The 121,235-nt window shown below is 41.8% G+C and overlaps 8 protein-coding genes across 13 annotated transcripts; 7 read left to right on the forward strand and 1 right to left on the reverse strand.

Moving 5' to 3' along the window:
• The first annotated feature begins 313 nt into the window (after positions 1–313).
• On the forward strand, positions 314–20,522 carry washc5 (WASH complex subunit 5). 3 transcript variants are annotated; one of them, XM_038711965.1, is made up of 29 exons: positions 314–438; positions 1,145–1,422; positions 1,701–1,846; positions 2,084–2,168; positions 2,373–2,473; positions 2,984–3,176; positions 3,337–3,489; positions 3,635–3,748; positions 12,199–12,370; positions 12,526–12,653; positions 12,950–13,079; positions 13,441–13,553; positions 14,196–14,362; positions 14,624–14,699; positions 14,806–14,916; positions 15,391–15,531; positions 16,060–16,140; positions 16,302–16,403; positions 16,657–16,836; positions 16,994–17,118; positions 17,252–17,414; positions 17,571–17,673; positions 17,756–17,835; positions 18,044–18,147; positions 18,535–18,664; positions 18,861–18,957; positions 19,374–19,527; positions 19,689–19,776; positions 20,082–20,522. In XM_038711965.1, the coding sequence occupies exons 2-29, from the start codon at positions 1,237–1,239 to the stop codon at positions 20,136–20,138; spliced, it is 3,480 nt and encodes a 1,159-aa protein (XP_038567893.1). In that variant the 5' UTR covers positions 314–438; positions 1,145–1,236; the 3' UTR covers positions 20,139–20,522. The 3 variants fall into 3 exon arrangements, with proteins under 3 accessions (XP_038567893.1, XP_038567892.1, XP_038567894.1); XM_038711964.1 differs by having other exon boundaries at positions 377–528; XM_038711966.1 differs by lacking the exon at positions 314–438 and adding an exon at positions 496–514.
• A 144-nt stretch (positions 20,523–20,666) lies between these two features.
• On the forward strand, positions 20,667–25,132 carry nsmce2 (NSE2 (MMS21) homolog, SMC5-SMC6 complex SUMO ligase). The gene is made up of 6 exons (XM_038711967.1): positions 20,667–20,997; positions 22,098–22,210; positions 22,532–22,685; positions 23,813–23,904; positions 24,110–24,216; positions 24,719–25,132. The coding sequence occupies exons 1-6, from the start codon at positions 20,883–20,885 to the stop codon at positions 24,828–24,830; spliced, it is 693 nt and encodes a 230-aa protein (XP_038567895.1). The 5' UTR covers positions 20,667–20,882; the 3' UTR covers positions 24,831–25,132.
• Positions 25,133–28,077: 2,945 nt separating this feature from the next.
• On the forward strand, positions 28,078–30,271 carry lratd2b (LRAT domain containing 2b). 2 transcript variants are annotated; one of them, XM_038711968.1, is made up of 2 exons: positions 28,078–28,242; positions 28,527–30,271. In XM_038711968.1, the coding sequence occupies exon 2, from the start codon at positions 28,723–28,725 to the stop codon at positions 29,521–29,523; it is 801 nt and encodes a 266-aa protein (XP_038567896.1). In that variant the 5' UTR covers positions 28,078–28,242; positions 28,527–28,722; the 3' UTR covers positions 29,524–30,271. The 2 variants fall into 2 exon arrangements, with proteins under 2 accessions (XP_038567896.1, XP_038567897.1); XM_038711969.1 differs by lacking the exon at positions 28,078–28,242 and adding an exon at positions 28,275–28,386.
• A 22,916-nt stretch (positions 30,272–53,187) lies between these two features.
• Positions 53,188–57,508, forward strand: LOC119897924 (kelch-like protein 38). Of its 2 annotated transcripts, XM_038711971.1 has the most exons (5): positions 53,188–53,589; positions 54,570–55,790; positions 55,877–56,018; positions 56,141–56,246; positions 56,434–56,705. In XM_038711971.1, exons 2-5 carry the CDS (start codon positions 54,571–54,573, stop codon positions 56,703–56,705), a joined length of 1,740 nt encoding a protein of 579 aa, XP_038567899.1. In that variant the 5' UTR covers positions 53,188–53,589; position 54,570. The 2 variants fall into 2 exon arrangements, with proteins under 2 accessions (XP_038567899.1, XP_038567900.1); XM_038711972.1 differs by lacking the exon at positions 53,188–53,589 and having other exon boundaries at positions 54,571–55,790; positions 56,434–57,508.
• A 4,898-nt stretch (positions 57,509–62,406) lies between these two features.
• Positions 62,407–69,529, forward strand: fbxo32 (F-box protein 32). The gene is made up of 9 exons (XM_038711973.1): positions 62,407–62,653; positions 63,229–63,350; positions 63,731–63,780; positions 63,911–64,003; positions 66,458–66,551; positions 67,178–67,362; positions 67,471–67,653; positions 68,149–68,292; positions 68,433–69,529. Exons 1-9 carry the CDS (start codon positions 62,541–62,543, stop codon positions 68,520–68,522), a joined length of 1,074 nt encoding a protein of 357 aa, XP_038567901.1. The 5' UTR covers positions 62,407–62,540; the 3' UTR covers positions 68,523–69,529.
• Positions 69,530–70,035: 506 nt separating this feature from the next.
• Positions 70,036–73,927, reverse strand: prelid3a (PRELI domain containing 3A). 2 transcript variants are annotated; one of them, XM_038711975.1, is made up of 7 exons: positions 73,586–73,927; positions 73,017–73,185; positions 72,766–72,855; positions 72,378–72,448; positions 72,034–72,136; positions 71,693–71,761; positions 71,371–71,512 (listed from the first exon to the last, which is right to left on the reverse strand). In XM_038711975.1, the coding sequence occupies exons 1-6, from the start codon at positions 73,615–73,617 to the stop codon at positions 71,708–71,710; spliced, it is 519 nt and encodes a 172-aa protein (XP_038567903.1). In that variant the 5' UTR covers positions 73,618–73,927; the 3' UTR covers positions 71,371–71,512; positions 71,693–71,707. The 2 variants fall into 2 exon arrangements, with proteins under 2 accessions (XP_038567902.1, XP_038567903.1); XM_038711974.1 differs by lacking the exon at positions 71,693–71,761 and having other exon boundaries at positions 70,036–71,512.
• Positions 73,928–77,015: 3,088 nt separating this feature from the next.
• Positions 77,016–84,899, forward strand: elovl4a (ELOVL fatty acid elongase 4a). Its single transcript, XM_038711976.1, has 7 exons — positions 77,016–77,259; positions 78,119–78,201; positions 78,722–78,909; positions 79,163–79,243; positions 79,870–80,041; positions 80,821–80,948; positions 84,007–84,899. Exons 2-7 carry the CDS (start codon positions 78,135–78,137, stop codon positions 84,328–84,330), a joined length of 960 nt encoding a protein of 319 aa, XP_038567904.1. The 5' UTR covers positions 77,016–77,259; positions 78,119–78,134; the 3' UTR covers positions 84,331–84,899.
• A 5,728-nt stretch (positions 84,900–90,627) lies between these two features.
• Positions 90,628–113,282, forward strand: LOC119898294. The gene is made up of 22 exons (XM_038712478.1): positions 90,628–90,713; positions 91,782–92,591; positions 92,841–93,065; positions 93,166–93,324; positions 94,129–94,200; positions 94,498–94,817; positions 95,030–95,189; positions 95,595–95,664; positions 95,865–96,411; positions 96,536–96,665; positions 97,022–97,135; positions 98,808–98,876; positions 99,143–99,571; positions 99,903–100,070; positions 101,882–101,955; positions 102,794–102,963; positions 103,071–103,123; positions 104,603–104,905; positions 107,210–107,779; positions 107,994–108,073; positions 108,332–110,168; positions 111,187–113,282. The coding sequence occupies exons 2-22, from the start codon at positions 91,836–91,838 to the stop codon at positions 111,421–111,423; spliced, it is 6,543 nt and encodes a 2,180-aa protein (XP_038568406.1). The 5' UTR covers positions 90,628–90,713; positions 91,782–91,835; the 3' UTR covers positions 111,424–113,282.
• Positions 113,283–121,235: the final 7,953 nt, after the last annotated feature.

Genomic DNA, 121,235 nt, shown 5'->3' on the forward strand with positions numbered 1-121,235 from the left:
TGCAAATCACTGCATCCCTGTGGAGCCAGAAATCTGCACTCACAGTCCTCGAGTGTGGTGGAGTGGCAGTGAGATAGAGCGCCTGTAAACTGAGGGTATAGTGGATCTCTGTCGCCATCTAGAGAAACATGTAATTGAGTTTCAGGACTTCAGTGCACTGTCAACCCATAGGCCTACCTGACCCATTTTTTTCTTTGTGGAATTGAGTTAATTCAGTGATTCGGGATGATACACATATTTCTTGATTTACACTAGCATCACTGTGAGTCCTCTCAAAATAGGGCAAATTTACTTTGGGTGGTATAAGTCAATGCAAGGGCTATACTTGTTACCGCTCTTCTTCTCCGGCGCGATGAAGGAACGAAATCAAACACACCCAGCGGCAGAGTCATGTGGTTGGTCATGAGGAAGTAAACAGGGAAGAGAAGATCCAAAGAGGCAAGCTTTTTTTCAACAGTCTTGGACTAATAAACATTACGGCTATTTAAATAAAACCAGCAAGACGTAAAGAAAAGTTAGTATACAACGGTATGTTGGCATCGCTTTATGTGTTGTCGTCTGCAGCGTTAAGGCTAACTTAATCAAAGTAGCGAGCAGGCTATGCTAACGTTAGCTTGGTTGTAATAGAAAGAGCAAACATTCAAGTTAGCTAATACATGACCAGTTAATAACTAACGTAACGTTACACTCCTCAAATTCTTCCATTTAGAAACAACAAGCCTATTAAAAGCTAAAAGAGCGTTTTCAATTTGTTTTTATATCTCTTCAAGAAGCCTGAACATTGTGAAACCTAGGGGTGTTAAAATGACAGTTTAGGGCTAACGTTAAAAATAATTAAAATTTGTGTTACTGTATTTCCGTCGAGAAACCTCAAAGTTCTAAACTAAAAATTAACTAAAGGTAATACTACTTTAATAAGCTACTACCTAAACCCTTTGGGAGTTTGCTCTTTCTATTTGCCTCTCTCAGCAGGAGTCAGATGTCAGGACCAGTCTAGGTGATGGCAGGCATTCAATGTATTGCCCAAGGACACTTCAGCAGGGCAGATGAAACTAGTCTGCCATGTTGATAAAAGTAAAAATAAAAACAGTGTTAAATTGATAAAGCCATTTTTTTCACACCCTCCCTGCTTTCTTCTTTTCAGCTGGATTATCCCAGCTGTCACTGTACTGCAAAAACACAGGGCCAAGTTGCGGCTGTTTTGTGCATCCTCGTCCTTGTCTTCCTCCAGCCGCTATGGTGGACTTCCTGGCGGAGAACAACTTGTGCGGCCAGGCCATCCTCAGGATAGTTTCTAGAGGAAATGCCATCATTGCCGAGCTCTTGCGCCTCTCTGAATTCATCCCTGCAGTTTTCAGGCTCAAAGACAAGAGCGACCAGCAGAAATATGGAGACATTGTCTGTGACTTCAGCTACTTTAAGGTGTGGGTTTGATTGGGGCAGGTGTTCCAAGACATTTTTGGCCAGTCTCACCCTTTCAACTATTAACTGCACATCAGCATTGGCTTCATAGAGCTGCTCTTATTTTTTCCTGTAATACAGGATGCAAACTAATATTTGAGCTCTATGTATGGTTTATGAAAATTATTGCTTTCTTATTGGAACACCTAGCTTTACATTTAGACTTTACATTTTTATAAAGACGTGAGTATTAACTGAATATCAGTTGCACTCAATTCAAGATGTTGCTTCTTTGCCAGGGTGCAGAGGTTTTCGAGGGGAAGCTGGAAGCCAAACCTGAGCTTCAAGACTTGGATGAAGAGTTTAGAGAGAACAACATTGAGATTCTGTCAAGGTTCTATTTGGCTTTTGAGAGTGTCCACAAATACATAGTGGATCTTAACAGGTAAGACAAGACCCGGCTGTTTATTCTTTTTTTGTTCCAGTTCAGTCAATTTAAGAGTAAATGTTCTTCAGAAAACAAAAACAGGTTTTCAGCTGTCCTTTTAAAATAGATAATAAAATCACACCCCCTGAGGTTGATTCACACTCCCTCCCTCTACCTACTTTTCTCCTTTTTGCACCATGAAACATAAGACAGACTATATTAAAAGATAGTATTGTATTATTTTCTCCTCTCCAGATATTTGGATGACCTACATGAGGGTGTTTATATTCAGCAAACCCTGGAGACTGTGCTTATAAATGAGGATGGGAAACAGCTTTTGGTAGGTAATACAAATCAGTTTCAGGAACATGCTAACATTACAACATATGTTTGTGATGAGTTCATATCAGAAATAACTGTCTGTCTTGCTGACTTGCAGATTGATTTTCATGCCTGGCCCTAAAAACGACATATTAACACAACATACTGAGAAGACACTATAGAAGTTGATGATGATCATGTGTATGTTTTCTTTTCCACCCAGTGTGAGGCTCTCTACCTTTATGGAGTCATGTTGCTGGCTATTGACCAAAAAATTGAAGGGGAGGTCAGAGAGAGGATGCTTGTCTCCTACTATAGATACAGGTGCGCTTGTGACTCCCACGCACACACACGAAACATGCTGACTCACATCTTCTATGTGCTCAATACGCTTGTTAGCCAGTGAGCTCGCTCACAGCAAAGTCGAGTCTGGTGTACCTGATATCGTTTTATCTCTTTCCGTTTGCTTCTCCCATGAAATATCACCCTGTCATGTCATTATGTTTGAAATGTGCTATAATAAAGATGTGGATGCACCTATTTTTTTATTGACTCCTTTCGCAGTGTTTTGAGATGTTATTCTAGATCAAGTATTAGATTACATATAAACATAATGCTAACCTATTTGAATGACAGACAGTCAAGAAGGAGAACACACAGCAGCACGTTGAATTGAACTGATTTGAAAATTTTATCCAATATAACAAAATTATGCAATAATCAAAATATACTTTACCCAGTTTTAATAATGCCAAGAAATAACACACAACTTTTGTCCTCACTTGCCTCAGTCTTTAGATTGTCTCCCATAATTTTATTTAACTTTTTCTTCAGTGCTGCCCGTTCATCAGCCGACTCCAACCTGGATGACATCTGCAAGCTCCTGCGCAGCACCGGCTACTCCAGTCAGCCTGGAGCCAAACGGCCAGCCAACTATCCAGAGAGCTACTTCCAGAGAGTTCCCATTAGTACCACTTTTATTAGCATGGTCATTGGGAGGCTGCGCTCGGACGACATATACAACCAGGTGAGAAGCTTTTGGTCGAACGTTACTTTGAACTTTCAATAATGACAAATTTTGTCACTTCATCAGAAGTTAAGTTTGTCTTTGTTACAGATTTTATGAGACTGTTACAGCCATAGTCTTGGGCTGGACCTAAAATCACATTTCTCTTCCTGTCCATCAGGTGTCTGCGTATCCTCTACCAGAGCATCGAAGCACAGCGCTGGCTAACCAGGCAGCCATGCTGTACGTCTGCCTCTACTTCAGCCCCTCCATATTGCACACCCAGCAGGCTAAGATGAGGGAGATAGTGGACAAGTACTTCCCTGACAACTGGGTAAGACATTTTTTTTTGTGGTAGGACTGTTCACTCATGTCATGCCGGTAGACGCAGAATGAATATAAACTTTATCAACTATTATATAATAAACTATTTGTTAATGTGAATGTTGTACTGAAGTGTTTGTGTTGTCTTTCTGCAGGTTATCAGTATCTACATGGGGATCACAGTGAACCTGGTGGAGGCCTGGGAACCATACAAAGCAGCCAAGACTGCTCTCAACTACACCCTGGACTCTGCTAACATCAAAGAGCAGGTATTTAACAAATTGGATGTGCTTCAATGTCACACAGTCTTCAACATGGTCAATTTACAGTCCTTCAGTCTGGCACTCTATTGCATGCATGTACTGATAACTGTGTTTACAGAATGTGTAAGTCCTCCAGTGTGACAGTGCAGAATCTAAATTGAACCACAAGGATTTTAATCAAATCTGTGACTTTACAAAGACATTGTTAAACGTTTCCTGAAAAGTTAGTTAAAAAAACGGTGAATATACAGTACACGTACACCCACTGGCCACTTTATTAGGTACATTTTTCTAGTACTATGTTGGACCCCTTTTTTCCTTCAGAACTGCCTTAATTTTTCGTGACATACTTTCATCAAGGTGTTGGAAACGGTCCTCAGAGACTTTGGTCCATATTGACAGGATAGCTTCACGCAGTTGCTGCAGATTTGTGAGCTACATGATACAAATCTTCTGTTCCACCACATCTCAAAGGTGCTCTATTGGATTGAGATCTGGTGACTGTGGAGGCCACTGGAGTGCTGTGAACTCAATTTCATGTTGAAGAAACCAGTTTGAGATGATTGGAGCTTTGTGACATGGTGCATTATCCTGCTTAAAGTAGCCATCAGAAGATGGGTACACTGTGTCATAAAGGGATGGACATGGTCAGCAGCAAAATTCAGGTAGGCTGTCACGTTTAAACGATGCTCAATTGGTACTAAGGGTCCCAAAGTGTGCCAAGAAAATATCCCCTACACCATTACACCACCACCGGCCTGAACCGTTGATACAAGTCAGGACTGGCCCATGCTTTCATGTTTTTTTACGCCAAATTCTGACCCTACCATTTGAATGTCACAGCTGAAATTGAGACTCGTCAGACAAGACTATGTTCTTCTGCATACCTGGGTTGTAATGAATGGTAATTTGAGTTTCTATTGCCATTCTGTCATCTCGAACCAGTCTGCCCATTCTCCTCTGATCTCTGACATCAACAAGGCATTTTCATCTACACAACGTCTGCTCACTGGATATTTTCTCTTCTTTGGACCATTCTCTGTAAACTCCAGAGATGGTTCTGTATGAAAATCCCATCAGCAGTTTATGAAATACGACCAGACCGTCTGGCACAAACAACCATGTCACGTTCAAGTCACTTTCTTCTCTATTCTGATGCTCGGTTTGCACTTCAGCAAGTTGTCTTGACCACGTCTACATACCTTAATGCATTAAGTTGCTGCCATGTGATTGGCTGATTAGACATTTGTATTAAAGAGGTCATATTATGCTTTTTAGCTTTTTCCCTCTCCTTTGAGTTATATACCTTTTTTGTTTAATAATGTTGGCAATATTGTTGTTATACATTCATGCCAATAAAGCAGATTTCAATTTGAATGTGTAATAGATTTGCAAAGTGAAAAAGCCCAAAGTCCAGCCCAAAGGGAGTTCTGATCTCCCACAGAACACACTGCTCTGAATTGCTTGAAAACAGCTTGTTTGTAGTCTAGCCATTTCCCTTTGATCCCTGTGACAACACATGGATGAAAGTCTGCAAGTATCTTTGTGTCAACACTATTATGAATCCCTTGGTTGCAACTGATAGGGCCCCAATCCCAAAGTCTCCCCTAAACCCTGAGCCCTGAACCATCACAGACTTTACTGACGTCGCTTGGAAAGTGATGGGCTCCAAATGCTGTAAACGGGAACGGGACAGCACTTTGCCACTTTATCATGTTACCTTGATGACGCTGAAACACGTTGCACACTTTTTATTTTGTTTTTGCCTTATTTTTAAGTCCTGCAGGCTCTCGCCCTACAGAGTGGAGGAAAGGCAGCCTAAATGTCAATATATATTTGTATTAATCAATACACTATTGTTGGTCAAATAGCATCATTAAGCAAAAACTAAAATAAATAGTTGAATAAAAGAAGTGTGTAATAAGGTGATTGCATTCCTCTGATGTCATGTGTTCTATGCACCATCTTAAGTTAAGAAAACTTTCAACAATATATAGTCTGCAGAAATGCAGACTTACGAGAAGGGTCTATAAAAGACTCAAAATGTCCGCGAGAGAGCCCTCGCACACTTGACGATTTGACAGTCCGCCTTAGAGAGCGAAACCTATACGAAATACAACTAGATGGCCAAATCCCAATGTCCACCATCACAGACTTTGAGGCGCGTTCCTGGGAAGTCCGTGAGGGCTATACTTCTGCCTCAAATCCACGGCGTAGGCTACGGGGCTACGCAGAGGCTACGCCGTCGCCTGACGTGCACCTCCTCAAAAATGTAACTACATGTCATGTCGACGTGGACCGTAAGCACTGTGATTGGTCAGCTTGGTAGCCTCGCAATGCCTCCGAGCCGACTGGAAGTATCCCGCGCTTGGCCAAAACGGCGGCTGTAACACAGTGAATTAATATATTTGACCGTCGCAACCCGAGCGAAATGACTCGTTTCGCTATCAGAATGTGATCCATTCGCACTGTAACATTTGAAAAGGCTACGCCAGCCGCACGTTTACAATTTTACCCCCATTTACGATGGCTGAGCGCTAAACCGGAAGTTGGCCTGCTCGGTCGGCAAAAGTCAACACAGTGGACGCTGTAGCGCTACTGCAGACTACCGTTGGGGGTGTAATTGCAGAATGACGGACAGGCCTACGCACAAGTATAAATGCGTGGCATAAATGGGCCTTGAAGAGGTCTACGTCAGGCGACGATTTGAGTTGATTTGAGGCAGAAGTATTGCAGCTAAAAGGCTATCGCTATTGTGTTTACCCTCTTCGCGCGCCTGCGCGGCACTGAGAATTTTAGTCTACGCCCACCCAACAGCGTGGGCCTCTCCTACATCCACACCATGTATGCACACAACGGTGAGAGACAGTCTGCGGCTTCCATTTTTCGTCAGCACTGAGCTGTCTAAAGAGCAGAAGACTTCCTGTCGGAAAAGAAGAGCGATGTGCGGATCATTTTGCCGGTGAGGACGAGGTGGCGTGGCGGTCCACCCACTCTCTTGACGAAGCCCTTGACCTGTTGCTATCTGATGAGCAGGAATCCCGCAGCGGCTCCCCCCTGTACCAACCTCCGGTGACGCCGGACTCGGCGTTGCTATGTTGCCGCGGCGATGCTACCGTCAGGCTAACGTTGAGCTAACAGGAAGCTAATGTGTAGCTGACACCTCAATTTTCTTTTACGAAAAAGTAAATTAGGCTCCCCTGAAAATGTTAAACCTGAGCCTGTTCTGAAAACTGCTTATTCACAGGTTTTTGTTTAGGAATAAGAGCATGTTTACAGTTTTCCCCTTCAGTCTGTTCCGTTTTTTGCTCTCTACCTTCCCTGCCATTGTAAACATCCGCTCTGCAGGCACAGAACTAGCAACAATTCCGAAGTACTAAGCCTGGGAAGGTTTGGTGATGCTCTTGCTACCAAACAAGTGGATCCTTGTCCGGGGGAATCAGTTTTTCCTCTGAGTAACGACGCATTTCAATTATTAAGTCTGTGGTAGCTGACCGGTGATGTTGGGAAGACGCAACTTGTGTGTCAAAATCTGCTCGTAACCCTACTTTTGTTGCAGCTGAGTCTGGGGCGAGTGCAAGACTCTGGGGGCTAGGCACTGAGGCAGAGCTAGAAGTAGGTGCCAATGACTTGGGAGCTCCAAGTCCAACTCCCAACTCCCACTCCAACTCCAAGAGCTTGGAGTGGGAGTGGACTCTACTGTCTGGTAGACTTCCTTCAGCTCAGAGAAAAGTTGTTTTTTTCATTCCCTCAGCATTGTTTTTGTCTTGAAATCCAAGGTGTTTAAACCTAGCATCCAGAAATGTACTAGCACCTAGAGAGTGATCAGTCTCAATGCTTGCAAATCTACGCTGGCACTGCTGTGCCAGCTGTGTGGCAACGGAGCTGCCCTGATGCTTACAGGCTGCTACAGCTCTTTGAAGAAGAGACACGAGAGGAATCACTTTGGAGACTGAAACATGTTTTTCGCCCTTGTCACTTCCTCAAAGGGCCTGCACAATTCACTCCTGCCTAGAAGACAGAGGACTGTGGTCACATCTTCATGTTGTTCATGCAGCCTGTCCAGCATGTAGAAAACTGTAGAATTCGCACAAAACTGAAAAGCGGGTTTCTACAGACTGGATCTACTTTCATTTGCCAATTCTCAATTACATGACGTGTGACAGTCATGTACGCCTCTGTGGACACTGAAGTCCACATATCAGTAGTAAGTACAACACTTGGAGCATTTTGCAAAGTTGCTCTTACTTTTTCTTTGCTCTCATCAAACATATTAACAAGATATGTTTCAGTCATTTTCTTTCTGCTAGGGAGTTTGTATCTTGGGTCAAGAGCTTTTACAAATGCCTGGAATTCATCATTTTCTTCTACAGACATAGGTTGGAGGTCCCTCACAATCATCTCCCCCAGGCTCCTTGGAGAATCATCTACAAACAACACAGAAACACAGGGCAAACTGAATGATGGCGCCACACTGCACTGTATGCTAAAGATAGATAGATAGATATATACTTTATTTATCTCGAGGGAAATTCAAGTATCCAGCATACAAAACATACATGCATTAAACCTATATTAAAATAAAATTAACTTATAACACAGTAGTCACAGTGAACAGTAAGTGCAGTGCAAATGGAGTACAGATGGAAGTAGAAATTTTTCTTTTGTCTATTGTCCTCCCTGCCATGACTAGGAGCTGTTGTACAGTATGATGGCCAGGGGGACAAAAGAGATCCCTCTAAATCCTATTAGTTTTAACTATAGGCAATATGCAGCCTCTGTCAATACACTCTTAACACTGATCTCGGGAAAGCTACTCATTATTTTCATTTCATTAGGCTAACTTACATCATGTTTCACTGGTATCTATTTGAACAAACTGCTTTCTGTTAGCTTGTTGCAAGAATGCTGGGATTCCGGGGAACTCTTGAGCATTAAAAAACTAAAGCCTTAACAGACGTGAATAACTTTCCCACTGTCAGTGATAACGTGACTATCACACTATCTCTCTGTACCTGAATAACATCTGCCGCTGCCAAATGACTCGCTCATTGAAGTCTGTCTTGCCCTAGCACCTTGCGTCTTCTCGCCCTGGACCACCTCCTCAGACCGCCGCTTCATTATATCATCATATTCACTCTTGTGACTCAGTTGTTTAGCCAGGTTTGTAGTGTTACCACTGTATTTCACTGTCTTTCCACACACATCACACACAGCGTCACTGCTGTCTTTACAGCTAAAATACAGCCAGACATGACTCCTCTTGCGGTCAGCCATAGTCACTCTGCAGTCTTCGTAGTGGGAAATGTAAATAAAGGGCTGCAGCGGTCGGCTCTGTTACAGAGCGTTAGTGCACACACAACTGACAGGCGGAAGGAGAAGTAGTTCCCTCCCCTAACCGGGAATAATTAGACTATTCCGGTGACAGGAAGTTACTTATGATAACATAAACACTCACTCCAAATTACTGAGTTTAGATATCAATCTTTTTATATGAGAATCGATACTAGAGCAGGAGACATTGGGATCGTAAATATCGATGCTTCAGTATAGAGCCGCACATCACTAGAGCGGACCACTGGAAAGCTATGGGTCGAAAAGAAGCTGTGTGAAATCTAGTTGCTCCTTTTGTAGAAGTTGTTGAACAAATGCTGTCTGTGCCTGTCAGTTGAACCAGCCACACCAAGCACACATTTCCCACACTGTGAGCCAGCTGCCGTTTGCCAAGTGGCTAATCTGCAGCTTGAAGCGCAAAGCAACAAGCAGTACACTCTGTTCACGATCAGAGGTCCCTTCACACACCCCTCCCCACAGAAACTGTATGAGACCACGACAGTGGACATTTCGCTTTGTGTGGACCAAACATGTACACACCCGGTACAGATATTTTTCTGAAGAAGAAATCTGCCGGGCAATGTGTGATGCTGTTGACATTGTGCCCGGCTGCGAGCTCGTGCATAATCACAGCATCACCGACGCAGTCCCTACTGCCGCATCCAGAGGTGTGTGACAGGCTGTGTTGTGCGCTGTACATGTGTGATGTACGGCATCAAGTGTGTGCCAACACGTACCGCACGGCAGGCGACAGTGACGCTGGGGAGAATTGTGTTTCTTGTAAACTACATGACCTAGTGTTGCACTTTACAGACAGCTGCTCTTGAGTTTGAGGAAAACTGCTGTCTGTTCCCCACATTGTTTGAGCCAGTTGTGTGTTAGCCGAATGGCTAACAAGCAGCATGGGCTTGCTGCAAAGCTGCACATCCTCTCTCCCCTTGCCCCCCTCTCTGACATGGTCAGGTGGCTGGCCTCAGACCACATGTACGCCTCCCCCGCCCTCTTCCCTTGCCGGTCGAGCAGCGCGGCGATGAGCCCCTGCCTCCCTCCCCTCACCAGAGGAGTGGCATAACACGGACAGGCTGCAGCTGGCCGGATGGCTTTCATGCAGTCTGGTTCCAGTGCCACAAGCAGAATATTTCCTCCTCGGCCCGCCGCTGTCTCTACGAAGTCAGTGGCTGCCGTCGCACTGTGTGGACCGGCTGCAGCTGGCCGTGCGGCCTTCATGCAGCCTGGCTCCGATGTTGCAGACAGGCCATTTCCTCTGTTGCCTGTCCCTGCCTTCCCCTTGTCAGAGGAGCGGCATGGTTACGGGCTCACGGGTGTGGCTGCCCCACCTCGTGCCCCGGCGACTGTGTCTGCCTCTGCCTCCCTCCCCCCACCAGGGATGCGGCAGGGGACCCACGAGGGCGACAATGTTACCTCGTGTGGTCCCTCCCGCCACACAGTTTCTTGGGTTTTCATTCCAGGGTGCCCAGTACCAATACAATCGCCTGCCCTTTGGTTACTCCCTGGCCCCGCGCACTTTTTCCAAGTGTGTGGCAGGGCTGCAGGCCTCTCCACATAAACGTGCTGGAGCTCCTCACGGTGTGGAAGGTGATCTGACATTTCTCCCCTCTGCTGCGGGACCAGCACGTGGTCTGCACTGACAACAGGGCCGCAGCGGCCTACATAAACCATCAGGGTGGGGTGCGCTCGGCGCAGCTGCTGGGTCTGGCCAGGCGGCAGCTCCTGTGGGCGCACACTCAGCTGCTCTCCATCAGAGGAGAATACATCCCTGGCGTGCTGAACAGAGGGGCGCACATCACGTCGAGGGGGGGCCCTCGCCCAGACGAGTGGTGCCTCCATCCCGATCTGGTGGACCAGCTTGGCAGGGCAGAAGTGGATCTGTTTGCGAACAAGGAGAATGCTCAGTGAGCCCTTTGGTTTTCACTGAGCCCGCGGGACGTCCCCCCGCTGGGAGTGGACACCTTCGCGCAGCACCCTTTGGCCTCCCCGGCTGCTGTATGCTTTTCCGCCGGTGCGGCTGATCCTGCACCTTCTGGATCGCCTGCAGTGACTCTGGTGGCCCCGGAGCGCACCAGCGCGTCCTGGTTTCCCTGAGCATTTCAGAGATGCTCTCTCTCAGGCGGGGGGGTTCAATCAGGAGTTACCTGCTCCTATCTGGGTCTGGCCACTGAGAGGCGACGCCTGGAGGGCTTAGGTCTCTCCGGGAGGTGGTTCGCACCATCCAGGGGTCGAGGGCCGCCTCCACTCAGTCCTCTTACTTCTCTAAGTGGTCAGCTTTCCAACGCTGGTGTCTGGACCAGGGGACGGACCCTGTCACCTGTCCACTGCCAGCGGTGCTTTCGTTCCTCCAGTTGCTCATGGACAGGGGGCTGGCGTTCAGTACAGTTAAAACCTACACTGCCGCCATTTTGTCCTGTCACAAGGGCTTCGGGGACAGGACTGTGTTCTCCCACCCTTCCTTAGGGGGGTGCAGAGGCGCAGACCGGTGACGCGGCCTATTGCCCCACAGTGGGATTTGGCACTGGTTTTACGCGCCTTAACCCAAGCCCGGCAGACCTGAGATTCCTTTCGGCTAAGGCTGCCTTACTCCTGGCTCTGACATCGGCCAAGAGGGTCAGCGATCTGGCTGCCCTCTCTGTAGCTCCGTTGTGTCTCAAGATCCAGGGTGACGGCAGCTCGGCTGTTCTGCGCCCTAACCCGGCGTTCATGCCTAAAAGCATTACAAGCTCTTTTCGGTCGCAGGTAGTTTGAACTATGCAACTTAACAACAGTTGATGCAAGCATTCTGATTGGCTAGTAGTACTTAACTAGGAACTATGCGTGTGCAACTCCCAACAAAGATCATGTAGAGGCAAGATGTATCATTCCAACTAAAACGAAGCATTCAACACAGGATGAAAAGAGGAGCTGCAGCAATGTGCAATATGACAAAAAAATATGGTGTTTTTTGAAAATGGAAACCATCTAAACCTGTTCTGGTACAACCCCTAAATTTTGAACCTGAAAATGAGTATAATATGACCTCTTAAACATGAATTGAACAGGTGTACTTAATAAAGTGGCCTGTGAGTAAGTGAATGAATAATAAAATGGCACTATCACTGTGTGTTTAGGCCAATCGATATGCAGCTGGCATGGAGACCCTGAGGCCTCAGGTGCAGCAGCTGCTGAAGGAAGGTTTCCTTAGAGAGGAGATCATCCTGGACAACATTCCCAAACTGCTCAACTGTCTGAGGGACTGCAATGTTGCTATCCGCTGGCTGATGCTGCACTCTGCAGAGTCAGGTGAGAATATTGGGCAGAGTTTCCTTGTAGAAATTGAGGTTCTTATAGGACATTGCCCCAGACTTTCAAATGCATGATTTTACCTTTGGAAATAAGATGATAACAGAAATTGATTTTTAATTTGCAGTTCACTCAAACTAGTCATTTTCTTACAGCCTATGATCCAAACAACAAGCGACTGCGTCAGATCAAAGACCAAGTGCTCTACGACTCAAAGTACAAACCCAAGATCCTGTTCCAGCTTCTGCTGGACACTGCTCAGTTTGAGTTCACACTCAAAGAGGTGAGTCTCTTCTCAGTAGTAGATGATGTGAATAATGACCGGGAAAACATGAAAAAAACAAGGAACACACTGGGCTTCTCTCTTTTTAAGACAGTAAAAGTGTGAAATGAATGCCAGAATAATTCCAGACAACTGCGATTCTCGTTAGGTGTGTCTGCTTTGTCGTCTATTAGCATATACAGTGAGACAGCATATGGCTAGCCTGTCTATAGGACACACATTTAACGTTCTCATTACACATCTCATCTGACTAATCCCTCCCTGTCGACTCAGCATCTGTTCTGTCCCTCTTCCAGATGTTCAAGCAGATGCTGTCAGAGAAGCAGATTAAATGGGAGAGCTATAAGAAAGAGGGGTCAGAGAGAATGACTGAGCTGGCTGAAGTCTTCTCTGGCGTCAAACCTCTTACCAGGGTGGAGAAAAATGGTGAGTTACACTGTCGGATGGATAAGGTGTAGCATTACACACACACAGCAAGGAAGTGGTTGTGACTGGAGGAACCTCAGCCATGCAGTGTTTCACGCTTTGAATAGTCATGGATTATTTCAGTGTTGGAACACAATTGAGTTTAAACTTGAAGCTGCTAAGAAAAATGTTGAGGCAGGGAAACAACATGTAAAAAATGCATCAAGGACACACATGCAGGGAGAGGCGGATTAAATTTACATCAGTCATACTTCCTCCGTTGCGACTCTAGCCCTAGTATGAGAGACTCCTTTTTCTTAACTACTACTTTTGAAAAATACTTTTCTGCACTTGTACTACACACCTATATTACTCCTCACAGAGAACTTACAAGCCTGGTTCAGAGAAATCTCAAAGCAGATTGAGTCTTTGAACTACGAGGACTCTACAGCTGCTGGGAGGAAGACCGTTCAGCTCATACAGGCTCTTGTTGAGGTGAGCAAGATAATGATGATTTGAGTGCTGGCCATCATCAATTTGATTATCAAAAACTTCAGTGGAGTCTTTTTTGGACCTTTGAATTTGAATGTGGTACTTATACTTGAATCATTTGCAGTTCCAGAGTTACTTTGATTGCCTTAGCTTCATGCATATAGGTAAAAGGGGAATCCAAGAGAAATGCATGCTAATGTTGGCAAAAAAACCCGCTATGAAATGCATATAAATAGAGACACATCAGAATACATAATGGAAATGTCTTATTGGCTCAGTGGATTGTAATGCCCTCATTTTCGCCTGTCTATCCTGCCACAGTCTATTGTAAAAATAGAAATGGAACAAATATGATTTCACAAAAATTGCAAACACTGGGTTATGTTTATTTATATAGCCATTGATAACTGTTTAGACAATAAGCTAGTCCATGGGTACAGTCTTCTGGGCCAGTACCAAATCATCCCCATGAGCCAGAAATTGACTAAGCGCCAATTGAGAATTTTATTTTATTTTTTTTTAAACATCAAGAAAATAAGACTGCCCGGAGTGCTTACAATCCTTGGACACAGATATGTGATTGCAGTGTTTTGTGTACAGTTATGTGTGTCTATAGAGATAAGATGTTTTTCTCTCTGCCTTTAGGTCCAGGAGTTCCACCAGTTGGAGTCTAACCTGCAGGTCTGCCAGTTTCTGGCTGACACCAGGAAGTTTCTGCACCAAATGATCCGTACCATCAATATCAAAGAAGAAGTCCTCATTACCATGCAGATAGTTGGAGACCTGTCCTATGCGTGGCAAATAATTGACAGGTGCAGTTTTCTGGCATATTTTGTACTTTCACGCTAATTCACATTATTTTCTCTTAGAAGGTCCTCAGTGGCATGCAGATACTAACTTTCACATGGTCAGCCACAGACAGTGAGACAGCCTGCTTGGCTTTCTGTATGAACCATCAAGAGGACCACAGTGCTGCTGTTGTTTTGTCTTTTATTTAACTCGGTTGTGTTTAGCTTTTTTTGTCTGTATAGCAGATTTCAGCAGTTTCTTCTGCCTTATGTTTTATTCTGCAGCTTCACATCAATTATGCAGGAGAGCATCAGAGTCAACCCGTCCATGGTTACCAAACTGAGAGCCACATTTCTGAAGGTGGGGACTATTTGTGTCCAACACACATGCGCAAGTGTTCAGATATAGACTTAAGAATAATAACAATAAATAAATCCATCGTGTGTGTGTGTTTTTGTGCGACCAGCTGGCATCTGCATTGGACCTTCCGTTGCTGCGCATCAACCAGGCCAACAGTGATGACCTGCTGAGCGTTTCACAGTTCTACTCTGGAGAGTTGGTGGCTTATGTCAGGAAGGTACACCACATTAAATGTTATTACCTACAATCTTACAAAAGTAACACCTGTATCTAAAGGTTTTTAGCAGAGGTGGTACTCAAATGAACATGGTTTTGAAATAGTTTCACAACATAACAGATGAACTCTGCATGTTGCAAAGTGTTGTTCAGTAACTCTGCAGCAACAGCTGCCATCTTGATTAATGTTTCTACAACCATCTGTTTGGCATATGTATCCATCCAAAAAACAGCTACATAGAGAATGTGTACCTTTAAGATGCTATTACCTTCTGGTTTCATCAGCCACATGCCATGTTACTTTATCCCAAAGGATTTGCTTCTCCTAGGTGTACACAAGATTTTTCAACTGCAGCATCGAGTACCATCTGTTTTTGAAGACTAATCTCGAATCTTCTGTCTTTAGAAAAACAACAACTCTCAAACATACGCTAGATTGATGCTCAGTTTGGGCCTTTTATCTTCTTGTTTACAGGTGCTGCAGATCATCCCAGAGAGCATGTTCACCTCTCTGGCGAAGATCATCAAGCTTCAGATCCACGACATCATGGAGGTGCCCACACGGCTAGATAAGGACAAGCTAAAGGACTACTCCCAGCTCGGGGCTCGCTATGAAGTAAAACAACTTGTTGTGGTTGAACAAGTCACACTTTACAATGTGCATGTAGCTCCTGGAGTGTTGTTCAGACTGTCATTGAATTAATGAAAACAACCCTCTGATATTCTATGAAATCAAATGGAGGTATCTAGCTGGTATTGCTGAACATTTTTCAATCTCACACAGCTTTTGATGTGAAATGCTAATTAGAAAAGAAAGAGAATGAGCAGGCAGATGCTTTCTTGAATTGCATTCATTAGAATTTGTCAGTCCGATACTGAAAAGACATATTTTGAAATGTGGTCAAATGCCTTCAAATTAAACAGGATCGTTAAGAGTTTGGCTAGAATTTCAATTTTTAACAAAACATCATCTTTCATTTATTAAGTACAATGTCTGCTGGCATTCACCTATCTTTCTACAAATTGATGCTGAATATTCTTATCTTATCCTATTAATTTGACATTGGACTGATTTTTAATTTAAGGTTCACTGGATTCTATCAAGTTGTGTGCCTACACATCCTTCTTCTGCGTGTGATTACAGGTTGCTAAATTCACCCATGATATCTCCATTTTCACTGAGGGGATCCTGATGATGAAGACCACTCTAGTTGGGATCATTAAGGTAGATGATGTGATATTTGGACCTTTACTTTTAGCATGGTGATAGAATATTAGGTTCTAACATGCAGGCAGGGATTTGGCGTGGGCACATCTTCCACAGTGCATCTCAAGAGTAAGTTACTATAGTGTTTTTTACCTTACTGACACAATGTGATGCTTTAGGTGGATCCTAAGCAGCTTCTGGAGGATGGCATCAGGAAGGAGCTGGTGAAGAGGGTAGCTTATGCTCTGCATAAAGGATTGATCTTCAACCCCAAGGCTAAGGTCAGACGTAAGATTGGTCGAGAGTTTCATAGTTTTATACTTTATATTTTTAAGTGTGTGCGCAATCTTGAGTGCAAGTTTGTGACATTTATAGTGTGTGTGTCAAATCAAACCACTGAATTACTAATGTTGTTTCTCCAGGACACAAGACAATTGCAGCTTTTGCTCACAATACTTATTTAAACCACGATCAAGGATAACAGCAGTGGAAAATTAAAAGATGGGACTAAACAAAACTTTCCCCCTCTCTTAGCCTAGTGAACTGATGCCCAAGTTGAAGGAGATGGCGGCCACCATGGATGGGTTCTACCGGTCGTTTGAGTACATCCAGGACTACGTCAGCATTTACGGCCTTAAAATCTGGCAGGAGGAAGTGTCCCGCATCATCAACTACAATGTGGAACAGGAATGCAACAGCTTCCTCAGGACCAAGGTCAGGCTCAAGACAGTAGAATGCTTTTTACTATTTCTGATCATATTGCTTAATATTGACATCACTTCAACGCAAGTAACGCAAAGTAATGCTGTGGTTTTGTGTATTTGTCAGTAAAAAGAGTTGATTGATTGGTTCTTTCCCTGATTCCAATCAGATCCAGGACTGGCAGAGTGTGCACCAGTCCACCCACATCCCCATCCCGAAGTTTCCCTCTGTGGATGAGTCTGCCACCTTCATCGGTCGCCTTTGCAGAGAGATCCTCCGAATCACTGATCCGAAGTATGTTTCCTTAATTATTACTGTGAAATTAAATTAGAAGAGTTATTGCAATCCTATGAAGTATTTATTTCTCTCTCAGAAGAACCGGGCTTTAATCTTACTTAACCCTAACAAACATTGGTCCTTACAACAGGGTAACGTGCTACATCGACCCGTTGAACACATGGTATGACCTGAAGAGCCACCAGGAGGTCACCAACAACAGGCTGTTCTCTGAGATCCAGAACACCCTGGGTACATTTGGCCTTAATGGGCTAGACCGCCTGCTCTGCTTCATGATTGTCAAGGAACTTCAGGTAATTAGCATATAAAAAAAGTTTCCAGGCTGTGCGACAAAGCTACCAGTAACAGACCACTTCCGGGTCTGTAAGGGCTTTTATAGTGTCTTCAGTGCACATTGTATGCATACCAGATATATATCTGCACTGTTGGCAACCTGTTTCTCCCATCAGAACTTCCTGACAATGCTTCAGAAGACCATCTTGAGGGACAAAGCTGTGGTGGATGTTTTTAAAGCCGTGCTGGGTGCTGTCAACCCAGTCCAGGGCATCGTGGGTAAGTATTCATTTAGGAAATCCTACAACCGACAGGGTATTGTTGCTCCTTGAGAAGAATCAATTTGTTTTTTCTTTAACAGCTAATGCCAGTAAAGTGTATGCCAGTGCTGTGGCCAAAACCCAGAAGATCTGGGGCGCATACCTGGAGGCCATCATGAAGGTACTGGTCCATGATATTATCTAAAGTTGTAGAAAGAAAATGATTATTAATAACGTGAATTTAGATTTTCATGGTATGTACATTCGTTGAAGATGAAACATTAACTGTCTCTCTCCTGTATTTCCGTGCCGCTGTTCATTGTCTGCCATCTGCCAATGCCAATGGGAACATGATGAAAAATAATGTTAAATACATGTTTTTGTTGTAGGTCGGTCAGATGCAGATTCTCAGACAGCAGATCGCTAATGAGCTGAACGACTCCTGCAAGTTTGACTCCAAACACCTGGCTGCTGCCCTGGAAAACCTCAACAAGTCAGTCCAGCCTCACAACCTCAGAGCATACAGTACCACTTCTCTAACATCTCTGTAATTGTGTTACAGTGTGGTTGTTATTACTGTTGAGGGGAAAGTAATACTTTTATGAAGAGATACTCAGGTGCTGTATGTTGCTCTGGAATGTTTCTTATATTTATGGCATTTGGACTTATGATACACATATATAATACAGTATGTAAATGCTAATTATTACCATTTCTTTTGTCAAGTACTAGTAGTATATTAATGACTTAATGTTAATGCTCTTGCTGTTTGATGTATGAAGAAAACATGTGATGTGACTTTTCCTAATTAGAATTTAAGCACAAGTACTAGTCGATCAATAATTACTGCTAAATGTTACTGTTGTTGTGACCCTGCCAGGTCCCTGCTGGCTGACATTGAAGCTCATTATCAGGATCCGTCCCTGCCCTATCCTAAAGAGGACAACACTCTTTTGTATGACATCACTGCCTACCTGGAGGCTGCTGGCATTCACAACCCCCTCAACAAGGTCTGGAGATTACGGGTGTTGCTTTTTACACGATAATATGATTAGTGTTTGAAATAATAATTAAGTTTCAGAACCTCAAAAGAAACCCCAAAAGTTCACCTGTGTTTTTTGCGTCTTCTGTTTATCACTCTGTCTCCATCTGTCGTTTTACATTGCAAAATGCGCTGACCATTTTTCTTCTGTTTGTTTCTCACAGATCTACATCACAACAAAGCGCCTACCTTACTTCCCCATCATCAGCTTCCTGTTTATTATTGCTCAGCTGCCTAAACTTCAGTACAGCAAAAACCAAGGCATGTTTTTAAAAATTTCAGCACTATATTACAGCTCTTATCCTACTGTTGTTGATGAGTTGTACAATTATGAGTTTCAACAGGTCTAACCAGTGGGCTGTGATAGTTGGTGTTTCAAAGAAGCTTAATTTTCTAGATTTGTTTATCCATCACATCATCAGAGCCACATGTGGTTTTATTGATATATAATGGTAGGTGTCATTTTCAGCAGGAACCTTTACCGCTCATATGCTCAGAGTCATAGTTATTCTGAGAAATATAGGAAGTCAGTACTTGGAACGTGAGCGCACTAGATTCTTGGTATATTTGTGATAAATTATGTGGTGGATTTTTCTCTCAGTATTCAAGACTTAATGGTGTGTAAGACTGCATCCACATTTAAATGACCACAAGACTGATGTCTTTTGTTTCCCCAGGAATGACCTGCAGGAAAGCCACAGACCCAGTTGACTGGCCTCCGCTAGTGCTCGGCCTGCTCACCCTGCTCAAGCAGTTCCACTCCAGATACACACAACAGTTCTTGGCTCTTATTGGTCAGTTCATACGCTCTATCATGGAGCAGTGCACAAGGTAAAAAAACAAACAAACATGGCTACTACTACAATAACATATTTAAACAATTTCTTTTGTATAGTTTGTAGAAAAGATATTGCTTCTCTTTTACCTGAGTAGTTTTGAGAAATGTATCTTGCTATGGCTTTATGAACTCACAATTGATTGATTAATCATAGTCAGAAGATCCCTGATATGCCTTCTGATGTGGTGGGAGCACTGATGTTCTTGGAAGACTATGTGAAGTACACAAAACTGTCACGCAAGGTAGGCCAACTTTAGCCTTAGTAATGTTGTAAAAATGTGGCAAATGACAACAATTTACATTAACTAGGGGTTGTAGGGAAGCTTGGGCTTTTATTTTTTGATGGTTCTACCTTAATATATTTCGCAGGTGTATTGTTTTACTGTAAGATGTAATACATTTCAGCTGTAAGAAATGATTAATAATACAGCACCATGCCCTGAATGAGACACAGCTATAGACATTTTAGGACTATGTCTCGCATTTTTACTGTATGTACTGTGGGATATTAATGTGTATTTATTTTTATTTTCTCTGTATTCTTAAGGTGGCCGAAGCCCACGTGCCCAGTTTCATTTTTGATGAGTTCAGAACAATACTGTGAAGACCTGGATGAAGCGTTTCATCAGAAAATTATGCTTTTGTTGCCATAGACTTTTTTTCACTGCCGACATTTTGACTTGTCATGTTGGGAAAAGCACAGGTGTTACTAACAAGATTAACGATTGCTTCGATCAGTTCAAGTGTTCCAGTAAGCCGCTTCAGTGTGACAGTGACCTAGGATGCACATTACCAGAATCTTGAAAGTGAAGCAGCTAAATAGAGTTGAACCTTCATTCAGTTCATGGTTTACAACTGTGCTTTAATGTCTTCCATGAAAACGCCCATTGAGTTGTTTACTTACACATTTAATTACCCATTAATGTCTTAATGCACTAATAATAGATTGTACATAGATATAAATGAATAAATACGAATGTTCATAATACATTGTTTTGTTTCCTTTCAGTTGATAATTTGATTATTTGGTCTAGGCTTTTATTTTGAAAAAATACACCCGGAAGTCGGACCTTAGCCACCGTTGTAGTTATTTATTGGCGGGTGGTTTGCGTGTTTTCCTGTAATGTATTTCACTTGTATCTTGATAATAGCATTGCTAAAGTACAGCTGACACAGCTGCTACTTCACATTCATACAGTAGCTCGACAGTTAGCTAGTTAAGCTAATCAGATCAGAAGCAGATAACGTTAGCAAGCTAGGCTAACGTGAGTTAAGGCTAAGTTAGTTGGACGTGAGGACAAACGTTTGGTGTGTCTGAAGTCTCAGAGGATAAAAGATACGCATCGTAATGTCTCTTAGCGCCGTTCACGGAACATTATCGAGCTTGAAGTCATGTCAGGCGGACATCGGGACAGGAATGGACATAGTGACGGATGTGGCTATGGACCTGGCGGAAGCTCAGGGTAAATATTGCATCTCTAAAGTAATGCTTGTCACTAGCTTTTTTCCAAAGGCTTATGTTCCAGTCAGTGTCTAACCTAACGCTACACCGTGTCCAGGGATATCCCCAGAAATCCTGGTTGTGATCAAACTATTGATTTAATACGTGCAGTACAGTGGTGAAAAGTAACTTAAGTATATTTACTGATGTAAAAGTTACAGTGCTTAAGTACAATAGTGAGGTAATTTAGGTGTACTTTAGCATTAACTTTACATATATTTCTTTATTAGTCTAAGTTCCATGATAAGTCTATAAAATATGATGCATTGGTATAACTTATTTAGATTAACCCTTTGAATTCTGCCTGTACCTACACTGGTATTTTTGCTTGTTGTGATGTCATTTCTTGGAGTATCTTCAAATGCTTCATATCCATAGAACCATAACAGCCTAAGGAAGTCAGTAAACCATAATATTTGATTGAATTGATAATATTGAAATAGTTAGATCAATAGAAAATAATAGTATACATTTTTTGTTTTCTCACAAAATTTTAAAAAGATGAAAGCACAAAACATATTGATCCAAAGTATTTATAAGTGTAGAAAGATGAACAAAATATATTTTAACACCCCAGAAGTTATTTCAACTATGTACCTTTTTGAGATGTAGTTGTTTTAATGAGCAGAGTGCAAATGTGTTTAACTTGTGAATGTGCTGTAAGTTCACATGGCAGTTCCTGTCTATGTTTACTACTACTACTACTACTACTACTTCTTCTTCTACTACAGTATGCTATAGACAGGCCTACTATGTTAACTACAAACTCAGCTATATACTAAACAATGCTACTGGGGTCTGTTTAAAATTAGCTACACCATGACCAACTACAACATTAAGTCAATTAAATAATGATACTGTAATATAATACAATTCACAGAGGTCGTTTTGCAAAATAAGTACTTTTGTGTTGCTAGTACTTCTGTTTCTTTTTGTATGAAAGATTTTGATTGCAAGACATTTATATCTACTGAAGTATTCTTATGGTGTGATATTGCAACTTTTACTCAAGGAAATGATCTCAATACCTTTTCCATCACTGTGTGCGCTGTTGTGTTGCAGATGCCGAAGGGAATTCTGGCATCAAAGAGATGGAGGCCATGCTTCTGGAGTGTGCCAGGCTGGACAGGGAAATTAACTACTTTGTTGACATTGTGCAACAAGTCACAGCGGAGGTGAGAGCAATCTGGCACGGTCTATTCACATAAGTGGAAAGCCTCAGCAGTATAATGGGGAAGCCCTTATACTAAATGAACAGGTCAGCCTCAAGATGCATTAACGGGATAAGGACTTAAATGTACAAAAGATGCATATAGATTGGTTCTTCGGATGGTCATTCAACACTCATGGTGGCTCCTGCTACGCTGTGTACACCCAGATTTTCTGGAGTGGCAAGTCTTAATGTCAAGGTGTTAGTTTTAAATGTCAGGGAAACTCTGAAGTTATTCATAATTGTAAAAGTCAAGGAAATATCCCACCTACTTCACTTTCTGTAGGTTACTGCACAGCAGCCAGAGGCCATGTTCAGCCTGTCTGCCAAAGTGAAGGAGCAGTTCACAGAGAGAACAGCCAGGATCTCTGACCGTGATCTGCAGAGTCACCCGAAAGTAGCGGCCTTCAAGGACAGCATCAAGAACTCTCTCAACCAAGGTATGGCCTGCGGAGGGGAAAGAAAAATAGTCAGTCAGTCATAGTAATTTATGCACTGCTAGAGTCAATGCAGTGTATTAAGGGAATATACTAGACTTTGATAATAGCTGTGCTTGCAGGAGCGCTTCTTAGCCAAGGAGAGAGAGAAATCTAGGGATGTGTGCTGTTTTTCAGGATAATTAGCTTAATTTGAAACACATAACTCCCTTTGTTTACTGTTGAATAATTATGTTTGCCTATCATCCTGTAGCTGTTATTTTCTGCTTTGTAATTGCTGTCCTTATTATACCCCTTATTAAAAAGGCAGCCACACACAGACAATTCCATATTTTTAGGTTCTCTGTGGACATTATCACTGAAATTACTGCTGCACCGATGTTATTATCCCACTCTGACTCTGTCCCAAAAGTAGCACTGCGTGAGAAAATTTTGAAGTGAAGTGACTTCTATGTTATCATTTCATATTCTGTCAGCCTAGTGTTGTATTCTTTGAAGGTTTAACCCATCAAACGTCGTCATTGAGTGAACAGCAAAAATCACCTCATGTTCCTATTGAGGGGTTATTTATGAAACTTACATTTTGCTCTCTTAAAGGCTAGAATATGAAACCCTGTTGGTTGGAATAATTAGAATACATCATGCAGAGTTGTTGTTTTTTTTTTATACCTTGAGCACAGGATGACCTTTGACTATTCGATGTTTGCAGCTGCGCTGGGACAACAACAGTAGATGTGAACGTGGGCTTAAAAAAGGGAGCGTGCTTCATTTGTGGCTGTGTCAGACGTCTGTGTAACTGTATGAGTGGGTGAGAGTTTTGTGAGTGTATGTAGGTAACTGTGTAATCTCTTAAGCCACTATAAATGTGTGTAATTGTGTGTCTTCTGCCGAAGTAAGCATTTGTCAATGTCAGTGGTAAATTCTGGTCATCTTCATGTGGACAGTGTCTTAATTTTTGTAGATTTAAAAAAAGCTCTGAATTTGGGACATGCCGTATTCTATAGATCTAGTTTCAGCCAAGTCCGTGTCCTTGCTGAATATTCTCCTGCCATCTTGTCGTTGATCCAGTCCATCATGTATCACTGTGATTGGACATTTGGAAGCACACTGTATGCACGTTGTGTTTTCAGCCAACCAAGAGTCAGCAGAGAACATGGAGGAGCTCGATGAGGACATCGCTGTTACACAGAGCCAAGTCAACTTCACCTGCCCACTCACACAGGTAGCAACTTCCGCTGTTACATATTCCCACTGAATGCTTTTTCTTCATTTAGACCATTTCCATCCTATTACATCTCTACCAATTTCTGAGAATCACTATCAATAAAACCTAGAAAACCACCTTGATTTGATGTTTCAGTAGCTGCATTGTGCTTTTGCTTTGTGTGTTTCATTATACAATACACCACTGCATGTCTGTATTCAAGGTGGAAATGGTGAACCCAGTGAAGAATAAGAAGTGTAACCACCACTATGATGAAGGAGCCATACTGGGCCTGATCAAAACAAAACACAGCCAGAAAAAGAAATGCCGGTAAGACACTCTCCCTCGGAGGACTGTTAGAAAGTTGAGTCAGGTTTTGCGGCAGTAAACAACTCGGTGTGCTGGCGTGGGACCAGCAGTCTGCCTCAATTCACATTTTCTTTATTATTCTGCTTTGATGTCGGAAGAAAATTAAATGTGGCTGGTCCTAGAGGAACACTGATTAACTCCCAGTGCCTGGTCTATGTTGTTGTCAAAAGAAACTTGCTTATTGTTTTGAGTCTTAACTGCGGCCACTGTGCACACCTTACATGCGTTAATTATAGCGGCAGCACTTGAGAGCTTTCCTTATTGTGATTGGGTGCATGACTGATGAAATGCTGTTGTACTTGTCCCTATAGTGACTGTCAGGCAAGTCTTCAAAAGTATCAGTGCGGAGTTTGTTTGTTTTTAACTCACACTTTCTCACATTTGTGTGAATTCTTACATTATATTTGTGTGTTTGGATATTCTTTAAATGTGTTTAGTTTCCTGCCCTATCTGTGTCTTCTAGCTGTCCTGTGGTGGGCTGTGGGAACGGAGATGTGAAAGAATCAGATCTGATTCCTGACCAGGTGCTGAGGAGAAAGATCCAGAGCCAAAAGAGACAGGGCACCCGGACATAGTACTCTTTTCTTGGCAGAATCATTCATCATAAAACCTGTGATTTGATGATAATTTTCTGTACAAAGAAAGAAATGTGTTGTTGGCAGTGTTTTGAGACAGTTGTTTTCATCAGTACTCAAGTTGTTAACCTATGTTTTGCCGAAAATCTTAATTTCTTATATTCAGAGATTTGTACCTCCAGGTAAACTCTGCTGTCCAGTTAAATTAGAATTTTAAAATTTATTTGTATTTCAGCAGGAGCGTTTTTGTGTACTCTTGTTGAATGTAAATAAAAGCTGAAGACCTTTTCATGAACGAATACCACCTAACTTGTATTAGTAATTGGGAGTATGGGAAAATCAGTTTTCAAATATTTTTCCGGTTTATATGATGCAGTAAGTTGACAGAGCCACAAGAGAGCAGTGTCTGCAGGAGGACAGAGGAGTTATGTAGTCTGCAGAGCTAGAACAGAAGAAGTTAACTTTTCATTATAAATTCTCAGCTCCAGGTATGCCATTGGATTATTAGTAGAGTTCTGACCATTACTGGCAACTATAAATCCAGGAAGTGCTCATTTTAGCCTGTCTTTAGCCTCCATGACCCAGGATAAATTAATATTGGAAATGTTGAAATCTTTGTGACTTTTGATCCTCCTTTTTAAAATAAAGCAGTTTCTTCTAATTGCAGATAACTGATGCAGGATAGCAGAGATACCAGAAAAAAATACTTTAACAAAAAGTTACATGAACGATCCATAAACAAACAATTCTTTTACATCTGTGGGAATGCACTTATGTGATTAAATCTCCTCCTGCCTGCTCTCACTCCCTGTGAAAGGTCTTTGTTCCAAAGAGAAACAAACAATGACTGTGTTGAGATGAAACTAGGTGAAGCTAATCTTTTAATAACCTTGCATTGGGCTTTTTTTTCTTCAAAAATTCTACTTGCTCTTATCCTCCAAACAGTGCGTCATGCACAATTAAGAGCATTTCGCCAGTGAAGATATTAATTGGCAACAAATGATCTAGCTAATGTTGACTCACTCATTTCTCTACTCTACCTCACTTTGCATTATGATTTTGCAAATCAAATCTTGTTTACTGCACAACACATGAAATCACAAGTAATTTCACAAAAACAGTTCAATTTGTGTAGCGTGCACGCATCAGCATTGCATTGCATTCACCGTATCACAGGCAGAGCCATTAAGCTGTTTTTTTGGATGGACGCAAAGCTGTAAATATCCTCAAATATCATACAGAAAGGCTGTGCTGAGAAAAAAACAACCCAATCAATTCCCTATAGATGTTTGCTTTCTGCTGGTTATGTTTGATCTTGAATTCACATTCATCTGTTCAAAAGCCCCAAGAAGTAGGTGTAATGGCTGCCTGAGACACTGTAAGCCTCAATATCTGGCTTGTCCAAGGTGGATTTTAACTTTGGCTGCAAGTGAACACAGTCTCACTTCCTGGCGCAGAAGTCGGGCAGGAGAGGAGGCGGAACAGATGAGACTGGTGCTGCAAAATTCTGGTTTGATCCAGTTGTCACTCTTTTCTCCTGCTGCCTTTCGGAGCTAACACCAAACAGTTTGACACTTCCCATCGCAAAAGGAGTCAGGTTCCTTCTGCTGTTGACACACTTCTACAGAGTTGTCAAGGAAAGGACATTCTCTCTTGAGGTTGCATGACTTCTCCCTCTGAAGTGAATAAGACTATTTCCTTTAAACCTGAGTTAAGACCTTTTAAAGAAAGTACAGAGAATAGTGCATAAACAAAACAGTGTTTGACACTACTGTTCTTGATGCAATTACTACTTTAATTAGGATTCCTGTGTTTTGTAAGTTGCAAACTTGGAGTACCAGTAGGCTCAAATTTTCACAAGTAGGAAAAACAGGTGTAAATAATAGAATTATTGATGGCTGAATTCCATTTAGAGGTCTGGAGGCAAAATGTGAAAAAGTATGCCCTCACTTTTGCAGCACATTTGATTTTAGGAAATAAACCAATGTTTATGTTTATGTTGCAAAGAATGAAGAAAACTACAGTTAACAGCATTTAGCCTTGATTTTCTAGTCTTTATGATGCTAATACTTAAATTCCACCATGAGGCCCTGTACATACAACTATTTAAATAGAGATTTAACTTATTAACATAATCCGATTCTCCTTATAAGCCTCATTTCATCATAGCACACAACTTTCTGAGTAGCATATGGAAATGATTAAATAACTGACTGGTATACTAACCAGTCACCTGCCCTAAAGTAAAACAAGGTCAGGATTTTGCACAAATTCTTTGTCTAAAACTAATTATCCAGTGTTGATTACTAAGGATGGAATGCAAGCGGCCTACATGAATGTATTTTTCCTCAACCTTTTATCTTCCCTTCATACACGATGTGTCTGCTACTATCCATTCATGAAGGTTTTGAAGTTTTTTATAATTTTTTTTACAGGCTCGCACCCTTTTTGTTATAATCCAGATATACTGGATGCTTTTAGCCAGAGGTTTTCAAAGTGGGAGGCCGGCTTTCCCAGGAGTGCTCCTAACTGTTTCAGGGGAATAAATACTACAATAGTTTTCAGAGGGAGATCACAGAAATGTCATTTGGTTAGAGATAGTTTAGACAGTAGTTATGGGTAAGTTTACGGTCTGTCCCAGAGAAACTAATAAATGCCTTAGTAGTCTGAAGTTGTGTCAAACAGCAGTATGAGGTCTTGGCTCAATTGTTGAGTGTCTATGGAATCAAATAACAATCATGATCCCATAGGTATCCATGAATTGAGCAAAACTAAGCAAGTAAACTAAGAGGGTGTGAGGGGGCACCCTTTCCCAAGCTTTGTCTGAAGTGAGGCCCACAGTCCCTCGTAGAGAAGCCCTGCTCTATGCAGTACGTTTTTGACTTTTTAGTATCATTAACCTCTGAGCACTGTATAGATCACATATTCACTTAGGTGTGTGCGTGGTACTGAGAAGTGGCTTTATCATGACCTTATGTTAAAAATATGTGGGTTTTCAAAAAAGTATAGGCTGGGCGTCACATCTCTGTTGGATATTATAGGCCACAATGAAAAAATAATTCTATGCATTAAGCTATATTAATTACGTTAATTAATTACAGCGTTTAGATGGATATGTTTCTGCTTCTTTTGGTGTAAAGTCGAGAGTGAATCCGGTATGTAAATGAGGCAAAAACAAAAAGGCGCGCTGTCGCTTTAAATGACAACACCTCCCAGCAGTCACTATGCTGGGTGAGTTTCGCTGGCACAAACGCTGAGGTTCATACTACAGTCTGTACAGCCGAGCAAACCACGCACGCAGCCTACCATACAGCTTCCTGTACAGCTGCCAGCGCAGTCTGAAATCCTGTTTATTTTACTGATGTGACAACGGGAGCGTGTGAGAGAGCTGCCGTCACGAGCTGAACTGCAGGTGAGTCCATCTGCTGCCCAGAGAGTTTACTGTGGACTGACCTGAAGAAATTCTACTTTAATTGACATGACACCAGAAGTGTAGGTGACATAGTACGGTAATGAGGTTTTATAAAAAGAAGAAATAGCACTAGTTATCTTTCTGGTGAGTTTCGTGGAAACTGAGCCAACAGGTGTGTCAGGTCACACCTGTTGGTGTAAACTACGCGTTTGACTCACAGATTCAGGCTTCTAATGTGTTCTGAACTTGTTGTTTAAGCTGCTGCCCTGTTTGTTTCCGAACAGGTCGGCGCAGTTGGCGTTCCTTTGGAGGTATACAGCTCGACATGGATTATTGGTGTCCGTCCTCACCACTTTGGATTTAGCGGAGACAGCCCTGCCCTGCGCCTCTTTCCGTCTCTCCTCCAAGTGGGTGCGCAAAGAACAGGTGGATCCTGATTCTGTGCTCAGCTTTATCCACCTCCATCCACTTTTCACCTTTATGGGGAACCAGGTGGAGAAACTAACGCATTTAAATTACGCAGAGGTGCCAACGTCGGATCCGAATGGGTTCGACCCGGACGACGACGGTCCGCGGATCGGCGTGTCTTACATTTTCTCCAACGACGATGGCGACGACGATCAGGACAACAATTTGGACCACTTCCCACCAGGCAACCACGCGGTAAACCATGAAGAGAAGCCCTTCGACCCCCAGGACGAGCTGGAGTGTGCGATTTACTACCGAGAGGAGTATGTCTACGAGAGAACCACCGGAACCGTGACTCACTCCGCGGAAAGTCTCCTGAACAAGTGCAGACCCGGAGACCTGCTGGAGTTTGTGGCCACTGGACAGTATCCGCACTGGGCTGTTTACGTCGGTGACTTCCAGGTGGTCCATTTGCACAGGGCTGAGATAAAGAACAACTTTCTCACCGACGTGAGCCAGGGCAAAAAAGGCAGGATAGTGAACGGCCTCTACAGGTACCGTGCGCTCCCACCGGAGGTGATTGTGCGTAACGCCCTGGACCATGTTGGGTCTAGAGACAGAGAGCTATACTGGAGAAACTCTGAGTGTTTCGCTGCCTGGTGCCGCTTTGGCAAACGGGAGTTCAAAATCGGAGGGGAGCTAAGGATAGGAAAGCAGCCGTACAGGTTAAAATTAATTTTTTCAGAGAAGAAGAGCCACGTCCTGGAGTTTCAAAGCCTGGAGGACGTGATCATGGAAAAGAGGAGGAACGATCAGATCGGCAAAGACGCTGTGATGCAAGAGCTGGCCAACCACCTGAACGCAGCACAATAAATCAAAGAGGAGCATTTTGTCAACAGATAGTGGATGCACTGGTCATCTGGTGCAGATTTGATCTTTAGGTTATGCTCAATGGAAAAAACCTGTCATGCTTAAAAACAGCATGCGTGTTGTTGAGGGAGGATTTATCCCGCCAGTCTATCACACTGCAAACAGAAGTGCATCTTCAGCAGAGTTAATATTCATCTTTAAAATCTTTCTTTGCTCCAAAATGAGTTGCTGATTTGTATGGGAAGCAAGTGAAACATGCACACTGGCAAATATCCTCCACCCTTTAAGAAAAAAATGTACTCACCCAACCCAAGTTTAAGTGACTTGTTATGATGGATACATTTGCATTGGAGCTGCACCTGCAGAGTAATCATTTGGGGATGAATTCAGAATTTAATTGCCCATAATTATCTTTCTAATCCAATTCATCTTTGCACAGAGGAGCAACACCCATCCAATGTAAACTGACTAAGAGTGCCGAAAGCACTTGCTCCTGTACAACTCAGGTGTTTGGAGATCAATACAGAGTGGAAGAGAGTGGACTACTTGCTTTTGTTATTGTGTGTCAACCTGAGGATTCCCTTCTGTGGCTTTACAGCCAATCACCGCACAGCTTTACCCACTCTTTGACTACTTTGTGGAGTGTTTACAGCTATGACTGTACACTTCTTGATTCATCACAGTTTATTTTTTTGGAAACAAAGATGTTTGTATGAAGGAATACGGAAATAAATATATATTTGAACATTAATGATTTTTTCTTTTTAGTGAAGGATTGTGACTGACCTTTTAAATTATTTATGGGAAAGTCTGTACAATGCTAATCAATAATTTCAAACCATGTCTATCCAGAGAAGTAGGAGAGGTTATTCTGTGTTATAACCAAACCGTGCATCAAACACCATAAACGGCAGCATTGTTTTTGCTCTGCACAGATTATTTGAATGCCACTACACCACTCAATCATCACAACCCCAGTTCACACCCTAGAGGAGGCACAGCTCTACCTGTTACGATTGCTGCTTTTTGCTTGTTGTCGTGGTGAAGAGCGTTGGCTGCCCTACAATTAAATCTACTAATGCTGCCAGTTTTGATCTAAACACTTGCCTCAGAGCAGCTGCTGCTCCCTGAGACCACTTAAACATCAGCTTTGTGTTAAGTTGTGTTTCAACCGTGCTGGACATTTTGTTTTGTTTACACCTCTGCCAACTTCAGATAAGTCATTTTTGAAAGTTTAGCCGTAGGCTAAGAATTTTCCTCACCCATATTTGGCTTCCCTCCCTTCCGCTGGAATTACAGCGTTCATTAAATTTCAGGCAAAGGTGCAGTTTTGTATGTGTACACCGACACATGGGCTCAATTTAAGTGAAACCACATTGCCATTTAGTTTCAATAAAGATGCAGTATAAGAAATGATAATATATGGGATAATATTTATACTATTCTAAAAAATATCTATTTTATCTATATAATATTGATATTCCATTAAAAAATAAATTATGTCATCTTAGGAACAGGAACTAGATGCAACCATTGAAACACCTATGGTATTAAATGCCAAAGTCTCAGTAATGTGAAACACTTGATAGTACATTCACATACAGAGGCTGCAACGGAAATTACAGCAGGCTTTGAGGTTGTTTTGAACTGTGAGACATTGTGTTTATTCCCCCCTCCGTGTTTCAGAGGAAGCTGATGACTCCCTCTTAGCCAGTCAGTAGATGAGTTACTTTGCCTGTTTGTTTTCCTCTGCTAATATTTGCATGGAGATAATGCTGTAGTAATTTTGCTGCAGGTAAGGTCCCACTGGACCCAAAGCAGGATTGTCGTCGGCCCCAAGTACCAAATAGGAAAGCTGTCGGAGACATTAGCATTTCTTCAATCCTCTGTGGTGTACCACAGTGACGAAACATAAGTTTTGTGTGTGTATGCGATGTGTATTTATGATAATCAGTCATATTGTTTTTAGCACCAACAAAATACAAGCAGCATTGGTTGAAGCACACATTGTTAAAGCAGCTGCCAGTAGAGTTGTGTAATTGCAAATATTATCTCACATTTTTCATCATGTGTGACAAAGCTGAAATAGAATTATACTTCCATCATATATTACATTCAATTTGATTTTCTCTCCACAAATGTTTTCTGCATATGTATACTGTACAGTATCGTGCAGCTTGGTTGTTAGTGAATTTGTTACACTGCCCTGGGAGTTTTCTTGAACAAACCAAATTCTGTTTACATTACACTAGTTACTCACCAGAACACATAGTGTGTATCCTTGAGGTCTATCAAACATGTTGAATGTATTTTCCTCCTGATAAAACATTCCCTTTTTATATTTAACATTCTGAATTGTTTACATCCATGTTCGCTAGCTTGCAGTCTTATCCTTCACTGCCTTTTTAACACGATGCTACGCTCCTTTGTGTGTTATCTGCAAACTAGCGTGAATCTGGCCACATGCATGATGCAAACAAAACAGGGACCCGCTCATAAAAACACAAGTGCTTATCTACACAGAAATTGAATCAATTTGACATTCAGTGCAAGAGCCCAAGAAAGCCTGAGCCTTTGTGCATCCCTGATAGAACTGTGATGACTTCAGAGAAAGGCCACCATGAGAGTGATCTGTTTCAAAGCCATCTTTTAGCATGATACAAAAAGCGTGAAACCAGGCGAAGCTTTTGGTTTGACATATTGGCTCAGTCATGTCAGCCTCTTGGCCACTGAGTCTGTCATGTTTCCTTTGGAGGGTTGGAGGAAAGCCCACACCCTTCAGGCTGAACTGGCAACATCACAGAAGTTGGGGACATGCCAGAGCTCAAATCAAACCCACCTATGTTTACTAAATGTAATTAACTACAAAAACTTCCTTTGCCACGCAAACATGTCTGAGCTTCAGAGGAGTGTGCTTATGAGGAGATTCTATCTGACAGGCCTACAGGAAGTGGGAGTGTATTTAGGCGTGGCGTGAGGCCACTGTGAGATTGTTATCCATGTGGAACAAACACAGTTTAGCTTAAAGATGGATAGTTTGAGGACATGGATAATTTCAGGGTATCTACTCGACTATTTAGAATATGAATCTCACCTCAGGTTTTTTATTTTATTAGATTGCCAGTTTTATGCCACTTGCTGCTGCTCAGACAGCATCTCTCAACTACTAAGGTTTTTGCCAATAGATAGGATACATCTTTAAGCAGTAAAGAATGGGATTTATGAATGGCTGTTGGGAAAGAGTGTGCTTGTAAGATAAGATAGTAAAACAGATTACTAAGATTAGACCAGCCATTGATTAGCAGTGACATGTTTCAAACTGTTTTTTAATCCACATTTTTAATTCTGATACTCTTTGAGAACCAGGCTACTCTCCGGTCATGTTGACAGTTAACTATTAAATAAAAAAAATATTAATTAGTTTCCTCACCTATAAAACCATCTGCTATAGACAGAGTGCAGTGGGGTTTTGTTTTGTCAGGCTATTTTCACTACCCACTCACCTGAATCATGTTTATGCTTGTGCTTGGAGAGACAGTTCCATTATAATTATGGTATAATAGAAATAATAGAACAAAATCTAACTCTAAAATGAACTACACTGTATTCATTGCCCTGTATTGATCCACAGTGTTGCAACCTTTCCCCAACATTTCCACTGTAAACTTTACTTCTCGCACCACCCACTTACATTGGGTTAATAATTTACATTTAAATGATGGGATGCCCACCAGTTTGACTTGGACTGGACTGTGTTTACTGTTCATTTCAGACCGGCGCTGTACTGTGATTCTTTCTTGTCCCGGCATGGGATCACCGTTTGTTTTTTTAAGCCGCACAATGGCAGTCCGTTCCCTCCCAGTTCCATGGAGTTCTAAGGTTGCTCTCCTTTTTCAAAGCAACATTCCCATAGCCTAGTTTTACTCTATTTGTGCTTCACCTGCTACTGCACAACAAGTACATTTAGTTTGTATTCTACCACACCTACAAGCAGGAGGCCATTGTTCCCTTCCTTCCTTTGTGGTTTCTTTCACTCTCCTAGACAAATGTGGTTTCATAGGACTGAGCAGTAAGTTGTGAAGGTAAAGCTGCAAAGACATCGTGATGGTTGAAAGGAAATAACAAGGAAACAAGAATACCAAAGTAGCAAGTCAGGCTGGGTGAAGATACAAGACATCATGTGTGAGGATAGCTTTTGTGAGACGGTGTAAGAATATCTTTGATTTGATCGATGTGTCTAGTTGAAGAGTTTACATTCTTAGACAACAGGAGCTGATGAGGAGCTTGTCAGAATGTAATCAGGCCCTATTTGAGTTTGAGCTGTGGTGTCTGGTCAGCCAGGGCTGTCTGGGTTACATAAGCAGAGCCAGACAACAAGAAAGGGCCTGGGGAAACTTTCAACAAACTGACCTTGTTTCTTTGGAAGGAGATGGGTGAATGAATGAATAAAAGAAAGACAGAGAGGGATTGGAGGCTTGAGCTATGACCTGAGAGAGGGAACAGAAACCACAGTGGTTATTAAACCCTCATACTTGAACTGAGAAGCGACTGAGAATTGTTGCCTTCAAGCAGTCTGACCTGTTTGTCATTTCAATTATTTATGGCAGGCTGATTCAATAGCTATCAACATTCATCATATCCTGAGTTATCACAGGATATCCTGCCCTGCATCTCCAGCTATACTGAACAACTAACATTGTGTGCATCACCAGACGTTCAACATAGAAAAATTACAATTTAAGCTATTCCATTCATGCTAATTATACAGCTGTGGGCCTTTTTATTTTTCTCACTCACTGTTGTTCTTCCTGTTTTTTCTGTTCTGCCTCTTCGTATTTGAATGCTTTACATAGAATTTAGCTTGTGTTATATTTAAAGCCTGAATATCTAATTAAAGGAAATACTTTTACATTCCATAACCCAATATATACTTATATACGTTAAACATACAATCCCTAAATAAATAACCAGCTTAGACTCGTAAAACAGTGGCAAAGGAGCCACACAGTTTCTGTGCGTGGAGTGTGCTTCACCTGGCAGCAAGAGTCATAATCCTCTGGGAGTCTCTTTTTTTGGAAATTAATAGAGCCTACCCTCATGGCTGTCTTTTCAAACCTTCCTCCCAGATCCCAGGGAATCAAATTAGTGCTTATCAACATTCTTGCTCTTCTTTAATTTTAATTCCTTGTTCCTTGCTCCTGTGCACTGTCAGTTTAATTGTTATTGCCAGAGCTGTGTTTTCATGTGCCCTTTTCAGGTAACCCAATATAGTGTGCTTTCCAGCCCGTTTCTTGCCTCATTCATTCCTTGTTGGCCGTTTTGCTTCCTTCTTGCCTATATTCTGCTAATCTTATTTTGAGTAGTCTCAGGATTATGGCTGTGACACTGACATTTTAACTTTTTGTGCTATGTCTGATCATGAATTGCAGATTTTAGATGACTGGAGAGGTTTAGAAAAGTGCTGTTCCTCCTGCATGCCTCACGAAACTCTTGACCAACTACAGTCATCATCATTTGTGAGGAGGAACCCACAAGCAGGTGCTTGCACTTACTGCATTGTTCTACCAAAACCTTAAAGCAATTTTGCTGTCTTGCAGAGAGGATGAGGGGAGTGATAACACTCTCACGTGCAGCAGCCAGTAAGCTTAGCTTTGCATAAAGACTGGTAAGAGGGGGAAACAGCTAACATGGTTCTGTCCCAAGATAACAAAATCTGCCTCCTACCAGCACCTCTAAAGCTCATGAATTATCAAGTTATACCTCGTTTGTTTAATCACCACAAAAAGTCTGACAACGACAGTTTGTGGTTTTAGAGGGAGTTATGCACCGGACTATTTCTTGACTGGGTGCAGTGATTTCCTGGAGTCTCTGCTGGTTGTCTGGCAAACACATGGAGACAGGTCCACTTTCATGTCTGTTCCCTAAATAGGAAGCTATAGCCAGCATGTGATTAGCATAAAAACGGAAACTGGGGGAAACTGATTTAGTACAAATTAAAGAAACCAGATACAAAATAGTGTGCTTTAGTGGTGCAGGTAGGCGGCTTTTGTTGCCTTCAGACATAGCCAGGCTAGCTGTTTCCTCCAGTTTCTCGTCTTTATGCTAAGCTAAGCTAACAGGCAACTGGCTGTAGTTGTATATTTACAAAAAAGATATGAAAGTGCTACCAGTCTTTTCATCTGTCTCTTTGCAAGAAAGCAAATATTCCCCAAAATGTCAAAGTAGCTATTCGTTTAAAATAAGTTCAACAATGACCAGTGATTGCTTGCTGAGGTTTTGAAGGTTCAGTGTTTAAGTTTTAGTGGCATCTAGTGGTGAAGGTTGCAAATTGTAACCAGTGGCTTACGGTTCGTTCATGTGCACCTCAGATTTCCCAAGTTGTGAAGTTGTTCTTCCGACTTGTTCTGTAGAGCCGTTTGACCGTTAGGGCAACTGCAGAAACATGGCGGCGCAACATGGCGACATCCATGTAAGAGGACCCGCGATTTATGTTGATATTAATGACTCTTTGCTATGTAATTAAAACATAACAGTTCATTATGTAAGGTCTTTACACACCACTGGAAACATAATAATGTATATTATATTGCATTTCTGTCAATAGATCCTCCTAAATATTACACAAATAACGTTTAAGCCTAATTCTGAACTGATGACAAAAGTCTAGTTTTGACCAGAGACATTAACATGTCCATGACATTGTGTCTGGGAATCCAAATAACCTAAACAGAAAGTATAGATTTGGGCAAGAATCACTGACCCATTATTTTGCAGGAGTATGACTTGCAGGCATGACATCTATATTCAGACTGTGACCATCGATGTGTGTAGTTGTGCGTGCATGTGTGTGTACGGCTAATTTAAGCACACTTGCCTTTGCTCTGTGCACATGTATTGTGCATGTGTGTGTGAGTGTTTAATAAACTTGTTCATTCATATTAAATCACTGCTATTTCCACTGTCATGTTGTCGTCACAAAACCTCACCACATCCACTCTCCCAGCTGCCTCCCAGCTGCCCACCAATGGGAAGACCTGTGATTTCCTATGCCATCTCCAGCTGATGAACATCCCATCATCCTTTGTGGGTGTCTGCTATGAAAGCAGGTGTGCTCAGTAGCAACCTGAACATCCTGCTGGCTTAATCAAAGATATGGAGATGGAAGTATTAGAGTGTATGTGTGTGTTCATGCATGTGTGTGTGTGTGTGTGTGTGTGTGATATGGAACTAGTGGGTGGCAGAGTAGCAGAGGTCTGGCCCTGCAGGCGAGATGTTAGCTGCTGATAATGAGGCACTGTTGGAGCTAATGGAGGCAAAGCCAATTTTGACTCACTCAGCGGCTGTGTGATATCACCACATCGACCAGATTGCCGAGAACTCGAAGACAAGCTGTTGTGCATCAGCATTTGAAGACTTGGGATTGCACAGTCTAGACAGCCTTTGGGGGGAAAGATGTTCTGAGAATGAAGTGGCAACAGGACTGGAATTTAAAATCTAATTGGGGGAATTATTTGGTTCTAAGACCAAGTCCACATAAGAAACAGGCCAACTACTCCATGGAAACCCTTTGTTTTGACACATTTTTCACATCCCACACACATTTGTAAACACAAACCTGAACTAAGCCTGTGCTCTGCATGTTGTTTTAAGTGAAACAGTGCAGAGCTCCACTTTGCTTCTGTAGATTTGTCACAACAACACATCTTAGCTAGGTAATTGAAGTATCCCAGAGATGGATCAGTCTCCCATGTGTACTGCAGTTTATTGCCTTATAATTATGAGACTAATTATGAAGACGTATTACAACCCCTCATGTGGCATGGATATATGTGTGTACACATAATTCACACACACACACACACACACACACACACACACACACACACACAAACTCACGTACACACATCAGTCAGAAATACTGTAGCCCATGATTAAAATCTCAATGTGAAAATGGGAGGCAGTAATGACTACGCCAGTGCTTTCCCAAGCCTGAGTGTTTGCTCTGAAACAATACTATTGCTTCAGTTTAAGGTCTGAGTTTGAGATTCATTATCAACAAAGCTCCAGATTCCATTTTTAACATTGTGTTGACAACAAAGAAGCAATTAAGCTGCATTAAAATTTCTACACCTTGTCATTGTGGCTTTCGAATAATTTTGTTTTTTAATCACCTACGCTATGATCATTGCAATTACAGAAAACTATCATTATTGGTACTGCAATGTTTGACTTATGAGAGTTTCATCTTGTAAATTAAGTTCAAGCCAAGTTTCTTTTTTTCTACTACGCACCTGTCACCAAGAATACTACGATGTTGTGGTGCAGCACAGAAGCACAATAATTGCAACAAGGCAATGCGTAATGTGTAACATCAATCAGGATACAAGAAGTACAGTAAATTAATACAACTTCATATACAAAGCATTATATCTCAGGCATATTACAACAGGTTATACATTCTTGGTTCAGAGGCGAGAGAAAAGAAGGGGCACGCACACCCTTCCTGGGGATTTCATTGGATTTCTAAGGACAATGGTGGGATATTGTACACAAGGACAAGGAGTGGCTTCTCTGACACAGCAGGACTCGATCAGTTTATGTCCAGTGCACCAAATGATTCATTTCCAAAACAACTGGATGTGGGTCGTCTGGGCGCACTGAGAGTGCTGAAGGGAAGTCCACGCTGTGAAGAAGTTAATAAAAGTAAAGGCTCCACATAGGATCTTTCTGTTTTTTATCCTCAGACGTGACAAAATGTATATCTTTTTCTGATGGATAGACACACACACACACACACATACATACGCAAGCAGACAGAGCTCTGTCATAGGCTTGCATTTGTTCCAGCACCTTCTGTCCCGAAAAACACCTATCCTGTACCCACAGACTGAGACACCACCAAAGGAGCAAGCCAAGGCCTTACCATGCACACAAATTTGCTTTCATTAAACTTTGACTGAAGTTCATCAAAGAACATTCTGCCCCTTCAGCAATCCGTAGCAGCCAACCAGTGATAAGTAGTTAACTCTTTCATGATAAAGACTCCATTAGTGCTGCACACAGAGTTCTAGCGGGGAGGAGAAGTTGGAGGAGGAGGAAGATGATAACTCCATGTTCCTAAACAACAGGCAGACTTATCGCTGCATGCCTTCCTGTCCAGGATATCGCATTTGGCTCAGAGGCAATGTCATTATCATGGAAAGGGCTACACAGGGGTATTTTTAAGTTCACAGATTGTGCTGATATTCTGCAAACTTTCAGTTGTGCGTGGCTTTCTCCAAAATCATATTAGCTCCTCGAGTTTGTCTCATCTTTGGTGTGTTGTGCGTTACAAGAACAAAGGTTATCTTGGTGTCAAATCCCTGCAGTAGTCGTGTAGACAGGCTGGTGGGGCTGTGCCTATCTGAAGGCACGGTCTGTTTATAAGAGAAAACTCTGCAATTTCCTTTTTATAAAACAAGACACAGCCCTGTGGCCCCTCAAATCACCCCATACCCAACATCTGAATGCAGAATTTGATACCTACACATATCCCGGCAGAACACCCACATGCACACCAAAAATGAATACTATCTTGTTGTTCCAGTATACTCACACAAAAGCATACAAATATTCAAATATATGTTTGGCATTTTCGCCACGACTTTCAGATGAATAATTCAGGCCTAATCTTCAGAGGGTGGCATGAATTGAACATACACCAGTCAGAGCCGGCCATCTCTGTCTGGTGTGCTATGTGTTATTTTGAATGATCAACACACAGGCAGTTTGCCTCTTTGGCCCGCCTCTCATTGACTTTTAATGTACGTACGTGGAATGTATGATCATTAAAAGTCTGAGTGGCAGAGTAGGGGGGTCAGGATGAATAAAAGCAAAAAGACCCCCCCCCAACCTCGTCTCCTCTTCCCTCTGTCTCTCCCTCTGTCCATTCATTAATGATATCTATAGCCCTTTAAGCCCTTCATGAGTGTTGGTGGAGTGTCGGGAAGCTCTCTAATCCCCGCGTTGCTCTTTATTCTGCCCATGACGCTCATCCCTTCTGTGTCAGATCCTGAAACCCTGCTAATCCCCTGGTGGCATTGCGCACGGGGCCCCAGCTGTCGGCTCCCATGCTGCGCCGCTTCTCGCGCGGCTAATTTGCGGCCCTGCTTGGGATGCTATTGATGTCACCCGGGCCCATCTAGTCCAATAACTTTTTTTTTTTAACTCTCTTGCTTGCTTTCCCACTACTTCCTTTCTCTCTTGCTTTCTCCCTTTGCCCTCTCTCTCTCCTGTGCTGATGATGAAACTCCCAGCTGGCACCAAGTGAATGCTTTTGTTCCCACTATTGTATAAAGAGCCAATGTCCTTTTCCTCCGTGCCCGCACATCACAAATCTGCCACAGAGCCCTTCCTCCCTTCCACCAAAAGCTGAATGGACGTGCAGTGGAGGAGGTGGAAATAAATTCAGCACAGAGGGCAATTCGGACTAAGTATTTGAATGATGGCACATTAAGAATCCTCAAGTTCAATTAAGAGTGCTTAACAATGCATCAGTATGCAGGCCAGCTCTCTCTGACTTATTTTAATGAGAGGAAGGAGCAAAGAGGAAAGGGAAGGGCGGTGGGTGAGGGTGTGGGTAATGATTAGCACTGTTTTCTTTCTTCCTAAGCCCCTCTGTTCAGCTCATTGGAGCAGTGGGCTGCAGAGAGATTTTGGACACCTTGGTGTTGCCCACCCAGACTAATGCCACCCTGGCACTCTGTGGGTGTGAGGGAGTGTATGTGCAAAATAAACAATGCAAGTGTAGATTATCACCAGTGGTGTGAAAGAAGCTTTCAGATTCTTAAGCAAATGTAAAAAATCATGCAAAGAAACTTAAACAAGCTTATCTAAATTTTTGTGAAATGCTCTTAGGTATCAAAAGACAACTTCTCACTATACACATCTGCTTTAAAAAAAAACAAGCTGAAACAAATGAGAACTAAAACACAACCCATGCAGCCTAATCCTAAGAATAAAAAGTGACAGCTCCATCATCTGTGTAGCACAAACAGGCTTTAAAGGGGCCTTGGTTAATTCTGACTTCATTCCCTCTACGAGAAAAAGTTTTGTCCAGAGCATACTAGTGAGTTGTAAAGAGTTTGGAGAGACTCAGGGAAGAGAGAAACAAAGACAGGGTGACAGAAGAATAGTGTCCGTTGTAGAAAGAGTAGAGAAGTAGAGGCCGTTTAGAGGGAAAGAAAAGACGAATACAGAGACACAGAAAGACCAAACAAATGACAGTAGTGAAAACAGGAGTTAGAGCCCCAAGCAGAGATACTGGGAGAGGATGTGGAACTGACCCCGTTCCCAACTTCTCTTGGCGTGGCCTCATCGATGTGACATGCATTACCAGCGCAGCTCGTATCTCTGGCCCCGCCGTTCCTTTCCATCGCTGTTGTCTCCCTACTGCCAGTCACGATCACAGCCTCCCTTTAACACGCAGGGCCAACACACCACATCACACTCTCTCTCTTTCTCATCCCCTTCTTTGGACCCACTGTCACAAAGATAAATAAGAAAAAGAAGTCAGTGGGAATTTTCCAACCGTCACTCTATCCCAGCGGATTTTTCTACACAGTTTCTTCGCTCCTCTGCGAGGCTGCAGGATTATCTTGGGCGGCTGTCGGGCTATTCGAGATCAGGATGAGTATTTACAGGTCTGGCACAGAGTGACAGAACAGTGGGAAGAAGAAAAAAAAAGGATTCACCAAGTGACACAAATCAAATCACTGTGAGTGGAGTTAGCGAAGAGTGTGGACCTTGATACAAGTGTCAGATCCCATTCTGCTGAAAAGACCAATGCCAGAGAAGAGACGTAGAGGGAGCTGAACTCACCGAGTTCTTTTCAGAGCGACATAAAATACATTTGCAATCCTGTAATGTTTAAGCTATCTAAATTACACGAATATAGAAAAGAGGCCCTAAAGGGTTTTGTTCATGTGTGTGTACTGTAGGCTGTACAGACACACCATTAAACTCCAAATGTTCACTCTCTCTTCTTATACAAGGGATACACAAGTGCCACAATGTATTCCTGTGCATAAACAGATAAAGCCACTTATGGTGCTTGTCTGTGAAACCAGCTCATTGGATAGTAAACTGCCAAATTATGTCTCCACTTCTCATTAAACTGCAAGACTGTAATTTCAGCCATCGCTCCATGACAGATTCTTTATTTTCTTTTGTGTCATTTTGTTGGAGGGAAATATACTCTAACCACCCCCGAGTGGAAAATAGAACATTCTCAGTGTTTGTTGACAAGAGTTTGTCATTTCGATCAGGCACCATGCATCTGTTTTTGTTTGACAACTAAAAGCAGCTTCCCTTATGATCACAGTCAGAGAGGATTCAGATAAAGAAACAAACAGTAGGAGGGGAAGGTGACAAAGTCGACACTCTGTAAAAAAAAAAAAAAGAGCACTTTTATTTCCAATCGAATTTCATTCACAGTAGAAAGTTGGTTCCACTGCCAAAGTGACCAAGCTGACTCTACCCTAATATGCTGATTCACATTAAAACCTATGTTTAAAAAATGGCAGACATATGTAAGTACAAAACATTTATCTGTCAGTGACTAATAATGTGTATCTATATTTACTTGATTTATGCCTAAATTCCTTTCATGTAGGTATAACACAATTTTGGACACAGGTTCTGACAGCACTTTGGGTCATGTTGAAGTGGTTCCCTAAGATTTCACACTTACAGTTGTCTAATGAAGATATCATAAAGTGTTATAACTATATTTTGTCCTCCTTTTTCTCTGTTTTCTATATATGCTGTACATTTACCTATATATAGAGGGTCCACACCCAGAGAGGCTGCTCCCTGACCCCTGCTTCAGGATCAGGAAAAGAAAAGAAAGAAACAAAATCTTCCCAACACTGAGAATTTATTTGGCAGTTAATGCCACAAAAACATTTTAGAAACCCTGCTTTGTGCTTCTAGTCCACATGCTGTTGACTCCTGAATGAAGGTATTATATGCACCAGAGTTCACACAAAGTTTGCAGGAGAGATTATGAAGGAGCCTAAAAGCTGCAGTGCACAAGGTTATGAGCTAATTCCTCAACAGCTGTGAGCCTGATGAGTGTTGTTGATGCAATGTAGGAAAGCAGACACTGTATGTGTGCATTTTTCATGTAGCACATGATTGTTGAGTCACAGTAAAGGTGCATCTACACATATGTGTTTTTTTTTCTTCTATGTTGTTTCCACAGACTCACCTTTCCACATTCCAACCACGAATTTGACAAAGCGGCATAATTAACAAGAATGACATACACTCGGCTTGTATACACACCACTAAGATCTGTTTTAGGTGAAACAATTATCAGCTCTGTAACAACAGAGATCTTTCACTGCAGAACACTAATAACACACAGAGGTGTTGCACCATTGCTGGGAGAAAACCCGCAGGGCAGGCTTATACTCAGGATTTCTATGGGGGTCTCCAGTGGGTGCAATAGGTGATTTGCAGTGCCCCCTCCAGGCACATTCATCCTGACCCGGCAGTACTGTGCACGTGGAAGAACGGTAGCCAGTGCTGTTGCCTGGACAACTGATCGCTGGATTACAGGTCGGGAGGAGAGACAGAGAGAGAGGGAGGGAGAGGGAGAGGCCGTAACAGTTTGGATTGGTGCTCTTCAATCCTGATCCTGCTGGTTTTTCATTTTGAACAACTAATGAAGGACTGTTTTAGGCCTGGGACACAAGGTGAATGCAATTAACTGGTTGGTTGGAAAGAAAACCGTCAGTACAGTGTGGACTGGGGATCAGTGGTTTAGATCAGCTGTCAGCGAGGATGTTTTCTTATTGGGCGGGCATATATGTAGCTTATGTCAGTTTCATCCAGTTTTAAATCCTTATTGCTAAACACCATATTGTGTCAAGAAAAATCTGAGGTACAAACAGCTCTGGTCTGTACAACCAGTGCACACAAACTGGTCAGTTCCACCCATGTGCAGTGTTTCAGATTGGGCTGTTTCCCATCCAATTGGGCTTCTTTTTATTTAACTGGGTGGCCGATTTTAATAATTTGGACTAGTTTGCACCATGTGGGTGGTTTTCCTCGACATAGAGGTTGATTGTATTCCTAATAAATCTGCCCCTCCTCCTCATCCATACAGCTGCTGACACTTACATCTGTTCATATAAATAAAAACTTTTGATGTCACATTGTGACGGATCACCGTCACTAGGGTTGAGTATGCGCTTTGACGAGCGCATACTCAGCCTGGTTCTTGGCGTTGTGGTCAAGTTGCATGTTTGGTACCCTGTAGACCCGAGTGGGGTGACTGTTCTTGCCCCCCGTCACACACATCATCCAAATTATTTTTCATTATTGTAACCCTGGTTTTTGGTTCACCTAAACTTACTAATACTAGAAGTGAATTTAGGACCCGAAGCTTTTCTTGTTGCACTCATATTCAGCTACATAACACAAGAGGGAGAGTGAGGCTCCTTCCCATGTCAGATTAAATAGACTGCTTTTATATGGCTCTGAGTGGGCTATTTCATGTCTGGCAACACTCTCCTTAGTTACTCTAATGGTTTAGCATTAAGTAAAATCACATAGTTTGGAGTTGACCAAATTTGCATTAAAACCTGTACAGGTTAGGTGCCACTGAAAAAACATCTATTCAGAAAGCAGACGACGGGTGAAAATAGACCTGAGCTGTTAAGGTGTACTGGTCTGCCACACCCTGCATAATCTTTCCTCGAATCCAGATAGGAGACTCTTCTCATCTCCGTTTCCATGTAGACCAGGCCATCAAAGTATGGGATAAGGCACACTCAAATCTAGTGCCTTGTGGGGAAAGAAAGGTTTCTACCGCTGCTACATATTAAAGCATAGATATTTTCTGTGAGTGTGGTATGTCTTTATTCAATATCAGGGGCTCCACAGAGACACGTACAGCTTTAGGCGGGCTGCAGTGTGCTGAGAGTGTGAGTTGCAATCTGACTGACTGATTGTTTTTAATAATGCACCCCCTTGTCCCCATCGTGCTCACATTTGTTCAATTTTAACTAGGGAGATATTACCGTGGACCAGCGTTGCTCTGTTTATCTATTAACCTGAAATAAGGACAATGGTCATAATTTGTGGCAACAAGGGGAGGCCTTCCTCTTGCACTACCTAAATAACCTCTCAAGATGAAATGCCTGGGCATTTAGTATTGTTTGTCCCATGTACTTACAGTTTACCTTACTGTACCATACTATATTCATAAAAGCTGTCTCTAAAAATGCATAAACATACATGTGATGTATATGTCAAATATTTTAGAACAGAAAGCTGTTGGCCCTATATAGTCAAATTAGAATTGTGTGCACCTGTTTGCATTAATACGGGACTGTGCTAACCTTGCTAGGCACTGGACTTCAGACTTGGGCAAAAAATGTTACTACTACTTCACTCTAAATAGGGCTCCTGGTTCCCTGTCCTGCAAGCAAGCAGCCCAGGGTGTCAAACGGGAGTTAGCACATGGCCCACCTCTCTACCCCTAGCGACCCATCTATATGCATGGACAAACCATTTCATCCTAAATGTTGTCTAATCACATCTAAAGGCCAAAGCATACCTGTTCTGAGCGACCACACTCAAAGGATAGCGAGGTAACAAGCGTACTGTCATTTGTACACACAAAAAAGTGTCAGAAGTTGTTGTGTGAAGAAGAAAACGTAAGGTTTGCTGACAATGTTTCTGCCAACGATAACTGTCTTTCTAGCTATGACACTACCCTGAAATTACCATTTATCACACTAGGTACAATGGTTAGCTGAGTTTCGGCTGAGTGGAGACTCCATTGTCAGGTTTGTCAAGCTCCCTGGAGGTCTGACAAATTGCATCACTTATTGGACCAAGGGGGGGAGTGCTGGAGAGGAGCAGTGCTGGAATGGTCACCAGAACCAGAGCTGGGTGAATAGGCAAGGAAACCGAGCTTAGCATCCTCTCAGTGAACACGGCTTGACCAGGACCGAACACATACAAGACCGACGGAGGCCAGTTTGTCAAAAGGGAATTCAAACCACGGTAGGTTTAGACAGGGACCGTAGATGCGTCAAGCGGGAGAGAAGTGAGAGGGAGCTTAGGCATCAGTCAGTGCCTTCCGCTTTCAATTCAAATGATCTCAGCAACTTTTTTTCATGACATCTACAGATGGAGACCCAAAACCTTATAATTTTAATAATAGATAAAAGAATCTCACAATCACATTACAAAATTGAGAGTCATGATTCCTTAAACTCTCAGAAAAATCCATTCTGTCAGGTCATGACACCCATGCCTTTGTACCAGACTGGATATTATTGTAATATACTTGTCATTTACATACATTTACATTCAGTATGTCAGTCTTCAATAAATCACCTCCAGCGTGTTCAAATTCTGAACCCGACTTCTAATAAAGACCAAATGCTCTGGACACAGTTGACTTTCACCCTCATTAACTTGGGATGTAAGTGAGTTTTGAAATCTGTGTTTTAATTTGAACATATCATGCATTACATGCCACAGCCCCAGAGAAGAATGCTAAACTTTTAAAAACATTCTACCTTTGACTATGTCTACAATGATCTCACCAAGATGTCCAAGTAAACTTAAATCTAAAGACCAGACAGCCTTTGCACATGGTGCCTGAACTCTGGTTGATTCCTTTTATATATGTTTAAATCAGGTCTATACCTAACTTATATAGCTCCTTTTAGTCTATTTTATTGTGCCTAATGTATATTATTATAAAGATAGCCTTTAATTAATCCTTTTGTGATTTTCTTTTTTCAAACTTTTATTCTATCAATCTTTTGTTTTTTTCTCATTAAGCAATTTGTGAACCTCTGTTTTTGAAAATGCGGTATAAATATACACTTATATTACAGTATATAGGTTTAAACACGCGTTTATTTGCAACCAATTTCTAGAAGACATGGATGTTGTTTGAGGTTAAGTCTTATATAGACTGTTTATAACAAAACGGGTAAAGATGTTTTCAATATTTGCCCTCAGTAACCCATAGGCAAACAATTGTGATTTTATATAAGAGTTTAAACTAGAAATCTCAACCCAAAAACCTCTTATCTGTGAGCAACACATTTAGATACTGTTCCATCGGTTTGAAATGCATTTGAAAAGAAGTATTGTTCAGTTTTAGTGGCTAAAAGCAGCAATGCAAACATGTTTACATATCTTAACCAACAAAGGGCCTCTTTCCCACCGCGGGTCAAGGTCAGGGCTAACTCTACAGGTCGATGGAACAAAAAAAAAAAGAAGCACTTTTAGGGTTGGAAACTGGCATTTAGCTCAGCACAAATGGTGCTGTTCAGATATTCTAATACAATTAAAGTGGATAAATACCAATTATCTGTGCTGTTTTCCAGCTTCATAATCCTCAGTTATACACTTAAGGTCAGGAGGAAATAGACCAGACTGCAGATGGGACAAAACTGCTAATACAGGTCCAATGATAAAAACTGGCTCAGGGAATGTGACAAGGAGGTAGTCCTCGCAAGAGATTTACTTAAAACAAGTTTAATTTATTAAACTAAAGATAACACAAATTAACAATGAGGTGTAGGAATCAGCAATGTTAACAATGAAGGCAACGCAGATGTGCTGCAGTGCAAAAGCAGATGCCACAGCACGAATGTAAGCTGTAGGAAGGGAGAGACCAGACTAAATACATGGGCCAGCTTTTCTAGCTCAGGGGCCCAGGTGAATCAGCTGGCGACCCTCCCAAGTCAGCCAATTGCCCGCTGAGGTTGGCCAGGACAACCTCCAAGAGTCCTCCAGTGGGAGTCATACATTCAATGAAACAAATTTGAGAACAGCTCCAGAGGCCAAGCAGGCTGAATCTTTGCACAAAAGAACAACATTTCAGAGCAATTATTAATTATTATGAATAATTATTATTCCTCTTGAAACATTGTTTTTGCAGTTGACAATTGTAAAGAATGGTATTTGGATTCTGAACTTGAGCCATAACATTATCTGTAACATCATGCAGCCATTCCAAAACAGATTTCAGGCAAAAGAGTACTTTCACAAGTAGCAGGCATGCTTCATTCTCGGAATGTTTGTTCCAGATAGTCTTATATCAGAGTTTACTAAATGATTAGCTTCTGAAGTTCCTTTTAAGTGAATCCATACCCGGTTGCCAAAAAAATCTGGTTTGACAAAACACTGCCATCTTAGACACGGTCAAAACTGTCATCATCTCCAAGCTGCATTATCTGTCACTAAAGTAAATTCCATTAATGTGGACAGTGTTTAGAAATGCGAGGAAGGGCAATGAGGGGGAGGAAAGAGTGTGGGTGTGCGAGAGGAATGAAGGAGGTGTAGAGCACTGTACCAAATTTCCAGGAAGTGATGGGGAGGCATCGAAGAAGAGGGGGGTGCGAGAATGATAACGTGGTGAAACCAAGAGGAAAAGATGGATGATATGAGGAGGAGAAGGAGTTCAGCACAAAGAGAGAAGCTCAGTAAGATCACAAATGGTAAGCTTGACCTGGGAGCTGAGGTTTTCTTTCAGCAAAAATAAAATTCTACATTAAAAAAGTAATGCTTATCCTCACTACCACCACTGAGGGGTCACACCAGGCCAGCACCAAATAAAAAACAAAATACCATAGAAGAAAGATATGGTAAGATCAGATTATTCTTTTGCACTATCATGGACTCACTGACCCTCGCTGCACCTCAAAATCACTCATTTGCTCTGTTTTGATATTTCCACTGTCTGTGCATCTACCACCACTCCCCCTGTGTCCATCTGTTTCTCTTTATGTCTGCCTGATGCCCAGAATACACAGGACGAAGGCAGCCATAGAGGCCTTCAAAGACATCTGAGTAATTTCAACTCCAGAAAACCCACCCATGTGTTCTTTCTCTCCCTCCCATCTCGATATTGTTTCTCTCTTCCTCTCTCTCTGTAGAGCTTTCCTTTCTCTGTGTCTGTCTCTTCATCTCCTCTGCCTTTGTATATCTGCTGTCTTTCATGGCCTATCTCTTTCTCTCTATATTTCTATCCTGTTCCCTTCCAACCTTTACTCCCTTTCCTCGCCCGCCCTCTCTCGTCTGAACCTCGGGTACACCTGGCTGGTTGCTGAGGGCTGACACTTTAAAGACATTGGCTTCAGCTTCTGCTGCTAGCAGAATATCAATATCTGCTGTACACACACACACCCGCGCTCACACCACACACCACACACACACACACACACACACCTCTCCCTCCCACACATGTAGCAACATATAGCACACATGAAGGCACACACATATCCACAAACACCCTCCTCCATCCACAAACCACCTACTACCACCTTCTGACTCTTATGGAGCTGACATAAAGGGAGGCTGTATCTGCCATGACCGCCATACCAGCAAAAGAGGAACCTTGGGAGAGCTACAGTGGAGGGCACAATGAGTAAACACAACACATTTACCCCACTACTACTGCATTTTTTGTTACCACAAAGCACTTTTTTCTTTTCAAATAACATGTCCTGCATGAGTACATTACATCAGAAGAATTTTAAGCAGCTAACTGTAAGCCCTTTAAGACCTCATCCCTGCTTGTGCATGTGTGCATGTACAGAAACACACACACACTCACTTACCTTCCCACAACAAACCTCTCTACCTTGCTCTCTTTCTCTATGTCTCTGTAGCCCCCCCCCCCCCCCCCCCCCCCCCCCCCCCCCCCCCACACACACACACTTTGTTGATTTACATGTGGACGTCTCTCCATCAAAGCTAGATTGCTCTCACTCAGTGTTGCCTGGCATGGATCTCTTAGCGCCTGGGAGTAATACCGCACGGCAGATTGACTCAAGAGGCAATCACATGATTCTCACTGTCTGTTTAAATTGTTTTGTCTATCTCTGTCTGGGTAAATAGCGATTTGAAATTTCACACCATGAGTGCATGTTTTTAGCAGTGAAAAAACAGTTTGAAGATATCTGGGTGGATTAACGGCTTAATTTTCTTTCTTTGTATTTATAGAAAATATTCTGTCAATGTTGGCCTAAAAATAGCTAAACTTTTTGGGAATTCTCACCAGTTTATGCATCTGTTGTGTTTACTCATTGTGAGTTAAGCTTTGATAGCTTGTTGAAAGTCACAGGGGACGAATTCAGCTTTTCACCACTATAAAATTTGCATAACGTTGGCCTGACACCTAGTGGATACAGTAATGTTGGTCTGAAAGGGGTATCAGCAAGACCCTGAAGATTTCTCATCTCCATCTGTTTTCTTAAAATCCACAATCCTACCCTTGATTCAGATGCAATATGACATCAGTTAACTGCTCTAAGAGCTGTCTACGCCGGCAAATTAAGTACAGTATAATAGTCCATCCACACCTTGAATGTTTCAGTTGAAGTGATGTTTAATCCACATGTCAAAATAGTACTGAACACCTGAGCCAGAGCCATATCAGCTCAGTGAGTCTGTAAACAACTCCCAGTCACCACTTACAAGAAAAAATCAATACTCACTAACAGTGAAAATTAAGCTGTACAGAAGAATTGCCATATAATATTAAAGTTATAATCTTTAAGATTTTCATTAGATGAAACCAAGTTTTCAAACTATTCACAGATAGCATTTGTCATATTTTATACATTAGATGTATTTACACTCAGAAATTTCCTCTCTATAACTACTTTGCATTGCAGTGCACTGTCAGTGGCTAAGTTCGCCATTCCTGTGCTAGATTCAAGTGCTATGCAAATGCTCAAGATATTCACAAGAAACAATGCGTGCATGTACTGGATGAAATTTCTCCAGACAGTGACCAGTGCATCCACACATTGCATGTAATTTGTGCATGTTTCACATAATGACATTCTGTAGTCTGAAAGAGCAGCTTTTCATTTTGAAAAGAGATATATTTGCGTACATGCAAGCTGTGTGAGTTGCTCATCTTCTTCTTCTGTTGTATTCTGATGTATATAGCATGTTTCCCCGCTGGCCCTGGTGATTAATAAACATGTAATTTCAAATTGAACTTGTATGACTTGGATGTTCTTATCATTACCACCACAGGTAGTAACCACAGGTGTTGCCAAATCAACCAGAACTGTAATCTTAGGGATGCTTTACTACAATATGGTTCAACTCAGAGTGTTATATTGACCTTGTATAGCTAAGATAATACATCTCCATTAGCAATGGGAGAATCATTAATAATATTTTCTCATGAAAAAATCAGCCCTGGCTAGTTTTCTTTGACTCTGCAGTGGAAACAAGGCTTGTTTGAGCTGTAAGTCTCTGCAAGCTTAGTCAAGCGCGGAATCGCTTCCCCGGCGCCAGGACAAGATATCTAAACAGACAAGACAAAGTGACAAACCACTATACTTCAGACCAAGCCTCAGATTTACCACAGAACAAAAAAGAGATTCAGGAAGAAACTTATAATTGAGGTATGGAAACTAGCACCATACTGAGTCAAACAGAAAACACAATAGTTTTTTGTGTGGGCAGGATAAAGTGCCGATAATCTCAAGAGTCATGATTGTGTGCATGATAACTGATTGTTTTTAACTCTTCCGTGATGGGCTGTGGAATACTACTGACCAGCTCTGACACAAAGGGTCTCATTCACTTTCACATTGATCGAAGAAAAAAGGCCTTAAATGAGCAAACACAGATGAAAGGGACTCATTTTCTGGGCTAGTACAGGGATTAGTTCATAGTTCATGCATAGCCAATACTCTTAAGCCCATGTATCACAAATCCTTTTAAATAATAAATACCGCTCACAAATTGGGATCGTATAAGTAATAAAAACACAAGGGCTTCATATACAAAACAAAATATTACCTTCAGTTGTGCGCTGAGTAGAGCGCAATCAAATGAAGTCAAGTGCAGAATAGAAAATAGACTCAATGTGAACTGACTGTCCATGTTGCTTCCATATAGTCTTTTATTGGACCAAGGAGAACTGTCTGCCCTTCACACACACACACACAATTCTAATCAGTTAAATCTAAAACCCATGGGTATAGGCTCTATTAGGCCATGTGCTTATGAGCACATAATCATTTAGTGATGAAGACACAGCACCCAGCGGTGGGTGGCAACAGTAATGCTGCGGCATGAAAATGCACTGCTGCAAGCTGTGTGCCAAAGCCTTAACTTTTAATATACGTTGTTGCCTAAAGGCAGACATTAATGAGTCCTTTTTGTCAAGGTGAAGGAACAGAGATAGCACACAATGTGCTTAACTTTAAAGGATGCAATCACAGCTTTGACTGTGAGAGTGTGGGTTATAAAATTATACCGCAGTCTTCTGGGTAAACAAGTTAAGCTTTTGCCCTTGACTATACAGATTGATGAGATACTTTTAATGTCAGTATCATGCATAAAGAGCAGATATTCATTCTTGACATTTTGTTGTATGATACAGTCAGGATTGTCCTGTAAGTATAACAACTAATTACCTTACAATGTAGCTAGTCTGTTTACTGTGTATTTTACTTTGAAATAACCCCCTGACTACACACTAAAAAGTAAAATATGACAGAGTTCATTAAAAACGCTCGGTTTTCCACAACTGTCAAAATGACTTATTGTAGACACAAACACTAGATGGTGCTGTTTGGTTTTGACTGCTTTCCACTGCTTTCAGACTGGTGTGAATATTGTAACCTCAGTTGTCAATACCACATTTTGTGTTTTCAGTCTGCCTTGATTTATTGTAAATTTTATTTATTTACTGCTCTTCATGCAATCACATAGTTTTTCTTTGCTTGCATTAGCTGTAGTGCAGCCCACAAACAACAAAATGACAAACTGTCCATATAGATGGCTTGTAAGCACAAGTAGTTTATGGTCTAAGCTAGTGATTTTGTTGTGCAATCCACATTGAACTGCACTCTAGTGGTTGTTGTGGTTCAAGCAGCTATTTATGTCTGATTTGCCGGGCTCTGTAAACAAGTCTGAGTACAAGAAAAACATGTCACATCACTATCTGTGATGCCCAAAAATGCGTTCTAGTTTTGTTGCTTTTATGCACCCACATTTGGGAGTCAGCCCAGAGAGATGGGATAATTTTCCAGCCTTAAGGAACGGGCACACAATCATATTGCCACCTTGTGGGATGTACTCCATGAAGGCTGGTACAATAGTAAATAAGCTTGGTCTGTTTCAAGGAGCATGAAACAAATGAGATAGAAATAAGCTTAACTAATGCAACCATTGGAAACCTAAGCTTTTTTTGTTGACGTAGTACATTTCTTTATGCTTAAAGGATGAATCCCATCTGTAAAAATGATGAAAAAAACATTTAGCAACTACATCACATGGCCAGAGTAGAACTATTCTCATTATTCTCCATCAACCCGAGCCTCTTGGTTAATCTGACCTTTACTAAATGTCAGTAATCAAGGCCAGTGTGTTTTACATGTGGTTGCTTCTTTTCCTCATATGCAGACTTGATCATATCTCTGTGTGCTACAGTAACCCAATCCTGTTTTTGTATCTCCGTGTTTTCAACCAGCCAGCCGGCAGTGCAAGCAGCCAACAAAATGAGTGTTATCAAGTATCAGTGCTGTTTTTACTGCTACAACCATGTGCCAGACAGAGACAGAGGTGATGGAGTGAATAGGAATGCAAGCTATAGAAAAGAAAGAAGAATCAGGGGGGAACACTGAAGTGAGTATGATATTAGAAGAAGAGGGAAAGAAAGAATGAGAGAAATAGAAAAAAGAAAGAGATTAAATGATAGAGACACACATAAACTGAGAAAGCACCCTAACATGTCACATGTGAGTCGTCAGCAGTGTTGCCAACGAGAGGCTCTATTTTTAGTGGAGGAATGTACACAGAGGCCTCGTGGAAAGAGACCATAACAACAAACAGTACGCAACACGCTCCTACAAAGAGACAGCCTCCTTTGGAACATACAGTCACACAGCATCAACACGAGAGAAAAGAGGAAGAAAGTGCAGAAAAATGTTGAGACATCAGATTGCTGCTGAGATCTGAGCGCTTTCAATACAGAGCGGGACCCCCAGAAAACATAAAGACAGAGAGGAGGAGCAGGTAAGAGATGTATTCCAGCAAGGCTCTTGCGCTGCCATGATCATTGAACTTGCTTTGTCTGATATTTGATGTTGGCATGGCGTTGAATAAGTATGATAAATATTAATCAAAGATAAGCTTGTTTTATACTGGGCTTACATGTTGCAGTACAATCACAAGTACAGACTGTGTATTATGTTGCTTTAAATGCAGACGAATACATTTTATTTAGTACATTTTGCAGTCATCTCAAATGCATGCGGCGGAGGGGGAACAAAGCTGCAGTCACATTCATTCAGTTTAAAAGCCAAAAGGAAAACAAAAACATTTTTGAGGCTCTACATAAAACGCCATCACACAACAGAAGCACCACTCGTTCCATGACAATGAATAACAACCACGCAGAAGAAATAGCTGTGCGTGATTTTCTGTAGTAACCTACTTAGATAACTAGTCTCCAAAATAATCGTACAGGCATACTGTAGGCCTTGTTCATAGAATGAGTGCTGCAGTGCTACATCTAAAGCCACATAACAAATTTGTGTATAATCTGAACAGGTTTTAAATTACTTGTGTATCTGTAAATTATACATTTAGGCTGTGATTTTGGGGAAAGCGTACCAAGATACATGGCGCAGGACTGTATTGAATGTAATGTAGTCTGGCTGTATGATAATGTGTTTGGATTTTGGTTTGTTTTGCTACCCTTGTCAATTCTGGGATTTTAATCAGTGTGGGAGATGATCAATTTGAAAATGTCTCATGAATGATAGTTGTACATCTCTTTCTATTGAAAACAAAATTCCACATTAGTAGCTACTAAACATTATTTTACAGCGAGCCCTCAAATGACACCAAGTGAACAACCACATAGCTAAAACGCTTGAATTAGAAATTGTGTTAAAGTACGTGACTGCAAATATTACAATAAACAACCAACAAATATAACAAGCCATGAAAATCACACGATTTGACAATGGCAACATGGTCTCTCTCCTCAGAATGGACCAACTTGCAGACAAAGTCTTCCACTACAAAGACAAGGAGCATTCCTCCAACCTGCTGCAGCAGCTCAACAGACTGAGGCAGGAGAACATCCTGACTGATGTGTCACTGTGTTCAGATAACACAGAGATAACGTGCCATCGTAATGTGCTGGTCTCCAGCAGCCCCTACTTCAGAGCCATGTTCTGCAACAACTTCTTGGAGAGACAACAGACCAAGATTTACTTGAAGGGCATCCCATCAGCCATTCTGAGCAGTATAATTGACTATGTTTACACAGGACTCATTAGTATCAGCATGGATATTGTACTGCCTCTGATGCAGGCGGCATCCATGTTGCAATATGGCAGCATTTTCGAGGCCTGCTCAAGCTTCCTTCAGGAGCAACTGAGCCCTGACAACTGTTTGAGCATGATAAGACTCGCTGAAATCATGAATTGTAACAGTCTGAGAGACAGAGCAAAGGAGATGGCAATGAAGAGCTTCTCTGATGTGTCAGCATCTGAGGATCTGTGTGAGCTCTCCTTACCTGAGCTCATGGAATACCTGGAGGATGATGGTCTTTGTGCGGAGGAGGAGCAGGTGTTTGAGACTCTTGTTGCTTGGATCCACCATGATCCTTTATCTAGGCGTGGTGCCATAAGTGACCTTTTCAAGAAAGTTCGCCTTCGCCACATCCATCCCACCTACCTCTTCCAATTCATTGCTAACGACCCTCTGATCCAGTCCTCGACCCTCTGCATCGAGCTCATAGAATCTGTGAGACGCCTGATGTTTTCTGTCAGCACAAAATACATAGGAGGGACAGTGGTTGACTTCAAATCTCTCTGGGTAGCACCAAGGCGTTACTCCTACCATGATATGTTGGTGGTGGTAGGAGGCAGAAAGAACAACGAGCAGACCTCAAGGGAGGCCCTCGTCTTTGATGAGAATAGCGAGAAGTGGCAGCGGCTCGCCAAGCTGCCCATTCGCCTGTATAAAGCCTCCTATGTCGCCCTTCACAGTGTCTTATATGTTATCGGAGGCCTGATCACAAACACAAAGTGCAGCCAAGTCAGTACGACTGTCTACACCCTCTCCCTCAAGACCAACCAGTGGCGGATGACAGAACCCATGCTGGAGCCACGTTTCGCCCACCAGAGTGTCTCCTACCTCCACTTCATCTTTGTCCTGGGCGGCATTGGGCCTGACAGACGACTGAAGAACAGTGTGGAGAGGTAAGGTGGACTGTAATTATCTACACGTACAGCATAAAACACACAAAGGTTGCGGATACTAACACATATCTCAATAATGCTACCAGGTACAACAGTATGTTCAACCAATGGGAGTCTATGGCACCCATGCCTGAGGCTGTGATGCACCCTGCAGTGGCTGCTACTAACCAGAGGATCTACGTGTTTGGTGGAGAGGATGCCATGCAGAACCCAGTCAGAATAATACAGGTAAGACACGATGTTCATCAATCCCTCCGACACTATTTTTGTTTTAATTAGTCTATCCATTCTCATTCATTCATTCACTGAATCTATTTCCCTTCTCCCCTGCTCCCCCTCCCCTTCTGTAGGTGTATCACATTGCCAGGAACATGTGGTCTAAGATGGACAACAGAACAGTGAAGAATGTGTCTGCTCCTGCTGCCGTAATGGATGACAAAATCTACATCATTGGAGGTAATAGCAGTGACAAAGGCTAATAATGAGAAATGAATCTATAAAGAGAACAAGAACCGTATTCATTTTGTTGTACTTCATTAATATTGATTTATTTCCTGATGAATCTGATTGTAGAGTTACATCACTGCATTCAGCTTGAGCCACTCATGCTGCCACTCTCAAATGAATGTCTCCCCTGTCACAGGATACACCAGGAGAATGATCGCATATGACACCAAAGCCAACCGGTTCATCAAGTGTGCCAACCTGAAGGAGAGGAGGATGCACCACTCGGCCACCGTTCTCAACAACAAACTCTACATTATTGGCGGACGTTATGTCAATGGCCACGACGTCATTGAGGACTCAGACAATTTTGAGTGCTATGACCCAAAGACAGACACTTGGACATCTAAGGGGACTCTGCCGTATAAACTGTTTGACCACGGCTCCTTGACTCTGACCTATGTCTCATAGACATGGGCAAAATCATAGCTGAGGTCAGTCAATTGTCATTCAAAAAGTATTCATGCAGAAATAATTACTAATTATAAATAGGGTGCTTTCATTTTGTAGCAGATCTCCACTGTTCAGGCTTTCATGAGGGATGGACTTGATACATACCTCAATAACTCAAATATTCAGGTGTATATAGAAGACTTTCGATACCTGTTACTTTCAATATTCCATGTCTTTTCTATGTTATTATTTAACAAGCAAACCCATGAAAACAATCTATCCTGCTGCACAGCCCCGTCTTAACCTGTCTGACTTCACCAAGGGTGAAAGTGCTGTTTTCGGCCTGCTCTAAATCATGAGATTTCACTTGTCATGTTTAAATCCAGAGGCTGTGTACTGTGTGGTGCAATTCAAAGCTATGCTCAGCTGTTAGGTCTGAATCTGCTGCTCTGTCTGGTGAACTTTGGGATCACTGTCTGTAGCTTCAATGCAAAATGATGAATACATTATTGTGATACCATTGTTACCAAATATTTCCATGCAGTGATGAAAAGGAATTTGTTTAAAATTTAGGATTATTCTATTTTTCTTATTTTTGAATTTTGTATTTTTTTCACAGCTTCTTGGCCAATTACCCTTGTATGATATAATGCACAACAAAGTCCTGTATCATCATATACATATCTACTGTATGCTGAAATAATAAAATTGTATATTTATTAGGATTCAATGCTACCATTTTTAAAGGGTTTCTGATGTTTTTCTGCTGCTTCTTCTGGTTTTAACTTAAATTGATTTTTACAATAAAAAGTCGATTCACATGTGGTCTCTCTCCATCTTTCTTCGGTATACTGTGTCTTCACAGTGTCAGTTGACAGCAAATGCAATCTGAGCAGCACGTGTCCTGTTTGTGTCATCATCATATGTTTGACCCAGCTCACGCTCCTGTCCACACAAGACCTTTACAAGCCCAGACAGGTTCCTGCCATCCACACAAGGGGGGCACAGAAAAGTATAGAGTATAGAAAAGGTATCCTTTTACAAAGAACAGCCTTAAATATCATTCACACACACACACACACACACACATTTAACTTATCCCAATTAAGACCAGTGGGGAGCCATTGTGCAGTCTGAGGTTCAAGCCAAATCCCCACAGACTGAGCTTATGCTGCCCACTAACAAAGCGCAGCGTAGTTCCCAGCATGCTGGGGCTGTACAGACATCATAACTTAGGTGACTAACGACACAGGTGGGACTTGAACCCACAATCCCACAGCTCCAGAGGCTGACGCCTTATTAGGCCACTGGGCAACAAAGAAACATTTCTCCCCGTCAGGGAATCGAACCCCAGTCTTCCATGTGACAGGGGGAGATACTGTCTACAATACTGACTAGGAGTGACAATAAACCTCAGCTGACTTTTTATGATTCTGTTTATATAGGAAGCACATGGCAATGAACCGGAAAATGGGAGACAGGCACAGTACTGCACATCAAAGCCAGATGTAGCTGCCTGTTTACCAAGCAAGACAGAACATCACCAATGATTTAGGTTAAGGTGGGGTATGTGATTTTAATTGTATACACATCTTTTTGTCAAATACAGTTGTCCGTTCAGTGAGTGTGCTGAAAAATAAATCATGTGTTTGTAACCAGCCCTGGCGCTTTAAATGGGAAAAGAACAAAGTGGTCGACCACACAACACTATTCCAACTATGATCTCTGTGTCTGGTAACATTGCCCAAGACTTGCCCAGGGACATTCACCTTATTTCCACGATATGCTGTTATTGTGATGTTTGCTATATGGCAGGAGAGTTGTGAGTACCTCTGTCTGGAGCTGGTGTGCTGGCTCTGGGGCCGTCTCGTCCTCTCTCCATGTAAGCTTCGCAGCTGCAACTGTAGCGAAAGTTTGCTAACCCACAACTTTGCTAACTTAGCTGTATTGTGGTATTTGTCATTGTATTGGATTTCTCCAGAATCACATATTTATTTTCAGAAATGGCATTTAGTGTTAATATGAAGAGATGTAGGTAATTCAGATCTCTGAAAAGAAATACACAATCTTCTTTTATGATCCCTCAAAGTAAGCAACAACAACTTTTGCTGTTTTATTTCCTTATCTAATGACGTGTATGAAATTAATTGTCCTTATGCACTTTATATATAGCTTTGGCAATATTTTTGCTATACATCCATGCCAATAAAGCTAATTTGAATTTGAAAACAGCTAAAGTGATTACACAATTTCATTCATCAATGACTTTCAGACATGAATGTCAGCCATTTCATGTGGAGTAAACATAATGTGACCAGGAGGTATTACACAGGAGTCTTATGTGAAACCAGAAGTCACTGGGTCAAATGTTTCAGTCGCTCACTGCCAGCGAATAGAGTCCAGGGGACAGTGGGTGGAGTGGGTGAGAAAGGGTTGGGGACTGGAAAAACTTTAGGTGATCTGATGCTATTTTGAGAAACAAACAAAGAGGGCAAATGTTACACCACGTGAGGCATGTGGTTCTGTCAGTTGCCATGCAAGCTGATAGATGTGAGAGACGACTAGAGAGAGTGAGAAACCAACGAGCAGGGTTTCACAACAGAGAATCTGAGTGAATGATGAAACTCAAACGGGAGGAGCAGCAACAGGTGTATATGTGAGTGGCTGTGTGTGTGTGTGTTTGTGATTAAGGTTTTTTTTTAGGGTCGAGCAGGACTGACCAGCTGTCCCGTCTGGTCACAACATCAACAAAAACAGGGATGATGGACAACGGAGAGAGAGGGAGAGCGATGATTCACTAATAACCTTTAAAATTGTTCTAATTTTATGCCTCGTGTGTCTCTGTGTCTAACATGCTAACATTTGCTACTTGGAACTAAACACAAAGTACAGCTGAGGCTGATGGGAAGTCAGGGGATCACCAAACTCATTAAGATACATACTCTTGAGAGCATGAATATCTATACAAACGTTTGTGGAAATCCATTATGTAGACGTTGAGATATTTCATATAAACAATAACTTGCTGGTAGTGCTGGTTATAAAGGCAGGGGATCACCTCAGTCAGTAGGATTCATCCTCGTGGGACCATGGACATCTGTACAAAGTGGGGTCAAAGTGCAGTTCTTACTAACCAGCATAGCGATCGCTAGAGCCACGCGGGTAGCATGGCTGAAAATTATGACTTTTTACGTTGTCTTGTGCGTAGGAGCCGCGTAAACCACTTTCCCTTCCTGCTAGCCGGATTAACCCTAAACAGAGCCCATCTGTGATTCGTTATTGTTTGTGATTCACTGATTAAACCAAACTGATAGAGCCAGTCAGTCATTCACCCACTGGCTGAGCACTTGCTGGGACTTTCCATGTCACCCTGTAGTTTGGCCTACTCTGAAAATAAACTTGATCAGAGTTCAGGGACTCACAACACCGTGCACATCCTGTATGCCCACTGTAGTTCACACAATACTTTTTTAGCCTTGAAGTTCCACTTTTCACACACACCCACAGTGGCTCTGCACTGTTCAACTATTTCAGAGTGGATCACTTCTGCAACGGCTGCAACTGTAAGTGATGATCAGATACACATGTTTTGAGACATTTGCATGTAGGGCAATAAAACAATAATGATAATTATTGTGATACAACTTTCCTCACTAAAAATATAACAAATGTTCAATAAGTGTTCAATAAATTTTTGATTTAATTCATTTGAATCACAAAGGAATTAGCACTTCATTTTTCTATTAAGATATTTATTTTGTTGAGGAAAAGAGACTGAAAAAAGATTTTATTTAATTTACTCATGCATATTTGTTGGAAAAAGATTTAACTGTTTTGAATGTTCTACCTCAGATATGTTAAGTGTTCCACTGTTTGGCCATCTGCAGTCCAAAAACCACATTGGCCACATCATCAAGCCTGGTCATGCTACACACACAGGATGTGTCCCAACACAAGCACTAGATGTGCTGAAACACTGCTGGCCTGCTGGTTCTTGGAAGACACTGTGCACCATGTGCTGCTGCTGTTTTGCAGACTGTATAGTGTATCATGAATTATGGACACCCAGAACCCCCTCAGTGCCCTCTCTCCCTCCTCTCACTGCAGACATGTGAGCATACATTCATTCACTCACATGGATACACACACACACACACACACACACACACACACACACACACACACACACAGACAATGAATACACAATGTTTTTCAGAATTTTGAGGAAGTGAACTTTACATCTTTACATCTGCAGTCACATGCATTAGTGACCAGACCAGAGTTTGTTTTAGGTGAGACATCACTTCACTTCCTCATTGATGCCTTTGTTATCATTCTTACTGTATATAAACAAATATAAAATCCATTAAGAAAACACTTCCTGATCTTTCACTACAATAATGGACATGAAAACAGGTGATTGGATGTGGAAGCACAAGATAAAGGCTATTATAGCCATAAACAAACATAGAAACTTTGCATTTGATACCCAAAAGCATCACAGATGAGTGTGTAAATATATCATGTGTTTAATTGAGTTGATAGGAGCTGACCCAGTGGCCGGGACAGACTTATTTAAACATTAATAGCACAGTCCAAAATAAACAAAATACCCATATCCAGTCTTCACAGATCAGTTGGTGCTGTTCTGGAAAAATACATAGTAACAAATGGTAATACAAAAATACAATGGTAACCCCCTATGCAGACACACGCAATCCACATTGCAACCCAATCTGTGGAGAAATCCAAAGGACAGCTTTATCTATTTATAATACTGGGGTGACTAAGAATCAGGGAACTTTACAGCCACGGCACTGTGAGGCTGAAATTGTTTTCTTTTCCTATATATTTCCTGTGATATACAGACAGTACTGAAAAGCTTGAGCCAAGCACTTCCTGAACAGTAAGGTATGAAACAATTGTATTCAGATCCTTTACTTAAAGTTAGGGTAGGCAATTTATTTCAGAAGCATTTTTTTGTTTGTTTGTTTTATATGTTAAAATTCTCTTTATATCCTGACAGAAATCAATTACACAAAGCCTGTGACACAAAAAGAGACTGTTGCTGTTGCAGGGCTGTATTAGCTGGCCTACCTGTCTGTCTGCCTACCTGCCTGCACCCTGCCCTTGCACTCACTGTAAATGAACATGTGTTTTGGGGAGTGTCATGGAGGGAGGCCTGCAGGGAGGGGGTGGGATTTTTTTTTCGGTTGGATACCTTAAAAATCTAGTTCTCTCTTTGCTAGTTCTACAACCTTGCCTACCCTACCTTTAAGAGGAGGAGGGGGGTTTGCGTGTCTGTGCCCAGGGGCCATTGCCTGATAACCTGTCAATGACTAGCTGTTAAAAGTAACATTTCCCTCTGAAATGTTGCACAAACTAGTATCAACTTTAAATACTCAAGTAAACGTCCAAGCATGTAAAAATTAAGTGAGTAAATGTAGGTCAAAGATCCACAGGGCAAAGCAGCTCATCTCCCAAGCTGTTTAACATTAAGAAAAACTTTCCTAAGGGATCATTAAGATCCTTCTAAATGAAAATCCTTGGTGTCCCCTGTCTCTACCTTTCCATGACATTAAAGGTTTTGTATCCTCTGCTCTTCTCTCTAAGCGGTGTTGCAACGCTCAAGTTGATAAACAAAGCCACGTGTTGCAGGGAAGTTTCCAAAGTGGGCGGATCTCATGTATTTCCGGGTTCTGAGTTGAGGATATAAGCTGCGCATAATCAACAGTAGACCAGAAATACGTCCAGGACAAATCGCTTTCAAGAAGGGGTACATCTTAAGTCAAACAGGGACTATTCATTGATATATATTTTTAGAGTTATTTAACTCAACGTCGTCGAACCAGGATGCCTTTTCTCGGACAGGACTGGAGGTCACCGGGTCAGAGTTGGGTTAAAACCGAGGAGGGATGGAAAAAGACAACAGCAGACGACAAAAACAACAATGTCTCCGTGGAGAGGTGGGTCATTAAACAAATCCTGCGAAATGACGCTGTCTCCATCGCGTCAGTTTTTGAAATTGCGCAACTCATAAATGCGCCATCACTTTTTTTTAGATAATAAAGATGGAGGGAGGGAGGAAAGAGATGTCGATATTTTGAAGGAAGTCCAAAAAAAGCTTTATGATTAAAGTCAGCGTGACGGACAGACTTGCAGGCTTACACATTAATGATGCTTCCTCTCAGTAACCTCAGTGCCTTTTGTTTTTCTGGGTCCCTGTTTCTTTCCCAGGCTAATCACTAAGCTATTAATAACCTCACAACAAGTGAGTGGATTAAGACACGTTTGTTGAGTCTGTCCACTTTCCAAATTGACTTACTGACTTCTAACACAAAAAGCCTGCCTTTAACATGGCCTAAGGTAACATTTAAAGCACATGTATTAAGTTAGAAATGTTTTTTGTTTTGATGGTAGAGTGTTCTCTGTGCAGAAGAAAACAGGTCATGTTACTGAAAAAGCATCAAACGAGCTGCATATAAAGATAAAGTGGTGAAATGATGCCTTCAGTGAAATATGGCTCCTTGTGTTTTTCCAGCTTCTGCAAAGCAGAGGAAGAGGAGTGTTTCAACAAGGAGAACCTGCTGCTCTCTCTTGGCTATGACATGGCTGCCAAGAAGAGGAAAAAAGACCTAATGAACAACAACACCAAAGTCCCCTGTGAGTCACAATGAAAGAGCAACACAGTGTGATTTATTGTATAAATATACAAAGGATAACATGTTATGCGTGGGGTTATAAATCACATAATAATATACCAAAGTTAAGTTCCGGACCAAACACAGCTCATGAGGATGTTATGTAACATTTATGAGGAGAACACTTACTACATAATAATAATAATAACAATAATGTTCATGATTAATCTTCCATCACTTAAATTTTTACATGCTCAAGTTTTTCATTAAACTCTATTTCAATAACTATACCAACTCTGACATTGTATCTTATTTGTGATGCGTGCGTGTGCATTTGTCACAATGCTTATAAGCTGCTTAATGAGGACAGGCTACTAATATAAACATTCTGCTTTCTCACAGATTTCCACAGGGAAAAGTGGATTTATGTTCATAAAGGAAGCACCAAGGAGGTAACAAACCCAACTTATTCAGTTTCACATCAACTTTTCATATCATCATTGCTAATGTAAACATGCTGAGAAAACTCTATACTCCTGCTGAGGATTGCAATCTAATACCCTGATAATTAAATTCTCCCAGCGCCACGGATATTGTACACTGGGAGAGGCCTTCAACCGCTTAGATTTCTGCAGTGCCATCAAGGACACGAGGAGGTTTAATTACGTCGTCAGAGTGAGTCCTCATCTCTTTCTTTTCTTCCAGTTGCTTCTGTACCTTTTTATTTTTCTTCCTCTGGTTCTTTTGTTAGAGGCAGAGAAGGGGTTAAGGTTAAGAGGGTGTGTAGTCTTCTGCCAGGCTTTTATCAATACTCTGCAGACAAGGGTATCTCAGTGGTGATGATACCGACTCAGGGAGTGTGTTTGTGGTAGGCCAAGAGTGTGGCATTTTGCTGGCTAAAGCCATTTGGCATCCCTAAATTGAATTAAAGAAAAGCTGTATTAAAAAGCAATTCCAATTTGCTACCTAGTGTACAGATCATTCACTGATGCACAATGTGCATAGTGTATATACACCAGGGATGCCAAATGCCCTCCTCCCCACACACACATCACAAGTGTCCCCACACTGAACCAAACACCGGCTCTCCCACATGTGCTCCCATGTGAGATGAGGGCTGCATGTGGCCGTGTTCTCCTTTGCTTGGGGGTAGGGAGGGGAGTGGGTGACAGCTGTGCGTTGAGGTGCGACCACCTGACCGGTTTAAGAAACCAGATCCGGTGGTTGTCAGTTGATTCAGGACCCCCCCCCCCACACACACACACTTGGCCAGACTCAGATCGCCTCCTTTTGCGTTGTCTCCTGCTCTCTTTTCTGTCTCTTTTCATTCATCCTATGCCAAAGCTTCTGTGTCAGATGTACCAATTCAAGCTTGGTCAGGTGGAGCCATACCAATTTCCTATTCTGGCAGGACAAGGAGTTTGCAGGGGATTTTTTATTTTTTTTAATCTTTTGGTTTAAAAAAAATCTATGATCATAAACAGTCTCAAGTAAAACAAGTGTAGGGTATCAGCGTTATAATATTCCTGAGATATCAGAATACAAAATAGTCTGGCATTCCACAAGTGACTTAGGTTTTTAATGTCTTTCCACATAACTTTCCACAGATAGTTGGCCATGTGTTTCTGCCTCTGTTGAATTTTTGGATTGACCTTTTAGCGCAAGTTCCAGCTAACAAGTGCAGTGTAGCATGGTAAGCCCAAAGAACAATATGGCTGTGTAACACTAGCATCTAGTCTGGACACGCTGTTCTAGGACACTGCTCGTCATTGGTTGTCTGATGGCATTTGCAGGTTCATTTAACTCCGTCTCAGTTACACAGATCAGGTTCTTCCACAACAAGACAACAAGTGGTCTCCCCTCTAGTCTAAGAGCAGACAAATGGAGGTTATTTCAAGGAGACAGAAACCATTTTTTTTTTAAATGAACTTGTTTCTTCCACTTCTTTAGCGGTGCCATGAGATAGTAACAAGAAAGTGCAGTGCCTCTAATACTGTTGGGTATGTTTGTGGAAAAGTGTGAGCTGCACGCCAACTTATTAAGTGCAGTTTAGCGAACAGCGGGGGCTAAAAGTAGATACGGAAAACGCACATTGTTCTGCCCGGCTGCTCTACAAAGGGAGGAACACTTGATGAGCTGCTAAAAGAAGAAAGGCATGGGATTAGGTTTTAGGAATGGAGCTGGAAAACAATAACAAAAAAAAAAAAAAAGGAGCCAGGAGTGAGCGAATAAGCTTATAATTGGTAAAAACGTACAGGGAGGGGATTGTAGGATGTAGAAGAGAAGTAATTTGGTTCAAAGTTGGGTATTATTAAGACCCCCAAACTCATCAACTTTTCATTCAGGATTTGGCTGAATGCTTACTTGCTGTAGGTGCCAATTGTAGGAATGAACTTGCATTTTTCCTTAACCAGTTGTATGAGATTAGAAATAATGCAATGAGGAAAGTTTGTGCTGTCTACATTTGGACGTCTCTCATAACTTACCTACTAGCACTGCTTAGTATCCCCTCTAGTTTACCGGAAAGTACAGCGCGATAATATGTTGATGTGCACACAAAGGTCACATGCTCCGGTCAGAATTGAGCAAGGGGGATCTTGAGTTTCTCCATGATGTCACAGCATCTGTTGCATGCCAGGCGTGCCACCCTGGAACCCGCTGTTTGCCTGCCAGCCAACTTCAACACTCTCGTAGACATACAAGCACACACAAGCAGGCGTGAGCACACAAGTGGACATGCACTCTGTCAAATGATTCAGCTAATTCACCTGACAGGAGGAGCAGGAGTCAAATGATTAAAAGCTTGTTTGTGGAGGCTGATGCTGGTGACAGACTGGGCTGTCGTCCAACACCTTTCCAGTAGCTTCTTCCCCTGAAGAGACTGATCTAGAATAATCAGGGCCAAGAATGCTGTTTTATAGTTGTTGGATCCAGCTTCGATTGAGAGTAATGACCAGGTGGAACAGCTCCAAGCTTGTTCAAGACAGCATTTAGATTGTTCGGGGCGCAACTGCCTTTGTAAGAATGCAGCATAACAAACATTAAGTAATAAGGCAACCGAACAGAGAGTCTCAGCAGTTGACAGGGTGAATTTTATGTTGTTTTTGTTTCTTTCTTTCTCTGCTCTAGCTCCTTGAGCTTATTGCCAAATCCCAGCTCCCCTCGCTCAGCGGAGTGGCGCAGAAAAACTACATGAATATTCTGGAGAGAGTGGTACAGAAAGGTGAGGCCCGTCGCTCTTCTATTGCGCTTTTTAAAGTCACTCAACTAGTGTGCCTCTCAATTTCTCTCCTTCTTTATCCAAGGGTTTTGTCTATCTGCTGTGCCCTCATTTTTTTTATTGTTGGATTAAATATATAGAGAGGTAGAATCCTTATCTATCTTACAGACACTAACACACAATATTAATAGAGCAAAGATGAAGCCTTCCTGCTCTGTTGTTTGCACCGATAGGTGAGGAAATGAGCCCTGACCACGTCTAAAGAAGGCCAGGGAGTGAATTTGGTGTTTTAATAGCACAGTGAAAAACACTGACAGTCACCAGACCCCTCTGCAAGCCACAGTGTAAACTAAATGTTCCCACTGCTAAACAGAGATTCAGGTTGTTTAGGTTGCATTATGAAACCTGTTGGACAAATATTATGAGTGTCACAGGAGGGGAGTATAGCTACTCCAAAACATTTGCTTTAGTAATGTGCTTTTTGATTATTCACAATAAATATTTCACTGTTTGGCTGTTTGCCTGGTAGCGACTAATCTCTCTAACACCCTCGCTTTAAAATCTCATCTTTAGGTCATGATTGGAGTAATAAATTGAGTTCAATGAACGTCTTCTAATTTTCTCCTCAGTTCTTGATGACCAGCAGAACGTTCGTACCATCAAGGAGCTGCTGCAGACGCTCTACATCTCGCTGTGCGGTCTTGTTCAAGACATGGGCAAGTCTGTCCTGGTGGGGAACATAAACACCTGGGTGCGCCGTATGGAGAACATCATGCAGTGGCAGCAGCAGCTGGACAACATCCAAATCAACAGGGTAAGTGTCTGCCCAAAATACGGGACGAGGAGCTGGATTCACAAAACTACGAAAATGTAGGGACTTCTATGCACATTCACGACTTTTTGTGCCTCCTGTTTCCTTCAGCCCACATCTATAGGCATGACTCTGACTGACCTGCCTGCCAGTCTGCAGTTGAACATCATGCAGCGTCTGTCGGATGGCAGGGACCTGGTGAGCCTGGGCCAAGTGTGTCCCGAGCTGGGGGCCCTCGCTGAGGACCGGCTGCTGTGGAAGAGACTCTGCCAGTACCACTTCACAGACAGACAGGCATGTAGAACTGAATGGATGATCGTTAATTGTGTATTGTGTATTACTCATTTGCACACATGGTAGGTTAGTTCCTCATTGTTCTTACACTGTGACACTGTTTCAGATGGCCTAAAATCACTCAAGGAGGTCAAGCATCTCTGATAAACAAGACTCGCTACTGAAAAATAGAAGGCTGCCTTGTGTGTAGACTGACACTACAGTAACCTAGCACCATGCTCAAAGCATGCACTTGATAAGCAGTCTCAGGCTTTAAACTAAAGTAGGTTACAGTGAAGCTTTCCTACAGGTTAGAGTTATGATTTAGTTTGAGCTGGGGGTGGGGGAAACTCTATCCATTAATACTACTCATCTTTTGACTAGTAACTTTGTGTGTAGTAGGGAAATGGAGTACAAAAGAAAAAGTATCAAGAAAGCTAACTTTAAAGTAGATATAAGTAGTAAGTATCTTTTTTTCCTTGGGTCATGCCTTGAAGTTTGTTTTCTCTTCTTTAGATCCGAAGGCGCCTGATGGTGTCAGATAAAGGTCAGCTGGAGTGGAAGAAGATGTACTTTAAGCTGAGCCGCTGCTATCCTCGCAGAGAACAGTACAGTGACACTTTGCACTTCTGCACACACTGCCACATCCTTTTCTGGAAGGTAGTGTATTTGTATTTTTTATTTTTTTCTCTCGTTCACCTTGCACTTGAGCAAAATGGATATGAAACTAACGTGTCAGTAAAGCTGTGCTTAAAACAGAAACCCCCCTATTTAATATTGATTGATGTTTCTTTTCACAGGACACAAACCATCCTTGCACAGCCAACAACCCGGAAAGTTGCACCACATCCCTCTCCCCCCAAGACTTTATCAACCTTTTCAACTTTTGACACCCCCGCCTCAAAATCCAGATGAACTGACTGTACATACTGTACATAGAAATGTACAATATTGTTTATGTTTAATAGCACAATTAATTCCTGGATGTGTATTTTGTTGTTGAGGTGTACTGGAGGAGGCTCAGGCAGGGACAAATATGCAATTGAGTATCTTTAGAAAGAGTGCAGAGGCTTCTTGGAGAGTTCAGTGTTGAAAGTTAGTGAACGTGACCGAGTGGAAAAGAGATGTGGGGGCACTCAGCCTGTGGGTGGAGAAGTGAAGAGCTGTTTAGTCTTAGTTTAATGTTTTATGAAATTTACACCACCAAAGTACACATGAAGTTTGGCACTGGGACGGAGCCTAAATCTTAGAGTACCAAAGAAGAGATAATGCAAGTGGAATTTGTAATTGATCATTAGACTGTCTGATGTGTTGACACACCACAATGTTTTCTATTTTTCCATGTTGTTTTTCCACTTTTATAAAGATTTGATATGACTTTTTTTTATTATTTGTGTGTTCATTGTCTGCTGTGGCTGATATAGCACCAGCACTGAGTGCAGTATTACCAAAGATATCAAAGTCAGTATAACAATGGTGTGTGTGCCTTTTTTATTATGAAACTTGAAATCGGTACGGCTTAATCCTTGTTAGCAATGTTTTCATATCCCAATGCTGTTTTGTGTTTTATTTTTTTCAACAAATATCTCATTTACAGAAGTGTGCTGTTTTAGATCTGAGACTCTGATACCAAAGTTGACTGTCTGAAACATCTTATTTTTCTGAAGCCTCCTGCATGGTTTTTATTTAGACACCCAGCTGAATGTGTTATTTATTTATTGTGATTCTGGCAAGTGGCTCAACTTGCACTATTGGGTTTGAAGGGATGGATATATTGGTATTAAGGTGCAATCTGACCCAGACTCCATCACTGCTCAGACGGTGAGGAATGATGTACATGCTATGCAATGCATTCTGTTTATGTTCTGTTGAATAAATAAAAGAAAAGTTATCTTTATTCTGCCATCCATTCGATGTAGTCATCACACCTTAATGTGACTCAGCACACACTGAAGTATGACAATTTTCTTCAGTTATAATGCACACTGGCTTCTTGCTAGAAGTTTGCCTGCTCTCTATTGGACAAATTATGAATTGCACAGTAGTAGTTAAAACAAAAAGAATCTTGGTATGGGTACAACAACAAACTAACTGAGACAGTTTTCACCGCTTCATACAAGGGCAGATAATTAGAAAACGGGGATTAGATGATGAAACACAAAGCTAAGGCTCTCTAATGAAAAAACATAAATGACATTCTTAAAAGGAAAAATGCCTCACCTTGCTCGTACTACGCTGGTAGAGGAAACAGACTACATTAAAATGCAAGTGGACCTCTCCAGAGTCATTAAACCAAAACGAACTTCAGGGCATTAGTCTTAATTAGACTGGCCTGCTGTATATTAACACCAGGGTTGAGCTCTGTTTGATCAACAACAAACACTGTTCACAGGAATCCAAATGTCATTTTCTCAAACAATTGTTTTAATCATTGCAGTAGGACAAAGACGGAAGTTAAAACAAAATTTAAAAAAGCAAATGTAACTCATTTTTGCATGATACTCAGACAGTATAAACAATGTAATTCACTGATGCTTACACAATGTTTTTAAAATAAATAATATGTATACAAAATTATGTATTTTCTTTATGATTTAGCACATAAGTCATTGTAAGTGTGTGCGTCTCCCACTGCAGCATTGCACATACAGTACTGACCTGCTCCTCAGGTTGTATAGGTAGCTTTTACAGAGTAGTTCAACATTTGAAAGCATGACGTGTGTGACTGGCAAAGGCATGAATGATACAGCTGTCAAAGCAATAATACACAGACATAATTTTAAGGCCATACAAACAGGTAATGCTACCCACAAAGAGAGTACTATACTGATCACAAATGCAAAAAAAAAAAAGTCATCCTCGTCTTCCTCATTAACCCAAATACAAATCTGCTGGTTTAAGGCAATATTGCCCGTCAGTTTTACATCAAAAACGTGCAAGTGTAATGTTGCCTTGACTGCAGAAAAAGAAGGCAATGTTAACAGTACATTCCCATCTTTTTTTTCTGAGATAAAACATTTGAATTTCTTTGAATTCCTATCTATCTAAAGCTGCATTACTACTTTTATAGCTAGCTACATGGCTAGCTAGCTAGCTACCACGCTACTCATTTTCTTCAATAAACCCCCCCTCCTCCATTTGTTTTTACTACAATCATGCAACATATCTACAGTTTGTGCCTCTTGAAACACATAATGAGCACCAATAACAACGTTCTGATTTGAACTCCTGCTATAGGAGTCACCAGTGTTTGACATTACAGAAGAGTTACATCTGTTCAAATCAAAGTTATGAAGTTTGTTGCATATTGTCATTACATTGTTTCCTAAAAAAATAGTGTGCGTGTTCCTCCTGCATCCCTTTTCAGCATCTCTTCCACAGTATGCTAAGATATAAAATGAGAGCAAAGGAAATGTAGGGTAGTAATACTATATTTGAACCAGTAAAGTCTGGCGGGCTCATGATGTTGAGCTCTTGACAGCAGCACCCTTTAATTTTAAACCTTCTTTTTATTCAACAGAAAAGGTTGTTTTACACATGGAAGGAAACTGTTGTTTTCTCCTCACCTGCTTTAATTAGAATAGTTGTTAATGGGTTATTGAGTACTTTAGTAAGCATTGAGCTACCCCTACCAGACTTTAACCAACAACCTTTAAATCCAATGCTAACATGCTTTGATAACCATTCAGCTTTGGCAGCATTTCAGTGTCTGAGCTCTCAGTGCATGCGCTCCAGAGGTGAGAGAGGCAGTGTGGGGTGAAAATCCACAAAACCTCCCAGACGATATAAGTACCAACTGCAGAGGATCCCGAGATGCTGAGAATCCACAGTGGTGTATGAGGTGTAGCCAGGGAAGGTACTGTACTGTAGAACTGCACTCCTGTGTATGCAAACAAATGATCGCTGAGCATTATGTGACACATGCATACACAAATGTAAGAGATGTAAGAGAAACTAAGAGATTTTGGTGGCTTTGAGAGAGCAAAAACAGTGGTGTGCTTGTAATAATCTGGTAAGACTTAAAGACAAATTTGCAAAGGAAAGCAAAGAGAAGAGTTACCAGAGTTAGTGAATATCACAGAGAGGTATGTTCAGAGTTCTGAATAATCCACTCAATAGCATCCCAACCCTACAGATTCACACAGAGAAACAGATGATTAAAGAAGAGACAAAGGCCATACACAGAGATAGGCAGGTGAGCGCCGCTGGAAACATTAGACTGTAATGTCCAGTAAACTCACCTAACATTACACATTACAGTCAGAGACATTACAGTCCCAGTTAGATGGCATGCAAAGAAATAATTAGAAATATCTTCATTACTTGCATTGGCGATCAGACTACATGCAAAAGATGCAATAAGTGCATACATCTAAACGTACAGTTTTTATTTTGTGTTACCTTTCTGGCATTAGCTGACATTCTCCTAGCCATCATCCCCTCCAAGTAACTGCTTAGACTCACTCCCTTGACTGTAATGATGGCCTCCTGGGTCAGGACGGTACTAAGAGAGAGAGAGAGACAGAGAGAGAGAGAAAGAGAGAGAGCGAGATAGAGATGAACAAATAGTATAACAGTAAAGCCGAAAGAACTAGAGTGTTCAGCTCACTCTGGCTCGTATCTCTGTGCACTGTTACATTATGAAAACAGGCTACACACACTCCGTACCAGGAAATGTGTTCATGAAATGAAATGCAAAGTTAATATAATAACTTACATTTGAATAAATTGTTAAATGTACTTACACGTCAGGGTTGTCTGGGTGTGGTGTGTAAAGGAGTCTCTCATCCACTGAAATCAGGTTGGTAAGAGTGATCTGGAAGATAAAATATGTTTGGATTTCCTTATTTATGGGATATTACATGGAATATTATGATGCCAACACAGTGAATACTATTGATTTTGAAATGGATTACAGTGTACCATAGTATTTCCTGTAAATTCTTTTTTTTATTTATTGTTTATGAACACTCCCATTTTGGAAAAAAAGTAACACCTTTTAGTGCATTATGATTGTATTCGATCCAATAGCAGCTGTAGATTTTATATGTTGAGGCTCACCATTGCTAAATTAACTGTGTAACTAATGCTGATTGTAGTCCTGGCAGGCAGATGGACTCGGTAAAAACTTACATTTGTTGAGCACAGCTCCATCTTTTTCTCCTCTGGGTCTACTATGGAATGTTCCTTCACATACGTCTGTGTATGGCTGGTTCCCAGTATCTACAAACACAGTAATACACAGTAAGTACAGTAAAACGAGCCCAAATAGCACTTGACATGTGTATGTGCATGTAACATGTATCACTTCTACGACACAATCTAGAAGCTGTTGTTTGTTCTATGCATTTCTATATGTGTGTGTGTGTGTGTTGACGACTGACCGCTCGCACAATGCCCGGGAGGCCCCACTCTGTGCTGAGGAGTCTGTGGCTGTGCAGGCGTCCCTCTTGATCCAGACTGCGGTCCAGCACGTCCACCCCGACCACGTTAGGGTTCATGGGATTAGGGTACTTCCTCATGGCAGCCTTGATCACAGTCTCCCATGGGTAACTGCACACAAAACAGTGCAAAATAATATGAATGGGAAGAAACACATCTTTGTTTGTTATGAATTTGTTTAATGATCTCCTCCTCCTCCTGTGACTGGGGAGGCTGTGGTTGTTGCTGACTTCTACTGATAAATGATCATGTATCATCCAGTACAAATGAGGCATATAATAATGACTCATCATCACTCTATTGGCTATAGTATAGAGCAGGTGGAATTTACAAACCAGAATCATATGGCTCCAGGGAGCTTGCTGTTTCCTCCTAAGGGGCATTGTGATGAGCTTCAGATTTTAATTAAATGGCACTCAGGTAATGAAGTTGAGGGTCCCATGAACCTAGCCTAACAATGCCAGACCAGTTCATTCTGCTTCTCTAAACATTAAACCCCAGTGTCACCAACCTGAAAACATGTTCCGTGCTCCAAATCTTCATTTTTTCAAATGGCAGTCTCGACCTTAACGCTTAAAAACACCTCCGTGAACCGCAACTAAATTTCATTTTCATATAAGGAACTAGCTCCAGTAATCGGACGGAGAGTAGGGCCTATGATGGACGCTCACGACCATCAGTGAAGTGAGTCCAGAGAGCGCATCTTCTTAGCAAAGCAAGACCTGAGGAAAGACTGCACAAAACGATCTGCTGATCCCCGTGTCCCAGGAGCAACAGTTAGAAAAACATGTAATTTATAGACAATAAATGGCTCGTGCAATAAAGGACAAGAGAGAAGCCGGTGCGACAGAGGAGCCACGTCAAGTCAGACAGAGTGAGGTATAGGCCTACAGGAGCCTGATCATGAATTTCAAAATAAAACCCTTTCATTGACCCGTTATGATTGCAATTTTTGTTCAACCGACATCTGATGGAGATATAGAGCCTACGGTTTTAGAAAAATACCGTTTGAGGCAATTACGTAGTTGTGACACTCTGTTAGGCAAGGCTGCACTTTTGAACAGTTGGGGATCAAAAGCGCTTTAAAACTTCACAATCACAATAAACAGCCTCTAAAATTCACTTTTTTTTTCTGGTTAACTCAACTGATATGCTAATGTTCCTTAATTATGTCTATTAGCCACGTAGCCTATAGCAAAAATGCACCATGATGCAACACTAAGAACCTTTGTATACCCAACAGGCCTAGCTGTTGTTTTTTGAGACAACAAACGTCTACTGTTTTACTTTGAAGGCAAGATCACAAGGTTTCCTCTGGTTGTGTCTGGTGACTTGGCGAAGCGATGCTGGCGCACCGCCTCTGTGTGTACGCATGCGCAAAGCATCTTTCCATCATCCCCCGTCAAGTGTCACCAAAGGAGCAGAACTGCGTCAAGCCAGACACAAACAACAAGAAGTAAGCAGGAAGCACCGTGACACGGCTTTCATTTGAAAAGATTGGATTTGGAGCACTCAAAATAATAATAATAACTTGAACACAGCTCCAACTGCAGCAGTAAAACACATCAATTAGCGTATTATTGACAAAACCCCTCGCGCTGTCATTTAAGTTTCAACTTTAAGGATCTTATTTAATTAAGTTACGTGATTTAATTACAAATAAACGTAACTGCAAACGGGAACAGTTACCTGGGAAAATGTTTAGCCTAGCCTAATTAAATTGAAGTTTTTCTGAAAATGTTGCTGATTAGGCTACATTAGGGGTTACATCTGAATATTTTCTGTAAAAGCTAGGCTGCATGTTGCGTAATGATTAAATTTGTTGCTATGGATGTTTTTCATGTGCACATTGTGCTAATTCCTTTGCCATTTCCAGCCACAGATGTTTAGGAAAGATAGATGCTATTCTGAGGCTTTTGATTGGCTTGAAAGCAATTGAGTAACATAAGGAGTAACGTATAGTTAGCCTACTTTTACCACCCAGTAATGGTAAAGTAATATTATTACTTTTTAAAGGAGTAATAAGTAACTATTAAAGAGGTGGTATTATGCTCATTTTCAGGTTCAAAATCTTAATTAGGGATTATACTAGAACAGGTTTACATGGTTTCATTTTCAAAAAACACCATATATTTCTCATACTGCACATTGCTGCAGCTCCTCTTTTCACCTTATGTGTTGTACGCTCTGCTCTTGAGCTACAGAGTGATGCATCTTACTTGTACAAAATCTTTGTTGGGAGTTGCACATGCGCAGTTCCCAGGTAAGGACTACTAGCCAATCAGAAGCAGAGAAGGGCGGGTCATAAGAAACAAGGTAGTGTGATCCAAATCAAAGCTGCTTCAGACTGCGACCTTAACAGATGGTATAAGTTACTCACAAGTCCACAACCACACAACTTACCATAAACTACTACAAAAATCACCATATTTCAACTCAATTTTACATAAAAATTATTATTATAGCTATAACTTTAGCTGTGTTAGCCAACGTTTACAACAACTCCACACTTGAACAGTGTGTGAAGTTACATTGCCGTGTTTATTTTAAATATAATTCACAACCAATAAAGCATACTTACAGGTTATGATTGTGAATTTCCAGGCCCAAACAGAGTCGGAGTTGCATCGTCTTTTAGGACTAAACATTGAACTGTTGCCGGTGTTCTGACGATCTATGCTGCCTTGCCATAGCGCAAATCGATAGACTCGACTCTACTCGGCCCTGCTCCGTTTTCCATTGCAGGTAGTACCCAGAGATAGCTTGTTGTCATAGTGACGCCACATACAACTGGTGCGACGTAATGTTCAATGCCACACACACACCAGCGATCCACACAGCTTTCTCTTTTTTAAGATAAAACGTTTCAACATTACTCAGAATAAAGACAGATAATCGGTATGAAAACCTTACAGCTGTGTTTTCCTCTGCCGTTGTTGCTGCAGCGGTCTGTGTGACGGCGGGAGCAGAGGGCTCTGTGAGCGGGCGGCTGGCCGGCCTCACGCTCCTCACGCAGGTTGGCACAGGCTTCCCCCGCAGCCACTTGCGGAGCTCCTCAACTCCGAAAATATTCAAGAACATTTTTGTTCTGCCATCACTTCTCCTAAAACTGTCAATATTCGAAATCTACACAACTGATTTCTCACCTCAAAACTTCTCAGAAGTGGATTTAGTGATGAAATTGCATACGAAAACTGTAAAATATAAAACTTTCTGTTGCTGGCCCCTGTCTGGCGCAAGCAATGATGATGCAGTGAATAGTGAATATTCTCTCTGACCAATCGCTTGGAACCTCGGTGGAGGTAATTGGAAGCAGGTACAGGTTCAACATTTCTACAATGGAAAACCAAACAAAGGTGAGTCGAGCCAAAGGGCCTCCGCTCAGACTAGCTTGGTTAGAGGGCATGCCTGACCCCCGCTAGCTGCTTGGCAAGCTTTATGACGCGTTTTCATTGTGACATCACAAGTAAAGGAAGTGAAGGGCTGGACTACAAACGAGCTGTTTTCAAGCAGTTCAGAGCAGAGTTTTCTGTGGGAGATGGGAACTCCCTTTGGGCTGGACTTTGGGCTTTTTCACTTTGCAAACCTGTTACATGAACAAAAAAGATATATAACTCAATAATGGAGAGGGGAAAAGCCAAAAAGCATAATACCACCTCTTTAACTTATTACAATTTCTGAGTAACTTGCCCAACACTGCCCAACGCTGAGTTTCATAAGGAAATAAAACAAGTGTGTGATTGAACTAGGCCTATTCATGTTATTACACCCTATTGTTTTGTACTATTCAAACGATTGTTATGACCGTGAAACATTAAGTATTGGGTAGGTCTACACTCACAGTTTCTACTGCTGCACGAAGAAAAAGTGAGTCGGTGCTGTTTTTATTTTGAAAGTTTGATCGGAAGTGTACGGTGTATTCTCTTTGCCTTGCTGGTGGCGTTGTGGGATCAGAAGAGGAATTCATTAAAGCAGACGCGCGGTGGAGGCTATAGTGTGGTCCCTTAACGAAAAATTCATGCCGTCGCCGCCTATTCAGCGGCCCGTTTATTTCATGCTGGATACGGAGCAATTGATCAATTTATAGAAAACAAGCTCAGTCGATTACAGACCGGGATAACGCACACTGCATGACCTTGCACTGAATGTCATTATAGACGGATTTTTTTTTAAAGCACAGACACGGTAAGCATCTCCATTCGCTCGGGGAAGAAGGCGAGACCGATGTCGATATCGTGGACCTACTGTATGTTGCCGGTGTGCAGTCTTGATTTTGAGACCATTTATATTTTATGAACAGTAGCCTAATCATGTTGTTTTACGGCGTGACGAAAAAATAAAACTGGTAACAGGACTGCTTGATGTGCCTAGGCCGGACTGCATGCCGCAGAATGCAAATTCGCCATTAATATTGTTTGTAACCCGGAATATGTTAGCCTGTCACGTTCAGACATAAAATATACACATGTATTCAAACACTGGTGTATAGTATAATTCTCAGAGCAGTTTGTGCGGAGAGCGCGTGCAGGAAAGGCAGATGCTGCAGCAGCGCCTGATCTGTTCCAGGCTGGGGGGGGGGGGGTCATCCTTGTAGGATCATTAAATCACACAGTGTGTCTGACTGTACACTATGCGTCAGTCTGGCACTGTATAGGAGATGACCCATTTCAATGTGAAAGTGGGGCACGAGGCATATCCCTTTATTGTAAGGGCCACCAGGTTGGCTGCTGGTCGTGCTCAAGCTAAAAATCTGCTGACACATGCGCTGTGCCGGCCGGTGCTCCCAGCCTTTGTGCGCAATGAAGCCTATAGCACATCAATCATGGCCTGGTCACAGATTCTCATGGGCTTAAAACTGGTCTTCTGTTGGCCTGGGTTCGTTTCATGTAGGGCTTTATGCTAGTTAAAGATTAACAATGCTAAAATAATTAATACAATGGAATTATTATGATGTTCCAGTTAAATGCATGGCCAGGTTGACATTGTTGATTAAAAGCTGAGAGTTTAGAGGCCTCCATTCTCACACCTGTCTCTTTAATTTCAGGTCACTGACCACAGCCATGGAGATTGTCACACATTTAATTAATGACACAATAGAATTCTACAAATGGACCCTAACTATTGCAGGTAATATAACCTTGTATTTTTGTCATGTCTGAGAGTCAGTGTAAGAGATCTTTTTGAGAGAGGTGCTATTTTCCAAGTCACTAAATACACATGTTCTTCTATGTGCACTTCTATACGCTATGTGCATATCTAGGTTTTTACTGACCCGCTTTTCAATAACTGAACTGGAATCCGTAAGCCTACATGACATCAGTGATAAACTATTACTACAATTTTGATTCACCTGCAAAATCGATGTAATGAAAAATGTTTTATTGATGGATACTCCACCTTTTATCTCATAAAATAATTAAAATTCACCCTAATATGTAATATTCTGAAAGTATCACATGCACCATTAAAGGAGGTCATCAAACAGACCTCCAGACGGGTCACCTCAGGACAAAATCTGGCATCTGTACTCGGCACCTGATTGACCTGCACTCCCCTTAAAATAAACTGACATTGAACCCACACTGTGTCAGTGCAATGCGAACATTTAGAACAGTTATGTAATGCTACAAGAACATCTGTCCCACAGACAAGCGAGTGGAGAAATGGCCTCTGATGGACAACCCCCTTCCCACACTGGCCATCAGCACCTCCTACCTGCTGTTCCTATGGCTGGGGCCCAAATACATGAAGAACAGAGAGCCCTTCCAGCTCCGCAAAACCCTCATTGTCTACAACTTCAGCATGGTCTTCCTCAATTTCTTCATCTTTAAAGAGGTAGGTCACTGTTAGAGACTATAGCTTCTGTTTACCTGTACGTGTGAAAAAACTGTAGTGAGTTACTTGAATCTGTGGAAGTCTTATCCCAACCATAACTATCCACCCAGATGAGTACATCGCAGTAGCAGTTTTGGCCCCTGGGTTTGGACTAACCTTATCACAGTGTGTCTGGTGTTCTGTCTGCCCTCTATCTCTCTGACTTTGTCCATTTATATCAGTGATTCAATAGAGATATTCTTTTGTTGTGTAGCTGTTCATGGCAGCGCGGGCGGCAAGCTACAGTTACATTTGTCAACCGGTGGACTACTCAGAGGACCCCAATGAAGTCAGGGTGAGTGTTCTGAGCTGAGGCAGCTTGCAGGAGATCGTACACACACACACACACACACACACACACACACACAAAACACACACTTCCTTGTAATAAATGAAAATGGAACATTTACCACAATGGACTGAACCTCACCGGTAATTCGTTTTCAGAAGCAGACAAGACAGATCTGCTAATTTACTACAATGTAACATGCTTCACAAATACATCCAACATCACTATAGTGCTTTGCTGTACCCAAGTGATCAAGAAGCAAGGGTACAGCATGCCAGGGGAGCTTAGGTCTCAGTGTTTTTAGAAACACGATCAGCTTCAATTCATTTGAACCCTGATCCTGTTATCAGAGAAAGTGCAGGCTGGGAAAGAGATCGTGGAAGGTGCTCCATGACGTAGTTACACATCTGACACAGCCAGTCAGTCTCAGGTGAGGTTAAGATGTAGAATAAAAAAGAAAAGTTTTAATTTAATCAACGCAACTCTATATTTGATTATATCCAAAAGAAGTCTAAAAGAACAACTCCTCCATATCTCTAATTGTCTGTGTTTCGCTATTTGTTTCTATTTCCTCCCTCAACTAATGCCCGTCTTCTCCCTTCAACCTGTTTCTCATGTTCTGTCTGAGACAGGTGGCAGGAGCTCTGTGGTGGTATTTTGTCTCTAAGGGCATTGAATATCTGGACACGGTGTTTTTCATCCTGAGGAAAAAATTCAACCAGGTTACTTTTCTGCATGTCTACCACCATTGCTCCATGTTCACGCTCTGGTGGATTGGCATCAAATGGGTGGCAGGAGGACAGTGTGAGTAGCTTGTGCTAGGATAGATTTCTACCGATAGATGCCTATTCCTATTTGAATCTATAAAGCAATATATTTTTGAACCAACAAGTAAAATAGTTGTGATCTTTACCTCCTCTTTCCTTTCGTTCTCTTCCATATGAAGTGCTTTTGCATGTACAGCCAGTTAACTACTGATTACCAATACGGCGCTTTACACAAATTTCCACAATGTACCATAAGTTATAAGATTGGTTTTCCATTTTTAGGGAAACATTGGCTTCCGTTTATTGGCCAACAGTCATGGATGGATTACCAAATGGACAGGCCAAGGGGCCCACAGGGGTCAAGGGGCCCTGAAGCTATGCAGAACAATGAATGTTCTTGTTGGAGACTCAAAAGGCTCAGTCAAAACTAGGGATTTCTTGATCATGTGTTTTATGCTCCTGATCCAGAACCAAGTCCTTTCACATTAAGCATTTTTGGTCTCTGGCATCCTATGGCTGTGCTAAGGGGCCCCTTTGTCACAATCCATCCATGCCAACAGTTCGAAAAAACATCTTGCAGAGACAGTCCATCACAGTGGACAATTTCATTCTTTCTTCTTGCAGCCTGAAAATGATTCTCAATAATGTCAACTGTTCACAGTCAGTAGTTAAAATAGGAAGAACTGCCAGTATTGTCCTTAAATGAAAAAATAGTATAATTAATAGTAAGCAAATTGGTGTAACAAAACTGTATTCTAGCACCGCATTTAACATGACAAAACTAATATGACTGTTTTCGTTTTCTTTTATTTGCAGCATTCTTTGGTGCACACATGAACGCAGCAATCCACGTCTTGATGTACCTGTATTATGGCCTGGCCTCCTGTGGACCTAAGATCCAAAAGTACCTGTGGTGGAAGAAGTACTTGACCATTATCCAGATGGTAAGACATTAAGGTAACACTTTCTATGAAGGTCATCGCTATAATGACTTATGCATATATTTATAACACGATATAATGCTTCCATAAGACATTATAACAGTTGTTATAATCACTTACAAACATGCATTAGGCGCTATAACAAAGTTCATAACGTATTTTGACCTTTTGATTTAATTTTTTGTAACGAATAGTAATACCAGTTTATATCAACGTGCGGCAAGAATCTCCGACCATGTTCCATAACACATTATAACCACCAACTCTACCTCGTTATGGATACACTTTAGTCACCATTTACAATTAGTGATATAAAATGGATTAATAGCTTATAGTAATGTTTAAAGTTATAGCCTATAGCATGTCTTTGTTTGCTTTACGTAAAGTGTTAAAATATCTATCCCTGTATAATATATTACAGGTGGACATAATACCATATGAACTAATTATAAGACCTTATAACACGTAATTGTTTGCTTTAAGTAAAGTGACACACATTTTGCGCAGGAAAACAACTTTTATTTATGTTTCTTCACTTTATGAACAATCAGTATGAATTTTGAACATTTTGCAGTTTAGCACAAAAACACAACATAATTACATCAAGAAAACTCCTTCTCTGAGTGGTGAGAGATCGCTCAAGAGAAGACCTGTTGCAGACCAACATCATGTAAGAAGAGGCTCAGATGTTGTCACAGATGAATGGCGAGCCTATGGACAGCCCTAACAGATGCAGTGGACGATTAAAGACAAAGACTTCACAAAACGTAGCCTATTAAAAGACATTTTAAAGTAATTGAATGGGAATACTGTTTGGGGAGTAGGAATGAGAATCTCTTGCCACCTCACGATTCGATTTGATTACAATTCAGAGGGCGGTGATCCATCTTGATGCATTTTTTTTTCTGTGTAAATTCTGGATAATTACTAAGCATTTCGTTTACACATTAAAATTTAAAAGAAATGTCTCCTCAGTTGCTTAAAAGGACTAGTTTACATCCCTGATTTACTTTAGTAGCCTCAGCTCCTCCTGGTCACCAGCGTCCTTCCTTTAACAACCAATTGTCCGAATCCTCTGGAAACTGAAATATAACTTAACTAGCAGGATGTACAGTATGTGTACAGGACACCAGTTTAGCTTCAACCTGCTGTTCTCATTCCTCAACAAGTTAGGTATTAATGACACGCAACAAATTAACATTACTCCGTTACTAATTTAGCTAACGCTACACTGCTTTACAGACCGGGGATCTGTTAGCGAGCGCTAACCGCCTTCACTTTTCCAGCAGTTGTGGAAACAACAGACTTAACGGACACACTGTGACCTACACCGCACACGTCTGCCTGACGGATAACTTACTTAGTAACTTTATATATATAATATAAATATATATAATATTTTCCTCTGCTAACTTTCACGTCACGTTCTCCCTGTTCTGCTGCTCGCTCTCTCCCTTTTGCTCTCACACACACTCGCTCTGCACACAGGAATCAAAACAGCGATGAGTGTTGCTGCACGGTGTGCCGGTGAAAATCGATGTCGCACTCATATTGATGAGCGTGTGAAATGTTAGTAGCGTGGTCATTCATTCAGCAGCGCGAATTGCCTCGAATACAACACTGGTCTCAGACCAGTAACAGAGATCACGGGTCTCTGTTATGTGCACACCTCCGACTGTCCGGGCGCTGCACTTCCGCAGTTCTGAAGTTTCCGCCATTTGCGTTACGTGAACATTATAGTATAGTACAGTATAGTTTACTTCTAGATTCTGAATTGATTATGAATGAGAGAGAGCGAGCAGCAGAACGTGACGGTGAAAGTGAGCGGAGGAAAATATTTAAGTTACTTAGTAAGTTGTCAGTCAGGCAGACGTGCAGTGTCTGCCATCCTCATCCAAAGGACTTCTTCAGAACTGAAGAAGTCCTTTGGATGAGGGACGAAACGTCTTCCAGTATCTTCAACCAAGTCCAGTTGCCCTTGATTTTAACCTTCGTTGGATAACTATGACCTGGATGACTGAGAATCTTCATAGACAGTGTAGGTCACAGTATGTCCGTTAAGTCTGTTGATTCAGCAACTGCTGGAAAAGTGAAGGCAGTTAGCGCTAGCTATCAGTATTCCCAATTCCCATTTCAATTACGTCTTTTAATAGGCTACGTTTTGTGAAGTCTTTGTCTTTAATCGTCCACTGCATCTGTTAGGGCTGTCCATAGGCTCGCCATTCATCTGTGACAACATCTGAGCCTCTTCTTACATGATGTTGGTCAGCAACAGGTCTTCTCTTGAGCGATCTCTCACCACTCAGAGAAGGAGGTTTCTTGATGTAATTATGTTGTGTTTTTGTGCTAAACTGCAAAATGTTCAAAATTCATACAGATTGTTCATAAAGTGAAGAAACATAAATAAAAGTTGTTTTCCTGCGCAAAATGTGTGTCACTTTACTTAAAGCAAACAATTACGTGTTATAAGGTCTTATAATTAGTTCATATGGTATTATGTCCACCTGTAATATATTATACAGGGATAGATATTTTAACACTTTACTTAAAGCATACAAAGACATGCTATAGGCTATAACTTTAAACATTACTATAAGCTATTAATCCATTTTATATCACTAATTGTAAATGGTGACTAAAGTGTATCCATAAGGAGGCAGAGTTGGTGGTTATAATGTGTTATGGAACATGGTCAAAGATTCTTGCCGCACATTGATATAAACTGGTATTACTATTCGTTATAAAACATTAAATCAAAAGGTCATAATACGTTATGATCTTCGCTATAGCACCTAATGCATGTTTGTAAGTGATTATAACAACTGTTTTATGTGTCTGTCTTATGGACGCATTATATCGTGTTATAAATATATGCATAAGTCATTATAGCGATGACATTCATAGAAAATGTTACCGACATTAACTCACTGTGTGGCTAATTTCAATAGAAATAATTAACTTATTTTGAAGGGTTAATCTGACTTCTTACACTGAATCTCTAACTGAAAAAATTAATTTTACGATGCAAAAATTTAATTTTGTTTCCCTCTTTGCGTCTCAGATCCAGTTTCATGTCACCATTGGCCACACAGCCTTGTCACTCTACGTCAACTGCGACTTCCCCCACTGGATGCACTACTCCCTCATCTGCTACGCCATCACCTTCATCATCCTCTTCGGCAACTTCTACTACCAGACCTACCGCCGCCAGCAGCCCAGACGCGACACCTCCTCCGCCTCCAAAGCAGGCAAGGCCCTCTCTAATGGTACACTCAACGGGCTCAGCAAGGCCGCTAACGGAGCCGTGGTGATGGGGAGCAAAGAGGATAAGCCCCAGGAGAACTCTGGCAGGAGAAAGAGGAAAGGAAGAGCTAAAAGAGATTAGATGAAGAGGAGCTGGAGAGGTAGAGGTAGAGGGCCTTGCTTTGGGTTTTAGGTTGATAGTGCTAAAACGTGAAAGACTTCATTTGAGGAAAATTAGGTGGATGGGTGTGATGTGTTTATTTAAGCCATGATCTGAGTTGATGTAGATAAAATATGAGACAGGCTTGTGTTGAGAGAGGATCATTCTGTTAGTAAGATGTGTCAAAGGTCATGCCTACTGCCTAAGGTGACCGTTATCACAAATAACCCAAAATACAGTAGTGTATGGTACGGGATAGATCTTAGTATTCCTTCTCTTTATTGTGGTGCCACGTACTGTAGATCTGGTTCAAAAATGACTGAGCTTGAAAAGGAAACAAAGAGTTTACCAGGCCCACTTGGCATGCTGGGAAAGCTACAATAAATGCGCCAGAGCTGCTTGAAAAAGATTATATACCACTGTTATTAACAATCACTGCTGTATAGAGACAGGAATACACACCATGACACATGCACAAACATGTAAATTTATATTTGAGCTTGTTATTTTTTGTTGTTCACCTTTACATATATAAAACTGATGATAATGTACAGCATCATGTCATTTTTCTCCTTATCTTTTTCAAGTTAATATTGATGTTCCGTGAGAGAGACTTAAGTTTACAGTGTGTCTGCTGAATAGACACCTCTGCAGTTGTCCACTTATTTGTAAACATGGAGTTGTCTTATTTAATCTTATTTATTTGGAGTTGTGGACTTAGCTGCCACTCACTTTTGAGCTATCACACATTAGCGCAGTTACATTGTAAAGATGGAAAATAAATCTATATCCGGACGTCAGATGTATATAGAAATAGAATTTTTTTAATTTCTAACCCTTTAAGACTTGAATGGGATTTTTCCATCACTGGTTTATGATGGATTAATCATCAACTGTAGCTCATAGAAGGGTACAATTAGAAATTTCTATTTCAGTATACAACCATAACGGGTTTTATATAGCCCTACCTGTATGTAATCTCAATGTTCCCTGTTTTGACAGAGAAGCTGGTGGAGTTTTGTCTGTGCAGATGTTTACCTGTCTTTTTATATTATAGCTTCTCTGGTGTCGTGGTTTGTTTTACATGCTGGTGAAAATGTTGTGTGCCGAACAAAGAAGTGGTGGTGTTCTGGAATCCCTTTGCATTTATGGAGAATTCTGAACTTGCTAACAGCTGTACTTTTTTTTAAAATTAAGTTAACTAAGCGCCAATTTCTTCACATATTCAATCAAATATCTTTTTTGTGTCTAAGATTTCAGGCTTAATCTGTGTCCTGAGCTGGCTTGAATGTAAATTTATCAGGGGAAATATTTGGATTTAAAAATATAAAGGTTATGATTTATATACACAAAAGAGCTGGTGAACCTCTATAGTGACTGTGTATGAAGAATAACTTTGCTCCGCCTGTAGTATATAGAGTATAAATCAGCAGTCGGCTCTATATCAGCAAATCCAGCTTTATGTCATCCATCAACCAATGCATTTTGATGTTATTTATTGGTTCTTTCTATTTATTTGTCTGTAAATACCAATTGTCATCTAGCTCAGAGTGCTTGTCTGTGCATTTATGTTATTTTTGTGTTGTACATATTATATTGTGATATTTTGTACACTGCACATTTGGGAATGTTCCCAGCTTGTTAGCTTGGACAGTTATACGTCCACATTGCTGCTGTGTTGTTGTTTTTTTTGTTTTTTTTTTAAATATCATAACTTTGAACTCTCTTCAAATTAAATTAAACTGAATGCCTGTTTAAATTTTGGCTTCCTTTTGCCACTTAATTTAACTGTCTTCTTCACAAGTATTTTCATTTCTATGTGGATCAAGACTGTGTTTTGGTATTAATGACTTGGTTGGTTTAGCTATTGGTAACAGATGTGCAGAGTAGGATTCCAACACTAGAGGGCACCATGGTCACATTACAGTAGATTAGCATCACAGGGTATGCTCACTATGTTCCTCACGTTTCGAACCATCTACTGTAATTATGGAAATCACTTCTTCACTTATCATGTTTGATGATAGGAGGAGAGGGACATAATCACACAAACATTTTAATGCACATTAATTATAAACTCAAATTCCTGGTTATCAGTTTGATTTCATGGTGTATTATTAAAACTCATTTCACTCAGGCAGCACCACATATGAGGTAGCCCTCACCGTTTCTTTGCACCATGTTATGAAGTCGGTTGAAACCTGGTGTTGGAAAGTATCTATATTTACTCAAGTGCTGTACTTGTGTACATTTTCAAAGTACTTGCATTTTACTTGCGGACAAAAAGAGAAAAACCTCTTAAAACTGAATTTATAACACTGCTCATTCCTGTTGAATTCTTGAGTTAGACAAAGGTTCCCATGGTAACTGTACACAGCAGCTGTTTGACCCCACACGCCCCCCACCCCTTCATCCTCCCAAAAACCTCCCACCCCCACCCACTGCAACCCCTCCTCATGCTTCTTTTTCTTGAATCAGCTGGGTACATGTGGGAAACAGCATTGGCACAATAAAATATTTAACGGTGTTTTAGTGCTTATTTGTGTGTGTGTGAGTGGGTGGATTAGTGAGTGTAGATTTCATTTGTGTGTGTGTGCGTGTGCTTGTGTAATAGGTAGAGAGATTGAGAAACACATCCCCCCGCAGAGTTTATGAGTGGGAGGCCTCCACCAGCAGAGGGGTATTACATGGATGATGTTTGAGTTATTCTTCAACCCAGAGCGGTAATTTCACAACTCCTGTAACAGAAAACCATAACCTCATCAGCAACCTTTCCCTTGGATGGTAGCCCCGTATCATTCCAACAGTTTCAGCCCTGTCCTCCAGTCTCTTCTGGTTGAGAAACACCTCTATAGCATGAAATAGCTCTGTCAATGAGGGTTCTAAAGGGCAAATGATTTACAGCTGCTGAAGAATTACGCACTGTGAAATAGTTTTCAAATAGCTGCAACAGAATACAGTTGATTACTTTTGACTTTAACTGTAAGATTTTGCACTGGAACTGAAATGCTATGCTGTGCATGAAATAGTGAGCCATTACACATCTTTTATAATGGACACAATTAGCATCCTTAGCCCTTACACAAGTGGTGTGCCAGTTCATGTGTTGGCTTTAACACTCATTAGCATAATCATATTAATGTGTTGCTTTTCAATTTCATGCCAATCTAATGATTTTATTTGAATGTTGGTCTTGTATTTAAAAAGTGACCACTTGAATAAAGCATAAGTATTAAATACTTACTTAATAATATATATATATATATATATATATATAATTTAAATAATATAAAGTCATGGCTAGATATACAAGATGTGTACATCTGTATGTACTGTATGTGTAGTACGTGTATGGCATACAGTACACTGCTGACAGGATTCGGATGACTACATCAGCATTTATATTATGTCAGTTTGAATGCGTGTCTGTATCTGTGCAGAACTGCCTCCTTCCGTGAAATCCTGTGTGTATTTCACAGCAAAGTAACAATTTTCCTGCCTGTTAGAAGCTCGGTTGATATCTGGAGCACAACAACTGAGACCAGAGACAGGCGTGTTTTTTTATGCCTCATGGGAGAAATATACTGCACCAATAAGGTGCAAGCTTCACAAAGCCCTCCACTGCTTACCTGTCAGAATAAGGGCTTAAAGATGTATAATCTTTCATTACCTCTTCCACAGCATGCCATTATTTTAAGAATTATTATTAATGAATAATGAAGCAATAGAAATGCCATAAAAATGGATTTGTTTATTCTAAAATTCAGTGCAGAGACCTGTTAAGCCTCTTAATCACAGTCACATTTAATGGCAATGGCAATCATGCTATGTATGCATGCATGTATCAAACTTCAAAAATGATAAATTGATACAAATGCTATATGTAGCCATTTTAAACATTTTAAACCCAGCAGGGATACTACAACATAACACTGCAGATTGTTCCTATAAACAGTGACAAGTACACTGCCTGGGATCCCCATCTACACATGGTGTTACTGTGATGGTCCGGGTTAACTGTGTTTGTGAATAATAGAGAAAGTGAGACTGAGAGAGATAGATTTGGGAGTATGAAATGAATGAGGGTGATATTTTTAGATGTTCATCATGCCCTGTCTCTCACACACAGCTACTCTTGTGCTCTCACCAGTTCATGGTGTGGAATGAAGGACTGGGACGTGACAGAAGACTTAATACTCAAGAAGATGGGAACAATAGTGATAACATGGACACGGATTGTGGTTGAGTGAGCTGCCTCATCATCACTGCACAAAATCCCCATCTTAACAAGCCATTCGGTCTAATATCAAGTCTTTAACAGGTCAACATTTCTTCTAATGATGAAATACAGCCGGGCAACTTGTTTCACATATAGTGCAGAAATAAGTGCATGTATTTTGATACAATGACAAGATAAGTGATTCAATCCAGTCTGAAAATTACAGTCAATTTATGTTTCTCATCCATACGGCTTCATACTGGAATATATGTTTTAATTAAACTGCTAGATGACATGTAAAGTATGCTAACAATTAAAGGAAAACAGTATGAGAGGATTCAACATTTCTGAGTGATTAAAGAAACTGATGTCTTCACAAAGCACGAAGCGACACATTCTGAGACAAACATCATCTTTTTTTGTTTTACTTTAGACAAAGCAGAATCAGTAATCTTGTCTGGCACATGGGAGCCTCCACGAGGCAGACATCTGTCACTTTAATGCAAGCAAATGATTGAATAGTCGTGGGGGCAGAAGAAGAGGATAGGTGGGGGGAGTGGTGAATGTGTGTATATGCGTGTTTGTTTCACTGTGAAAGGGAGTGCAAGACCCCAAACATCTGTCATCCTATTCAGAGAAAATGAATCATCAGTCTTGCCCAGAGCTGGGTGATTGGCCTTGTCTGCCAATTAAACTGTGATTACAATACAGAGCAGCCTTCTGAATGGATCAAGATATAGTGTTGTAAAAGCCTGCAGTGACAGAAGCAAATGGATCGCACAGAGGTACAGAAGAGCTGTGGTTACTGAAGCCTAGACAGAAGTTGAAATCCATGACACTGAACTTTCAGAGCAGAGCAAATCCTAACTTTCAGTATCGCTGACACTCCCTGCAAACAGACTTGTTATTTTACCCACACAGGAATGATGCATGCAACACAAGTCCACCTCCTTTGCAGTGGATCTTTAAACAACCGTGAGCCATTTCAGGCAGGTGTATGGGCTCTTATTGGCACAGGTCCAAGAATTAAAAGCTCCAAATAACTGGCGAGATGGGTATGGCCCAATGCAATGTAATTCAATCAAAGTGAAGATACCTCAAGATTATTAAGAACTCAGGAGAGGTGGGCCGGTTTCCAAACAGAACACATGGTTCTCCGTTATTCCAATGGAAAAACTCCCACACATTAACCTGTTTTCAAATCAAATCCACTCTAATTTCATGTCTCCATTATCCTTAAAAGACATTGGATCAATGGACAAATGAATGGCAGGCAGAACTCCAAATTAAATGTCTTATTTATCCCATGACATCAAGTGAGGTATATTCTTCCCTCTCCAAACACTGAATAATTAGTAATAGACAAATTATTCCTGGGCATTTGTGAAAAGTTTTGTGCTTCAGCTTCAGTTTGGGGTTTTGAGAGAGAAAGAAAGATGAGAGAGGGGAGGCAGCCGCCAAGAAACAACAATGTGGAAACTATCAAGCTTTTGAACATCATTAATTGGAGCTGCAACTTAAGCCAATATAATCTGAACTTTTTCACTGAAATCCAAGTCACAAACGGATGTAAAATAAATGTGTAAACATAAGGAAACTAAAGTATTGTTTTTGTGGCTTTAATTTGATGAGCGTTTACTGTATGTTATGACAAGGACAAGAAGGAGGTCATGCAATATTTAAAAACTCTATCAAATAATGTCAATTGAGGTCTCAGCTAAATTGTCCTCCTGACATAAAATACCTTTGCAAAACGAAATATTTTGGAACACAGTCACTTTGTCTTTAGTGTTCAATTCAAATCCACATCCTCAAGATCAATTCAAATGATAGAATACAGGATGACTGTTCAGTTGAAAGTGGAATCATCCAATCACTGTTCAGAGAGAGAGACAGTCAGACAGACAGAGAGACAGACAGAGAGAGAGAGAGAGAGAGAGAGAGAGAGAGTATCCTGTTTTCTTCCAATGAGAGCAGCCTGCTGCGTGCGGCTTCATTTCCGTGCAGCCCAGGCCCTCCCAGCGATGATGTAATGTCATGAATATTGAAACAGGTTGGTTGGTGGTCGGGAGGCGCTGGTGTCAGCATCCTTTCTGCCTCCCTATTACCACTACCCTTCAAGCATCCGACAAAACACCCAGAAAAGGTAAGACATTCAATTGGAGCTTCGTGATTTCCACGTGATAGGCTAACCCTGTTCCTTTGAGCACACAGGCGTGTTTTAGATGAATGTGACAACAGTAACCTGCATGAAGGGCAAATGTCTGACTGTGGTCCACATTATCCTCTGTACTGTCAGGCCTCCAAGGTGGGTTGATTGACTGTTGCTATTCCCAGCTGTTGTGTATGTAATAGCCTACAGTTTGTACGGAGCTATGCCTCCCCCTTTGGTTAGACTATTGTGATAGTCTTGATTCAATCAGAACTGGGTGAGAGATTGTGTGTGAAAGTGTGACAGGCAGTCGGTTTTAGCTGCTTTTAAAAACAAAGAGACAAAAGAAAGAAAGCATAGACTGTACTACCAACTGTGGGACAGGTAAAAGAAGCGTTGTGTCTGTTGCTTCTGGCACTTTTATGGCTCATCCTCCATCCCTCTGAGTAATGAGTCATCGGTAATGTTGGATATGAGGAGTAAGATGATGGCTGACAGGAAACGGCTCTCTCTGTTGCTACTCTTAGCCTATCATGAAGGTGGACCATCCTTTGTTTGTTTTGGGTCTGTCGAGGATCAGATCAGATCCTTATTTCTGTCAACTGAGTAGACAGCGGTTAAATTGCTGCTCCAAGTTTAATAGCCAATGGCATTGCCTTCTCTTTGCTCTCCTTCTTTCTCGCCCATTGCCCTTTCGGGGGCGCAGGTGACGCAAATAATCGTATAATTGCGCTATCTGCAGCTGATCTCACACACATCAGGGGCTAAATGACCGACTGCATAATCACTGGTGGTCACGTAGGCTACCTGTCTCTGGGCGCTTCCCACTGACTGAATTAGCCTCACCCATGTTAAAAAGTCATCTAAATGCATGGTGCGTTTAATAATCAGATTATTCCCACTCGCTTTTCTATTTCAGTATTTTTCAGTAGGCTGGAGTAGCCTATGTTTGGTCGAACTCTAGGTCGAGGATAACCTTTTCTTCTAGAGTGTTATTTAGACTAGCCTAGATCATATCCATCTTTTGTAGCCTTTACGTCTGAAAAGTCAATTGTTTTCCAGGGATACTGCCGAAGGGGATGGATGTTGTTGAGGATGAGCTGAGCCTTTGACACCATGATGAACCCATCCTCTGCCGACTCGCCGCGTCAGCCAGACAATAGCAGCCGGAAGCAGCAGCGGTCGTCGTCTCCGGCCGGGCTCAAAGACAGTGGATCTAAAGCTACACAGAAGGGCAGCAACTCGTCAAAGCCCATCACGTCAAAGCAAGGAGGAGGAGGAGTAGGGGGAGGGAGAAACAGCCGAGGTCATTCTCCCGTTTCCACAGGCAGGGAGCGGCAGGCCGGAGGCGCTCCTGCCATCAGAGGCACGGCTGCTGTCCAGGCTGCTGGTGCTGAAAGCCCGACGCTGAGCAGGCACGCGGTGGCGGCGGCAGACAGAGGCGGCGGTATCCACACACCAGAAGACTCCCCCCGCCTTGCCGCTGAATCCTCTTCACCCTCCAGATCGGATCCGAACCGCGTCGTATCCGACCAGCCCTGCGCGTCCAAATCCCCTAAATTGAGAAGCAAAAACCCGAGAGGTGGGGAGGCCGCCGCTGCGACGAGCGGCAACAAGAAGAGCTCCAAAAGCACAGTAGGCTGCGGACCCGGTTTCTGGAAGGAGGGATGCTTGCAATCCGAGCTAATACAGTTTCATTTGAATAAGAGCTTGGGGAAAAAGGGGACAAAGATGCAGACGAAATCGGCATCACCGCCGGCCTCAGAGCCGGAGCTGTCCCCTGAGCCCGACAGTCCACAACCGGCTCCACAGCCAGACCAGAGACTACAAGAAGAGATAGAGAAGCTGGAGGATGAAAATGAGGATCTAAGGGTAAATTGGTTACAAGCCTGGCTATTTGTATTTGTCATTTTTAGCATGCATTTTTCACCTGTTGTATTTGGCTGCATAATGACTAGGCTGTAGCTGCATGCTTTATGAAAAATATGCTTTTAAAACTCCCTAAATAATTTTCCTTTGTGGATCCAGGCTGGATATGTGTGACAGGTAGAGATGTACTGTAGGGGACTTGGATGGTCCCTGCTATTCATTTTGTGATGCATCTTTTCCTCTGTGTTTAAGACTGAAATCGAGGAGATGCGGGCAGAGATGGATGAAATGCGGGACACCTTCTATGAGGAAGACGCATGCCAGCTGCAGGACATGCGCAGAGAGCTGGAGAGAGCCAACAAGAACTGTCGGATCCTTCAATACCGACTGAAGAAGGCAGAGAGGAAGAGGCTCCGGTTCACAGAGAGTGGCCAGGTGGATGGAGAGCTGCTCAGAAGTCTGGAGCAAGACCTCAAGGTGAGTCCACGACGGTTTGAGCATTCTCCTTTATTCTAAAATGTTCATGATGAATAACAACATCTTCCTTTCCTTTTGTCTGTCTGGGTCCCTCTCCCAGGTGGCGAAGGATGTGTCTGTGCGCTTGCACCATGAGCTGGAGAATGTGGAGGAGAAGAGGATGAAGACAGAGGAGGAGAACGAGAAGCTGAGGCAGCAGCTGATAGAGGTGGAGGTCACCAAGCAGGCCCTGCAGAATGAGCTGGAGAAAACCAAAGAGGTGACGGGGGTTAATGGGGAGTGTGTCTACTGTTTGTTTCACCTTCTGTGTCTGTGTGCTTATGAAAGTGCAATGCAAGTTATGGCCTGAACCATATTAAAGGTCAGGTTGAAGATATTTTGAATTATATCATCACTTGTAAAGGTTTGAGGAGAGGGTGAACAGAGCAAGGAGTAATGATGCAAACTATATATGTTTATGTCTGATACATACAACTGTAAAGTCGACATTCACAATATGCATACAGAATTCTATACAAGACTTTCTAAACTGTGTTTTTAAAAAGTGCAGTTAAGTGCTATTGATAAATGCATATAGACTAAATAGAATAAAAAGTGGTATGCAGCCCGTATCTATATGTATGGGTTGGCAGGGACTTTGAATTTGAAAGAATTTCTAAAGCAGTTGGAGATAAAGTCTCATTGAGTTATAAAAGCAAAATCCCCCAAAGCCGTAAAGATAAACTCAGTTAATCCCAGCAGTGTCCACCACCATCCAGAATTATGTCCTTTTAAGATTTATGAGATACTCATTTATACTCACAAACACAATAAAAGGAATAACACATACAAGCTCCTCTGGAGGGGGCGGGGGTGTTTTTACTTTATGCCTGTAAAGTACTTGCACTGGAAGCACCATGATTTGAATTTGAATATTTTACCAGAAATGTTCTTGAGGGTGACTTTAAACGGTCCTATTTTTCCATTACTGGGCCTTCAGTGTTCCATAAATCCGGATGATATCACTACCTTCAGCAAGAAAGCAGTGAGCTGATGATGATGATGTAACCACTTTTCCTTGCAGCTCTCACTGAAACGAAAAGGAAGTAAGGATGGGCAAAAAGCAGAGAGAAAGGCTCCACAGACCCCAACTGAGGTGCGTCAGTGTTTACATTATTAGGTTATAAAGTTATAAACTTCAGTGGAGGTGTTTAATATTGAGGCTGTTTTTACAATGCAATTTCAAAATTAAAACAAAATGTAATATGCAGAACTAGACACCAGAGAGTCCTACTTTGTAATGAGTGAAAGTAACATTAAAGAAAAACACGACCGTCAACCTATTACAATATGTGCAGAGGCAATTAACCTGTTCCAAGGAATGCAGATTTTTAAGCCAGTAAGAAGACTGAGCATAATGGGCAAATAAACAAACTCTCTTCTCTCTTCACAGGAAGAAAATGATGATTTGAAATGCCAGCTGGCCTTCATCAAGGAGGAAGCCATCTTAATGAGGAAAAAAATGGCCAAGATTGACAAGGAGAAGGACAGACTGGAGCAGGAGCTGCTGAAGTACCGCTCCTTCTACGGGGACGTGGATAGCCCGCTGCCTAAAGGTGAGGCTGGAGGGCCCCCCACCACCCGAGAGTCAGAGCTGAAACTCCGATTGCGCCTGGTGGAGGAGGAGGCGAACATCTTGGGGAGGAAAATCGTGGAACTGGAGGTGGAGAACAGGGGGCTGAAGGCTGAACTGGATGACATGAGGGAGAACAGGTACTTTGTACTTGTTCATCATGACTGCAGGAAAGGAAAAAACATTATATTTCCACATTAGGGAGAATTCATTCTTATTTGTGATGAGGAAAATAATATTTTCATGGTCGAGTATAACTTGACCACATTGTGAAATCATTATTTTCCCACAAATGGAAATCGCAAAGATGGCACTGTAAACTAAATTTCAGTTGTGAATGCTTCTCTCCTAGTCTGGTGGCAGCAGGAATGGATGGGTCCGGTAGCGGAGGTCAACAGTGCAGAGAGCAGGGCGAGGCCCTGTCAGAGCTGAGGCAGCAGCTTCAGCTAGTAGAAGATGAGGCAGAGCTTCTCCGCAGGAATTTAGCAGATGTGGAAGAAGAAAACAAAAAGGTAGATGGTTTAGACTGTGCTCCAAGAAGGCCAAATTTCCTCAACATGTCCACTGCATTTTTACTGCAAGAGCCAAGGACAAAACTACTTACAGTATGACTGCAATACAGTAACTACGTAATAAATTATAATTACATAGAAATACTAGCCTTTAGTTTTCTAGTTACTGCTATCTGTTTTGTTCGCTCTCTATTTGAAGCCTTATCAGCCTGTTTTAATTTCAGCGATGTAAGATGTAATTTTTCTCCTCTTTCCTTGTGTATCTGGTGCTATTATTGGCATCATCAATGACTTTGAGGCCTTTTGTAAAAGCTGTCTGTTTTCTAAGCCTCATCCACAAGAAATTCAACGAATAATACTTGCGGCATTAGATACACATGGAATAACAATCAGTTTCATTTTTAGGTGACAGGTGAGCTCAATAAACTGAAATACAAGGCTGGATCCCATGAACCTGGATCGAGACATGGGGGAGGTTTGTTTGTTTTAAATTTTTTTCTGTGTCTTTCAGTAAGCCGTTGTTGAGGGAGACAAAACATCTGCACTGCACAGAAAGAGATATCTTTTCTTTTTCAGCGTAACAAATCTGTATCTAATGAAAAAATGTGTTTTAGAAAGCCTCCAGGAGTTGCAGGAGGAGTTCCACTTTTCATTGTTGCCTTGTTTCAACCCCAGGAGGAGCTGACCCCGCTAAAGTGGAGGCCCTCCAGGAGGAGCTGAAAACAGCGCGTCTGCAGATCAATGAACTGAGCGGCAAAGTTATGCAGCTCCAGTACGAGAACCGCGTGCTGCTCTCCAACATGCAGCGCTATGACCTGGCGTCCCACCTGGGCATCCGCAGCAGCCCCCGGGACAGCGACGCAGAGAGCGACGGGGGACGGGACGACGACACCCCCTCAGCCTCGGCTTCCTCACCTCGCCTCCTCCCGCCCCACCGCAAGCGTGAGGGCCCTATTGGAGGGGAGAGTGACTCAGATGAGGTGAGGAACATCCGCTGCCTCACCCCGACGCGCTCCCTTTACTCACCCGTAGACAGTCGTTTTTTATCCAGAAGCCTGAAGGACCGGCAGCAGATGATAGACATCCGCATCGAGGCGGAGAGGCTGGGTCGGACCATCGACAGGCTCATCGCTGACACCAGCACTATCATCGCTGAGGCCCGAGTATACGTCACCAACGGGGAGCTGTTTGCCAGGCTGGATGAGGATGAGGAAGGTGGCAGGTAATAAACACATGACAGTGGTTAGGAACCTCAGCAATTGCCCATTCAACTAACCCTTTTTTGTTGAATTACAGTATTTCACGTGATATTTCAAGACCAAACAAACTCTACCTCTGCTCCACAGGATCAGAGAGCATGAGCTGCTCTATCGTATCAACGCCCAGATGAAGGCCTTCAGGAAAGAGTTGCAGAGCTTCATTGACCGACTGGATGTCCCCAAGCAGGAGGATAAACAAGCAGAGGAGCCACTGTCTGTAAGCTGATGCAAACACATCAATGAATGGCTTTAATTGTATCTTTTGTGTTCTCTAATATAAACTTTTCTTACTGCCTGTCAATCTTCCCCTCACTCCCTCTGTCTCGCCCTTCTCAATTGACAATCATCCATCAAGATGTTTCAGCCCATTATTTTGCTGATTCTCATCCTTGTTCTGTTTTCCTCGCTCTCTTACGCCACCATTTTTAAATTGGTTTTCCTTTTCACCCTGTTCTTTGTTCTGTAAAGCATGCACTCAATATATATATTATGTACATTGTCATTATTTCTTTTTTTTTCTTTTAAAACTTATTCATTCATTTCAGTTCTGTTATGTTGAACACGTCACATAAGGTCACTCAAGGTACAGGACATTATCATTTCCCATGTATGATCCAAGCCACTCACCTACTCAGATGCTTTCAACATTTACTGGAGACCAAACACCTTGGAGCGACAGCAGAGTGTTAGGTGAGTGCGTCATTGAACTCTCTTCCAGTTTAAAAGAAAACGCCTTTGTGGGTGTGCGGGGCCTTTTTTGTTGTGTTGTGTTTGCGTTAAGAATCCGTAATGTTGCAAACAGCTCAAATCTGGTCTCCAAAATCTGAGCTAGAAACAGCTTTGTTGGTAGCTTGTGCACCACATTGTTTCAGTTTATCTAGTGAAGTTTTAATTGGGTCTGTAGAGCCAAAAGGTCATACGGTTTTCTTTACCCACACAACTTTTAGGCTTAAACCATTCCTGTTGCACTCCTAGCCATAACCAGATCTTAGGCCCCTGTCTCTTGCAAGTTCCATTTAGGCAACTATACCGTGTGCGTCATGATAAAATGTCAACATAATCTGTGACAAATCACCCAAACATCCATGGGAAATGTGATAGGATCAATGACATTTTACTCCTGTTGGATTCTGTGACTTTCAAAATTGTGTCAAAATGCCCTCGGGTGGGTCTAAAATATCCAGCCAAAAAATGTGCAGCTGGTGGATCTGTTTAACCAACGGTCCTGACCACCAGAACGGGGGCGGAACCGGTCCACTTCTTTCATCCCACCGGTGGGATGTTTTACGTCACATATTAGGGCCAGCTGTGGAGAAAGAGAAGGGGGGAAAGAGGCAGAGGGGAGAAGAGAGAGAAAGGAGGATTTCATTCTCGTTAATGAAAGCATCATTTCAGCTGTAGGCTCTCCAGTTGTTTTGAACTGCATTCCAGTCTAGACCTCATTTCACCTACTTCGTTGGCTTAAATATAGGTGGCTGTTTTTTTCCCAAGGACATTCAATGCAACATTCAGGACCATATTAGAGGAAGAGGTAAGGGTCTATTCGTCCAAATGGCACGTAGGCTACTTCGTGTGGCTTCAGACAGTGGAAGTTTGTTTTGCGCTCGAGCACGTTTGACGAAAGCTGACACGAGAAAACTTTCACCAAGCGTGTTAAATCAAGATTAATACAACCCAACGCCTCGTCGTTTTCCTCGTGATAGTCATCCCCCTCTCAAGATAGTAGCTGGATGAGAAATGGCATAATGGTGGCCTACTCCTGCTGCGGATGAGGAAGGGGGAAAGTAAGCAAACGGGCGGACAAGGTAAGACGCCTACCGCGTATTTTGCAAGAATAACTGACGTTATAGTGTAACCATTACGGCTCTCACGCCGCAATAAGTGGCTTATTGCCTCTAAAATGAGGTCAGCATAGCCTACAGCTGTTTTGGGTCTGCCACTGTGCGGTGCGTAAATTGATTTGTTTCCAGGGATACAGCGCAAGGTGGCATCCTGCGACGTAATTAGAGCAGACGGTGTTGATTAATGGATGTTCCTCTGCTGTTTATTCCAGACACAGTTCGGCTATCTGGCTTTAGTAAAATAAACTCTTGGTTACAGGGGGTAAAAATATCTCCTGCTCTTACATCAGTACGCTCCGTGATATTTTTGGGAACTTCTCCCAATCGCGTCGGATTGATTACTGGGTGTCCTTCTTTGCCAGCTCTGGTTTGTCGCCTGCAACGATCATGCGCAAGGGAGAGAGGCGACACGGTGCGTCCTGAGATTTCGATACAAACATGTAAAAGGAAAACAGCGCGGGGGTGCAGCAGTAAGGAGGTCTTTGAAAGATAAAAACAGCACACCGTGTGGTCTCTAGCACAAGAATGACGGCCTGCGCTCGTCTCTGAGGATATGGAAGGGACCAAAGCGTCCCGTCCCGTCGCCTGTATGAGCACAGCAGTGGCGGCTTTTCTGAACGCTGCCGTGTGGCCGACGGGAGATCTGGCCGGGTTTGGATAATTTGCGCTTTCTGTATGCCACCGGTCACTAACTGAAAAACAGTTTGAGTAGGGAGATGGGAAAGTATGCTGAACTGTATCAAAATAAATTTCAATTTATGCTTTACAAGGCAGAAATTGATACAAAATACCATGGTGGCCAGTTTCTAATAATTATTCGCATTAAGTTGTTTTTAAAAATGTTTTATTTTAATGCGCTGGAGGAATGTGGAGTGCGTTTATGAACGGCTCGGGGCTGCACGGTGGGGGCGGTGCTGGTGGGGGCTACGTCCCGTCTCAGGGATGGGAGTTTGTGCCGTGCTCCAGGATGGATAAGGCAGACAGGGGCAGGGGCAAAAGCCGCAGCCCGCGGAGGAGGATCTCTTCTCCTCCCACCGTCTTCAGTCAGCTCTACGAAGCCCAGTTCGATGCTACACCGGGTGGCGGAGAAGGTGGAGCAGGGGCGCAGCTTGAGGTCCTCAGGCGACAAATGTGGCCGGGTCCGGAACCCCAGCAGCAGCAGCAAACGCCACACACGCGGCTTAAAAAGAAATTTGAGGATTTGAAAAAGAGACACGTACATGACAAGGAAGAATGGATGCGCGAGAAGGAGTCATTGTTGAGAGAAGTGGCAGATATACAAGTAATGGGAATATTTACTACCCCCGTGAATGCTAAATAATATGTCTGTGTGCCTTTTAGCAGTCTGTGGTGCAAAACACTTGCACCCTCACAGTGATATTGTTGTGTTTAATGGTATATTCTCTTATATTCCCAGAATATTCCTTAGGGCTTCAAATAATTCAAAATGTGATACACCCTTAAGCATCAGTTTATTGTCAAGTATTGATTTCATTCAGTTCTTCTCTTATTGCTACAGTTACATCTGGGAAGTGTGATACCATAACTTTCATTTATGCAAGTTTATCAAAAGTGATTACAATACACCATTGCTGTCAACTGTGTCCATGCAGGGAGGGGAGAACAGGAGGATTCTGCTGGACCTGAAGACAGTTTTGGAAGAAGTGCAGGCAGAGGTGAAGAGAGAGGAGGAGAAGAGGGGCGAGCTCCAGCTGCAGTACACCAGAGACAGATGTGCCTGGGAGCTGGAGAAGGCTGAGCTCAAATGCAGGATTGCACAGGTAACTCAAGGATGATGATGATGTGTGGAGGGATTTGCAGTTAAAGACTGCATTCAAAACCATATACAAAAAAAATTCCTTTAGTTATGCATTTTCCTGTGTGCATGCTTGTCTATGCAGGTGCATGCACAGTATATTGGCAGTTACTCAAATACAAAGTAACACTAATCTTGTTTAACAGCAGTACTTAAGTTTTGTACTGCATGTAAAGAATCCTTGTACGCAACTAGTTTCAATACTGTTTCCTGGGTGTTTTTGTGTATTTTCAAATATATGTGCATGTCTGGCCTCCAGTTTGGTGTAAATTGGGCTCGCCACGTTTGCCAACCACATGGCAGGGTGATAAGTCCCCCTGGCATTCATCCAGCTCAAGCCTCAGCTCAGACAAAAGATTTGCACCGAGGAGACAAACGCAGTTATCCCCGCTCAGCCAGACACAGACACCCAACTTGGCTTTTAGTAGCTAGCTCTAAAGTAGATGAAATATTAACCTATTGTTGCCATTGACAGCCTCTGTGTGTGTGTGTGTGTGTGTGTGTCTGAGTTAAGTTTGCATACCTGTGCCATGCTGTGTCAGGCATTGCACGGATCACTTGAAGGACCATGCATACTATTCTTCAAAGCAACAGGCTTTAGGGATTTAGAATTTTTTTTTCTCGTTATATCAGAAGATGGATTTATTTGGTTGCCTAAAAGTTGAAGTCAGAACCCGATCAGACTTGTTCACCCTTTGGTATTTTAAACCGTTCACTCTGATGTTTGCTCAGTTTGATTTCTCTGTGTGCTGAATGTTGTTGTATCTCTAGTTTTTTTGTGATGTTGTCACTATAGTATCTTTATATCCCAGTTGAGCCCCTTATAATTTCTTTCACAGACTTAAAACCGATTGGTCACGCATTCACCCAGCACACAGCTCTCCTTTTGTTTGTCCTCTGAAGCTACTAGAAAAACCAAATGCAACATAGTAACATGGCTTTCCCAGATCAAAGATCTCTCACACACACAAACACACCTCTCTGTGCGAGTAGATGGCACAATGTTACTGTTCAGCTCTTCTCTTCATTCTGCTGGCTCTGTGCCTTCTCACACTGTGGGTGAGAGAGAGCCTCATAAAAACAGAGACATTTACTTTTCTTTTTTTGTTGTGTGTGAAAAACCCAGTGTGGCAGTGGGAGAAAGAGGCTTAATCATCTGAAAGGGGTTATACCATGATGACACACACACACACACACACACACAACAAAGTGCTCATATAATAAGCATGTGTCAACATTCAAACTGAACAATAATTTTGAATGGGACATGCACACACACGCAATCATTTCTATATTGATTGCACAAACAGACCAAGGGAAGTGTGACTTGGAGCTAAGCTATGTAGGGCGGGGTGAGCTCAATTGTAAAAACTGTTTTGTCACATCCTGCCACAGTTTATAGTTTTGGGTACATGTTTACCACTTTCTAATCTAGGGTTGTTCATCAGGTTCAAAATACATCAAGTCAGGTTTTCTGAAATCATTCGCAGCTCAGTAATCAGATGACTCATTTACAGACTTTAGAGGCTTCTAACTAACTTCTAACCCCTCATGGGGCAGTTTAGAGTAAATTTGTAACAGGTTTCTAACCAATTTTGGTTATAGTTGAAGAATGTAGCATTACATTAATTTGGCTGTTGATCCTAGACAAGGTTGCTGAAATCATATTTTTTTTAATAATCTGTTACAGTCCTTTAGCCATGAACACAAAAGACAGTAGGCTGATAATCAAACTGAATTGCCATTTCATGTCACTTCATTAATTTTTCAAATCAGGTGTGGGGAGCGATTCGGAGGTCTGGAACCACACTAAAAAGCAGACAACAATGCATGCAAATCAATGCGAGGAGGTCAGTTGAGTGAGTAAGTTCATTTCACATGTGAACAATTTCAGGATGGACGAGAGACTCCTGTCATTTTTCTACATGTTGGTTTTGCTGTATAAGTGCAGAGGAGATCCCATTTGTAGCTCAGGCACAGAGCAAAAACAGAGGGTGTTGGGGAGGTAGAAGGTAATTGTTTGGTCAGTTTGAATGCTGATACTGATCACAATGATGACATCTAGAATAACTTTGATTTGAAAAGTAATTGTAGAATTAACATGCACTGTATATCAACTGAATGAGTCACACAATCAAAGACTCAACATAACTGTCCCTTGCATTTTTATATGATAAACATATTAGTATTCCACTGCTAGCTGGACAGCTAGCTTTTGTTAGTTCATTACTGCACTTTAGAGAGTCTTTGAAAGCGGCTGCACACAAATGGGGGCAGGTGACCAGAATACTGTAGAGGATTATCCAAGCAGCCAAGTGTGTTATACAAACCTGAAGTCAGTGAATGGAAGAAGTGTTGGACACTTAAGGATCTGGGTCCAGTAAGTTTGAATTTTGAGGTCATTTGAAATGAAGCCGTAAGTGAAATGGCATTTGCATGTTGTCATGGTGAAGATGACCTGTACTTAACCAGGAGAGTCTGCTTAAATTCACATAATTGCTTTATAAATAAAGTTTCATGCATACGTTTTCCACATCTTTCTACATATTTTTTAGCTGTGGATAGCAGCTAGTTTACATCCCTTTTGTTGGTCACTTGATTGAATCCAAAGCCCTGTAGCTACAAACAGTTTGGCCAAATCATGGCTGAGAATGTAACTACTGTATGTTGTTTCCACATCCTTTTTAGGCATTTCCCCCACCACATAGCAAGCAAACATCCAGAGTCCCAGGCAGAGGTCTTAGGCTGGATATTTCCAGGCATATTTCTCCGCATGCCACTGGTTTATGAAAGCTGCTGGCAGCTAGGAGACATCTCACTCTGCCTTAGCAGCCAACTTCCCTTCCTCTCTTTACCCCGCCTCCCCTAGGAATGTGACATTGTACAAGGCTGTGTGTCTGCTATTTATAGTGGGTCACCGTGGTGACACAGTTACCTTCATATACCCTGTGCCATCCAATGACAGACAGGGTGTACAAGAATAGTGGGAACTCTCTCCTTGAGACCGACTTGTGTTGTGTATGCATGAATGAGTGTGTTTTCCCTGTGCTGGCTGTAATGAAGTTGACCTGTGTTCCTGTTTGCATGTAAAGTTTCTCCTGAATATCCCCTAAGAATAAGTTTTTTTTTTTTGCTGTCTCAATCAATGAAAAGGCTCTTCAGCTCTTTAATTTTGACTCCGAGCTTCTTGTTTTTGCACTTTCACTATTTGTTTACATTGGGATGTTTTAAATAGGCTGTGGACAGCACCCATCAACATCCATCTGTAATTGTGGAGAACTTTTGGAAGAGCCACAGGCAGACAGAAAGGGGTGACTTGTTTTTCTCCACCATCATTTCATGACCCCAGGCCACAGGCAGAAATAGTACCATGGCCGAGGCTTGTAAGAAGGCTTTGGTCGCTGTCTGTGACTGAACGCTGAAATAACACACTCAGGCATGCTCCGTATGTATTCTCTCCCACTTTCTAACACACAAACATAGAGGCACAAGCATATATGCACAGGCGTTGTCTTGGGCTCTTTCCAGTTCCAAGGCCAACATGTTTTTCTCTATTTTTAAGAGCAACAGAAATGCACATATCACAGAATGTACAGATCTAGGACATATTTGATTAGTTTTCCGAGCACAATAATCTTATCTAGAGGTACACATCAGACTACCAAGACTTAAATCTTTGTTATCAAATTCAGTCAGTTTTTTATGCTCTTGATCTCTGACTTAGAAGCACAGTGCAAAGCGCGGTGTGGTTTTGCAACGTTTCTTATTCTTTTCTCAGTAAAGTGACACCATGTTTTTGGCCCCAACACAGTGAAATTCCCAGGGGAAATACCCAGGGTATTTTAACTCAAAAAGGGCATTGAATAGGGGCACAGTAATACTCTCATCCAAACAAAAATGTCCAGTTGAACCCAATAAAACATTTGCGTAATGTCAGCGTTGAAAGGAATCAGACGTTTTGGCCTTATTTGTGTTGAGAGAGATTTTCTGTATGAATCTGTGTTTCTCTAAAAACTGGTACGGCAGTATGAGCACAGCGAGTATCGTTTCACTGAGGCCACATGCATCCTCTGCAGACAGTGTTTGAATCTGCCGTATCCTGCACTGTATCCTGTGTTAGTGAACTACCTTAGAAAAGAGACTTGAACCCTGAACCCATCGTCCCTGTGTGTGAGTTCTTACAGGATATTTTCATCTTTTTAATTCTAAAAAAATAAATCTCTCTTCTCCTTCCCTCCTCTGAACCCACACACACTCGTCCCCATGGTGCATAATTTCCCCACTTCCTCCACCTTCTCTTCCTACCACTCCTTCATTCTCCTAATTCCACTTTTAACAAATTCTCTCACTCCTGCCTTGCTTGTCTTGCCATCTGGCTCTCATCCTCTCTCCCCACGGCAATCTCTCCTTTATCACCACTGACTGTTTTCTCCACTGTCTCTCTTTTCTCTCCTCCTCTGTGCCCTCTGTACTCCCTGTCTGCTTCTTTCTCTTCAGTTGGAATCTAGAGAGGGGGCCGGGTTGGTCAGTGGCGGGGTCCAGTTGGCAGGAGGTCCTGGCTCTGTGGCATCACGAAGTGCTCGAGAACAGCACGGCGAGACCTCAACACTCCGCCAGGAGAGGGAAGTGCAGCGGAGGCTCCTGGCAGACACACATTCAACAGCCATGGACCTGCGCTGTCGCATGGAGCACAATGAGAAAGACTGGTTAAGGGAGAAAGCCGAGCTGCTTGAGAGGTTCGACGTGGAGAGGAGGGAGTGGGAGAGCCAGCTGAAGGATATGCAGAGGAAAATAGAAGGGGTAAGGTGCTCTGACTGTCTGTCTGAATGAGAATATTTCTGCATTTTTGTCAAGGTTTAATGATTTGTTTTGGGGTTACGGTTAGATTTAGGCTATAGGTAAAAGTAAAGCAAGTAAATAACTAAAGGAAGCCCCTCAAAAGTATGTAATACCATATCCAAACTTATGAAACTTATCTACGTTTTTTGTATATGGGATATGCTGTCCTATGCACTATGTAGCCTACAGTGTCTAACGCTTCCCTCCTACACATCCTGTTCACCATCAGCACTGTCAAAACAATATCCCTGATCAGTGCAGCTGCAGAGGATGAGGAAAGGAAGTAGTGGAAGGAGGGGGGCAAGGGTTCTACTATTTCTCTTATTGCTGTATATTGAGAGAGGCAGTGATTGAGACAGTCTATGACCTGGAATGATGTAGACAGAGAAGCTGGCATGCAACAGAGACATCTGTGAGAGAGATTAATAGATAAAAATATACTACTCCATAGGTGGCTATAATAAAAATGTTGTTTGGTTAATAGAAAGTGCATTCATATGGCTTATAAGCTGATTCATATGGCCTTAAGCTGATGATACACGAGGCAACTTTTTGAGCAATGTTGCTGGGCAATGTTGCTAGTGGCAAGTCCGACTATGTTTTGAACAGATAGCGGCGGTGCGGGGCAGGTGGCGGAGTGGTGGGGGAAGGGGATTACGGTAGTAATCTTTACTCATTACCATTGATGGCAACGTTGCCCTGCACGATTGCTCTAAAAGTTGCTCCGTGTATCATCAGCTTTAGTACCATCTTTGTGTCAAATTAGTCATTTGTTTATAAATGAAAAATTTAATGAATAAATAAACAAACCTTTAGGGAAGTCTTGATCTGTTCATATTGAGAAATATGCCTGATCATGTCAGTTTAACTAAATATTAGATCAGTTTTAGATTTTAGTTAGAATACTTTAGCAGAATTTTTCTAGGTAAATATGAGAAGTAAATATGAAACAACTAGTCAATTGATCAATTAGTTGATTGACCAAAACGTAATCTGCAACAATTTTGATAATAGACGTTTTTTGGTGTTTTTTAAACAAAAATGGCAAAAATTAACTGGTTAAAATGTAATAGTTTGCTGCTATGTGTTAGTACATCTTCATGTCTTGACAGCAAATATATATTTAGGTTTTGTATTGTTGTTTGGACAAAACAAGCAATTAGAAGACCTAACCTTGAACTCCAGGAACCTCTTATGAACACTTTCTATTATTTTATAGACCAAACAATAAATCAATTCATCGACCAAGTATTCAGCAGATTTTATTTATAATGAAAACGTGTTTCTTTCAGCCCTAATGAGAAAATTGATCTTCTTCAGCTAAGTTGGCTTAGAAAAGGGGGAGCTTAGAAGAAGTATAACAGTACAAGATAGGTCAGAGAGAGAAGAGATTCAGAGCAAATTAAGGGGCCTAAGAGAGTGGGACAAAGGTAAAGAATGAGGCAGTTTAGCATGGGTGGTGACAAAGCTGGAGTCAAAATCTGACATGCCCAGAAGAGCAGATTAGTGTTTTTAATGAGGGAAGCCATATAAAAGTAGTTGGACAGAGTGCGAAGGCACTGGAACAATTTGCTATGAAAAGAACATGTGGCTCTCATTTGGCCCTCTGAGACCAGAAAATGAGAGAGGAAAACAGTAGAGGAATAAAGCAAGCTAAAAGGCAGTAGTCCCATCTAGGCATTGCGTGATGGGAGGGGAGGCCAGTCAACATGAAATAGTTACTATTTTAGGATTCCATGGTATGAGGCCAGAGGTTATCCAATTTAATTTGAAAGAATTCTTTGAATGTTTTTTTAATCTTCTGTGGTCTAAATATGTTCATAAGATTTGCTGCTATGCTTCTCATCATCCTATTCTCCATCATCCTTAGTTTGTGATTATGCAGGAGCAGTAGATGCATTTAGTACTGTCAGTATAAAGATATTATGCCATTGACATTTTTTATATTGCCTGATCCTTTCATTCTTGACCCATATATTGTATAGACAGTCATACAATATACTGTAGGCTCATAATGTGTGCCCCTTTGAACACAATACTCTGACTTGGGTATACCTTTTTGATCTAATAGATAATATAATAATACTATGAGATAGATGTAACTATTTGTGTGTATTTGATGTATTTGACTGATAAAGTTAAATTATTGGTTTTGCTCAATAATTGAAAAATCTACTGTTGTGTTTAAAGGATTCTTTTACAAAAGGACAATTTTTGCTTTACTCAACAAAAGCTGAAAAAAAGATTCTTCTTCCTATTTTCTAGCTGTACTGTGAAGTGAGGGCCAAGCGAGAAGGTACCGAACAGGACAGTGGGAGGCAGGACAATGATGATGTCGTACATAGGCTCAGCGTACGCTCAACCAGCACTGGTTCCAGTTTCCTCAGTGACAACTCCCGCTCCGAGCCGCTCAGCAGCAGCAGCAGTCAGCCAGAACCAACCAGACGTTCACCTTTACCTGTTTTTGGTCACAACCGTGGCAGTGGTTGTGTCGGCACAGACAGTCACCGCTCCACCTGCTTCGAAGTAGACAGCCTCTGTGAATTAAATGTTGGTGGTCAGTTCACTCAGAATGACCGTTCACAACATCAGCTGGTGCCTGAATTAAGATCCAGATGCACTTGGCAGCAAGACTTGGGCACTGACAGCAAAGAAGCTGTGGATATAACAGAGCTGGATGCTATTTTTCATGGCGTTCCTGGATGCGGAGTGCAGCAGAAAAATCTCTCTAAAGAAAATGAAAAGAATGTCCACGTGAGCCCCCGAGAAAGTCCTCTTTGGTCAGAGCTGAATTACAGCAGCGACAAGAAGAAGAACACCACTGCTCTCAATGCTGTGAGTCTTTCACACGATTTTGCTAAAAACACTATATTTAAATACAGTATAGACATCCTCCCGGTACTCTCTCCTGTATACCTGTCTTTGTCATTCATCGGTTTCTTTGAATAGATAATGCTCTTTAATAAGCCCAGTTTTATGTTTTATTTGTACATTGCACAGCTTTCAGCATGTCTCACTGTATCTCTGTCTCCCCTTCTCTGTGTCTCAGGCTCTGAAGGAGATAGCCCGTGTAAGCGAGGAGCTTTGTAGCTACCAGGATGAGATCAGAAAGAAGAGCGGGGAAAGGAGGTAAATAAATAATAGTTATATTCCCGGCATCAACATGGAGTTACGATAATCACTCCACCTGTGGTGTCTTGATGTGCTTATTATGCACATAATATAGACATTTGTATCAGTGCGGCGTGAAAGTGAATGATAAGTCATATTTTAACATGTCTCTCTTGAAAACTAGTCACGAGTGGAATTATTTATATATGAGATGTAAATAGAGTTATTATGTAAAGTGACTGGAGTAAATGCACCTCACTGTTTATTTCCTTTCAGGAATCGATCTGAATCCCTGAGCCTGCCGCAGGAGAGCGAGATGCTGTTTTGCCATGATAAATCCCCACTGGAGGCGGACGAAGCACCCTGTGACCTAAGCCAGATTTACGATGACCTGCGGGCCTTGGAGAGGGAAAACTGGATCACCTTGTCACCAGATAACACCTGGCGGGCCAACAGAATGCCAAGCAAATCCTGGAGAGCAAACACCACTGACCCAGACAGCTACAGAGAAACACAGACGAGCCCTGGAGTACTCTCTGAGATTGACACAGCGGCTCCACCCATCCCTCCCCGCGTCTCCTCCTGGAACCTGAGTACCCCCACCCATCTAGACACAGAACTCCACATCCCAGAATCCCCCATGACGACAGTGAGGAAGTGCCATAGCCCCTGTGTTCTAGGGGACAGAAAGTGTAGCAGCCCATCTATTGTCAGGAAGTTCGGGGCCATGCTACAAGAAAATGAAGGAAAAGTTTTAATAGACGGTGTGGTAACATCGTGCTCTGTGCCCGCTAACTCTAACTGTAATGTCGGCTGCTGCCACAACCGCTGGTCATGTGATGCAAGCAAGTTCAGTAGCAGTAAGTTGTCTACATACGGGACTGTCCAGAAAAGCTTCTCTGAAGTCAACATATTGACTGCTGGAAAAGACTTTGGTGTTGGGAACTTAAGCCCTGAGCTACAAATACCTCAGACTGTCAAAGAATTACCTGTCGATTTGCTCATATCCTCGCTTGAAATGTCACCTGCCAGCCTCCACATCCAGGGCTCCAGAAGAAACATAATGCTGGAACAAAAAACAGCTGAGTTCAACAGAACTTTGTTTCAAGCTGAGATGGGTCGTGACGTAGCGGAACAAGACAATTTTACAGTACCAGATGCCTGCTCTGTGGGTTGCCAACCACTCTACTCAGAAACTTGTGCATCAGATGAGATTTTACCTCCCAGGGAGACAACACTTAAGTCACTTTGTACTGATGTCACCACTACCGTCACTGGTGTGAATCCTGAAGTCCCATTACCTCTCTCCACCTCAGATTCCACAGTTCATGAAGTACAGCCAAGGAGATGTGGTCCTGAAGGTCAAGAGGTCAGAGTGAAACTTTCATCTGAACAGCGGCAGACTGGACTTAGGGAAGAAACCACAGTAACCCCTCACAGTCCTACACACCATTCTGAGGTCAAGCACAAAGTTCAAACAGCAAGCAGTCCTTCCAGGAAAACACAACAGAGAGCCGCCACAGAGGATATTTTTTCTGAGCCTGTCTTGCCTGCAAATAACCAGCCAGGTCAGAATGTGAATGCTTCCAGCTTCAGGAGTGAGATGATTGGTGCAAAGTCTCAGCCAGCCAGAGTTGCTGTCTCACTCCAGTCTGCTGAGAACAAACAAAGACAGTTGACGCAGCCAGGGCACCAGGCACAGCCGAGGCATATATCCGTTCCTCCTTCCCAGTCTGACTCCTCCAGACCTGGGCCTCGAATGATGAATGACCATCCCTGGAAGCCCCTCACTCTGGCTGCGTACCCACGGCCCGAGGGATCCAGGTCCAACTACGGGGCAGTGGAAAGGATTCTGAAGAATTATGAGAGTGCAGCCCGGGCTCAACAGAACCACTGCCAACAGGACGAGATGGCTTCAAGTCTCAACGCCAGTGTCAGGCAGGAGGAGAACGTCACAGAACTGGACATACTGGACATGGACCCTCTGCCCTTACCACCCATGATGAGACACACACAGACTTCACACGCCTCACAGACACACACCAGACATGCACAGCTCAGCAGCCACAGTTCCAGTACCATGGGTGTGAAAGAGGTGCATCTATCAGTGCAGGTGGGTAGCGTCTGATATGTACGATCTATATTCACACTTTCACATATAAGCACCCAGCTTGCCCCTCAGCAGTTGTGCTATTCACTATACAGATGTTAACATTTAGAAGCATTTTCTTGGAATAAAATATCTGTATTTTGTTTTGACTAAAATACAATTAAGTCAAACTTGATTTCCAAGGCCAATTACACCGGCGGACCTGGATGAACTTGCACATTTTGTTCTGTTTCATTCCATTCTGAGACACTAAGCAATTGCCCTTGACTGAGGACAGCTCTTGTGGGAATGTTGTTTATTTCTGGTATGTGCTAAGAGACAGAAGCAGGCCAGAGCCTCCATTATAATCTGGGCATCTGGGCCATTCCATTGCTTAAAGGCTCCTAACAAAAGGAAATGGTAGTGTGCATATAACGTTTAAACTTGGCAGGAGGTCTATCAACCTCATCAACTTGTCTTTTATCTTTCAGTCTTTCCGTGGGGCCTCGTAGTGGAAGAAGTGTTTTTCTGGTCTTTGTGTTGTAATTACAGAAGTATCTGCAAGAAGCCAGCTGACTAAATGCCCTTGGCAGACCACAGAAACGAGAAAGCTGAAGTGATTACGCTCCTTTAAAGTCATGCAAATGTTAAAGAAATTGTGGGAGCGATTATCAAGCCAATTTTATTTGACCTCATGAAAAGAACGTAATTAGATGCACCAGTTTAGTTTGACCTCAGCCGAGGTGCACTGTCCAAAACAAAATGCTCAAATGAGTTCTGTTAAGTGGCGGCAGAACAGCAGTATTTCAGTTCAGATGCTTCTCTCTTCACCAAGAGGAATGGGATCTACTTGTGTGACCTTTCCACATGAGCGGGCTGAATGTAGTAGTTCCTGTTTGAAATATGCCTGTTGTTTCCCCCAGGGTCAAGAAGACTACAGATGGAACACGTGACAAAATGTAAAGTATCTGAGTGTGTGAATTTGATTGTTATTGGGAGCGGTGTGATAATCCTATATGGTAATTCATTTGTTTCTCCACAGGAGAACGAAGAGTCTTCTGTCTCCTCTTCCCCCGTGCAGAAGAACTTCTCGAGGCCCGCCCGTCCAGCCAACCGACGCCTCCCCTCCCGATGGGCTAGCCGCTCCCCAACTTCCTCCTCCTCCACCTCCTCCTCTCCCTGCACCACTCCAGTTGTGCCTCAATCCATCCCCCTCCAGAAACACACTTCCTCCTTTACCTACTCACACGCTTTTCATATGGAGACTGTCATCATTTGATCCCCACCTCACCATGTGAACCAACAAGAAGCCTTTAGTGATCATTTCTGTACCCCGAGCCTTCCTTTTTTTCATTACTGTTGTGCATACCAAACCCAGACTGCTTCTCCACTCCTACAGACTCAGAAGTGCTTTTAGTTGTGAGTTCAACAACTCACCTTTTAGAATGTATGCAGCATCCAGTGGAGGCTAAGGCAAGGAAAGCAAAAAAGGATCTGAAGCGGCTTCACATATTCAGCAGTATGCTCTGATTAACCTGCCAGGCATCATGTTTAGCCTCAGTGAAAACATCACTTTCTACAACTAATGCATCATTCATCATGCCAACCTGAATGGATATCCTATGCTCAGGTGTAGATTCTTGTGTAGCCTTGCAAGATCTAGCAACAGCAGACCCTTCACGACTCCTTCTGTCCTAAATACTGTATTTACACATTAAAAGTGATGCTAGCTCTTATTCAAATGATCTGACAAGGTTTTAACCAAATGAAATCCAGAATGTCTTTAATATACTGTATATTGTGTGCAACATGTTTTGTGTGCTTTTTGCACAAACTATGTTGGATGAACAATATGCAGCATCATGTTGGATTCAGAGATACAGGCAGTGGAGCAGAGATTTTCCTCTAGCATCACTGTCGCTGTGCTAAATAAAGCAGTTTTCTACTGTCTTGAATATTACAGTACATGCCTGGACTGTACCTTGCCTGTGACAAACATTTTGCTTTACATTCACAACTAGCTTTATATTTTTCATGATTACAGTAACGCAAAGCTGTAAATGTGATTTCCTTTTTTAATAACTTTGTACCAAAGGCTGGTTTCTTTATATGCATTTTCCTGATTTGAAACTTACATGCATTGTCTATAATGGCATTTATTTTTACAGTCTATTTTGTTTTCCAGTTAAAGTATATGTTACAACATTTGTGAGAGCCTGCTTTAGTGCATAGCAGAAATGATGATGCTTGTGAAACAAACAACAAAAAGAAGCATTTTTCTACCTTTACTAATTCTGAATAGTCACATATCAAGACATTTCTCAGCTAAGTAGTACAGAGTGGTGGGTCAAAGTGGTGAATCATATCATGATGAAGGTGATGCCTTTGCTGTTCTTTTTGTGTAATAAACATAAGGACTAAATGATTTATCTTCTCTTTTGATATCACATGCCGAAGTATTAACGTTTGTGTTACACTTGTGCTGTTGTCACGCTGTGCAGCTTTTACTGACTAGTTTTCTCAAATAATTACACAAAATAGTTTCTTGGCAGCTTAATTCCGTTTGTGAAGGGTAAGTATGAAAGCAGCAGTACAACATAACACATTATACAGGGAGTATTATTATAACGTGCTATTTCAGAAGTTGAGCAGCCCTGTAGACAAACACTTTCAGTCTTATTTAACCTGTATTATTTTCTCCACTCTCCAATAAATTTTGTTCACAAACGACAAGCTAAGCCGACCTTGCCACTGTGCAGTTGCCATGCCCTGGTTCAGGCCTCTTCAATCCTTAGCCTGCAGTAGGAGGAATGATTGAAGTTAACAATAAATGTAATAATATTTCTCAATCAAACATAGCACAGAAATATTTCTGTGTGCATCAAGAGGACGACTGTTCAACTCAAAGATGAAGCACCAAAACCAGATGACTGTCTGGCTCCTTCAGTCTTATTGACTGACATCTTTGGTGACACTATGATGTCTCCTCTGAGTGATGACTGCAGAGCTATGTGACAGCAGCAGAGGAACCTTAAATTACTTTCATAGTGTGGGTGTGTGTCTCTGTGCTTTTCTGCTGTATGTTGCTGTATGTGAAATGTATCCCTCCATAAATGTTTATGCATTCCTTTTTCCAAATGTGTGTGATTTTGTTTGTCAGGTGCTGTGATGAGTTTTCACCATCTCACTTCTTACCTTTTTGTTTGCCTGTCTACAACATGAAAATACCTGTATTATTATTTAGTGTTGTGTTTACTGCACTGTCTGGTAAATTTTCACATATACACACATATGCCCATTCATGTACATAAACATTCAAAGGCACACGCGCCCATGCGCACACACAGCCATACACACCCTTGGCCCTGAGAGGGTCGGACACCTAACCCCTCACCCTGAAACCTGGCACCTTAAGCTGACTGAAATAACAGGTGCGACAATGTTATGGTGCCAGAAATCCTAACCCGCTGATATAAATATAAATATTGTCATTCTCTCCTGATGCCCAGCCTAAGGCTGTGTTGGCTGTCTCGCCCTGTTTTCCTGTGTCAAGGTTGGGCAGGAGCGTAGATTCCCAGTATTGGCCTGTGGTCAAGTCTGGAGGTTTCCAGATGCTGAAACCATTATATAACCAGTACTAACTGTTTTGATTCCAGTGCAGCTAAAGACACAACAACACTGGAAAGAATTTATGGAACAATCTGTGTTTTATCATGCAAACTCAGGGTGACCACAGTTACTTAACAAATGATTGTCATCAAGTGTAGACACAGCAGCTTCTTCAACAGATTATTTTGGTCTAGACCAAAGCAGGACCTTTCTGTAGTCTCCTTACTCTGACCAAGGTATAATTTTCAGGTACATTTGGTTATTATATACAGTATATATCTGCCAATAGAGATTAGTCACATTATATTACTTAGGCATGTTTTTTTTTAGCTTTGAGAGATGTTAATAAGCTAGTTTGAGTACTGCTTTTGGTATATGGTCATATTTTCACAGTTTAGGTGTGGTTTGATATACAGTAAGTATTACAGAAAATGTTTGCATTTTGAGTTGCTGCTGACACATCCCAGCTCCCCTGACCTCCCTGCACTCCTTACAGGAAACCTCCAGGTCCCTGAGAGCCTCTGGCACCTGCCAAGCTGCCATTCTTCCTGCTTTGAAATAGACCCTCAGTGGCACTTATCTGATATGTGTGTGTGTGTGTGTGTGTGTGTGCTTTCTTATCTTGGTGAGCTGGTATAGATCCATGCTGACTGCAGTACATTCCCTGACTTCCTGTGGAGCCCCAGACAGCTGCATATCGATCAGTTCACTGATGCATCCCACATACAGTACACACACAGGCATACATCTCTCTCTCTCTCTCTCTCTCTCTCTCTCTCTCTCTCTCTCTCTCTCTCTCTCTCTCTCTCTCTCTCTCTCTCTCTCTCTCCCGTTAGCCAGGTTGTAATTTCAGACAGGCTTCCATTATCAGCTGGCATCACTGATATCTGGACAGACGGCTCGTAAAACAGCAGGGCCGACTTAAATCAAAATGACTGAAAGGGCTGAGCAGAGGATGAATGGAGTAAGATAACAGTTTGGGAATGAAAGTTTATAAAAGAGTATACCTGGCACAGATAGACAATCATTTACGCGCACTTGTGGGTGATTTAGAGACTGCTATGTATGCAAAATCCACTAAACCACCATGTCCTCCAGGTGCCGCACTTCACAGAGTGATATCTAGAGACAGGTTGCTGGCTGGCTGAACCAGCTGAATGTACTGTACAGAGCAAGAAGGAGAGTCAGTGTGTCTGGAATGTCTGCCTGGGAAGAGTCCCTTTTTGAATTCCTTCCTCTATTTTAAATAGACTGGAGGCTGCTTTAAGGGTTCCTCAGTTTGCCACACTGGCGGAACCCTTTTAATCAATTCTCTGAGAAACTTGGGGTAGTTTATCAGGTTCCTTTAGGAACCCTTTTCCCCCCAGCATGGCCTCAGCTATGTTCTGGAACCATTTTGGTTGGAGTTTCTTCTAGGAACTTCAGCTTATTTTGGGGTTGGAGGCCTATTATTGCTACTGCCACTACTATTATTAAACCAAAATATCAAGAATTAACAAATTACACACAATAAATAAGCAACATATAAACAAATAAACAAGACGAAATTACATTAAATTTTCAAAAGCATTTGATGACATTTACTGGCACACAGCAGATGAGTCATTTTGATAGAGGAGTATTCATTTAAGTTCTTTATCAAGTGAACACAAATCTAATAGTTACAGATTCACAAATATGAAGGATTACTTGCTTTTCTTGGATTCACATGGCTAGAAAACTGATATATTTTTAGCTGCTCCTCAGGAAGTAATCTGAAGACATTTTTTTTTACATCTTATAGATACAATTCTGAATCAGGTCATCAGCAAACAAACTCATCACTCATCAAAATCAATGTTTAGGAACCACAAAAGTAGAGGAAGACCTCAATTAGAAGGAAAAGAAGATATATATTAGAAGATATAAAATATACAACACCCTTGTAGACTTTCTTGAAAAAGCAGAATTCCCTGTCTAAAAATATGCTTTACACGTCAAAAATTGTAGAGATAAGTTTGATAAGTTTGTCTCATGGTAAATTTATTTGATTTTTATATCTAAGGGACCTAACAGTTGTCCCCAGTCAAGTGATGTACTCTTCAATCAAGCACAGCTTCTGGATCTTCTTCTCTTTGTCTAGTAGAGGAAAAAAGGCGGGTACTCGGGTGAAATGAGAATACAGTACAGATAATGTATATTTTTACGTGTACCAGTAAATAAAAATGTTACAATACAGTCTAAAGAGGTGGAGAATATTAAAGAGAATATTTCAAAGAGTTCAATGAAACATTTTTAAATGTTTTAATGGGATTTAATAGTTGCATGAAATATGTGGAATTTTCAATGGTATAGTATTTAGCATGAGTGAATGTAACTGAAGTAATGTGCTTTCAGTGTAGATTTCGTACAGATGTAAGATCAGGTATGTGAATATGTTACAATACACAATCACTTTTGTGACACTTCATTTGTTTAAGACGTTTGATTCCGCATGTCTCTGGAATCCTCAGTGAGCCAATTGAAACAGAAAGATATTTTTGGTTCCTTAATTTGTTTTCACAGATACGTTCAGGGTAGCGGTAGAGAATGTGCAGATAGAAGTGAAGGATTTATGGTCCCAGTAGCCATAGATCAGACCACAGGACAGGAAGTGTCTCAACCTCCCTCTGTTTAGCCACATTTCCCCTCCTTTTCCTGCACATCGGTCTTTATATCATCCTCTTGTGGTTGTTTGTTTGCCTGTTTGTCTCACAGATTGAACTCCTTCATTTCTAATTCTCACTCCCCAAACATTACGTTTGTCTCATAGGTTTGTCAATCTAACCTTCCACCTGTCTCCTTTACACACAAATAAAATTGTAGAAATCTTTACAGACCTCAGTATTTACACATATGCTTTGATTATGCTCAGTATTTAGCTCTTCATGGCCTGTCGCCTTGTTATATTTCTGAACTTTTAGTCCCATACACACCAGCACGTACCTTGAGATCCTCGGGCAGAGGTCTGTTGTCTGTTCCAGAGTCTCGACTGAAAACTAAAGGGGACAGAGCGTTTGCTGTCAGGGCCCCGAGGCTCTGGAACAGCCTGCCCGAGGAAATCAGGTCAGCTGAGTCAGTGAACTCTTTTAAGTCCCTTCTTAAAACATACTTTTATAGGAGAGCCTTTCCCGATCTTATTTGACTTTATTTTATCCCTTTTATTCTATTCTATTTTACTTATTTTATATTTATCTTAAACGTGTATTTTAGTCTTTTCAATTTTCTTGCTTTTATCTTGTATTGTTTTTGTATTATTGTCTTTTGGGTATTATTGTCTTTACACTTGTTAAAGCACTTTGTAACTTGTTTTTGAAAAGTGCTCTACAAATAAAGATTATTATTATTATTATTTATACTGTGTTTGCACAGTATTATGATTCAGAGCAATTCACACTTTTTACTGCCCATCAGAAAGGCAGTAGTCCTTCTTGTTATGACATAACATGTTTCAAGGAGGAGTTTCAACAAGACCATTCCTGAAACAAAGGCTGCATCTTCTAAGGTAGTACTTTTGATGGAAAAAGTGCAAGGCCAGAATACAACTACTGCCCTTAAATCAATTATAAAATTAGGCTGCATTTTGCCTCAGTCTTGTCTTAACATCAGTTCTAACCCAAGTTCTTATATTATTCCAAACCCTTTATTTAATATCTTTGAAAATGCCTTTTATCACTGACATTTGAAGATTGTTTCACTTGGCCACACATTAAACCAAATCTCAAAGCAGGCTTTTGTTTGACAATATGTTGACAGTGTTAGACTTGGAAGTGTCCACAGTGATATGACTCAGCTCACTGGCGTTTTAGGTCTTGAATCAAACAAAACCTGCTATTTTGCTACTTTACACAGACACAGTATGATGATGAAAACTTGACAATAGCCCATGTTAATAAACCGTCAGCTGCCTGTGCAAATGCTGCACTGTAACTTGTAGGTGTTATTTAAAGCCCTCTGTCATTACTACTGAATAAGGACATGTCTGTAGAGCCAGTTCCTCACTATGCTGTGTTTACAGAGTTGTGACAGACAAAGAGCAGATATCTCTGTGTAGTGCATTGGCTAATGGTGAACATTTCTGTTCATGTTGAAAAATAAATTATAGCTTGTAGAGTGTTGCATAAAATGTATGTGGACTAGTATTACAGTGGATAGATATATTTGGCTTATTGAAAAAAGCTAATGATATACTAATCAATGAATCCCTAATCAATTTTGCTGTTTGGCGATTTTGTTCTGCCCCCCTGTGGGGATGTTGAGGAACCACATCTTGCCATTATAGCCTTCTTGCCAGCAACTCCCAAAGTTTTGTGCTAGAAATGCACAGTATGGGTCCTCAGTAGTAGAAACTGACGGATGCTAACTTGCATATATTGATTAGGTAATTAGCATAATTAGCATAGAACAATCACCTATATGGACAACATTTTAGCAACTGCTTGGCTGATTTGGACAATAGTAGAGTAGTTTTGGGGGAGGATGCTGAATCCATTTCTGATGATTTTTAAAGTTCAAAATGGCCATTTAAACCAGAAGTGGCAATGTTTCAACTGGGCCTATTTGAAGTTTCAGTAAAGGCAGGCAGGTCTGGTCATTAGCAAAATATCAAGGAAATATAAGAGGAATAAATACGTGGCACCACCTTGGAATCAGAGACCAATAACCAAACGTGAAAACAATCTCAAAAAGGGGTTTGCCCACCTATAAATGCCAATATCTGAATACTATTTTTTTATGTTAACAGGGTGAACAAGAATTTGTAGGTGTGTGCGTGACAATAGGGGGGGCAAGGAAGATGGCTCATCACACAATGATCCAAATAGTGGGCAGGCCCGAAAAGCTTAAGAAAGGCTTTAGACCCAGAATTGCAGATGCACTCTTTCCTTATCAAAATAGCGTGGAGCACAACTGGACTTTAGGCTACAGCTGTGCCGGATCTGTATGCGTGGATGCGTGTTAAGTGTGTGGGTGGAGGTTGGAATAGGGGAAGAGATAAGATCTATAAGATGTTTGCCGAGCCTAGGTTAACGTCACAGTACCCAGCAGTGAACTTCCATTCACGGCTATGGTCCTGGACTTTAGTCACAGTATAGTTGTTTACTCTGCAAGCAGTGGCAGAAACTAACACAGGTAAAAATATACAAATCCTAATTACCGTAGTAAAACACAATAATTCAATAAGTCACTTTATCACATAGGAACCGGTGGTGAACTTGCATTTGGCAGTCATGTTACTGCACTCCACTCTTGATAAAGCACCGTTATTGGCTTCACACACAGTATCGGTAACAAACAAAGTTACAGCACTGTAGTATTGGTAGAACCGATACAAACTAAAACAAGCAAGGCACAAAAACACACAGGAATAAACAGGACGCAACATCCTGTATATCCCACAAAAAGAACATTTTTACCACATTGAAGTTTGCAAAGTTACAATAACAGTTATAAACCTAATCTCTGCCCAGACACAAAAGCCTCATACTTGGAATCGCTTCTTAATAGCGATATGATGCGGCAGTCCATTTTCAGTAAACTAGCTGAGTTTTTCTTGGTTACCACACAGTTGGCGGCTTTATCGGCAGGTCGGCGATAATAGATCAAGAGTTTGGGGCTTTAGTGGTTATCCCCGTGATAGGAAGGTGTAGTCTGTATCTTCTTCTGCAGGTATTACTGTAAAGCGTTGTATTGTGGATAACGGTCTCCTTCAGGATCCAAAAATGTGAACAAAAGATAACAAAAGAAAAACAAAGAAAAGTAGTCTGCTCCACAGGCGAGTTAGACCTGCACTTAGGGAAAACAATGTTCAGTGCTAAAAGGGCAAACACCTGCTCGCGCATCAGTGGAACAGCAACAAACAACTGATGCCTTCTCCTTTTATGGCCTTAGTGACATCATGGCTGCACCTAGGAGAGGATACCTCTGAGAATAAGAATTCTGTGGGCCATAACGGTTTGTGTAAGTTCAGGCAGTGACTTGGCCACTCTTTCTTTTTATCTGTCTCAAGAGACTGGGACAAGTGAAGGGAATGTCAGACTGGCTTTTAAACCTTTGGTGTAAACTAAAAGAGCTGAGAGGAAGCAAGACCGATGCTGAGCTGGCCTTCTTGCTGTTGGACTAGTCCGTAATAACTTATTAGCTGGTTTGCTGTGTCTTGTGTTGTTGAGCTTGCTTGCTGTTTGCCTGTGTTAGCAAAGTTGTTGACTCAAGGAAAATCAGCCAGAGGTTTAGTTGCTAGCTATAAATCCCGAGTTGATGTTTGCACAACACACTTGGACATGGGTAACATCACTGTAAGTGGAAGCTTTGTTGGCTAGATTTCCACTAGAGTTTCAAGCAGTACTGCTTCTTGTGGAGAGCAGTGCAGGTGTTGTGCCGGATCCAGGCAAGAGGGTAACATAACAGAACAAATATATGGCCGTAACATTAGGTAATGGCGGAGGCAAAGAGACTGAAGACATTCATAGAGGAAGCTAAGAAGAGAAAAAGAGAGAGTGAATAAGAAGCTGGCGAGAGCTTCGTGAAATAAAAGGCTTTAAGACAGACGCCGAGCTGGCCTTCTTTCTGTTAAACTAGTAAGTAATATTGCTATGTCTTGTTTTATTGCACTTGCTTGATGTACTGTAATGTAATGTAATGCACATGTACAGCCGTCTTTATTTATGACAAAAACAAAAAAAAAATCAAAGTAAAATTACATGACATAAATCACATGAAGTTAAATAGGTGGTGAATATTGTGAAACGCTTTTTGGCAACAAAGCTACTTTGTTAGGTTTAAGAAAAGTGGTTTGGGTTAAAATAAGCGGGCTATGTTATGTAGGTTTAACTTAAAACTTTAAATAAGTAACAAGTAACAGGTAACATGTAAAGTAATTTAACTTAAAACATCAAAGTCAACCTTGACTTGGTTTTGCAGGTGGCTTGAAAACTGCTCTCTAGGGTGAATGTTTGACCATTTTTTTTTACTTCCTCCTGTGCTCCCATCATATGGCCACCAGAGTTCATGGCCTAAAAATTTATCAACGTAAATATGGGTCGTAAATATATCCAACGAAGGTTAAAATCAAGGGCAACTGGACTTGGTTGAAGATACTGGAAGACGTTCCTGTATCTTCAGTTCTGGAACTGAAGAAGTCCTTTGGATGAGGGACGAAACGTCTTCCAGTATCTTCAACCAAGTCCTGTTGCCCTTGATTTTAACCTTCGTTGGATAACTATGACCTGGATGACTGAGAATCTTCATAGACGTCGTAAATATGTCGGTCTTAAAAAAGCTACTTGCTTAGTTGATCAACGGCTGTTTTTCTGGCGAGGACGGCTGCCCGAAGAATTTACAGTAAAGTTAGGCCTATACCTGGTTTGTGTCTTAGTTAATTGATGTATTTAATGCTGTTCATTTGATTTGATGTTTATTGTTTGCAACCTAGTATTAACTTTGTATTTTTATTTAATTTCAGAACCA

Source organism: Micropterus salmoides, unplaced genomic scaffold, assembly GCF_014851395.1.
Source record: "Micropterus salmoides isolate LMB-PRFRI ecotype aquatic unplaced genomic scaffold, ASM1485139v1 Ms_hic_scaffold_11, whole genome shotgun sequence".
NCBI classification, from domain to species: domain Eukaryota; kingdom Metazoa; phylum Chordata; class Actinopteri; order Centrarchiformes; family Centrarchidae; genus Micropterus; species Micropterus salmoides.

Bases quoted from the DNA above. Each gene is read 5' to 3' on its own strand.
- washc5 (XM_038711965.1), top strand. From the start codon at position 1,237: ATGGTGGACTTCCTGGCGGAGAACAACTTGTGCGGCCAGGCCATCCTC. The intron at 17,836-18,043 runs GTACTGGTCCAT...TTTTTGTTGTAG, and splicing joins ACCTGGAGGCCATCATGAAG to GTCGGTCAGATGCAGATTCT. The intron at 18,958-19,373 runs GCATGTTTTTAA...TTGTTTCCCCAG, and splicing joins TCAGTACAGCAAAAACCAAG to GAATGACCTGCAGGAAAGCC.
- nsmce2 (XM_038711967.1), top strand. From the start codon at position 20,883: ATGTCTCTTAGCGCCGTTCACGGAACATTATCGAGCTTGAAGTCATGT. The intron at 20,998-22,097 runs GTAAATATTGCA...GTTGTGTTGCAG, and splicing joins GGACCTGGCGGAAGCTCAGG to ATGCCGAAGGGAATTCTGGC. The intron at 23,905-24,109 runs GTAGCAACTTCC...TCTGTATTCAAG, and splicing joins TCACCTGCCCACTCACACAG to GTGGAAATGGTGAACCCAGT.
- lratd2b (XM_038711968.1), top strand. From the start codon at position 28,723: ATGGGGAACCAGGTGGAGAAACTAACGCATTTAAATTACGCAGAGGTG.
- LOC119897924 (XM_038711971.1), top strand. From the start codon at position 54,571: ATGGACCAACTTGCAGACAAAGTCTTCCACTACAAAGACAAGGAGCAT. The intron at 55,791-55,876 runs GTAAGGTGGACT...TAATGCTACCAG, and splicing joins CTGAAGAACAGTGTGGAGAG to GTACAACAGTATGTTCAACC. The intron at 56,019-56,140 runs GTAAGACACGAT...CCCCTTCTGTAG, and splicing joins ACCCAGTCAGAATAATACAG to GTGTATCACATTGCCAGGAA.
- fbxo32 (XM_038711973.1), top strand. From the start codon at position 62,541: ATGCCTTTTCTCGGACAGGACTGGAGGTCACCGGGTCAGAGTTGGGTT. The intron at 63,351-63,730 runs GTGAGTCACAAT...GCTTTCTCACAG, and splicing joins CAACAACACCAAAGTCCCCT to ATTTCCACAGGGAAAAGTGG. The intron at 68,293-68,432 runs GTAGTGTATTTG...TTCTTTTCACAG, and splicing joins GCCACATCCTTTTCTGGAAG to GACACAAACCATCCTTGCAC.
- prelid3a (XM_038711974.1), bottom strand. From the start codon at position 73,617: ATGAAGATTTGGAGCACGGAACATGTTTTCAG. The intron at 73,186-73,585 runs GTTGGTGACACT...TTTTGTGTGCAG, and splicing joins AGCACGGAACATGTTTTCAG to TTACCCATGGGAGACTGTGA. The intron at 72,856-73,016 runs GTCAGTCGTCAA...CTGTGTTTGTAG, and splicing joins TCCCGGGCATTGTGCGAGCG to ATACTGGGAACCAGCCATAC.
- elovl4a (XM_038711976.1), top strand. From the start codon at position 78,135: ATGGAGATTGTCACACATTTAATTAATGACACAATAGAATTCTACAAA. The intron at 78,202-78,721 runs GTAATATAACCT...TCTGTCCCACAG, and splicing joins ATGGACCCTAACTATTGCAG to ACAAGCGAGTGGAGAAATGG. The intron at 80,042-80,820 runs GTGAGTAGCTTG...TTTTATTTGCAG, and splicing joins ATGGGTGGCAGGAGGACAGT to CATTCTTTGGTGCACACATG.
- LOC119898294 (XM_038712478.1), top strand. From the start codon at position 91,836: ATGATGAACCCATCCTCTGCCGACTCGCCGCGTCAGCCAGACAATAGC. The intron at 97,136-98,807 runs TAGGTGAGTGCG...TGTGGTCTCTAG, and splicing joins TTGGAGCGACAGCAGAGTGT to CACAAGAATGACGGCCTGCG. The intron at 98,877-99,142 runs GTATGAGCACAG...GTTTTATTTTAA, and splicing joins AGCGTCCCGTCCCGTCGCCT to TGCGCTGGAGGAATGTGGAG.